The sequence below is a fragment of the Macaca fascicularis genome, chromosome 1 (genome assembly GCF_037993035.2).
Source record: "Macaca fascicularis isolate 582-1 chromosome 1, T2T-MFA8v1.1".
Taxonomy (NCBI): Eukaryota; Metazoa; Chordata; class Mammalia; order Primates; family Cercopithecidae; genus Macaca; species Macaca fascicularis.
This window is the reverse complement of record NC_088375.1, coordinates 167,273,187-167,395,492: the sequence shown is the minus strand read 5'-3', so window position 1 is coordinate 167,395,492 and position 122,306 is coordinate 167,273,187. Positions and strand designations below refer to the sequence as shown.

Sequence of the window (122,306 nt, the reverse complement as noted above, 5' to 3'; positions counted from 1 at the left end):
AGTTGGGGCTTCAGCATATGAACCTGGGGGGATACCATTCAGCTCATAACATCCTTTTTTGTATAAGTGTCTCTTCAAGTATCTTGACCATTTTTCTTTTGAGTTACCTACTGTTAGGAGCTCTTGATATCTCTTTGACTCAAGCCTTTTCTGCAAGCCCTTTGCTGTTGGTTACATGGGTTACAACTATCTCCATCCATTCTTCTAATGATATCTTCTAATAAATTGAAGTCCTTAATTTTAATATAGTTCAATTTGTCAATGTTTCCCTTTACGACTAGTGCTTTTCTTTTTTCTATTTAGAAAATCTTTGCTTCCTCCAAAGTAATGAGACATTCTCTATGTCTCTTCAAAACTTTTGTTTGTTTTACATTTCATATTTAGACATATGGTCCACCTGAAATTTCTTTTTATGTATGGTGTAAGGAAGGGTTCAATATGTGTTTTTCCAAACATATATTTAATTGATCCAGCAACATTGATTGGAAAAAAACGTATTTTCCTCTCTGCTCTGGCATTGGATCTATAAGTTATTCTGCAGAAAAATTGATATTTTAATAACATTAAGTCTTTAAGTCTATGGTTTTATTATCATGAATTCTGCGTAGGACTTCTTGGTATTTATCTTAAATCTGTGGCTTGATAACTTTTGTCATTTTGGAAAACTCTCAGAAATCATCTCTTCAAATATTTCTTCTGCTATATTCTCTCTCTTCTCTCTGTGGAATCCAGTTACATGTATGCTAGACCTTTTTATTCTGCCTCACATGTCTCTTACAGCTTTTTGTCTCTCCCTACTTCAGTCTGCATATTTTGTTCTGACCTGTATTCCAATTTACTTATTTTCCCTTCAGCAGCATCTAATATGCTATTATATCAATCCCTTCAGTTCTTACTTTGCAATTGTATTTTTTTAGTCCTAGAATTTCCATTTGATTAATTTTTACAGTTTTCATTTCTCTGCCAAACTTTCCATTTTGTTATTTAATTTCTTAAACATTAATTTCTTAATATCTTTAGTTTGATGAGAATGAGAATGCTCATTAAAATACACATTTAAAAATTCCAATATTTACATCTCCCATGGCCCTTTCCAGTTTGGGATCAATTATATATTATTTTTGTAGGCCTCATTATTTCTTAACTCACCTCCAAACACTTGTATGTGAAAAATTATAAGAGCAATTTGAGGCTTTGGAAAATGTTCTCTTCCTCCACAGAGGATTAACATTTGCTTCTGGTAGCAAGTTTGGCCAGAGGTAGGTCATCTTAATGCAACCTGGGATTAAAATAATCCAAAGGTAGGCCTCAGTTCTTGTGAAGTCTGTTCTCATTTACATTTATTCCTAAGACAATGCCCTTCAGGATCCCAGCTGAATGCCTGAAGTGTCTACCAGGAAACCTTTTCTAGCTTTGTCTTTTGTTTCTTCCACTTTTTTTTTTTGTCCCTACAGCTCATAGGACACCTCATGGAGCTTCCTCAGCCACCAGCCACTTTGTCGGGTTTCCTCTAAGGGGAAAGAGAGTCCAAATACCAGGCTTACATATCTAGGCTTTCTTTTTCTTCCAAGACTTGGTCCTGCAAATTCTCCGTCTTCCCAGGTCTCTTGTCAGTTAGGTTTGGATAGGAAAATATATAACTAGCATTGGTTTCTTAGAAGCTGAATTTCTGAGATGGTTCCATTGTCAGGTCTGCTGAGTTGTGCTCAGGTGTCTGTCCCTTGGATGCCTCCTGGTACTGCCTCTCGAACAAAGAGCGTCATCACCAATCCTTGTGTGATGATGTCAACTTGATTGGATTGTGGGATACAAAGTATTAATCCTGGGTGTGTCTGTGAGGGTGTTGCCAAAAGATATTAACATTTGAGTCAATGGGTTGGGGAAAGCAGATCCACCCTTAATCTGGTGGGCACAATCTAATCAGCTTCCAGCGAATATAAAGCAAGCAGAAAAATGTGAAAAAGAGACAATGGGCCTAGCCTCCCAGCCTACATCTTTCTCCTCTGCTGGATGCTTCCTGCCCTCAAACGTCAAACTCCAAGTTCTTCAGTTTTGGGACTTGGACTGGCTCTCTTTGCTCCTCAGCTTACAGACAGCCTATTGTGGGATGTTGTGATAGTGTAAGTTAATACTTAATAAACTCATATGTGTGTGTGTGTGTGTGTGTGTGTGTGTATACATATATATCCTATTAGTTCTGTCCCTCTAAGAGAACCCTGACTAATACAGATTTTGGTACCAGGAATGGTTCTAGAGGAACAGAATATTAAGGATGGAGTTCTTTAGTTGGTTTTGGGGTTTCTGGAGTTGGCTGCTTAATATGATTCGACTCCAAAATGCTAGGGACTCTACTTCCAATAGTATAGATAACACTGATGGTTCTTGGCATGAACTGTTTAGAGAGTTATGCAAAATAAATGCATTTGATGCTCCTGATTCACCACTCATGAGAAGCAAGGAGTTTAGTGACTCTATACATAGTACCTTTGACCATATGTGGAGAACCAAGGAACATAATGAAGCAGATTGGCTTCTCCTAAGCTCAGTGGACAAAGTGATGAAAGAAAATGATGAACCCAGGGATCCTATCTCCTGGCTTCAGAAGCAGATACTGAGCCTCAAATCTGCTAAGATTTCCCAGAGTGAGAGTCTTGTCTCCTATAGAGAAAGAGCTGAAATTGTGGAAAAACAGACATGAGCTCTTATTATGTGAGTAGCTGTTCACCTGCAGCGAAAGATGAATGCACAGCCTCGCCAGATGTCTACTGTTAAAGGCGTTGATTGGAAAAGAATGCGACCCTGCAACTTGGAATGGGGACATGTGGGAGGACCCTGATGAAGCTGAGGACACTGAGTTTGTAAACTCTGATGAACCTTTTTTGGCAGAAGGAACAGCTTCCCCACCCCAGTAGTGGCAACATCCCTCCCGGACCCACGCTGCCATCAGCCTTTCCATCTTTGAGAAAATAAACCCTGCATTGCCTGAGGCAACAGTGATGGCCCCCCTGAGGCAGTTGCCAGGCAAGGTAATGTTGATTCTCCTCAGAAGCCACCCTCAACACCTCTGTTTGTTTCTAGACTTATAACTAGATGAAAGTCCCAGTGGGCCCCTAGAGGTGAGGTTGAGAGTGTGACCCATGCGGAGGTGCACTACACTTGAAAAAAACTGTTTGAGTTTTCTAATTAATATAAACAGAAATCTGGAGAACAGGCATGGGAATGGATATTAAGGGTATGAGATAATGGTGGAAGGAACATAGATTAGGATCAGGCTGAATTTATTGATTTGGGCCCACTGAGTACTGACTCCACATTTAATGTTGCAGCTCAAGGAGTTAAAAAAAAGGTTCTAATAGTTTATTTGCTTGGTTAGCTGAAATATGGATTAAAATACGACTCACTGTGAGTGAGCTCGAAAAGGCTGATCTCTCTTGGTTTAATGCAGAGGAAGGGATCCAAAGGCTTAGGGAGATTGGGATGGTGGAGCGGATTAGTCACTTTAGACCTCTCATCCCAGCTGGGATGGTCCAGAAAATATACCCTGGACCAATGCCTTGTGAAATAGATTTGCGAGGGCAGCACCTGCATCTTTGAAGAGCCCTGTAATCGCTCCTCCCGTATGTCAGATCTAATAGTCGGAAGTACAAAATTTAAATACATTGGGAACGATCGGATCAGGGGATGGCAGGGGCCAAGTGGCAGCACTCAACTGTCAAAGGTAAGGTGGGTGTAGCTCCTGTAATGGACAGCAGAGGCAAAGCAGAAACCAGAATATTCTTACTCGTGTAGAACTCTGGCGGTGGCTAATTAATCGCGGTGTTCCTAGAAGTGAAATTGATAGGAAGGCTACTGCATTCCTATTCAAATTATACAAACAGAAAACTTTTAGGTCAAATGGATAAAAGACTAATTTGAATTATAAAAACAGAGAATCACAGCCCCTCAATCAATTTCCAGACTTGAGCCAGTTTACAGACTTAGAACCTTTTGAATGAAGGGGAGGCCACGTCCCCTTGAGGAAGGACCCCATTACATTACTGACAATTTATTTAGTGAATCTTTCTCCCATCCTTCCCCAAGGACACAGCTGGCTTTTTACCCGGGTAACTGTGCACTGGGGAAAGTGAAATGATCAGACATTTCGGGGACTACTGGTCACTGGCTCTGAGCTGATGTTGATTCCAGGGGATCCAAAATGTCACTGTGGTCCTCCAGTTAAAGTAGGGGCTTATGGAAGTCAGGTAATTAATGGGCTTTGGTGGAAACTGAACGTTTGACTATGGGTCATCAGGTCACCATGCGACCTGAACTGCCTATCATGAACTGGGTGTTTTCTGACCCATCTAGCCATAAAGTGGGTCACACACAGCAGCATTCCATCATCAAATGTTAGTGGTATACACATGACTGGACTCAAGCAGTTCCTGAAGGCACAAGTAAGTTACATGAGGAAGTGGCTCGAATGTCCATGGTCTCCATTCCTGCCACCCTGTCTTTTCTCCCCCAGCCTGCACTGATGGCCTCATGGGGAGTTCTCTATGATCAGTTAACAGAGGAAGAGAAGACTAGGGCCTGGTTCACAGATGGTTCTGCACAATATGCAGGCACCACCTGCAAGTGGATCTGCAGTACTATAGCCCCTTTCTAGGACATCCCTGAAGAACAGCGGTAAAGGGAAATCTTCCCAGTGGGCAGAATTTCGAGCAGTGCACCTGCTTGTGCACTTTCACGAGGAAGGAGAAATGACTAGATGTGAAATTATATACTGATTCATGGGCTATAGCCAATGGTTTGGCTGAATGCTCAGGAACTTGAAAGAAGCATGATTGGAAAATTGATGACAAAGAAATTTGGGGAAGAGGTATGTGGATGGACCTCTCTGAGGAGTCAAAAACTCTGAAGATATTTGTATTCTATGTGAGTGCTCACCAACGAGTGACCTCAGTGGAGGAGGAGTTTAATAATCAAGTGGATAGGATGACCCATTCTGTGGACATCACTCAGCCTCTTTCCCCAGTAACCCCTTTCATCGCCCAATGGGCCCATGAACAAAGTGGCCATGGTGGCAGGGATGGAGGCTACACATGGGCTTAGCAACATGGACTTCCACTTACTAAGGCTGACTTGGCCACGGCCACTGCTGAGTGCCCAATTTGTCAGCAGCAGAGACCAACACTGAGCCCTCGGTATGGCACCAACCCTTTGGGTGATCAGCCAGCTACCTGGTAGCAGGTTGATTATATTGGACCTGTTCCATCATGGAAAGGGCAGAGGTTTGTCTGCACTGTAATAGACACTTACTCTGGATATGGGTTTGCCTATCTTGCATGCAATACTTCTGCCAAGACTACCATCCATGGACTCACGGAATGCCTCATCCACCGTCATAGTATTGCGCACAGCATTGCCTCTGACCAAGGAACTCACTTTAGGGGTAAAGAAGTGTGGCAGTGGGTTCATGCTCACGAAATTCACTGGTGTTACCATGTTCCCCATCATCCTGAAGCAGCTGGGTTGATATAACGGTGGAATGGCCTTTTGAAGTCACAATTACAATGCCAACTCGGTGACAACACTTTGCAGGGCTGGGGCAAAGTTCTCCAGAAGGCCGGGTATGCTCTGACTCAGTGTCCAATATATGTTACTGTTTCTCCCAAAGCCAGGATTCACTGGTCCAGGAATCAAGGGATGGAAGTAGAAGTGGCACCACTCACCATCACCCTTGTGAGCCACTAGCAAATTTTTTGCTGCCTGTTCCTGCAACATTATGTTCTTCTGGCCTAGAGGTCTTAGTTCCAGAAGGAGGAACACTGCCACCAGGAGACACAACAATCATTCCATTAAACTGGAAGTTAAGATTGCCACCTGAACACTTTGGGCTCCTCCTACCTTTAAGTCAACAGGCTAAGAAGGGAGTTACAGTGTTGGCTGGGGTGATTGACCTGGACTATCGAGATGAAACCAGTCTATTCCTCCATAACGGAGGTAAGGAAAAGTATTCATGGAATGCAAGAGATTCATTAGGGTATCTCTTGGTATTAGTATGTCCTGTGATTAAGGTCAATGGGAAATTATAACAGCCCAGTCCAGGTAGGACTACAAATGACCCAGACCCTTCAGGGATGAAGGTTGGGTAACTCCACCAGGAGAAAAAAAAAAAAAAAAAAAAATATATATATATATATATATAAATTTTTTTTTTATATATGGAAATATATTTATGTCTCATATGGAAGACGACATCTTCCATATGAGTTTTATTTCCTCTTCTCTGTGACATTTCACAATCTCTTGGTCAAGTCTTACTAAAGTTGTGGAGTGTGCCATCTTACTCTCTTCTGCATCTTTTTTTTTTTTTTTAGATGGAGTATCACTCTGTTGCCCAGGCTGGAGTGCAGTGATGAGATCTCGGCTCACTGCAACCTCCACTTCCCGGGTTCAAGTGATTCTCCTGCCTCAGCCTCCCCAGCAACTGGGATTACAGGCACATACCACCACGCCCAGCTAATTTTTGTATTTTTAGTAGAGACAGGGTTTCACCATGTTGGCCAGGGTGGTCTCGAACTCCTGGCCTCAAGCAATCCACCCACCTTGGCCTCCCAAAGTGTTGGGATTACAGGTATACACCACCACGCCTGGCCCCCTCTGCATCTTTCTGCCTCATCCACAGAGTACCCATTCTCTTATTCATCCAAGTCATTCTCCTTTCTATTTCAAGAGTGACTTAAAAAGAGGATTAGGTCAATGTTTTCAGTCCCTCAGTTCTTTATAGTCCAGGACAAAGAGCAACTATCTTTCCTAGACATAACATGCCTCTCTGACTTTGTCCTCTGCCGGGAAAACACTTCTTGCACCTGCTGGGTTTTTTTTTTTTTTTTTTTCTTCTTAATGATACCTTGAGCTTAAAGTAATATTTATGCCAAAATGGCATATTTTGAGGTGGCCTATTCCACCACCATTCACACCTCATGAATTTTTATGTCTCATAGGAATTATGCCAACCTCCCCAAGCTCAACCTGCACTTTGACTCCTTGCTTCCAACCATACTATTCCATCTCCATAAATGGTCCTTCCACACTCCTTTGTGCCTGCACAGTTCCTATTCATCCTCCTGGACCCACCTCAAGTGTCACATCCAGTGCCACTCTGTTTTTGATTCCCTAAGAATGAGTCAAATCCTGCTCGGATTATTGCCATAGCAGTGTGGACATTTTACAACTTACTCTTGCACATATCATGCTTTTAGAAAAATCTTTATATGTTTTCCTCCCAAAATTGAGAACAGACTGAGGACATTAAATTCTACCCATCTTGATATTCTCAGCAATTAGCACTGCACACTGAATGAATGGTTAAACAAATGTTCAAGTATGAGCTTGAGGGAGATTAAATTGGCAAAAGAGTGACTAGGAGAATAATACAAAGGCAATGAAATCAAATACTAGTGATGACAATAGGAATACATAGAATATCAAGGTGGCAAAGTTAAAAGGATTTAACACCAAGTAAAATTAGGAAGGAGAGAGGAAAAAACAGAACTGACGCCAAGTCAAAATTCTTTAGTTGTACACCGTTTTGAAAATCTAAAGGAAGTTAAAAATATTCATTCCTGGGGGGAAAAAAATGCACATATGCCTTTTTGCATGTTAAATGAGGAGATTCCTTTCTTAAATGTCCCCAACTCAAGTTTACAGACCACTACTTTAAAACCATGAGACTAGATGGTTTGCAAGGTAGTGATACCATTAACTAACCGATGAACATCTTGAAAAACAGCTGGGTTAGAGGAGTAGAGGAAAGTTGGGTTTTGATCATATATTAAGTTGGTACAAAAGTAACTGTAGCTTTTCCATTAAAAGTAATGGAAAAACTGCAATTTCTTTTGCACCAACCTAAGTAGAAGCCCCTATAGTGTTTACGGATTTGACTGCTTTGGAGATACCTGAGGTGCACGATGTATAGAAATTCATAGTGATGCCGAGGCACATTCAAATCCTGAGGCACTTCTATAAAACAGCAACTCACTTAGCCCAGCTGAGAGCCTAGCAAATAAACCTCAACTGATTTATATATTGGTCCTACTAAAGTGAAAAAGATCAGTTTATGAAGTGGGTATATGCAAAGGAAACTCAAAACTCTAAAGGGTAAATTTAAATTATCGACACAAACAAGCATTTTCCATGAGAGAATTTGTAGGGTAAGTTTAAATTATTGACACAAACAAGTATTTCCCATGAGAGAATTTGTAGATATATTAATTCATGTTGACTATCAAGGTTTACTGCGTTTGAGTTTGGAGACAAAGGTGTTCATTAAGTTGAAATAGCACTGGAAAAGAAACTGAAATTAGGATTGTGGTTTGAGAGTCTTTCCTGCTAGGGAGTGCATTTCACAGATCTAAGTGTGAGATTACTAAATGTGATAAGCAGAATTCTAAGATAGCTCATGATTCTCCTTCCCTTGTATTCACACCTGTATGTAATGCCCTCCTCTTGAGTGTGAGTGGAAACTGTGACCCATGTCTAACCAATGGAATGTGGTAGAGATGATAGGGATATCACGCCTGTAATTGTGCTACCTTATATGGCAAAAGTGAAGGTATTTTGCAGCTGTAATTAAGGTCCCTAATCAGTTACCTTTGTGTTAATCAAAAGGGAGCTTATCTAGGATAGACCTCATCTAATCAGATGAGCCCTTTAAAAGAGGGACTGAAGCCCTCCCTGAGTTTAAAGAAATCTTCCTGCTTGCCTTGAAGAAGCAAGCCACCAAGAGTTCATCAGATGCAAGGAAATGAATTCAGCCAACTTCCAATGAACTTGGAAGAGGACAAAAACCTCAGATGCTGTCATAGCCCTGGTCCACACGGTGACTGCAGCCTTGTGAGACTCCAAACAGAGAACCTAGTTAAGTTGTGCCTAGACTCCTGAGCTGCCAAAACCATAAGATGATAATGTATTGCTTCAAGCCCCTATATTTATAGCAATTCATGACATAGCAGTAGAACACTGATTTACCAAAGGAAAGAGAATATGGAGAGAAACAAAGATGGTTAAAAAAAAAAAAAAATCTGACAAACGTACCTGCCTTTGAATGACTGGGGGAAAAAATAAGGACAGTAAGGGGGATTAAAAGGGAGAGTGATCAGGCAGAGAAGTCAGAAAATAATATGGCAGACTAGACTAATACAGGAAGTTCTCTCTAACTCCAAACACATAGAAATCCTATTATTTTTTCTTTTTTTTCCCCAATGATCTAAAAGTATTTTTTAATTGTTTAAAACATATAGCCAAGCAAAAAGCAAGAATGAACAACCCCATGTGCCAGAAATGAAAAGAGGCCCAAAGTAAGGGCATCAAGTGAGAGAGAAAACAGAACAGCTCACGGGAGTAAAAGAAACAATTACAGGCCTTCAGGACTGGAGCTTTAATACTGCTCAGGAGAGTTTAGTGATCAGTCTTGGACCTGTGTTTGATGGAAAGCTTACATAACCCTGGGAACCACACAGGGCTGCCCCGTTAGTGAGAATGGGAAAAAGAAAACTCCACCAAAACAACACAATAAGACAATAAAAAGAAATAAGAAGAATTATAAGTGAAGAGACAAAGGTTTCACTATTTTTAGGTGATATCATCATTTGCATTTAAAAGATACAAGATAAACTAGTATAACCAATAAAATAAACTGTTATAACAGATTGTTATAAAGTTTACCAGAACAAGATCAGTGTATAAAAAGCACTAGTGGGCCAAACGTGGTGGCTCACGCTTATAATCCCAGCACTCTGGGAGGCCGAGGCAGGCGAATTGCTTGAGTCCAGGAATTTAAGACCAGCCTGGGCAACATAGCAAAATCCCGTTTCTACCAAAAATACAAAACAAATTAGCTGGGAGTGGTGTTGCATTCCTATAGTTCCAGCTACTCAGGAGGCTGAGGTGGGAGGATCGCCTGAACCCAGAAGATCAAGGATGCAGTTAGCCGAGATTGTGCCACTGCACTCCAGCCTGGGCAACAAAGCGAGACTCTGTCTCAAAAAAAAAAAGAAATGTCCCTTGGTTCCAGCAACACCCAATTAGAAACAGAAAATGTAACTAAAAGATTTATTTTATCATAACGACAAACAACAAAGTTAGAATTAACGTAATAAGTAATGCCAGAATTTTGTGTGTAAAAATATTTAAGTAAACATTTATAAAATAAGTATAGCATACATATAGCTCAAAATTCAAAGATACAAAAAAATATATATTACTTTAAATTCTCCTCCCATCTTTCCCAGCCACCCAATTTCCTTTTCTGGGGCAGTCACCCTTTGTTTCTTTTGCATTTTTTCTTAGAGATATCCTAGGCATACATAGGTGTTGGGAGCAGGCCCCCCAAAATCTGGCCATAAACTGGCTCCAAAACTGGCCATAAACAAAATCTCTGAAGCACTGTAACATGTCCATAATGGCCCTAATGCCCAAGCTAGAAGGTTGTGGGCTTACCGGAATGAGGGCAAGGAACACCTGGCCCACCCGGGGCAGAAAATCACTTAAAGGCATTCTTAAGCCACAAACAATAGCATGAGCGATCTGTGCCTTAAGGACATGCTCCTGCTGCAGTTAACTAGTCCAACCTATTTCTTTAATTCAGCCCATCCCTTCATTTCCCATAAGAGATACTTTTAGTAAATTGACTATCTATGAAACGATGCTAATGACTTGCTTGCATATTTACCCCATAAATATGTGGGTAGATCTCTGTTCGGGGCTCTCAGCTCTGAAGGCTGTGAGCCCTGATTTCCCACTTCACACCTCTATATTTCTGTGTTTGTGTCTTTAATTCCTCTAGTGCTGCTGGGTTAGGGTCTCCCCAACTGAGCTGGTCTCGGCACATAGGCAAATATTTTTTTCTTATTGTTTTACAAAATGACAGCATAATAGAACATTAATCTGCACTTCACTTTTTTCACATATAAATATATCTTGGGGATAATTTCACATCAGTACAAATAAAGTTGTCTCATTATTTTAAAGTGAAGCATCATATTCCTTGTACATAACCAACACCATATAAATGGAAATTGGTACCAACAATATTATTTCAAAAATCCTTGTACATACATTGTTTTCCACACTTCCATGTGCAAGAATATCTTATGTTCAAATTGCTAGATGAGGAATTGTTAAGTCAAAGGTTATGTGCAGTTAAAATTTTGATAGATAAAACAATAGTCCTCCACAGAGGTTATGCTAATGTACATGGCCACCAGTAATGTAGGTTAATGAACTGTTTTCTCCCAGTTTCCTCTCCATCTCAGTGGGCTTTTTTTCAAATTTTTATCTTTGTCAATATGATATGTAAAAAAATGGTCTCATGCAAACAAAACAGAGAAAGAAATACCGCTTCACATTCACTAGGATGGCTATAATCAGAAAGATGTAACAACAGGTTTTGGTGAGGCTGTGGAAAACTCAGAACCTTCATATACTACCGATAGTAGGAATTTAGAATGATGCAGCCATTTTGGAAAACAGTCTGGCAGTTTCTTGAAAACTTAAACCTACTATTTAACCCAGCAATTTTACTCCTAGGAATATACTCAAGAGAAATGAAAACGTATGTCCATGCAAAAACTTGTATATGAATATTCATAGCAGTATCATTCTACCAAAACAGTAGAATAATCAAAATGTCTATCAACTGATGAATGGATAAACAAAAAGCAGTGTATAAATATAATGGAATGTTCTTAGTCTCTAAAAAGTAATGAAGTACTGATACATGCCACAATATAGATAAACCTTGAAAACATATGCTAAGAAGCCAGTTGCAAAAGACCACATATTACATAATTTCATTTGCATTAACTATCTAGAATAGGCAAATCCATGGATACAGAAAGTAGATTAGTGTTTGGCAAGAATGTGGGGCACAGGGAGAGAGGGGCTGAGGATGGTAACTAAAGGCTACAGTATTTATTTTGGGGGTGATGAAACATTCTAAAATTGATTGTGCTGGGCACAATGGCTCATGTCTGTAATCCCAGAACTTTGGGAGGCCAAGGTGGGTGGATCACCTGAGGTCAGGAGTTCGAGACCAGCCTGACCAACATGGTGAAACCCTGTCTCTACTAAAACTACAAAATTAGCCAGGTGTGGTGATGCATGCCTGTAATACCAGCTACTCAGGAGTCTGAAGCAGGAGAATCATTTGAACTTGGGAGGTGGAGGTTGCAGTGAGCCAAGATAGCGCCATTGCACTCCAGCCTGGGCAACAAGAGTGAATGAAATTCCATCTCAGGGAAAGAAAATTCTTTGTAGTGATGGTTGCACAACTGTGAGACTATTGCAAAAATGGTCTCAGTATAGTTTTAATGTGTATTTCTATTATTAATAGTGAAGTTGAACATCTTTTCATATATTTATTAGCCTTTCAGTTTTCTCCTCCTATGCATTGTCTATTTTTATCAATTACTTATTTTCTATTCATTTTCTTTTCCTTAGTTTACAGGAGTTCTTTGTGCATTTTAGCTTCACTGAGATGCTTTACAGATTGGCAAAGATTAGAAAGTTGATGTGGCAGGCAGAAAAAATAAATGACCTCCCAAAGAGATCTACATCCTAATCCCCAGAGTCTGTGAATATGTTAGGTTATATGACAAAGGAGAATTAAGGCTGCAGATGGGATTAAGGTTGCTAGTGAGTTGACTTTAAGATTGAGAGGTTATTCAGGTAGGTCCAATGTAATTACAAGCATTCTTGTACTGTGGAAGAAAGAGTCAGAAGAGTGATAGGAGGTGAGAAGGATTTGACTGGCCATTGCTGTGTTTGCAGATGGAAGGAAGCCATCATGAGCCAGAGTGCCAGTAGCTCTAGCAGTTAGGAAAGGCAAGAAAAAGAATTATCTCCTAGAGGCACCAGAAGAGAATGCAGCCCTGACAACAAGTTGGTTTTTAGCTCAACCACACCCATTTCAAACTTCAGGCCTTCAGAACTGTAAAAATCTGTATTCTTGTAAGCCAGTAAGTTTGTAGTAATTTTTTGCAAAGCAACAGGAAATAAATAAAGTTGGATAAGACAAAATTCTGGAAAGGATGTGGAGAAACCTATTTTTATGTGGTACTCATATGAGTCCCAACTGGCACAGCCAATTTTGGAGAGCAATGTGGTAGTACTTAGTACAATTGAGTGGGTGCATCTCTTATGACCCAGCACTTCTGTTTCTGGGTACATACCTCATAGAAACACCCAGATATGTACACAAGGGACATACATTAGGATGTTCTTTTATCAAGGTATTATTTGTGGTGGTAAGGAATTGGAGGCAACCTAGAAGCCCATGAATATGAGCATGGCTATGTAAATGTGGATTATGCTGGTGATGAAATGCTGCGCAGCAGACTGAAAGAATGAAGCTACTTGTAGCAACATAGATTGACTATAAAAACATAATGTTGATGGAGAAAAAACTTAAAAGCAGCATTAAATCTATAGCATACTACCATTTATTTAAAATTTTAACGCATATAGCAATGTATTTTATCACAGATTCATATGTATGTAAATAAACACAAGAGATGTGAATTGGAAAAATATTTATAAATAAGAGTGTCTATGGAGTAGAAAGAAGAATAGCATTGAGATGAATGATAAATGAGGGGAAAAGAAAATAAGATAAAATAAAAAATTAAAAGGGGATGTGGACTTAAAAAGACACTTGCATACTGTGAACTCTATATACTGACAATTTCACTCAACACAATTCTGCACATCTAGGGCAGGGCACAGCAACTTTTCTTTAAAGGGCCAGATAGCAAATATCTTAGGCTTTGCAGGTCATGCAACATTCACAATCTCAAGGGTTCAGTAGAAAAAGTCTACTAGATGGGCAAAGAGCACAAATAATAAGACTCATAACTAGGAGAAAAGTCCGCAATAGAAATAGACGCAGAAACAACAGAGATAACAGAAACAGGAGACAAGGATTTTACAACTATTATAAAAATCTCGAGGATTTAAAGGGAAAAACTAATAATAAGAGAAATCGAGGCCGGGCGCGGTGGCTCAAGCCTGTAATCCCAGCACTTTGGGAGGCCAAGACGGGCGGATCACGAGGTCAGGAGATTGAGACCATCCTGGCTAACACGGCGAAACCCCGTCTCTACTAAAAAATACAAAAAACTAGCCGGGCGAGGTGGCGGGCGCCTGTAGTCCCAGCTACTCGGGAGGCTGAGGCAGGAGAATGGTGTAAACCTGGGAGGCGGAGCTTGCAGTGAGCTGAGATCCAGCCAGTGCACTCCAGCCTGGGTGAGAGAGCCAAACTCCGTCTCAAAAAAAAAAAAAAAAGAGAAATCGAAACCATACAAAATAAATGGAATTTCCAGAGCTGAAAAATACTTTAATATCTTATATAAAAAGCTAATTGGATGGATTTCACAAATTTGACATTGCAGAAGAAAAAGCAATGAACTTGGAGATATAGCAATGAAATTTTTCCAAACTGAAGCAGAGAAAAAAAAGACTGAAAAAAAAAATGAATAGAGCCTCAGTGACCTGTAGGACAATGTCAAACACACCAAAATTATGTAATTAGAATCTAGCGATGCAGAAGAAACAGTTGAAGAAATAAATATGAAAAGTTTTCCAAATTTAGCAAAAACTGCAAAACCACAGATCCAAGAAGCTCAATAAATACTAAGCAGAATAAACACAAAGGAAACAACACCAAGGCACATCATAATATAATAGTTGAAAATCCATTATAAGGAGATCTGAAAGCCATTAAGAGAAAAAACAATTACACACAGGAGTGCAAGATTAGACTTAACACTGACTTCTCAACAGAAATGCTGCAAGCCAGAAGACTAGGAAATAATGTATTTAATATGCTGGGAGGAGGAGAAGTAAACCTAGAATTTTACATAGAGTAAAAAAAGTTCTTCAAAAATGAAGGCAAAAAAAAAAAAAAAAAAACAACAAACACAATTTTTAAGAACACAAAAGCTGAGAAAGTTTGTCAAGGGCAGACCTATGCTATAGGAAATATTAAAATAAATTATTTAGGCTGAAGGGAAATGCTACCAGCTGGAAATTTTGATCTACACAAAGGAGTAGATAGCAGTAGCAATTGTAAATATATGAGGAAATATAGAAAATTTTTGTTTTTATATTTTTTAATTTTTTAAAAGATAACTAAGTAAAAATAGTAATAATGTATTGTGGGGCTTAAAACATAAATGAAAGTAAAATGTACAATGAAATCGTGCAAAAGATATAAGGATAGAAGCATACTGTTGTAAAGGTTTTGTATTATACATAAACTGGCATACTATTTGAAGGTAGACTGAGATAAATTAATAATAATACATATTTTTAAACTATCAGACATATGAAAAGATGTTTGCAATCAAAGATACACAGTGTAAGGCAATGAAATATCATTTTTCACATGTTAGATTGATAATTATAGAAGATTTATAGCATTCACTATTAGTGATAATGTGGCATGCTAGTGGAAGTATGAATTACTACAATTTGGATGGTAATGCGGCATAATCCATTAAAGTGAAAAAGCTCATATTCTTTGATTCAACAAGCTACATATGAGATTATGTTACCCACAAATAAAAGCACCATATATTTGTACAAGTATATGTGTAAGAATATTTTTATTTTGGTGAGTATGCTGCATTTTGGGGGAGACAGGGGGGCAGGTGGGAATTAGAAACCTGAAGATCTGTAAATAAGAGAATGGTTGACTAAGTCTTAGCACGTACATGGTATGGAATACTTGTAGCTTTTGAAAAAAATGAGGCCAGGCGCAGTGGCTCATGCCTGTAATCCCAGCACTTTTGAGAGCCCAAGGTGGGTGGATCACTTGAGGTCAGGAGTTTGAGATCAGCCTGGCCAACATGGTGAAACCCCATCTCTACTAAAAATACAAAAGTTAGCAGGGTGTGGTGGCACGTGCCTGTAGTCCCAGCTACTTGGGAGGCTGAGGCAGGAGAATCATTTGAACTCGGGAGACAGAAGCTGCAGTGAGCTGAGATCGTGCCACTGCACTCCAGCCTGGGCAGCAGAACGAAACTCTGTCTAAAAAAGAGAGAGAGAGAGAGGAAAAAAGAAAAAAATGAGAGCTCTACTGTGTTCATTATGGAATGAAGTTTGTGTCATGTGGTAAAAGGAAAACAAAAGATGGATGGATAGATAGGGAAATAGAATAGCTCAATTTGTTTAAACATAGAATATATTTTCTATATGGTTTAAATATAAAAAATATCTAAAATGCTTTTATACATCTATAAAGGCATTGAGAAAAATGTGGAAAGAGTCTCATAAAACTATTATTTGGGAAGGAGAGACTGGAGGGGAAAGGAAATAATATTAAAATTTGATACTAGTCTGCAGTGTTTGATTCGTAGAAAAGGATACTTAATTGAGATTCTTCCTGCCTCAGTTTTAGCAGAGGGTCTACAGGCCAAAATAAAAAACGAATGCATTCCCCACTGAAGACAGTGGTACGTTGGACCAATGACTTCTGGTGTGTCACATGCTTCTCCTTTTCCTAAGCTGAGCATTCATTGTCCCTGTTCCACCATTTTACATCATTGGAGTGGGGCAGGGAAGGGTAGGGGGTGCAGGTAACCTGGGTTTTTTTTTTTTACTTGTTTGTGTATAGCCTGTGGACCCGGAGGAGGCACATCTCACTAGGTAGCCACCAGTGCTCATTTTTCAGAGAGCTTGGCTCTGAGCTGGATGCCGTGACTGGACAGGACTTTGGGTTGTCTCATTTGGGAAATCAGAGTATTTTCTATGTATGAGAAGCATGGAAAATAGGGATATTTGAAGCCAGAAGAATGGAATGTAGAAAAGAATCTTAATGATTATACATCCACATTTCAGAGTACTTTTCATGGGGCTTCTGTTGATGTACTCTACAACAAATCAAAAACAAACAAACAACAACATCAACAAAATGAGGAACATATGTGTGGTTTTATGTTTGTGAGAAATTTGCCTTTTATGCAAATCTCTCTCCTTTTTATAAGAACTTGCCATAGTTTTACACCACCAAAAGTTCTGACTCTGATGATCAGATAACCAGCCATGACATGATGGAATCTGTGAATCCTGTAACATATGTTTAGATTTAGCTGCTAAGAATAGCAGAGCCAGTTTGTGAATAAAATTTATGTTGTGTAGGACCCTGCAGCTATCACAGCTTTAAATTTGCCTCGTCTCTCACTTTACTCTTTAACCTTTATGTTCATTTAACAAGGCTTCCAGCAACCTAAAGGCCTCTTGAAAATGCATTGCTCCTCTCTGAGACATGGCAATTTCCATTTGGTTTGTTTATCTTTTTTTTTTTTTTTTTTTTGACACAGTCTTGCTCTGTTGCCCAGGCTTGAGTGTGGTGGTGCTATCTTGGCTCACTGCAACCTCTGCCTCCTGGGTTCAAGCCATTCTCCTGCCTCAGCCTCCCAAGTAGCTGGGATTACAGGTGCACACCGCCATGCCTGGCTAAGTTTTGTATTTTCAGTAGAGATGGGATTTCTCCACGTTGGCCAGGCTGGTCTTGAACTCTTGCTGCAGGTGATCCACCTGCTTTGGCCTCCCAAAATGCTGAGATTATATGTATGAGCCACTGAGCCTGGCCAGTTTGTTCATCTGCAAACAATGTTTGTGCTTGTTAAATGTCAGTTGTGGAGAATGTATAAGTCTACATCTTAAGAATGATGGAGATTATTCATAATCTGAGAATCTGGTATCATGCTATTTTAATTTTACAGAAACTTTTTCCATACATAACTCTACAAATATATTCAGGAGTTATGTTGGTGTCCTATAAGTTTAATACTTTGGAGAGATGAGTAAAACAAAGTAAAAAGTTTTAGAAATGAAACTTTTACAAAATGAGGCAGTAATGTTGAACAGTTAATCTTAGATTCTGAGTTTCCTCATTATAAGTAAAAGTTTAAAATGATGTTAAAAACCTTCTCACCAAGTTTAATAAGTGCCAGCATTCATTTGATGCCTTAAATCACTATGTTAGCAATCACTTCTTAGTGTTTACCCTGACAAGTGACACTTTAGGAAAAGCACATCTCAGTTATTCATAGAATAGTGTGATTACATATTTTCAGGGTGTTTGGTATCAGCAATGAACCAAGTTAGACATTTAAAGTAATGGAACTATACCAGAAATGGAAACTGAACTAGTATTTCCTAGAAAAGACTTTGTCACTGTCACTGTGGTTATCCACTTAATTGAGCTTTTGATTTGCAAGTACATTCATTTACCTAACAGCTACACAGAAGACCGTATCATACCCATAGACTTAAAAATGATTACCCTAACAATCATAATTGACATTTTGGGTTGTATATTAGACTCCTGCTTCATCAGGCATCCTCTACCATCCAGTGTTAATTCTTTAGAAAGCACAGAAGCAAGTTTTTTTTTTTGTTTTTATTCTTTGTTTTGTTTTGTTTTTTTCTCTAACTAGACAGGCAACCACTGACAAAAGCCATGCCTGTATTAGTGAAACTCCCAGATATCAATAGGAGGAGAAGGCAGAAAAAGGAAGTGGGGACATAGAAAGGCCTCTACAGATGGTGATTTCATCCGGAAAGATTACTGACTTGCTAAGAAAAATTATATTTAATTTTCCAACTAATTTTTAACTGTTGAAAAGTGTGAAGACTGGACAATACCTGTAATCCTGTTGAATTGGCCAAAAGGAATGGGATCTTTCCAGAACAAATCAGTTCAATTCAATAAATACTTATTGACCACCTGCCCTGTGCCACTCAGTGTGCCAGATGCTGAAGATAAGGGATTCTTGAGTGCATAGAGTTTATAATCCAGGGAGCATGCAGGATAAGAGAGCAACTGTTATCAATAGCAATCAGTGCAAGTCTTCACTTGATAATGTAACTCTAAGTTAAACAATATACTGATGGACCTAGAGCATGATAATTTCTCAAATAATATTTATGTAAAAGTGGTCATCTTCTGACTTCTTTTTTCTTGCATCTAGGGAAAAGAAGAGAATAAAGAAGGCTATCACTGTTACCTGCATCTTATTGTATTCTCATAATTTGTTGTGCTTGCTTAACAACCAGACTCAAGTGCTTTCCTCATCTGTTCCCTCAAAGAATATGCCTCAGATGCATTTGGAACACCATTTTGTGTCTGACTGCAGCAATTTTGTGAGATGCTACCATTAGAAGTTAATAGAGCAGTGGTCTTCCAACATTTTATATGGTATGCTCCCTCAGGAAAAAAAAAAAAAAAAGCATTTTTGAGAAACCTTCCCAACATATGTTTGGTTGTTTTTTTATTTCCTTATGAAACATATGTATATGCGTATTTATATGTTTGTGTGTGCGTGTGTGTGTGTATGTGTATATATGTGTGTATATATATGTATATGTATGTGTGTATACATATATATGTGTATATATATGTATACACACATATATACACATACACACACACACATGCACACACAATATATAAATTAAATTTTTAAATGAGATAAAGAATCAAATACATTTTTGAAATTATTGATTTATTAACAAAATTAAAAGCCTTCCTTCTCACTAAAAAGTATTGAAAAATCCATGAATTATGCAAGATTGTTATAACATTTGGCTATAATAATCTTATTTCTCATATCAATCAGTTGTCATTTTAAATTAATGAGAAGCTGCAGCATTTTTATATTTTTTAACAAATGGATTCAAAATCCACTGAACTGTTCAGTTAAAAGATTGAAACAAAATAGCAAATTGTTTCCAAGTTTTTAAAAGCATTTTCTGTAGATGACAATCATATAATCGTTAGTAAGAAAAACACACAATAATGGCAACACTTTGAAATACTTGTTTTCAAATCGTCCCTTCATAACAACATATCACTTGTTGTGAAAATTACCTTGAAGAAACAATAACAAATAAACCTCTGGGGTTTTTTGTTCTTCAAAAAGATCTATTAGATAACATATACTGAGAACCATATATCAATACAAAAAAAATCAGCAAATTTAGGATATTTGTGTGTTTTTTTGTAAAAATAAAGAAAATGACTCACTTTAAGACAACTTTTAAAAACTTTGTTACAAACAATTTTTACAATTATGTATCATCTCATTACAAAGTAATATTAAGATTCTACAATTTAAAAGATTTTAGTAAAATTATTCATGTAGATAAACTACTAAAGCCTGTAAACTACAATATGTCACAATCCCATAAAGACAATCTACTGTACATTGTTGATTCTAAGATGTACATTTTTCATATTTAACATCTCATTTGGGAGCGGTTTTAAGGTAATGCCCAGAAGTGTGGTATGTAGTTGTCCTATTGTGCAAGCTCAGCAAACCTGGATTGGGCTCAGTGGACTAGAAGAAAACTCCAGAGACCACAGCAGGGGGACTTTAAAAAAAAAAAAAAAATCGATAGGTAATATACGTATGTCTAAAATCTAAAGTTTATTTAGAGATATCTAAATAAATAAAATCTCTAAACTAAATAAAATTTTAGTTTAAAAGATTCTAAATGTTGAGAAAGCATTGTCGTTGTTTACCTGGCCGTTCTTTTTATTTCTTACCAGTGCATAAATAATGGTATGTCTTATAATTAAGGAAGTCTTAGATTTAAAGGAATTTTGTTGACGGGCGCTGAGGCTCAGGCCTGTAATCCCCACAATTTGGGGGGAGGCGGGAGGCAATTTGGGGGGCAATTTGGGGTGAGGCGGGAGGATTGCTTGAGGCCAGAAGTTTGAGACTAGCCTGGGCAACAGAGTGAGATTCTGTCTCCATAAATTTAAACAAACGTGTTTGTTTGCTTGTTTGTTTGGTTTTTTTTTAAGTAATATTGTCATAGATAAAGGCACAGCTGCTGACCCCTCTGCACTGTGGGCAGTTTTCCCTCTTCCCTGAGAGCACCGCTTGTAACATGGGACCTATACGGGCGTGGTGACACGCCATCTCTTCGGGTTTAACTTTTTTCTCATTTTTTAGATGGCAAATACAAATGGAAGTTCCAGTATGTTCTGCCCGCACTCCAGTGGGCGGTCTTGTGAGCAGTCCACTTGGGAAGCTTTGGCGCTCAGGTGTGGTAAGAGCTGGGCGGTGCAGAGCACAGAGAAAGGACATCTGCGAGGAAAGTTCCCTGATGACCGTCCACAAAGTGCCACTTCTCTGTGTCTGTGAACGCTGAGAACATGATTTTGTAGCGCCTATCATACAGGTGCATAAACGCACCTCACCTCGGTCAACCTTTGCTCCGTCTTGTGAGACAAGCTTTATTATCCGCATTTTATATGAAGGGAATCTGACCGTGGAGAGAGAATTATCTTGCTCAAGGCGACACAGCAGAGCCCACAGGTGGCAGAATCCCACCCAAGCCCGCTTCGACCCGCGCGGTGGAAACCACAGCGCCCGCCCCACTGCGCGTCCGGCGCCGAACTCGCTCACAGAGAAGCGAGCTCTCTCCGCCCGGCTGCCACCGCCCAGCCCCGGCCCTAGCCCCGGCCCGACCACCACTCGCCGCCAGCTCCCCGCACCTCGGCGCTGCAGCGCCCGCCCCGGAGTCGGTGGCGCGGGGGTGGCGGGCGCGGAGGCTGGAGGGCGGGCGCTGGCACCGGGAACGCCTGAGCACCAGCGGAGAGCGCGACACGTGCGGCCCAGAGCACCGCAGCCACCCGGTCCCCGCCGGCCTGGGACCGCGCCCGCGGGCAGGCGACACGCGGTGAGTGACCAGTGGCTCGGGGTGGGGGACAGAGAGAACCCCAGGATCCCTGACCAGCGGGGTGTCTGCGTTCCCGGGATTCCGTGCCTCGCGTCTTCCCGAGGAGACTTCGGGGACGTCTTCTCTCTTTAAGAAAACGAAAAAATATATATTATTTTTTAAGTCTTCCAATATGATTTCAGATGGCTTCTCTTCAACACAGTCCTAACGCCCTGGGCACAGATGTTCACTTGGAGGTACTGGGTTGTGGTTTGGCTGGATGGAGGGGAGGGAGCGCGCTGACTGAGCCTCCAAGGTACTCTCCGGGCCGGGCACAGAGAGGTGGGCTCACACGGAAGAGAGGGGACGGCGACTGGGAAAGGGCAGAGGGCACCCCTGAGGGTCCAGCCTTGGTTCAGGCCCACAGGCGTGGCTCCCGTTGCTTGAAAATGTATCTAATGTAAGATATTGGGGGGGGCCTTCCATAGTCTCGGATGAGGGTGAACTATCCCTGTCTCAGCAGGCTTTCCTGTGACCTCTGGACTGACCCTGCTGGCCAGTTACTAGCAATGCTCTGGTGCAAGCAAATTGGCCAGCCTCAGTTTTCTCTTCTGTGAAATGCCTCTTCCTTTGTGAACTATGAGGCCCTTCTCACCTCCCTGGGACACACTAAATATCAGTGTCAGCATTGTACGTGATTATGTATCTGTACCGTTAGATTCAGGTCTTACAAATAGTAACCTAAAAGCATACAAATAGATCTTGCTTAAGAACAGGGGCCCGGCAGGGTGGCTCACGCCGTAATCCCAGCTACTTGGGAGGCTGAGGCAGGAGAATTGCTTGAACCCGGCAGGCAGAGGTTACAGTGAACGAAGATGGGACCTCTGCACTCCAGCCTAGGCAACGGAGCAACAGAGCGAGACTCTGTCTTAAAAATACATGCATACATACATATATTAAAAAATATATAAATATATACATATTAAATATATACATATTAAATATATATGCACATATATATAAAGAACAGGGCAAAATTAGTCCTTTTTTCTCCATTTTTAAAACTCTAGATAATTGTTATCATCTACTATGTGTGTGCTCTGTGTAGATGAACATCTTTGTTGAGCACCTACTAGGTATTTGGTTCTTGAATATACATTATCTAATTCCTTAAAAACATAGTGAAACTGTTATTAGTATTCCCATTTTACAGATGTGGAAACTTACATGTTTCACACAGTTAGAGTGACAGGTTTCTGGCTCAAAACTGTGTTCCTTCTGTTTCTACCTCTCTGGCTCAGAACCTTATACCCACCTCCACTTGAGCAAACAAATGTTGGATTCTCATTTTCCATTAATAGGAATGGTCCAGTGCCCTATTTCTCTGTCCAACACTAAAGTCCAACACTAAGGTCCACTAAAAGGACCTTAGTGGCTAAGAGCTAGCACTTTCTTCCCTATTTTAATGTGAAATCCTCAATACATTACACTATCTGTTAGGCACAACAGGCTCCAGAAGTTTGCAATATGCTCTTTTCCATATGTCATGCGTCTTGAATGTCATGATGGTTATATAAGCTGATAAATTCCCAAACTTTGACAAACAGAATTTTTCCTGTGTTAGAATGAGTTTTAGTGTGAAAAAAAATTCTAAAGCACATGTATAATTTTTAAGGTAGAAGAACCCTCCAAGTACAGTAGGTATGGGGCATCATTTCTCAATTGTGGACTTATTTTTGTATTGCTTCACCTGGTTTGCTCTCTACTAAATTATTTGTCATCTTTGTAATTATACTCACAGCACTGCTGTCAACTCCTACATATAAATTTGTGCAGAATGGCCAGACGCGGTGGCTCATGCCTGTAATCCCAGCACTTTGGGAGGCCAAGGTGGGCGGATCACCTGAGGTCAGGAGTTTGAGAGAGCCTGGCCAACACAGTGAAACCCCATCTCTACTGAAAATACAAAAATTAGCAGGGCATCATGGCACATGCCTGTAATCCTAGCTACTCGGGAGGCTGAGGCAGGAGAATCACTTGAACCCAGGAGGCAGAGGTTGCAGTGAGCAGAGATCGCGCCACTGCACTCCAGCCTGGTTGACAAGAATGAAACTTCGTCTCAAAAAAAACAAAGCCAAATCCCAAAAGAAGTCTTATACAATTTCCTTTGCTCTAGAAAGTTTCTAGTGCTCTTCACTAGTGTAACAGTGGTTTGTTTTTGTTTTCCAAATAAGTATTGAACATGTACATTATGGTCAGTGCATTTGCTGGACTTAGACTTAGTGAATATAAAGAAACGTAAGGCCCAGTTCATGACCTATGAAGTCAAAATTGTTTGGGAAAATTTTGAGAATACTTAATATGTCTTAAATGATAGGTGGCATGAAGTTAGGAGTTACTGAATCTAGTTTTAATCAAATCAGTCTTTCAGTGGTAAACCAGATGAGAGGGCAAAGAGAGGAGTCAAAAGCAATGCCATCTAACTTAATTCTCGTAGTGTCACTGAAAAGAAGTTATACTGCCTTTTTTCTTATCATAATAATAATAGCAGGTGACATTGATTGAGCTCTTGCTATATACCAGGCACTCTGCTAACAGCTTGTCATTTAACCCTCACAATAATCCTGTGAGGTAGGTGCTGGTTTTTTGTTTGTTTTTTGTTTTTGAAACGGAGTCTTGTTCTGTCGCCAGGCTGGAGTGCAGTGGCGCGATCTCAGCTCACTGCAACCTCCGCCTCCTGGGTTCAAGTGATTCTCCTGCCTCAGCCTCCCGAGTAGCTGAGATTACAGGTGCACGGCACTACGCCCAGCTAATTTTTGTATATTTAGTAGAGACGGGGTTTCACCGTGTTGGCTAGGATGATCTCAATCTCTTGACCTCGTGATCCGCCCGCCTCAGCCTCCCAAAGTGCTGGGATTACAGGCTTCAGTCACCGTGCCCGTCCGGTAGGTGCTGTTCTTATTCCCTTTTTACAGATGAAGAAACTTAGGCTGAGTGGTCAAGTGAGGTAACATTGATTGAGCTGTATACAGGCCATACAGCTAGAGTTATCCTAGCCTAGACTTCGGTGTCCTGAGCAGATCCACTGCTCATTTCATGACTACTCCACTTGCTCAGGAGGCTCTTCTAGGAGCTTGGACTGAGGTGATGAGAGTAAACATGGTTCAATTCCTCTTGGAGGTAGTAGCTTTGTGGGTTCAACATGGGAGCCCTGAGGCTTGCTGAGAATAAATGAGGGGAGTAAGCCTATTCCTGCAGAATTTAAACCAGTAGAAGAGGGAAAGCAGTTCGACTAACAGAGCATCAAGCTTGGATTTTTATTTCTCAGGTGCTCATGGAGCGAGAAGGGAAACATAAAATGTAACTCGAATCCAATTCTGGATTTATGTGTGGTTTTTCTGGGTTATCTTGGTCAACTTACAGATTTTTCTATCTGTAAAATAGGATACTAATCATTACATTATGTACTTGACCAAATATTAACAACTAAATTATGTGCTTTGCACAGTGATAAACTACTAAGTAAATGTCTACAAAAGATTATTAAAATTAGAATCTTTTACCCTCTATTTTGCAGTTATATGCAGGAAAAGCAACATATTAAGTAAAATATCAGGAGATACTGAGATGGAGCGTTGTTAGTGTAGAGACTTTGACTGAATTCTTCATTTATATGAGAAACCTGGGGAAACACGGTGGGATGCTGATCACTACCCTTAGTTCTTTAATTCCCCTCCCAAGTGTGCCTCCAATTATCTTAATTGTGAAATTCTTAGAAAATTCTCAAAACAATGTAATTGTTTTAATATGTTAATGCCTTATAGTACTTTATGAAAACACTCAGTGGTTGCTTACAAGGTAAAGCAAAACTTGGCCAGGACTTTGCAAGTCCTGGATACCCGAGATCCAAGGATAAATCTCCTGCCATTGTCCATAAACAGAGACTTCCAGATTGAGGATGTCAAAGAAAAAACCTTTCCAATAAACTAAGGAAGAAAAGTTAGTGAAAGAGGTTTAATTTTCTCAATAAAGGTCAATTGCTATTTTTAAAATAAGGAAAAGAAGCTTTGAAGTATGAAGTTAGCTGCCATGGTGACAGAGGCAGAAATGGAGGAAACAGGCGTGGCGCCCGGGGCCTCTTTCCAGCACATCATCCTTCCCAGTAGAAGACAGCTGATTTTATCAACAGGTCTAGCAGGATACAGAGAGTGAATCAGAGAAGGCTGGAGTTTTTGAAGCTTTATTGAACACTTGCCATGAAAGTTTTAGGCTTATGGGAGCTATTCAAAGAAAGAAAAAATGTCATGTAGTTTATTTGAAAGTGTCTTGTTTCTCCAAGACTCCATTCATGTCTTGTTTCTTTCTTTCTTTTTACTGTTATATTGGATAAATGCTTGTTCAATCTATAGGATAAAATAGTTCTCAGTACAGACGATTCAGGGGTTGGGGTGGGATAAATTCATTTCAACTGTGATTTGTTTACACACAACATTTCAGGAGTCTATTATGTCAAATGGGATATATCTAAAATGGAAATAAAGACGAACAGAATTGACAGAAACAACATTCCAGAAAAAATAGAAGAGAGAAAAGCATAAAGGAAGTTTTTAAAAATAAGCTATAAAGAGGGAAAAGAGAAAGCACATTGAATTTGAAAAAAAAAAAAAAAAGGAACAAAAATTCAGAAGTCTCCTCAATTTGAGCAAGAAAAGAAAGTTCCTGTACTTGGGTGAAATTAAAGAGGAACCATAGGACTACAAATGCTTACCAGTGAAATTAGAGAAAATTCCAGGGAGCTTCATCAGCTGCACAAAAAGGAAAGCAGGTGTGTGTGTTAAATTTGGCTCATGTAAACAGTGCTTGGACTATTGAATAGAAAGAAGAAAAAGTAGAGAAGGTTGCGCTTTTTACTTTTCTTCCCCTTCAAGCCATTTAACATGACGTTATGAATGGGGCTGACTTGATGATGGGGCCTGATAGACGGACTTTTGCCCATGTAATGGCTTGTTACATTCTTTCACCAAAGGGTAGACTTAGAATGAAAACCAGTTCATTTTCATGCCCATAACTCAGAAAAAATTAATGAAGAAGAGAAGGTTAGCTAATGGGTAACTTCATTTGATTATCCTTTTCCATCACCATAGTGGAATAGCATTAGACACAGTTACATATTGTATGTGCGCTGAGTTTTGTTGTTTCATCCTCTTTTGAGGGAGGTGGGCATCAGAAGTAATGAGTCAACCTTCTGAAGAGTAAAGCATTAGGCATTATAAATGCTTTACTAGATAGGTATCATAAAGATTGTATGTAAGGTGCCTAGCATCATGCCTGAAACATAGTAAGAGATCAAAAAATTGCAGCATTAGTATTAGTATAGTGTTAAGATTAACATTATTTTTAGTATTATGCTGCTACAGTTGCTATTGATTACAAGCAGTCTCACATCTAGAAGTAATGTTGGATTAGAAATCAGGAGACTGCCCGGGCACGGTGGCTCATGCCTGTAATCCCAGCACTGTGGGAGGCCAAGGCAGGCGGATCACCTGAGGTCAGTTCAACACCAGCCTGACCAACATGGTGAAACCCCATTTCTACTAAAAATACAAAAATTAGCTAGCCATGTGTGGTGGCGCACGCCTGTAGTCCCAGCTGCTCGGGAAGCTGAGGCAAGAGAATCACTTGAACCCAGGAGGTGGAGGTTGCAGTGAGCCAAGATGGTACCATTGCACTCCAGCCTGGGCGACAGAATGGGACTGCATCAGAGAGAAAAAGAGAGAGAGAGAGACAGAGGTTCTGATCTGGATTTTGCTATTAATGTGAACTTGAACAAGTCCCCTCTTTTTTCTAAGCCACGGTGATCCATGTGTAAAGTAGGGAATAAATGACCTCTGAAGTGTTGTCTGTATATTGATCTGCTACCAGTAAAACATATCTCTGTAAGTAGCTTTGCAGGCAGAAGGGAAAAATTTTGTTCTTTGCCTCGTTTAGTCACCTGATCATTAACAACATGCATTTATACGACAACCAGCCTTGAGCCATACTTGGTCATTTGGTTGTCTGTGGTAGCCCAGACTGAAATGTCAGCTGTTGGAGGGGAAGGGAGCAGCAGCACACAGTAGTTACTAGTAACTCGTGTGGCTCCTTCCTCCCCTGACTTTTTAAGTTCTTTGATAGTCTTAGGAATTAAGATTTTTTTTACCTGGCCTAAGAAAACATACAACTCTAGTACACTGAAAATCATATGTGATTTAGCAAAGAAATACAAATGAGGGAATCAGCAGGGGAAATAGGAACCAGTCTCAGTGGGGTTCCTACTTTGTGCTAAGTATTCTCATGAATCCACGACACCATGGACTGTTCACAATAACTTTGCCTTAATCGTCGCTGTAACTTTGTCGAGCTAGGTATTACTATACCTATTGTAAGGGATGAGGAAATGGTGCTCTCACAGTCAATAGCAGACAGCAGAACTGAGATTCATTCACCTTTTTCTTTTCCTTAATACCACTGTTTCCCTTGACCTTAATACGGTGCTACAGAAGAATTTGGAAGTAGAAAGTTTTCCTGCCAGCATGAGATTATCACCTGTGAAAGGAAACTTAAGAGTTTCTTTTTTCCTAGCCTAGCACAATACAATTTTGAAGTAGCTGCATGCTTTGTGCTTCTCTCTAGAGCAATGGGGAAAGAGGCTGGTCAGGGAGTAATTGTCTCTGTCTTCCTGCCGGTTGGTGTATTTCTGGCTTGTTCCCGCCCACCCCACCCCCATTCCTGATCTGAGACGTTGTTTTCACCATCTGGAAACTGTCACAACTTGAGTGATGAGTCAATGACATAGCACACTCTTTGATTTTCTGATTCAAGATAGAGTTGTTGTTTTAATATTTACCCCCTAGGCAGGGTATGTGAAGGATGTTTACAGTTATAGGAGGTTTCATTTTATTGGAAGATACTTCATTTACTTGAAGGTCTTTGGGGATTCTGAACTTCTCATAAATGGAGAAGCTATTTTTACCTGGTAGTCAGAGAAAATCAGCAAGTTTGTGTTTGGATCGATGTACCATTATATAAACTCAAATTTTTCTTCCATTTTACCCATTTCATATACATATATATGTTTATATAATATACACATATATTTTAACCTATTTAATAATCGGACACAATATATAAAAAACATATTTCATATATATCCATTTTTTAAAATCCTTATAATTATCATCTGAGTATTTTACTATTTGGAGAATGTTATAGCTTCATAAATTGTGATCCATGTTGAAAATTTCTACAAAGGGGTGCCATAGATATCTTTTGCAGTTAGGAAGCCGAAACCTTCTTAATCCCTATGTAGCCATTCATTTAGTTATCTTCCAGTTCAATCCATACTTTTATCTACGCCAGAATATTCCAAATTTTAATGCAGCAGCTAGCATAGCTACTATAGGGGTAGAAAAACTCCCCTCCACCCTCCTAGGGTCTTGGTTGAGTCTGAGAATTAAGTTGACATTAGGTTAACAGGAAAAAAAATAATACAAATTTACTCAACAAATATTATGGGACATGGGAGACATGAAGAAACGAAGACCTAAAGGAGTAGTGAGAGTCAGTTACTTAAATACTGGATTGGGCAAAGAATAGTAAACTATAAAAATGTGACTAAATTATGTGGGGATGCTAAGGTTTGTACAGAATTCTCTCGGTCTCAACTTCTCATCCTTGAAGATAAAGATGTTGTTGACTTTCTTTCTAGTACAGGGAATGTCTTTCATATGGGAATTTTACCTTCTTATTTTAAGAAACAGCAGAAAAGTCAAAGTGATCTTCTTGCACCTGCTGTTTTTCAAGTGCCTTTAACTCCAATCGTCAATATGTCAGAAGAGTATATTTTAACACCTTTACTAATACAACAAAAAACTTAATCCAATCCCAATGTAGTAGAATAAGATTTAATGTAAGTAGTTTTAATGTAGTTGCATTAAACTAAACTAGAAGTAAAATAGATGAACACACACACAATTTAAGTTTTATCCAGGACAGCACATGCCTACTATGTGCCACAAATTGTGTTCTCTGCCCCTGAGGAGCTTGCAAGGAAATGGAGGAGATAGACAGGTATCTAAATAAATTAGTTCTCTTTAATTATGGTACGTGCTAAGATAGGAAGATGCCAGGGTGCTCTGAGGATACTGGTAGGAGGGTTCACTCTGACCTGAAGACATAAGTAAGGCTTCCTGAAATCTGACCACTTCTTTCCATTGCCACTACTACAGCTGATGACCACATCATCATCATTTTACCTGTGCCTCTGCAGTCATTTCCCAACTGGTCGCCTGCATCCACCCTAGTCCCCAGAGTAGTGTGTGTGTGTGTGTGTGTGTGTGTGTGTGTGTGTGTGTGTGTGTGTTAATGTCACTTGTATCTTGTTACACCCTCAATTAAAACTCAATTAAATAAGTAAAATTCCTAATTAAACACCAGTGGTTTCCCATATATTTGAGAGTAAAATCTAGGCTCCCTTTTTTGGCAAACAAGTCCATAGTAAATCTGGTTCCTGACATCTTCTCTAATTTCATCGCATACCATTCTCCCTGCAGTCACTTTCTCCAACCACCCTGACCTTATTTCTGTGCCTCTCCCTTGGCAAGCTCGTTCCTCTGCCTCCAGGCTGTGCATTCACCATTCCTCTGTGAGGAAAAGTGTTCCCACATCTTCGGTTGGCCAGCACCAATTTTAGCCCAAGCTTCGCCTCCTACAAATGCCTTTGCTGACAAGTCTCTATCCTCCCCGGGGTCTCTCCTCTTTTATGTCCTTCTTTTATTATTACCGGGTTGTTGCTTATATTTTTGTTTTTTGCCTCTCTACTCCAGGATGTTGTTTCCATGAAAGCTAAAATCCCTTCTGTCTTGTTCTCTACCATATCCCAAGGCCTTGGCACTTAGCAGCTGCTTAATACATATTTATTGAATGAATAACTGAATGAAAGGTGTCTGAACTGAGTTTAGATGGATGAATAAGACTCACCCAGTCTAAAAATAGTGGCAAAGTAAAGAGAATAGCATGAAGAAAAGACACAGAGGCATGAACAGGCATGAGACGGGCAGGGTTATAAGCAGCTCAGTGTCACTAGATGGTAGTGTCAGAAGAGAGCGGTGGTGGATGTGGCTGGTGATAAACACAGAAATTAGCTCACAGAGGCCATTGTATTCCATGACCTTGGACTTTTGGTTTAGAGACGGGGAGACCGGCAGATTTTGGCTTAAATCTGTGCTTCTCAAATGTTTTAACAATGACTCACAAGAAATAGATTTTATGTATCTGTGAACTGAGATCCATCCCCAGCTTTTAGACGCTGTCACATTCGTTGGCTCCTGGCTCCTTCCTCCACTTCAAAGCCAGCAGCAGCAGAGCGAGTCCTTGGTACATCATATCTCTCTGACCCACTCTCCTGCCTTTCTTGTACACTTTTAAGGACTCCTGTGATTATATTGGACTCACTTGGTTAATCCAGAATAATCTTCCCATCTCAAAGTCCTTAACTTTAATCACGTCTCCAAAGTGTCTTTGCCATGTAGGGTAACCTGTTCACAGATTCTGGGAATTAGGGCATGGACATCTTTCGTGGGCCATTTTCCTGCCTACCACAGGGATGTTTATAGGGAGTTTTCTAAAGATCATATTCCTTTCCCTCCTTCGCATCTTTCTTTGAATAGACATTTATTGAGTACTTACTGTTTCCCAGTGTTAAGTGCTGGTATTCAACAGTGAGCAAGGTAGTCAATGTTCCTGCTCATATGGGGCTTATATTCTAGTATAGAAGACAGATGACAAACAGGTAATTAAGTAGAGAAATGAGGTAGTTACAGATTGTGCCATGAAGACAATAATAAGGTGATGAGTAAAAAATCAACTGGGGAAGACCACATTGGTCAGGGAGGGCGTGGGAGGGATAGAGACAGTGGTCAGGGAGGGGCTTTCTGGGGAAGTAACACATAAGCTGAAATCTAAAGGGTGTAAATACGTCAGCCACACGAAGAAGCTAGGGAAGAGGATTCTAGCAGAGGATTTGGAAAACGTGAAGTTCTCTAGGCAGCAAAGGGCATTGTTCAAGGAACAGTCTGAAGGCCAGTGTGAATGGAAAAGAGTGAACCAGGCAAAAATGTAAGTGATGATGGCAAGATGGGAAGAAGTGAGGCCATGCAGTGGCTGAGAGACTGTGTGTGGTGTGGGCTGTGGATATTTTTCTAACAGCAGTAGGGACCTGTTGAAGGGTTTCAAATAGTGGTGGTGTGCAGCGGGTAACATGATCTGATTTATGTTTTTCAAAGGTAGTTGGCTATATGAAATGGCTTAGAAAGGGCAAGGATGGACTGGAAAGACACGTTGAGGGCTAGCATAGACTGGGGAGAGATGACAGTGGTTTGGACTAGGGTGAAGGGACAGTTGGAATGGAGAGAAGTGCATTGATCTGTAAAATATTTTGGAGGTAAAGTTGACAGGACTAGAGATGGTTTAGCTGTAGGAAATGAGAAAAAGATTGGAATCAAAGATAGCTTCTAGGTGTTTTTAGCCACTTAGGGATGAGAATATCATTCACTAAGATAGAAAAGGCTGAAGGAAGAACCAATTTGGAGAAAGGGTGACAAGAATTTAGACTGAACACCTTAATACTGAGAATCTGTTAGACATCTAAGAGGTGATGCAAAGGAGACAGATGGATGAGACTGGAGCTCAGGGGGATGTGTGAGTTGAAGATCTACTCTGAAATCTTTAGCTAGCAGATAACATCTAGAGCCAGGGGACCAGGTGAGATCACCTACAAAGAAAGTAGAAATAGAAAAAAAAAAAATACCTTGAGTGTGCTAAGGTCCTCCAAGAGTTAAAAATCAAGAGGAAAACAAAGGGTAGCCAGCAAAGACTTATGCTAATATGCTAATATTATTTGGAGTTTCCCTGAATGATGACTAGGCTAGAGGTAGAGGAAACAAAGAACCCCATAGGGACAGAAGTGCTGTGTCTCTAGCACTTAGTGTACCTAGCACATGAAAGGCAGCCATCCATATTGAATGAGTAAGTGAAATTTTCTGAAACTCTTCAATATTTTCTGGCATATGTCTAGGTATGGGGTTAAGAGGTAAACTTTTGCTTTGCATTGGCTACTTTTTAGTGGACTGACACCACAGAACTTCCCAGCCTACTTTATGATTTTTTGGCCTATCTTTAATAGAATTTAAAGAATTTGTTACTGACCAGTAGAGCCATTCCTTAGGTTTGAATTTGAAACAGATCAGAATTGCCAGCTTATGTTTTCTGACCTATTCAAGATAAAATCACTCTGTAAATAAGTAATTAAAAAACAAATAAGTAAACGAGCTTCTCTAGAAAACCCAAACAACCCTTGGAATTCCTTTTTTACTGCCAAAGAGATCAATCTTTTACTAAGTTCCAGATGGGTTATGAGCCATTTTTCAATCTACTGATTCCAGAATCACATGACTGGATCAGAAACTCTCATTAGTCAAACTACTCTGTGTGGTTTGATGATGAAGCCTTGTTTAGAAGGAAAAGAAGAATAAAAGTGTTCTGTGGGACTAAGTCTCAGATAGGTTAAGCAACTTGCACATGGTCTCAAGTATTTAAACTCAGTGCTAAAGGACCCCAAAGCCCATTGCTGTGGCCTGAATGTTTATGCCCCCCTCGAATTTATATGTTAAAATCCTAACTGTCAATGTGATGATATTAGGAGGTGGGGTCTTTCGGAGGTGATGGGGTCATGAAGGTAGAATTTTCACAAATGGGACTAGTGACCTTATAAAAGAGATCCCAGAGAGCTCTGTTGTCCCTTCCACCATGTGAGGTCACAGCAAGAAGTCCCCGTCTATGAACCATCTATGAAGTGGGCCCTCACCAGGCGCTGAATCTGCTGACCTCTTGATCTTGAACTTGCCAGCCCCCAGAACTGTGAGAAATAAATTTCTGATGTCTATAATCTACCCAGTTCATGGCATTTTGTTACAGCAGCCCAGATGGACTAAGACATCCAAATTCTTTCTCTAATCCTTTGCTGACCCCAAGAAGTTTCACTGAGATGGGGTTTGGAAGGTGGCTAAGATAATTTGATTTACTGATTTTAAAGGCATATGTCATTTTTTAAAATAACAAAATCTCAATAAGATGGAGAAAAATCAAGTGGCAATTGAAGCTCTTCTGAGCTATTTTGGCTGTGGTATTTTCTGAATGTATTTAACATGAATGAATTTGTCTTCTTTTGCAAGGAAGAATACAAAGTTCTATACCAGAGTCGATTGTTGATGGCACATACTTTTAGACGATGCTCACTGGCACTTATTTTTATAACCATGTGGCTGTTGATTAAAGCAAAAATAGGTAAGATATTTCTGTAAGTCACTCCGTGAAAGAATTTGTGGTTTAAATTCTCAGTTACAGATGAAGTATGTATTTATGGTAAATGTTCTGGTAGTTGGTCTTTTGTAGTCAATCTCTGTCATTTAAGTGGATAAGTCTGGTTCTGTCTATAGTAGTTATTTAATTTAATTTCTACTAATGATTAATATAAGGGTCCAATTATTTTATTTCTTCCTAAGAAAGTGGCTTGGTAACCCAGTTAGGCATCACAAATACATGTTTTACATTTCAGCACATTTTTCTTTTTTTTTTTTTTTGGTTTTCTTCTTTTTATTATACTTGAAGTTCTGGGGTACATGTGCAGAATGTGCAGGTTTGTTACATAGGTATACACGTGCCATGGTGGTTTGCTGCACCCATCAACCCGTCACCTACATTAGGTATTTCTCCTAATGCCATCCCTCCCCCAGCCCCCACCCCCTGACAGGCCCTGGCTTGTGATGCCCACCCCTACCCCCGTGTCCTTGTGTTCTCCTTGTTCAACTCCCACTTAAGAGTGAGAACATGCGGTGTTTGGTTTTCTGTTCTTGTGTTGGTTTGTTTAGTACTTTTTTTTTCCTGCCTCCCACCCTCCACAAGTTTTTTTTTTTTTTTTCTGAGACAGGGTCTGGCTCTGTTGCCCAGGCTGGAGTGCAGTAGCACAATGTTTGCAATGCTTTTTAAATACTCTTTTAAAACTGTCTTTTTTTTCTTGGTACAAGTATTTAAACAAAAATTATAAATCATAAATGGTGATGGAAACAAATGTGTTTTTTTCTGTGAAGGCTTTAGTAGTCTGGTAAATAATTTGCATATGAGAGAGGCTGGTTTTTCCCAAAACTGTGTTCCTCAATGTTCTTCCAATCCTGCTGTCTAACCACTTTCCTGGTTATAGTTCTGATTATAGTATTACTGTTATGAGAAGGATGCATATTTTCATTCAAATACAGTTAGACTTCAATATGTTTACCTTCTGTTCTCATTGTATATCACTATTATAACCAGAGACATGTAGGTTAACTATATTTGCATGATCTGATGGGGTTAATTTTACCCTGTTTTGGGGAATTACATAAACTCTTCATTTTGAAATGGGTTTATTATCACCAGCTAAATATTGCATTTGTATCTTATTGCAGATGAGTGCAAGAGAGGCGATGTGACTGTGAAGCCTTCCCGTGTAATTTTACTTGGATCCACTGTCAATATTTCATGTTCTTTGAAGCCCAGACAAGGCTGCTCACCCTATTCCAGACGTAACAAGTTAATCCTGTACAAGTTTGACAGAAGAATCAATTTTCACCATGGCCACTCCCTCAATGCTCAAGTCACAGGTCTTCCCCTCGGTACAACCTTGTTTGTCTGCAAACTGGCCTGTATCAATAGTGATGAAATTCAAATATGTGGAGCAGAGATCTTAGTTGGTGGTGAGCATTCCATTTTGAATTTTTAAAACTGGTGATCTTTTGGTATTTTTGATCTTTTGGTATTTGATGTTAAGCAGAAACCCAAATACAGGTCAATGTTCTTTCTTTTCCCACCACATTGAAGTATTTTATTTTGATACTGACATGAAAGCTTCAGTGTGAGTTCAGAAATTAGAATCTTATTTGCCAAGTCTCTCTCTCTCTCTCTCTCTCTCTGTCTCTCTCTCTCCATCAGAACCATTTATCTGTTGTCCTTAACTCCAGTGGCAGAAAAAATGGATCTCTGCAGTTGGGTCTTTATGCCTTTTTGACTTACGAGAATATGTTTAAAGCTACAGCCTTCTAAAAAGAAAGAAGAGATGTCTTTTTAAACTTATGCAGCCCAGGATGACCACACAGAGTTGAGCAGCACCTCTTGCCCTACCTAACTTAATGCCTCCCAAAATAGTTCTTCCATCCATGCTCACCTAGACCACTGGTTCTCATACTTAGCAGAATGTAAAATAAAACATTGATCACACTTACTATCTTTTCCTCAGTTCTCTAGAAAACTGACTCCAGCGAAATAAAAAAAAGTAAAGAAAAAACCTGACCTGCTAACAATTCATGAGAAGGGGGTGTGGGGCAGAGGAGTTACACAGCCCCAGGGAGGCAAGAGGGAAGGAGTGAGCCAGGAAAGGGAGAAAGGCAAATACCAGGTAGTAACATTACTGAACCGGCCACAGCTTCAACAGAAAATACAGCTGGTTGTTTATACTCTTTGGAACATTCCCAGAAAGAGCATATAGAAATCTCATGACAAGAGAAAGAAAGAAGAACTTAACTATGTCCCACTGGCCGAAGTCCACCTGACAGGGGATCAGTTTCCCACACTGCTGGCTTGCATTGCTGGTCCCTTCAGGCAGCTGCTGGGGGATTAGAACTAACCTGTCAGAGTTGACACCTGCAGCATGAGCCACAGGGCACAGGATGAACCAGCAGCCAGCAGCACACCTACCTGCAGTTCGCAACCTGTGGGCCCACAGCCTTGCAGGTCCAACCAGGCAAGCCCGTGAGCAAGCATGGGCCCTGAGGGATTCCATGGCACCCTGTGCCTCAGTGGTTCCAAGGAAGCTTTGGGGTGGCAGACAAGAGGCATGAAGAGACTAGGAAGAATTGCTCTAGCAGGCTGGCTGACCAAGTCTCATAGACATGGTCTCTGTCATAAAGGTAGTGATACAGAGCTCAATGAGACTCTGTCCAGGAAAGATGGAAACCTCTTCTCTGTGACCATTAAGGATATATAGATGTACAGTTGGTACCAGGCAGTTTTCCTGGAGGGCCCCCAGAAGCATTGAGCCGAAGACCAAGCAAATGACCAAGCAGATCATTGGTAGGAAGGAGGTATAAACTAGGCCAAATACTCACCTTCCAGCTCAGGGCCTCCTGTTCATACCACTGTGAGTCGTGTTCTCAGCATTGACAGCCTGTGGTACAGTAGAAGTAGCATGGGCTTTGAATCTCAGCTCTGCCAGTAGCAGTGTACTTTACACAACTTAAATTATCTGAGCCTCAGTTTCTCCATCTGTGTTATGAAGATAATAACATCTACCTCATAAAATGGTCATAGTAATTAGAAGACCTCTTATATGCAAAGTGCTTAATCCCATGCAAGGCCCATGGGAGGCATTTAGGTGATGGCTTTAGGCTTCTCAACAGCAACCTGGAATGTGGAAGGCAACAGAGTCCTGACTATAGACTCTTTTCAACTTAGAATTCTATCCTCAAAGTGTCAGTCAAATGTGAGGGTAGAATAAAGACATTTTAAACTATGCTCAAGATATTTCCTCCCATGCACCCTTTCCCAGGGAACTAATGAAGGCTATGCTCCACCAACCCAAGTCATTCGACAAGAAAGAAGAAAACATTAAATCTAAGAAACAAGAGAGCCAAAGGAAAAAAAGAAGGAACTTAGGAGACACTAAGGATGAGCAGTCCCAGAATGACAGCTAGGTACCAGGCATGGAGGCAACCTGTCTTATATTGGAAAATCCACAAGGCTCCAAGAGAGAAGTCCTTAAGCAGATGAAATGGATAGAAGTGCCAATACATTGCAGTATATTGAACAGTGATTGAGATAATTGGCTTGCAAGTTTGAAATTTTATTAACAAGAAAACTAAACAAATGGAAAAACAAGATAATTACTAATTCTAAGATTAAAAGTTATACAGAAAATGAAAAGTTAATATAGTATTCTATATGACTCAGTCATGACTAGTGTGTGTATATGCATAAGTATACACTGTATAAATACATATAAACATATCTAAATGTATATGTGTACATGGGTACATATGTATACAAGGAAGAGATTTTCGTTTTTTTGTTTTTGTTTTTTTTTTTTTTGAGATGGAGTCTCGCGCTCTCGCCCAAGCTGGAGTGCAGTGGCACGATCTCTTCTCACTGCAACCTCTGCCACCTGGGCTCAAGCAATACTTCTGCCTCAGTCTCCCAAGTAGCTGGGATTATAGGCATGCACCACCATGCCCAGCTAATTTTTATATTTTATTAGAGAGGGGGGTTTCACCATGTTGGCCAGACTGGTCTCCAATTCCTAATCTCAGTGATCCTCCCCTCTCAGCCTCCCAAGTTGCTGGGATTATAGACATGCATCACCATGTCTGGCTAATTTTTGTACTTTTAGTAGAGACAGGGTTTCACCATGTTACCCAGGCTCAAACTCCTGGGCTCAAGCTGTCTGCCCACCTCGGCCTCCCAAAGTGCTGGAATTACAGGCATGAGCCACTGTGCCTGGCCCAGGACTCTAACTTTTAAATATGAACTTATAAGTTAAAATGACTCTCAGACCACCTGTGTGGAGTCCCTGAGAAAAAAGTAAACTCTTGTAATAGTCCAGGAAGAAGTGAACAAGTCCTTATGTAGGGCAGTGGCAATGGGAACCAAATATGGGAACAGATAACTCAAAACCTGGTGGAAGTAGGATCCACTGAATTTTATGACTAACTGGATGTAGAAAATGAAGAGGAAATGTTGAGAAAGACTCTGATGTTTCCAGTATGTATGCCTTAGAGGAAGCTGATGCCCCAGGCAGCTTCATAAAATGGAACAAGAATAGATGTTGAATCAGAGAGAACTGGCTCAAACAGCTGTACCAATTACTAGCTATGTGACCTTGAGCATGTTACCTAACGTCTCTGAGCCTCAGCTTCTTCATCCATTCTATGAGGTTAATCTGAATGCATCCCTCTTGAGTCATTTATACAGATTAGATGGCGTCATGCACATAGTGTGCTTAGCACAGAGTGTGGCACCTAGTAAGAGCTCAAAGGTTTGTTGTTGGAATTTATTGGCAACATTCCTTATTCTACTTCCAGCAAGAGCCTCCAGTGTTTTTTGTTTGTTTGTTTGTTTGTTTTCTTTTGAGACGGAGTCTCACTCTGTCACCCAGGCTGGAGTGCAGTGGTGCAATCTCAGCTCTGCGCAACCTCTACCTTTTGAGTTCAAGTGATTCTCATGCCTCAGCCTCCTCAGTAGCTGGAATTACAGCATGTGCCACCATGCCCAGCTAATTTTTGTATTTTAAGTAAAGAAGGGGTTGCACCATGTTGGCCAAGCTGGTCTCAAACTCCTAACCTCAAGTGATCTGTCCACCTCAGCCTCCCAAAGTCTTGGGATTACAGGCATGAGCCACTGCATTCAGTGAGAAGAGACTTTTTTAAAGGAAAAGTTTATTATTCTATTGAAACTATATAAGCTAGATATCATTATACCCATTTCATAGATTCAACTGAAGCTCTAACTTGTCCAAGGTCACACAGTGGGCATTCCTGTGCCTATGTCTGTGGTGGATGCTAAGGACAAAAAAGACATTTATTTAATCAATTACAGATTTTTTTTAGTGTAGACAATAGCTAGGACTTCTGTAGTATGCTCATTTTATCTAACCTAAAGGAAATATGTATCCACGTGTGGGTCTGGGTATTAGGGTAAAATGGGATGCCTGAATATCTAAGTATTTCTCTGACCTCCATTTTGTCCAAGAAATTCCTAGTTTGGGTCCTGTCTTTCACTATAAAATAGCTTTATTTAAAAATACACACCTTACAATAGAAGGGACCATGCTTGCTTTGTACATCTTTGTGTTTCCACAGCTAGCACTGTGCTTGGCTTGTGGGAGGTACTCAATGTCTACATACATAAAAGAATTAATTTATAAATGCCTATAAAGTGCTCCAAGGGACACTGCAGAAATTAGATTTAGATGGTATAGCCCAGGAAGACATGAGTGAGGTGAGTGGGTATACGTTTCTTGACAGCAAATGTCTGGTGAAGAAAGCAAGTAAGTCTCTCATTTTTAAAGGTTTCTAATATTTGAATGGGCATCACTCCAAAGGAAGTTAATTGATTATTACCAGGAGTAATGGAGCTAGCACTGGATGTTCACGTGTCAGGGAAAATGGTAGAATATGGAGAAAAGACTTGGACTTGAGCTACCCACAGCTGAGCTGGAGCCTTGAATCTGTCACTTCATAATTTTATAATCTTGGGTCAGATATTTCACCTCTCTCAAAAATAAAGATAATAATGGTATCTACCTCATGGGGTGCTATGCTGTCTAATTCAGAAAAACTGCACATAGCACTAGACTAGGCATATAGTAAGTATTTGATCCATATTTACTAGTATTATTACTGTTTCTAGGAGAAATTTTTGCCTTATTGGCAAACTGGGACTTGGACGAAATCTGAAAATGGCTTCTAGTTTACCTGGGTTTACGGCATGTGGGGGACATATTGTCATGTTGTTGGCAGATAATAACAATTTGGTTGAAATATCACCTGTGTGATATATAAGGTTTTTGTCTTTTCTTTTTAAAGTTGCTCCAGAACAGCCTCAAAATCTATCCTGCATACAGAAGGGAGAACAAGGGACTGTGGCCTGCACCTGGGAAAGAGGACAAGACACCCACCTATACACTGAGTATACTCTACAGTGAGTGAGAGGCTGTATTCTTGCAGCTGTTTTGTAGATCTTCTCTTAAATGACATTTAGAAATATCTATTATTTATTTATTTATTTAGACGGAGTCTCACTCTGTTGCCAGGCTACAGTGCAGTGGCACAATCTCAGCTCACTGCAACTTCCGTCTCCCAGGTTCAAGTGATTCTCCTGCCTCAGCCTCCTGAGTAGCTGGGATTACGGGAATCCGCCACCACGCCCAGCTAATTTTTGTATTTTTAGCAGAGACGGCGTTTCACCATGTTGGCCAGGATGGTCTTGATTTCTTGACCTCATGATCCGCCCTCCTCGGCCTCCCAAAGTGCTGGGATTACAGGCATGAGCCACGGTGCCTGGCCTGTCTGTTTTATTTTTACCAGAGAGAAGAAGCAATAGATACTTCTAGACAATTAGATACCTTTTTAAAAGTTTCTGTTTATAGTTAAAACTGCTTCATTCATCTACAGTATGAGAGACCTAATATCTTGGGTCTGAGTTCTAACTCAGCGTTCTCTTCAGTGCATCCAAGATCCAAGTTATGGCTGTTCTTTCCTACTCTAGTAGGGTTAAACTGGTTGCATAAGATCGCTTCTCTTTTTTGCAGCTGCAGACTCTTGGGGTCATGATACATAAATAAACTCTTCCTTGTGGTAGTTTTCCATTCGCTTGGAGAAGTTTCTTTTTAAAGCACCATTGGCTGACCTAAGAGTCCATGAGAAGAGAGAGTCTGGGAGATTCTGTTCCTTGGAGTAGATTTCATGATCCCATTAAAGATCCAGCTGATTTGTGCTATTCCTGAGTGAGGAGGAGATGGAGGAAAGGAGGGGGTTCTGTAGTACATTTACTTTTTCTAACCTACAAGAAATATCTTTTGACATGCAGGTCTCAGTATTAGGGTAAAATAGCCCAGGATTCTACTCTGGCCACTGCTGTACTAGGAACTGACAGTTCTGTGCCTCGGATGTCAAAGTGGCCACGGTCCTTAGGATAATGTTTGGAACTGCCCCAGGGAGCCAAGATGACAGCAGGGTTTGGGGAATTACAGCAGTGTAGGTATGGTTACCTATCTATCTACACGAACATGAAAGAACATCTCAGTTTTACTAAAAAAGGGAGTTGGGTGAAGTATAGTCTTATATGACCATATAATACAAATATTCCTGGTGTATATTACCAAGTCATAAGATTGACCTTTAAAAATTGTCTAGAATTCTACATATTTAAACATTTTGTTCTTTTCTACTGTAAGTAGAAAGTAGTACATAAAACATCTTGCTACACGTGGTTGTGTTTTGTTTACAGGTTAAGTGGACCAAAAAATTTAACCTGGCAGAAGCAATGTAAAGATCATTATTGTGACTATTTGGACTTTGGAATCAACCTCACCCCTGAGTCACCTGAATCCAATTTCACAGCCAAGGTTACTGCTGTCAATAGTCTTGGAAGCTCCTCTTCATTTCCATCCACATTCACATTCTTGGACATAGGTACATTTTATTTCACTATTTCACTGGTTCTTTATAATTATTTTTAAAATCATTCAAATTTTTTTTATGGTTGTTTCAAGAAAGACAGAGATTGATGGAAACTGGCCAACAGGCATAGGCAAAAGATAGAAATTACTTTGATGCAAGTCAAAGGGTGCATGATTCTAGAGCTGTATAAAGATGGCTATACAAAGTGGGATGTTCAACATTATTCTCTCTGTTGGAGAAATTAGTCCCTGGATTCAAATCCCATGAAAGAATCAGCTACTAATGATACCACCTCACTGAGGAGAGGGTCCTGTGGGGTCATTCAAGATGCTCAGTGCAAGCCCTTCTTGAAGGAGGTGTACTTTCCCCGCCGTGGCTACTCCCATTGTTGTGAGATAGGCTACATGTGGGCCTGCTAGGTTAGAGCACTGAGGTACAAACTATGAATAAAATTTCTCAAGCCACAGGTGCGTCTTGCTCTGAGAATATTTACCTCCAACCCTGGAGTGAGCCAGTACATTCCTGAGCAAATGTAATTGGTCCAGTTGAATCAGAGGCCAATCTCAGGCATTCCAAGTTCTGACCATCCAGGCAGAATTGGGCTGCCTGAAGTTCCAACCTCACACTATGTGCTTCTCGCCTCTCTTTTCATGGCACTTCTTTGCATACGTACTGCTAACGATGAGTCTGATCATTGGCATTTACTATACACTTTTCCACCACATTTCTTCTCAGGCTTCCTCCCATTTTTTTTTCATACATCATTGATCTCTAGGCTACCTTCTTGCCACCTGTTCTTTTCCTCTGTCCCTTTGCTATGAATGTTCCTACCAACATTTCTTCTCTTCCTGAGGCAATCATCACTAGCCACCTCTGCTTCTCAGTCATTGGAATTCTTGAGTTTGGCACATTGGTTTTTAAAAAACCATTGGATTAAGTGGAGTTGAAACTTATCACTAATGTTGGTAGTAGTTATTTGGTGAAAATGAGATTTGATTAAGGGGGATTATTTTAAAGATTCAGAAGTGAATCCAGCTTTTAAAAAAATTCTTTCTTAAAGCCTGGAACTTTTCCTTTGTATATTTTACCAAATTTGATGGTTGTGCATCTCAGAACTGAGTTTTGTCAAACTCTTTATATCTCATGCCAGTACATAAGACAATTGCTGATCACGGATCCTGAACCACACTTTTTTGTTTGTCCTGGTTACTAGTGAGGCCTCTTCCTCCGTGGGACATTAGAATCAAATTTCAAAAGGCTTCCTCCGTGAGCAGATGCACCCTTTATTGGAGAGATGAGGGACTGGTACTGCTTAATCGACTCAGATATCGGCCCAGTAACAGCAGGCACTGGAATATGGTAATGATCTTTAGAGTGAAGGAAAAAACATTGAAGGGTTCTTAATATTGCTGCACAGACCTCTGTCTTTTCATACAGCAAAATATAGAGTTTAAGAACATTTATCCCAAAGTACACACTTGAGAACTATCAGAAAGTCACGTACGCCTCTGTTGATTAAGAAATATCTTGAATTTTGATCTCTGATTCTGAAATTTTTAAAGCTTTTGTAAACCAATATTAATTTTCTATAGTTTGTTTCTAACAGAGGATTCGTTTCTCTTTATTATTTACCCCCATCCTGTTATTACTTTTTAGCATTTAAAAAAGATATTGAAAAGAGAAATATTAAGAAATGTCCACAGAGATTTATATAGAATTTAATATTCCAAAGAAAAGGTCTACAATTTGATATAATATTAGGCATTACATGTTTTAAAATAAAATGTATGGGATTATGATTCTTTCCAGGATTGTTGTAAAATTCAATGGCTTATAATAACAAAGGATCAGTTCCACAGATAGCTGATATTCAAGAGAGTATAACTAATTAAAGCGTTTTTTTAAAAAAAGCCAGTTCTATGTTTGTGTTAAAACATTCATCACATTCTAATTGTAATCAAATAAAAAATAATCTCTAGTGTAGAAACTTCTCCAAGGTGTTTTGAAACTTCATAGTTTTCAATCTTTACTTGTTTTTCAGCTGGTTTCAGGATCCCCCTCGAGAACCTACATAGATGGGTTCTTAGTCCCGGGAGATTTTATTTTATTTTTAATAAGAAGCTATATTTCAGATTAATATCATATCTATTCGGTAAGACAGTCATTGATATTTCTTCTCATTTAACGGTAGGTCTGAAAAACAAGTATCAAACAAGGATCAAACAGCCTGGGGTTTTTTCTCATTTTGTGTTAAAATTCTTTAAATTAGCAATCTAGTATTAATAGGCACTTTAAAAAAATGTCTGTTTCAAGGTTAATGTTACAGAGGCCAGAGGAAGACATGATTTGCTGGATCTGAAACCATTTACAGAATATGAATTTCAGATTTCCTCTAAGCTACATCTTTATAAGGGAAGTTGGAGTGATTGGAGTGAAACATTGAGAGCACAAACACCAGAAGAAGGTATGTGTCCAAAATATACATACATATCGGGGAGGAATAAAGGGGAGAGAGGGGGAAGATGTAACGATTTCCTTGGAATAGAATCTTTAAAGTACTGGTGCTGAATCAAAAAGTATGACTACATTAGTTAACAACTTAATTTTTATATTAACTTAAGTGCTGAGACTGTTCAAGGAAATATGTTTTTATCGCTAGGACATTTTTAACATTGGGTGAGTTCTACTCCTGTTTGCTATCAGTCATGTTGGTTATAATGCTTGGTTGTAACTCTTATCTCTCTTACTATCTCAGTAACTTATTTCACAGAGCTATAACCAGTAATTAATCTCATTTCTTGTTAAAGCTTCATATATTTTATATTTTTGATTCGATGAAAAGTAATGTGGCTCAATAAACTATATGAAAACTTGAAAGAAAGTAGGCTCTGGAGACACATATTTCAAAATAAAATTTAGCGTCCAGCAATCCTCTCTTTGTCCAAATATTATAATACTGTACTTCAAGCCTTTGGTATTTACTGCACAGATGAGCACCACCTGGCCACCCATAGCTATGAAAAGGATATCAAATGTGTTTTTCAGTCTGATGAATTTTTATTTTTTAGTAATTATTGGGAAGGGAATGTTATTGAAGTATAAGAAAATATTTTATTGAAGCAAAAATGCCTATGTAAACTTTATACCAATATTAAATCTTTGGAGAGACAAGAAATAGCCGTCTGAATATTAGTTTTTTTTTTTTTTTTGAGACGGAGTCTCGCTGTGTCTCCCAGGCTGGAGTGCAGTGGCGTGATCTCGGCTCACTGCAAGCTCCGCCTCCCGGGTTCACGCCATTCTCCCGCCTCAGCCTCCCAAGTAGCTGAGACTACAGGCGCCCGCCACCACGCCCGGCTAGTTTTTTGTATTTTTAGTAGAGACGGGGTTTCACCATATTAGCCAGGATAGTCTCGATCTCCTGACCTCGTGATCCACCCGCCTCGGCCTCCCAAAGTGCTGGGATTACAGGCTTGAGCCACCACGCCCGGCCTGAATATTAGTTTTTAAAAGCACTCATTTATGTTGGGCACCGTGGCTCACGCCTGTAATCCCAGCACTTTGGGAGGCTGAGGCGGGTGGATCATGAGGTCAGGAGTTCGAGACCAGCCTGGCCATCACGGTGAAATCCCATCTGTACTAAAAATACAAAAAATTAGCCCAGCATCGTGGCACATGCCTGTAATCCCACCTACTCAGGAGGCTAAGGCAGGAGAATCACTTAAACCTGGGAGGCAAAGGTTGCAATAAGCCAAGATTGTACCACTGCAATCCAGCCTGGGCAACGGATAAAGACTCCATCTCATAAATAAATAAATAAATAAATGCCCTCATTTAATGATATAGTAGAGAGCCTTTCATAATTTATATAAATATGACTCAGAGGAAAACTTTTTGGCATATAATCCATTGTTCGTTATCTGGAACTTTTGTAACATTAACGTGCAAAATCTAAATTCTTACTTGGGAAATTTATGGATGCATGTAAACTAGCCTCGTAATTAAGTTGCATTTATTTTCTGTGAGCTACTAATGGCTTTTGATAACTGATGATCCTTAGCAATCATACATCAATGACATTCAAGGAACTGAAGGATCTTTAGCAGAATGTAATACCTAATATGTGATTCGTAGAATAATCTTATATCTTCCTTATTTCTTGTATTAATTTCTTTCTTTTTTTTTTTTTTTTTTTTTGAGACGGAGTCTCGCTCTGTCGCCCAGGCTGGAGTGCAGTGGCCGGATCTCAGCTCACTGCAAGCTCCGCCTCCCGGGTTTACGCCATTCTCCTGCCTCAGCCTCCAGAGTAGCTGGGACTACAGGCGCCCGCCACCTCGCCCGGCTAGTTTTTTGTATTTTTTAGTAGAGACGGGGTTTCACCGTGTTAACCAGGATGGTCTCGATCTCCTGACCTCGTGATCCGCCCGTCTTGGCCTCCCAAAGTGCTGGGATTACAGGCTTGAGCCACCACGCCCGGCCTTTTTTTTTTTTTTTTTTTTTTTTTTTTTTTTGAGACAGAGTCTTGCTCTGTCGCCCAGGCTAGAGTGCAGTGGCAAAATCTCGGCTCACCGCAACCTCTGCCTCCTGTGTTCCAGTGATTCTCCTGCCTCAGCCTCCCAAGGAGCTGGGATTACATGTGTGTGCCACCACGCCCGGCTAATTTTTGTTATTTTCAGTAGAGACGGGTTTCACCATGTTGGCCAGGCTGGTCTCTAACTTTTGACCTCAGGTGATCCACCTGCCTCGGTCTCCCAAAGTGGGCTGGGATTACAGAACATATTTTAAAAGTTGTCTAAAAGTGAATTTATCCAACAAATGATAATTTATTAGCACTCATTTTATAATAAAATCTCTTAAATTAATGTTGAAACACTTGCCCTCTGGTTGTCACTTTTATAATCCAGAACTTACTTATAATATCCTTTTATTATACATAGTCAAAATAATTTTTTTAAAGACTATCTCATGAATTAGATTTTGTTTATATATGTGGTAAAGAAAAAATTTTTGAAAATGGGCTATATTTTATGTCCCAGTTCAAGGTAGTAAGTAGTCTGGGAAATATTTAAGTCACATCACATTAAGCTAAACTATAAACTAGGGAAACACTGGGCTTGTGAATTCTTGCCATTCTTATTCACATATGATAATGACCTCGTTAGAGATGTGTGAAAAGGTTTTTCTTTTCTTTTTAAAAAAGTGTTTGTCTTTTGAATTAAAATTCCTTCAAGGCAGCACAGTGGCTCTCATTTCCTATAAAATAAACCACCATCATAACAGTGAGTATAGCAACTCGTTATGGTTATGAACTCATGGATGATTATGAATTGAACCTAGGAAGCTGGCTTATGCAGTCACTGAAGGTATTCATAAGGAGAGAAACCCATACTCTGAGATACACTGCCTTTACCAAGCTCTGTTGGCTTCCTTTCTATCTCTAAATCTCCCTTTTCTATGTTTGATTTTTCTGTGGGTTGTTGTAGGTCTTTTTTCTCTTTCTCTAGGCTGCTTGGTTTTCACCCCTTACCCGCTGTTTCTGTCATCAGTTTCTTTATGAAACACCAACTGATGTAAACCTAAAAGGTGTGAATTTTTTTTAACACGTCTTCCTTTTAACCCTTTCAATGTGTACTCATTTGTAGCTTGACATTTAAAAAAAATTACTAGTAAGCTTTTTTTTTTTTTTTAGGTACTCTCTAAAAGTGTGAATGATTCTGTAACAGAGCTCTTTTTTTTTGCAGCCTTTGCTTCTCAAAATTGAGAGGAATGTAATGTCTGCGGGTGGATTGGGTGCAGTTGTTTATATCATTTGAACAGTGGGTGAGGGCTTCCTTTACTCCATAGGGCCCTTTCCTATGTCATTAAATTCAGATCCTATCACTGAAAAACACTTTTTAAATGACCGCAAAATAAGGGGTAGGAGGAAAGAAACTACTTCGCTGTGTTTAAGAGAATAGGCTTGAAATCAGCATCCATCAAAAGCAAGCCTGATAGTGACACTGGGAAGAAAGTAGCCACATTTTCCTTCTAGTGGGAAAACATTCTTGAATTTGGGCTCAAGGTGCCGAGACATGCCTGAGAATATGCACAGGTATTGAGGTAAGGTGATCTCTCACCACTTAGAACACCCAGGAAGAGATGCCAAAATACTGATGAATCAGCTGTTCCTTAATGCTCTCTTACCGATATGTGTCTCTGTGTGTTCATTCACCATTTAAAAAAGTCTTATTTGCAGTTTGTGATCTTGCTCAACTCCTTACAGCCAACAAAAGAAGCGTTGCATATTTATTCATACTTGGGGCGGGGAGCAGAGTGGTAAAGGAGAAACCTTTCCCCATCATGGTGACAGCAGGGGTGAGGAGTGAAGAATCCCTGAAGGGGGAGAAAATGAAGAGTTACCACCTGCAGCCACCTCTTCCCACATTGAGAAGCCAGGAAATTCATGCACTCATTTGTAATTTTAAAATATTGCCAAGATAAGATAGGTGTGAACAATGAAATACTAGAGGCTATTTTAGATAGCAAACATTTGATAACAGTCAAGCGTGGAGGATTGGCAATTTTCTCTACAGATTCAGACAGTAAATATTTTCAGCTTTGCGGATCATACGATCTGTCACAATTATTAAATGTGCTATTGTCACATGCAAGCAGCCACTGACAATACCTAAACAAACAGGCATGGCTGTGTTCCAAATAAACTTTATTTATGTATGCTGAAATTGGAATTTTGTGTAATCTTCACATGGCACTAAAAAGGATTCTTCTTTTGATATCTTTTCAACCAATATCAAAACCATTTGCTTACAGGATGTATTAAAACAGGCAGAGGGCCAGATTTGGCCCCATGGGCCATAGTTTGCTGATCCCTAAGCTAGCCATACTTGAAAGCATCATATTTGTGTCTTTTTGCCTGACACTTGAGAATGAATGATTATTTTCTCTCTAAAGAGATTTATATCAGACACTTTCACTAACAGGAAAGTGTTATGTTTGAGATTCAGTAACAGTCCCTAAACCCTTCTCTCCTTCACTTGTTCTCCTCTAAGCTCAACACCTATCTTGGTAGGAAGGAATAACAATTCAGAACTCTTTTCAAGAAGTTATATGAAGAAGAGCAGAGATATCAAACAATCCTTTGTTGCTTTTGTTTTTAGGATCTGAGATAATACAGTGTATTTGTAAGGGGATGAAAAGGGTCCCGCAGGGAAGGAGAAATTAATGACACAGGGAAGGTGGGGATGATGGCTGGAGAGATGTCTTTGATAAAGCAAGAGGGAGTGGGGTCCAGAACTCTAGCTAAGGAGTTGGACCGTGATGGAAGTGGGGATGATTCATCCACCAGGACGTCAGTAGCAGCGCTGTGTTAGGGAATTGATTGGGGGAGTTTGAACATTTTCATGGTGCAAAGAGGAGGGAATTTCCATCTGATTTCTTCCTTTTGCTTGGTGAAGTCTGAGGCAAGATAATCTCTTTTTCATATTGGTAGCTTCTTCCACTTTAACCCTACAGTTTTTTCCTTTACAGACAAAGTAGTTTCATCTGACTTCCACTTCTCATATTTGTATGTTTAGTCATTTGTACCCATTTCTTTTGAAATCACTTGAACATATTGGCCTTTGTCTTTTTTTTTTTCTCATGTGCCTGTAATAGTTTTATCTGTATTTCGCTAGATAACATTGAGGTTAGAACTTTCAGTGATTCTGTGACAGTTGAATGTCAAAGATTCTCCTCACTATTAGCCCTTGTGTTGCTTTAAGCAGCATGATTTACACCCGGGTCATGAAATGTTACACTTTGAGACTCATGCAGATTCAACTAATGATTTCTCTTCTATGGAGGTATACACTGCAGGTGGGCAACATTAACGTTTCAGTGTACTTGCAATTTACCTTGTGAAAAGAGTAGAATTCTAGAATTTGATTCTTAGCTCTGTAATAATCTGTTAGGTTGTGGATTTTTAACGAGTCAGTGAGTGTCGCCTTTAGATTTCTTACCAATATGTAATTAACTGAAGACATATACTGCTGTGGTACAAGTCAACTGGCTTTGACACTGAGCACACCCAGGTTTCCAAACCCTGATTCTGCAAATATCCAGATTATCTAGTTTGTGGAGTATTCAGATCTTGGTCAATGTAGTGAACTGTAATGGGAAAAGCAGAGTATTCAGGGAAAGCGAGACCTGGCTTCAGTCCTCAGCTTTGCCATTTACTAGACCCAAGTCTTTTGTAAATCATTTCACTTTTGCCAGCCTCCTTGTCCTCAAGTATAAAGCAGGTGTAATCATATGCACCCTTGCATTGTGTGAGGGTTAAATGAGATGATGTATATAAAGTGTCCAGACACCACCTGACAGTAGGTGGTTAGTGAATGTCACATCCCCTTTCCTTTGTTGCCTGTGCTTTTTTTCTTTTTGCATCTAAGCTAGCAGATAGAAGTCCCAGGTTTGATTCCTGGGCCACTCTTCATATTCCTGGAGAATTAAGAGCATTTTCAAAATGTTTTACACAAGCATTTCTTACCTCTAAGTCCTCACTGCAAAGGTAAATACTACCACTACTGGAAAGGAGAGGAAAGAAAAGAAGTGAATGTTTAGAAAAAGCAAAAAAGAAAGTAGAGCAAGAGAGGCAGGAAAAGGAAGTGACGAAGGAAGAGGATAGAACAAAAAGAAGGCCCACCTGACCGGGGATGGAAGTACCACAGAGAAACCATCAGCTTTCTCAGAGCCAGGCACCTGCACATTGCAGAGCCAAGGCTTTGGGATAAAACAGATTTGTGTTTAAAGCCTGGCATCTCTGATGATTAGTTCTGGGACCTTAAGCAAGTTCCTTAACCTTTCAGCACTTCCATTTTCAAATGCGGGAAACCACAAGAGCTACTCTTGCTGAGCACTCACCACGTGTCAGCACGCTCCACTGAAATTCCCCCTCTGCCCCGTGTGATGTGTGGAATTATCACCCTCATCTGACAGATGAGGGAGCTAGCCGAAGGATGCCGTTAGCATTTGTTCAAAGTCACAGAGCTGGGCTTACCCTGCAGACCTGGCTCTGAAGCTCACGCTGACTACTGCACTGAAGCTGCATCATGGGTTTGAGGAGGACGGGAGATGGAGCTGTGGATGGACCCACACAGCACCTGCCCTCTATGTGCGGGTACTTACGCTGCCTTTCTTTTTTGCTCTTCTCTTATCTCCTGTTATCCAGGTGGTGGGACTTAATTTTCTAGAAATTTCCGTCTAGTTAGATGGAACTTTCTAACCTAGAAAAAACCCCAGTGCAGCCTCCCCTCAAATACACTCTAAGTTTCACTGTTGAGGAAATTAGCTTGGTGCAGCTGAAGCCTGTTTTCAGGAGTTATTGTTTCTATTGGTTCCACTCCTGGCTGTAAATCAAAACAAATCTAAGTGACTTGATGGTAGGGAAAACAAAATGACTTCACACACTCACGTGAGCATGAACTCATGCACACACACACTCACACTCACACATACACACAGGAGTTGATTATTTAGTCTCTTTGCAATATGTTTGGTTGAAATTAAGTTGGGCCATATTTGACCATTGTCTTACAGATTGGTGGTTATTTATTTAATCAGTTCAGCCTGTGTTTTGGCATTAAATAGATAATATCACATGATTTGTTCATTCGTTATTTAACAATTATTAGGAGCCTATTATATTCTAAGTGCTGTGCTGGATATGTGGCATATTAAATGAGATACGACTTCCCTTTAAGTAGATCATTGTCTAATGATCACAAACCAAATAATTATACTATAACGTGATAAGTCTAGGAATGGAGATGAACACAAGGTTTGTCATTTATATTAGTGTATTTTTACAAACCAAAAAGTGTTTTTCTATATGAGTTATATCTTCTCTGTTGAGAATTCTTTCTGCATTCTAGTAAAAAAAAAAAAAAAAAAAAAAAAGAACCACATATACTTTATTTTTATTTTTATTTTTTTGCTCTGTCTTATGTTGCTAAAGTCACATGTACTTTCCTTGGGTTATTTTAATAACACATTTTAAGAGTAAGTTAAGGCCGGGTGCGGTGGCTCCTGCCTATGTAATCCTAGTACTTTGGGAGGCCAAGGTGGGTGGATTGCTTGAGCTCAGGAGTTCGAGACCAGCCTAGGCAAAATGATGAAATCCTGTCTGTACAAAAAATACAGAAATTAGCCAGGCCTGGTGGCGCCATCTGTAATCCCAGCTACACAAGAGGCTGAGGCAGGAAGATTGCTTGAGCCTAGGAGGTGGAGGTTGCAGTGAGCTGAGATCGTGCCACTGCATTCCAGCCTGGGCAACAGAGTGAGATCCTGTCTAAAAAAAAAAAAAAAAGAAAAAGAAAAAAAAAGAGTAAGTTAAGAAACAAATTACTCACCTTTTTTTTTTAAATTTGTTTTTAAGATAACCTTGTTTTTCTAACTTTTTGGCCAAAGATACATATGTTCATTGTTAAACAAGAAAAAAAAAATACTGGAACACACACAAATAATTGCAGTTATCCTCTAATTCTACTCTTCCAGAATCGTTTGCTGAATGACCAGCTAACTTTCAAAGCTTTTCTACTGAGTAAATATATGAAAATACGTCTTTTTTTCTCCTTTGAAACAGAGCCTACTGGGATGTTAGATGTCTGGTACATGAAACGACACATTGACTACAGTAGACAACAGATTTCTCTTTTCTGGAAGGTAAGTTTTAAGCGTCAACTGAAAACTCAAGGGAATAATATTAGTTTCAAGGCAGAAAAAGACCTATTTGCATAGTGGCTTTTATGTGAGGCTTCAATGACTTTGCTAGAGCTCATTTTCCCAGACATATTCATGACACACCACAGTGTCATGTGCCTTTGGTGGATAGGGGTGAGAGCTGAGTTCCTTCTTCCACACAGTCACATCATTTCAATCCCGCTTCCTATGAGATCAAGGTCTCTTTCCATCCCTGGCATTTCCACCCTCTGACCCTAACTGCATCATCTCTTCTGACTGTTGTCCCCTTTCTGCCCACCCCTGTCTCTCCTACATAAATATGTCCAGCAGTGACCATGTCACTTCACTGATTCACTCTTTGGGAAACAAAAGATGAAAAAGCTATGGATGTGGATATTTAATAATGTTTTTTAGGTCATTGAAGAGGGAAAAGGAGGAAAGAAAGCTGTCCTACTTTAGGAATAGTAATAGTGGTAGAAAATAATACAAACAGGCCAGGTGCACTGGCTCACGCCTGTAATCCCAGCACTTTGGGAGGCCAAGGCAGGCAGGTCACTTGAAGTCAGCGGTTAGAGACCAGTCTGGCCAGCATGGCGAAACCGTGTCTCTACTGAAAATACAAAAATTAGCTGGGCATGGTGGCATGCACCTGTAATCCCAGTTACTGGGGAGGCTGAGGCGTAAGAATCCCTTGAACCCGGGAGGCAGGGGTTGCAGTGAGCCAAGATCATGTCACTGCACTCGAGCCTGGGTGACAGAGCAAGACTCCATTTCAAAAAAAAAAAAAAAAAGAAAATCATACAAACAGGAATAGAAAGCAGCCCTTCCTCAGGAATGGTAGTAAAACAGTAGTAAATTAGACAACTTTCCAGAAAACAGTGAAGCCTGACATTATCATAGAATGTGAAAGTTTCACAAAGCACTGAAAGCTGGCATTGCCATTTTATTTAATCCTCACAAAAACCCCCTGAGGTAAGTACTGGTATACCCACTTACCAGTAAATGAGAAAACAAATGAATGAATGAATGAAAAAATGAGTATCAGAGAGAGGAAAGAGAGGAAGTTCTTGCCCAAAGTCACCCAGCTACTAAGCACAGACCCGAGACTGAAACCTTATCCAGAACTGCTGCATCATTACTCATCTTTGTTGAAGGGAAATGCTGTGCGATTCGAATTGAGCTACTGATTGGCATACTCATAAGAGGTTTCCAGGTGAACTACACTCTTTATTCCTCAGAACTCACATCCTCTTCACTACAGCTCTTCCAACTAAGGATAGGAAGTTTTGGAATTATGAATCTGAATGATCACAAAACCAGAAGAGTAAGAAAAACAATTATAAAGTCCTCTGATGGGGCTCACACGATGGGTTTTGATCACTGCACTCTTCTTCGGCTTTAAGAAGTGAGTTATTTCTTCTTCTTTCTCCTCCCGGTCTCTCTCATACATACGTAAAATGTCTGGTATAAGAGGAGACTACTATAAATAGCCTGGTGAATCATGATCAAGCTCTTCACTTTGAAACCAACACTGCAGCTCAAAATTTATTTTGAAATGAATCTACTTTTAATAGCAAGACAATTCTCAAAGCAGGACATTTAGAACAGTCATAATTTGTGAATATTATAGAAGAACCCAGCCTAATTTATTTCCTTTTCATGAGCAAGTGACTGGTTAAAACCAAAATTCCTCCTCTCATGTAAAGGTTTCTCCTCCAAAAATGTCCTCAACAGTGATCTGGAAAGATATGCTACATGTTAATCTATTCCACACCTCTCAACTCAAGGGTTTCTCTCAGTAGAATGAGGGTAATGATACCAGTATATGCAAAGCTGACAAGACCATTGTGGGGATCAGCAAATGAGAGGACACAAATGTAAAAATCATGAGGGCCACCAGTGTAAAATTCAACGGTGCTGCATGATGCTTGTTTATCCTAATGGTGAAAGCTCCATGCCTGCGTGCTTCTCACTGTAACAGAGTTTATAGCGGACATCATCATGGTTCTCTGAAAACAGCACCAGAGTGAAGTCAAAATAAGTATGGGTTGGCCACGAGTGATGCTCAGTAAATGTGAGTATGTGATTTCTTCTCTGCTGCCTTGATTTTATTTCTATCTTCACAAGGTTTAGGTTCTATAATGAGGTCTTAGAATTTGGAGGGACTTCAAAGCTCTTCTAGTTCAGCCTTCCTTTCATTATAAACATGGTTCCTACTCCTGCCAGGACAGGCAGATGTCTCAGTGGGGACATTCTGGGACAGGAAGAATCTCACTTTGTAGTCTGCCCATGCCATGGTTGAACATCTCTTATTGTTTAGAAAATGTTTCCTTTTGTGTAGACAGAACTGTGGGCCCAAGAAGGATGCTTGGGGTTGTAACTGGCTTATAATAAGAAACCAAAAAGGGCCAGGCGCAGTGGCTCACACCCATAATCCCAGCACTTTGGGAGGTCGAGGTGGGCAGATCACTTAAGTCCAGGAGTTTGAGACCATCCTGGCCAACATGGTGAAACTCTGTTTCTACCAAAATACAAAAAAATTAGCTGGGCGTGGTGATGCCCACCTGTAATCTCAGTTACTTGGGAGAATGAAGCAGGAGAATCCCTTGAACCTGAGAGGCAGAGGTTGCAGTGAGCTGAGATCATGCCACAGTACTCCAGCCTGGGTGACAGAGCAAGACAAAAAAGGAAGGAAGGAAGGGAGGGAGGGGAGAAAGAAGAAAGAAAGAAGAAAGAAGGGAAAGAAAGAAAGAAGGAAGGAAGGAAGGAAAGAAGGAAACAAACAAACAAACAAACAAACAAACAAACAAAGAAGGAAAGAAAGAGAAAGGGCAAAAAGGTAAGCACTAGAAGCTTCTATAACTTGATGTCAGATGGTGGTCATCACAAGCCAACCTCAAAACCTTCAGTGACTCTCTATTCTAAGAGGCTCCCCAAGGAAAGTTGGATCCAGTCCTAAATTGTCACAGGATTAAGTCCTTTTCTGTCAAACCTGGGCTTCTTTAATGGCCCCGAACAGGCGACTCAACTAGGGGTGGGAATGGAAACACTGACCAGAGTTACTGAGCAGCCCTGCTTAGGACCACAGAACCACAGAGTTATAGACCTCTAGAGCCAAAGGGATTTATCTGTCATATAGTCTCACCCCACAGTTTAAAACATGGAAACTGAGGTTTCAAGAGGTGATTTCCAGTGAGGGGATTTCAGGTGATTTGAGTTCGCTCTTATCCCAGCCTCTAACAGGGATTCCTCATGCCACTCTCAGGCAGGCTTGGGAATTCAAGGGAATGCCATTGGTACAAGGGACTCATCTAAGTGTCAGGCTGGAAGGAAAACTCTGCAGCCAGATCGCTTTGTGACAGGGCCCAAGTCATACCTCACTGGGGAAAGGGAGCAAGGGCGTGTGTGGTGGTTTTTTTTTTTTTTTTTTTTTTTCCTTTGAGCAACTCTGGGAAACCAAATGCAAGAAACACCCACCACTGCAAAGAAGGAAATTTCATGCATTGGCATCAAAGGAAGCCCCAAGTAAAACCCCATTTGTCTGTGAATAAAGTGAGAGCACATTTCTCTTGCATATGAAGAAATGTGAGACGGCCTTTCACTTTTGTAGGATGTTTACATTAGAGGAGAACAACTCCGTGCTGGTCGGGTGCAGCCCCTGGGGGTTGGGGTGGGAGTATGTGTGTGAGTGTGGGTGTGAATGCATGTGAGTGTAAGGATGTGTGTGAGTGTGTGGAAGGCGTGGGAGTGTGGGCATATGTGAGTAGGGTGTGAATGTGTAGGTATGTATGTGTGTATGAATGGGAGCATGTGTCAGTGTGTGAGGATGCTGGTGAAGGAGACCTTTGCTTTGTTATGGTTTGTCACTTCTTTGCCCATGCCTTAGTTTCTCCCGAAAGTACCATTTCCTCAAAAATATCTTGTGCTACTTTTTAAAATCATATATTTTTTTTTTTTGAGACAGAGTCTCATTCTGTGCCCCAGGCTGAAGTGCGGTGGCACAGTCTCGGCTCACTACAGCCTTCACCTCCTGTGCTCAAGTGATCCTCCCACCTCAGCCTCCCAAGTAGCTGAGACTACAGGCATGCATCACCATGCCCAGCTAATTTTGGTTTGTCACAGAGACAGGGTTTCACCGTGTTGCCCAGGCTGGTCATGAACTCCTGGGTTCAAGTAATCTGCCCACCTCAACCTCCCAAAATGCTGGGACTACAGGCGTGAGCCACCACACCTGGCCCATAGCTATTTTTGAGAGGAAAAATACTTTCAATGTTGAAGCCAAAAAGTAAAGCCTAATCTATGAAATGAAACAAAAACACCTGGGTATTGTTAAAACCATAAATGCAATAAAGGTAAAAAATGTTGCTTGATTACAAACAGCCCCAGGGTTGGATTAGGCCCCTTTACAAAAGGGGGCTTTTAGCAATCCTCTCCCTCAAACTTCCTTTCTCCTCTCCTTCTGTACTGTTTTACATTGTATCCTTTCCTTAATTATCTCAATCCATGATTCCCGTATAATTCTTTTCTAGTTAAAACAGCATGTATATTTTTAGAAGAAAACCACCTTTCATATATATATGAAAAAGATATGAGAACCAGGTAAAGCCACATTAGCCTTTCTAGTTTCCTCTCTTAATTTCTTTAGCGTCCTCTCGTTATCTTGATATCTTGTTTCAAAACAAACTTTTGAAATTCGTTTGAGGCCGTGAGTCTGGAAGAGAAATACTCATGTTAAACTCATTCTTTCGCTCAAAGAAATATATGAAAGCTCCTCTTTAGTATTAGACACTGTACTGCATAGCTGGGATATGAAAGTGAACAAGACAAATCCAGTCCTCATGTCCTGGAGCTCAGAGTCCAGCAAGAGGACAGGAGTAGGAGCAGGATGCTGAGGACACTTGGGTGTTAGGGAGCAGTTCCAGGTTCAGCTGGAGGGATGATGGTTGAGCTCGCCTAGTGGAGACGGGGAGTGGTGAGCAATCAAAGAGGGACGCCTCTATGGATTTGGCATGGAAAGGATTACTTTAGTGAAACACTGTTCCATGGAAATATCAGCGAGCCACAAATGTGAGCCACATGCATGATTTAAAAAATTTTATGTAACCAAAGTTTAAAATGTAAAAAGAAACAGGTGAAATTAATTTTAATATATATATATATATTTTTGAGATAGAGTCTCCCTCTGTTGCTCAGGCTGGAGTGCAGTGGCGTGATCTTGGCTCACTGCAACCTCCACCCCCTAAGTTCAAGTGATTCTCGTGCCTCATCCTCCCAGGTAGCTCGGATTACAGGTGTGTGCCACCACGCCTGGCTAATTTTTATATTTTTAGTAGAGATGAGATTTTGTCATATTGACTAGACTGGTCTCAAACTCCTGGCCTCAAGTGATCCTCCCTCCTCAGCCTCCCCAAGTGCTGGGATTACAGGCATGAGCAACGGCTCTCGGCCTAATAATATATTTTATCTAATCCAGTAGATCCAGAACATTGTCATTTGACCACGTAATCAGTTTTTAAAATTATTTAGATATTTTGTAACCTTTTTATCCTACCAAGTCTTCAAAAACTGGTGTGTCTACTAAGTGCCAGTATGGGCACATTGGTTAAGACTCCACTCTCCAGACAGTAGCACATCTTGGCTCGGACTAGCCATGTTTCAAGGGCTCCATGACTTGCTACAGCTAGGGGCTCCCTCCCATATTCAACAGCACAGCTTCTGTGTTTTGAGAGCAATACAGAGAGAGTTAAGAAAACTCAGGCCAGGCATGGTGTCTCATGCCTGTAATCTCAGCACTTTGGGAGGCCGAGGTGGGAGAATCACCTGAGCTCAGGAGTTTGAGACCAGCCAAACCCTGTCTCTACTAAAAATATAAAAATATTAGCCAGGCATGGTGGCATACAGTTATAATTCCAGTTACTTAAGAGGCTGAGAGGCAGGAGAATCCCTTGAACCCGGGAAGCAGAGTTGCAGTGAGCCGAGATCATGCCACTGCACTCCAGCCTGGACGACAGTGTGAGACTCCATTTCAAAAAAAGAAAAGAAAAGAAAGAAAGAAAACTCTTGGTTCCAAAAGTGGGGAAAATATTCAGTGTTTTTTATTTGTTATACGAGGTAATTCATTTTGACAAACAGCTACCCTCAAACCACAGAATATGGAAAGAAAGCGAAGATAAGCAAGCCCCGTATACCAATTTACGGCACAGCCTTAGAGACACTGTTGTGCAAGGAACAGCTTATTAGTACATTCGCTTTGTCTCTTTCTCCTTGTATTTCTCTCTCATATGCAGAATATTCCAACCTATATCACATTGCACTGAAGTGATGAATTCTTTGGCCTCCTAATATGAAAAAGCCTTGTTAAAAGTGGAAAGTATTATTTGGGACCTGATTTATATTGATGTAGGACAAAGGTCTATTGTAAATCCCTAGTGAGGATTGGCTGCCAGGAGCTTGGGGCATTTAAATAATTATAGGAGCTATCCAATCTCAGAATCAATATTTAAATACAAAAGCAGCAGATGGTACAATTCAGATTGTTTTGTTGCAATATCCAACTCTATCTCCCCCTTCCCAATCCTGGCCCGTCACAGGCAGGCACAGCATTTCCAAAGATATTTTTGGAAAGAAAGGGCTGCTTTTCCTTGCTTACTAGTCAAACATGTTATGCCAGCTGAAAGTGGGGAATTTTGATTGGATAGCAGAATGTGGCCAGTGCAAAAAATAAGAGAGTAGGTAGCCAACAATTAACAGAAGATAGAAAGAAGAGATGGGAAGGGCATTTTAAAGTTTTGCTTTCATGAAAGTTTCTCTTATTTTTCTGTTTTTCTAGCTGCCAAACAAGATAGAAATCATTATGCCAGGATCACCACCAAGAGGTCGGACTCTCAGTTAAGTCAGTTCAGTATAGCAGAACACGGGGGAGTATCTAGGAAGGGCTAGCATGGTCCAGCAGTTAAGAGTTCACCTCTTGGTAGAGCTGTGTCACCTGGGTTTAAGTTCCAGCTTCACTACTTATTGGCTGGGTGTTCTTGGGCAAAGTGCTTAAACTCTCTGTTCCTTATTTTACTCATGAGTAAAGTGCAGATCATGTGAAGTTGTTGTGAAGATTAATGAAATCGTTGTGAAAAGTGTTAAGTTATTGTTATAAGGCAAACATTGTGCATGACATTGAGGGTGTTAGTGGGGAAATAGATCCTTAGATAGACAATTTCAATGGAGTGTTTTTTAAGTGTCCGGGTGAAAGTTGTCTTTTTTTTTTTTCTTTTTTTGAGACAGGTTCTCACTCTGTCACCCAGGTTGGAGTGCAGTGGTGCGATATTAGCTCACTGCAACCTCTGCCTCCTGGGTTCAAGCAATTCTCCCACCTCAGCCTCTCGAGTGACTGTGATTATAGGCATGCACCATTATGCTCAGCTATTTTTTGTATTTTTAGTAGAAACAGGGTTTTACCATGGTGGGTGAGCTAGTCTTGAACTCCTGACTTCAAGTGATTTACCCACCTCGGCCTCCCAAAGTGCTGGGATTACAGGTGTGAGCCACCGCACACGGCCGAGGGTTGTCTTTTGAATCACTTCTTCATTTGGACTGGGGTTGCAGAAGACAGTCATGAGTTTTAAAATCAAGATGCCCACAAAAACTTACAAATTACGTGTATTTTGTAACCAACTGAATGGCATTGGTGAGACTTCCATATAGAACTGAAGAGTAAGCCAAGAGTCAAGATGACCTAGCTCTTCAGAGACTGGTAGAAGAGTCATGTAAGTATGTTAGCAAAAGTGCCAATCATGATATTTTTATGTTACTTTAGAGTAACTGAGAGAAGGGAAGTCGCCAAGAATCTTAACATGTGCCAAGCACTCTTTAAAACAGTTTACCTACCTTAACTCATTGAATGCTCCAATAAGCCTACATTGCACATGACAGTATCCTTATTTTATAAATAAGGGCATTGAGGCTCAAAGAGGGAAAATAATTTGCCCAAGGTCATACAGCTGCTATGTGGTAGAGCAAGAAAGCAAGATCTGCTCTAATAAGAAAAAAATCAAAGTCAGCAGTATTCCAAAGCCAGAATCAAAAGAAAGAAAAGCTGTGATTAATAGTGTTCAGATTCCCCCAGCTTTCTATGGTCTAGACTATAGGCCCTCTTCTTTGATATAGGCTAAGCGCTAACAGATTTTTTTCTTTATTATTTGCATCAGGGGAAGTTCAGAAGTAGAGCATTACTTTATGAGAAGTTCAGTAAGTTTTTTAAATCTTAGGAAGAAATGATTTACCAATTCATGGAGACACCCCTCCTTCAATAGATCTTTAATTAAAATAAAAACAGATGCATTGCATTCTGAAATGTGTCAGATTTTGTCCCGTCATGGATTACAATTACCATGCTTTTAATGCTGAAAGCTTTTTCAGGCAGCAGAACTCTTACAGTAGGTTTACTGAGAGAGCTGTTCACTCTTCAGTTCTCAGACAAAGCCAAGTCAGAAAGGCTTTCCATAATAAATTTAAATCATTTCCCACCGGACAGAGCAGAAAGAAAACTGAAGGAGAGAGGCAATGGGACTGTGGTTCCTTTATAGCATATTCTTACCAATAGGAGAAGGTGACAATGACAGTAGGAACACTAGCCTGAGACCATTCTCAGCGCTGCCAGAGAAGGTACGAGAGGTGGCAGGTCTTGGAGACACTCCCAGGGATGCCAGACACGTTCTGGATACTGCACACCGCTCTCACATCCACCAGAGGGCACTCAAAAATCTCACATTACTTTTCTGTGGGGCTATTTGAAACAGTTCCTTAACTTCCCCAAGCTTCAACATCCTCAGAATCAGAATGGAGAGTTACAAGGACCAAATGGGACATTAGACATAAAGCTCCTGGCTCATGGTATAGCCCAGTGAATGTTGGTCTTTCCTTTATCATTCACCCAAACCAGCAGCACCAGCATACAAATAAGTCGATCTGAGAAGAGTCGGCGGGCTCCTCTAGTCTGCAGTCCTTCTGAGCTCACAGCTTGTCTCCTGTGACTCACAACCTGCTAACTCTGGGAAAAAAGGGATTCTCAGTCTCCACCCTCCCCAAACTGATGAACTCATGCTGCCTGTTCGTGCTGCATGTCAGAATGTATCAAACATCACAATTAGAGAAGTTGCTTTGCAATTTTGGGCTGGAAGGGTAGCTGGGGATTTCAACTATGAAACGCAGCTGCCCACTCCTACCAGTTCATTGTCTCAGGCTTGTCTAAATAGGGAGCAGCACGTCATAACAGAGGGAACACTGGCCTAGACGTCGAGAGCTCTGGATTCTGCACCTACCTTCTTCGTCTGTCCATTGAATGGCCTTAAGCAAGTCACTTCATGTCCCTGGGCCCCTGCTTTCCCACTTATAAAATGAATCCTTGAATTAATTGTTAATCTGTAGATTCACTTCCAGTTTGGTGTTTCCTTGATATTTCCTTCCATCAGGGCAAGGCATAATCCAGGAGTGATGGACTACATACACCATTTGTAAACTTTATGTTGCCCAAACAACAACAACAACAACAACAACAAAACCCTGAACTGATTATACTGTTTTCAGTTGCTTCAGGAGACTAAGTGGCTAAATATCTCCAATTCTTACTGGCTCATTGACGTTTTTTGTTCCATGGACCCTGTTGGACCAGTTAGGCTTGTTTTTCATTTTGATTAAGGAGACCAATTACCTAAGAAAGGATAATCTTTATTCCAAAAATTGAGTTTGACATCTTGTATCAGCCTAACCCATGGGATACCATATTTACTTGTCCAACTACTTCCATCCCACTCCCACCTTTTCGTTGATACTTTCAACTCTAAAATACGGGATGTGAAGGGGAAAATGTAAGAGTCTGGGTCCATGCCCTCTGGAAATCTTCATGATCCGTCAGAGCCACACCCCTATTTACTAGACTGCTGTGATCAGCTAGATTTTCACAGCAGTCACTATGCATAGTCATTGGATCCAAGATAACATTTCACCCCTTCCTTCAGCACTTTACTATTATATTAAATGAGATTTCTGGGATGTCTATGAAGGACAGTGGGAGGGAGATAAGAAGACTGGTTTGCAATGTTAGGATGGGACTGAAGCCTCTTGGGTCCCTGACCAAAAAGAAGAGTTCTGTGAGCTCAGTTAACTCTTGGGAAGTACCTTAGGGTTGGAAAACTTGGGGTGTGAATGGAGGTAACAGTCCTATCTCTGGACTTGCAGAAGAGACAGATAGGGAAGGATGGAGTGAGAGATAGCTGAGGGGATGATCTTCCCTGGCCAGTGTCTGCTTTAATTTATTGTTTTTCTCCTCTGACAAACAGCAAATTTAATAATAATAGTTTAGAACATCCTACTCTAAAAAGCATTTGCTTATTCTAATCCACACAACAGGCCTATTTTGAAATGCTGATTTTAGGGAAAGCAGAATGTCCACACAAAAGGGCCCACAGCAACATGACATCCATCTAGTACACTGACCATGGTTTAAGATTTAGTTTTGGACCTTTTGGATCCAGAAGGGTCACCAGAATGGACCTGCATTAACCAAGCTTCCAGAAATGGAAATATAAAAAGTAGATGCTCATGGACTAATTTCAGCAAGAAATGCAGCTGTGGGGCCAACCAGAAGGCTTGAGTCAGCAGGTTGGAACATTCTCTCCCAGTATGCTAATTGTTTCAGAAGCCAAATTATAATCAGAAGGCCAATTTGTTCACTTAAAGTGAAAAATACAAATTATAAGTGAACCAGATGTTCATGTTAGCCCAGCCTTTCCTGACAGATAAACGACAAAGGAAACCAAATTATTAGAAGAGTGCTTGGTGAGCAGGAACCCAAGCAAGGGGCATTTGCTGACTACAGTGTGTCTTTCAGCAAAGGCAGCCGGAGGCCCCCCACTCATGGAAGGGACAGCCTTGCAAAGAAAACTGTAGCACTTGAATCTGGGGAGCAAGCCTTCCTCTACTTGTATTAGGCATGGATGGGCACCACCAGTGCTAGACTTGACAACTCTCCGTATTCTATGCTTCTGTTTCTCATGGTCCTTGTCAAAACAGGGTTATAATACAAATAATTAGTTATCTGCTTACTTTCTGGGATTGCTCCCAAATTATCTCAATTGGAATTTTTGCAGTTCCAAATGTTGTTAGTCACACGTTTATGAACAGTGTCTTAGTTTCCTAGCACAGATGGCTAATTCAATTCACTAAATGAAGATTTTACTAGTTTAGCTCTTGAAAATCTTCTGTTTGATGTCTTCAGCAGCAGTGCGCTTTCTGTAGAAAAGGTTATATGTGTGTGAGATTTACAGATTTAGAAATGGAGACTCAGGGAGGCTGAGTGCCTTGCCCTTGGGCTGTGTAAACAGTAGAGCTGGAACTCAAATCCAGATCTTCTGAGTTGAGATTCTACACTTGTTCTATTGGATGTGACCAAGTTGTCTGCTATTAGTAAGTTTCATTTTAAAGCAAAAAAGAAAATCAATGTGTTCTTAAGAATTATCCTTTAAAAATGTTAACTGATTTTTTATTTACTAAATGGCAGGGAGGGGAAGGTGGGTGTTGCATGAAAGTGTGTAGCGGGGAACATGAGATGATATGAATAAAAAGGTCCCTCAGCTGTAGCTGCCTGGTACATCTGTACCCATGAGGTCCAGGCACAGAGCCTCAGTGATCTTGTCTGGGAGGAAACAGTGAATAAATGTGTCTTGTTGCAGAATCTGAGTGTCTCAGAGGCAAGAGGAAAAATTCTCCACTATCAGGTGACCTTGCAGGAGCTGACAGGAGGGAAAGTTATGACACAGAACATCACAGGACACACCTCCTGGACCACAGTCATTTCTAGAACCGGAAATTGGGCTGTGGCTGTGTCTGCAGCAAATTCAAAAGGCAATTCTCTGCCCACTCGTATTAACATAATGAACCTGTGTGAGGCAGGTAAGTTCTAATTTTTCTTTAACATTGCCTGTGGAAAACTGTGTCTTACTCATCTCTTATCTCCTGCAGGCCCAACCCAGGGCCTAAAATGAGTAGCCAGGAGTTCAGGCTTTGGAGTCAACAGCTTTCAGAAGCTTTTTTTTTTTTTTTTTCCAGTCAGCCTATGAGTAGCCTCGGACAAGTGAATGAACATCTCTGAGCTTCAATGTCCTCCTCTCTAAAATAGGAATTATATTGCCTGTCTCATAGGTCATTTTGAAACTAAATATTAATACATAGCAGGTATTTAATACGTTGTAGTTAAGGAAATACTAGTTACATTAAATTGAACACCAATATCTAACTAGCTTTTATAGAAGCAGGAGTAATATGTGTTAAGTTTAAGAAAACATTTTACACCTATTTTAAAACCAAAGCTGGGGATGGTGGTGTGTACCTATGGTCCCAGCTACTTAGGAGTATGAAGTGGGAGGATTGCTTAAGCCCAGGAGTTCCACACCAGTCTGAGCCTCACAGTGAGACCCCTTTCATCAAAAACAAATAAATACAACCAATAATATTGAAATTCTGACTCTAATGAAACTATAGTAAAATTTTGTTTTACCATAGCCCTTTATTGCACAAGTTTAGATACATATCCAATTACCTTTATCAGAAAATTCCCAACTAGATGTAGAGTCTCACATTTTATAGTCATATCCTCTGAAAATTAACTTCTCAGGATAAAAGCTCACAATTAGGCAAGGAAATTGATATTAATCCTATTTCTCAAGATCTGTATTATAAAAGAATTCCATGTCAAGTTCATTGGCTTAACTTCAAATAATGCCTAATAGAGTAAAACTCTGTAATTAGATCCTCTCCTAAAATTCAGTTTAATAATTTTATCTACCAGTGGGTTTAGCAATCTTCATTTTGAAAAAGTCTACCAAAATGTTATTATTTAATATACACTGTTAAATCTTGGTTATATATCTTTTCAGTCATATATCTGTACACATAGAAATAAAGTATTAGATACAATACTTAGATGAAAATACAGGTAAGTATTAATGTATATATACATGTAACCAGTATATATATATTATATACCTATAACCTTGGGTTGGTGTATGAGTTAGGAATTTCTCTTGGGATTAGGGTTGTTCTTACCAAAGGCCTGACTGTAGGAACTTATTTATCCTCTCAAAAAAAGAGAAGTCCAAAGGTAGACAGCCTAAGGCTGGTGTGACAGCCTCATGATGCCATCAGGACTGTAGGCTCCTTCTTTTTGTTCCCTCTGCCAAGTTTGGCTTTCATCCTCATGATGGAAATAGTCCAAGATGGCTGCCAAGGCTCTAGCTATTTCCTTCTAGACAGCAGAAAAGGAAAAGAAGGGCTCAGCCCTTACTTTTAAGGAGCTTTACCCCAGGGCTCACAACAACACTTGCATTTATCAGCCCACTGGTCACCTGGTCACACCCAGCTGCAAAGGAGGCTCAAAAATATATTAAGGCAGCAATGTTCCCTTGCTAAAAAGATGAGGAGAAGGTGTTTATAGGCAACTGGTAATCTCTGTCTCATGTGGGGAAGACACCTAAGGCAGGAAGCTAGAAGGAAAAAAAAAAAATATTAACTATAGAAAAAAACACTTCAACTTTATGCATAGTAAAATAGATTTTTTAAGACACCATAAATAAAGTTTTAAAATACAAATAGCAATTTAAGAAAACTGTATGTCACCTTTTTAGCAGAGAGAGGGTTGATTTCTATATATCTATATATTTAAGTGTATATTTATATAACTTTTTCAAGTATAAAACTAGGGGATATGAACAGGCAACTCAAAAAGAAGTATAAAAGGGAGCAACAAAGATATGAAAATATGTTTAGCCTAACTAGCAATCAATGAGATACAAATTTTGAGAAAACCTGAAAAACCAAATCAGACTGAGAAAGAGTAAGTAGAATGAACATATCCATGTTGGTGAGGGTGTGGGGAAGATACTCTTGTACATGCTAGTGAGTGTGTAAATTGGTACAACTTACTGGGGAACAACTTGGCAATACATAACAAACTTTAAATGTAAACTTGTATCTTTTGACCAGGACATTTTAGCCTTAGAAATGTATACTCAGCATTTCATAGGGTAAGTGCTTAAAAATGTAAGCACAAAGATGTTTGCTGAAAAATTGTTCAAAATAGTGAAACACCATAAACAACCTAAATGTATAATAGTAAAGAATGGACTAGTTAAACTCATCATGACCCTCACCTGCCTTAATCCTACACCAACATTAAAGGGATGTTGCAGCTATGTTTTTTATTGACATGGACAGATACACATTAGAAGTGAAAAAGTCAGATTTTAAAAGTGTATATGAGATGATGCCATTTTAAATATATATTCACACCCAGTGCAGTGACTCGCACCTCTAATCCCAGCACTTTGGGAGGGCAAGGTGGGAGGATTGCTTGAGCCCAGAAGTTTGAGACCAGCCTGGCCAACATAAGGAAAAAGATACAAAAAATAAAAAGAAGAGCCAGCTGTGGTGGCTCACGCCAGTGGTTGCACTACTTGGGAGGATGAGGTGGAAGGATCTCTTGAGGCTAGGAGATTCAGATTGCAGTGAACTGTGATCGCGCCACTGCACTCCAGCCTGGGTGACAAAGTGAGACTCTGTCTCAAAAGTAAATAAATAAATAAACATTTACATCAGCATGTACTTTTTGAAGGGTAAAATAAAAAAAAAATGTCTAGTTGAATATAGATGGAAATGTTAACAGAGATCATCTCTACATCTGGAATTACAAGTTATTTTTCTTCCCTTTTGCTTTTTATATTTAAAAATTTGTTCTTCAGTGGCTAAGTACTGCGTATGTAATTTTTAAAGTGAACTCTGTGGTTCTATTCTGCTGTTTTTAAAATGAAATATATCAGAATAACTTACTTCTTCAAACCTCACTGCAGATGGGTCTTGAGGTTTTAAACCTTATGAATTCTGTGGTCCCATCCCAGGTTCCTTAGTTAGATTTGGTGACAACTTCTCAAATGCCACATTCATCATGTTAGAGTTCATTTCCACTTTATTCATTCAACAGTCATTTTTGAGCATACACTATATAAGGCAGTTGGAATCCAGCATAGGTAAAAGATACAGTTGAGGTCCTCAACTTATATTTAGTCAAGGGGGAGGGTCAGACATATAAGCAAGTAAAGTGCAGTACAGTAGAATAAGCATGAGGTTAGAGGTATGCATGGGGGCTCTAGGAACAGAGAATAGCCAAAGCATGAGCTTGTAGAGGAGGCCAGGAGAGCTGGTGACATGCGTACCAAGTATGGAGAGACAAAGTGGTGCTAGTCAGGTGAGGGAGAGCAGGTGTGCAGGCATGAGGGTTTGTTTTAAAGTGAGAGCTGAGCAGGCATAGGACTTGAAAAGAAGAACCAGGGATAAGGAAGAAGTTGAAGACAAAGGAGAGGGGGGGAATAATAAAGTCCCTGGGGAGATGGGAGATGATGAGGAGCCAGTGACCAAAAGAGGAAGAGGAACACTTCATCCTCTGAGAGTGGACAGAGGACCATTGATCACAGAATGATAAGAATGGGGTTGATGCAGAGATCATTTTGGGAGGGAAAGAAGGACATGAGGCAATTCTTGAGAGCCGAGCTATAGTTAAGAGGGTCTTAGAAGTGCTGGAATCTCAAGGGCCTCTTGCCTCTCCTAAGATCACACCCGAGCCATTCATACAAGTAGTTCTGTGTCCCAGAAGGACCTGGAGAACTGCATGGTCCTGTCTTTGAGGACTTTGTCTCACACATACCCTGAATGATCTGTAGAAGTAGAACATGACTCTGTGCCTTCTCCTCTTTCAGTATACATTCATATCATTTACATATGTATCTTTCCTTCAAGAAAAGGATAAAATAATGCCGCAACATTAGTTAGGCTGATTTATGCTGATTTTGAGAGACCAGAGACAAATCTGTTGTAAAAAGCACCTGCCACAGCATTGTATATAAAGAGGCACAAGAGTGATTTTGTTAGCTTATGATAAAAGTTACATGCTAGCCAGGCGTGGTGGCACATGACTGTTTTCTGAGCTACTTGGGAGGCTGAGGCAGGAGAAATGCTTGGGCCCAGGAGTTGGAGGCTGCCATGAGCCATGATTGTGTCACTGTACTTCAGCCTGGGCAACAGAGCAAGACATTATCTGAAAAAAAAAAAAAAAAAAAAGCCAGGGCCAGGCGCAGTGGCTCACACCTGTAATCCCAGGACTTTGGGAGGCCGAGGCAGGTAGATCACTTGAGGCCAGGAGTTCAAAACCAGCCTGACCAATACAGTGAAACCCCGTCTCTACCAAAAAATACAAAACTAGCCAAGTGCGGTAGTATGCGCCTGTAGTCCCAGCTACTTAGGAGACTGAGGCAGGAGAATTGTTTGAATCCGGGAGGCGGAGGTTGCAGTGAGCCAAGATTATGCCACTGTACTCCAGCCTGGGCAATAGAGTGAGAGACCCTGTCTCAAAAAGAAAAAAAAATAAAAGGAATGTGTGCTAAACCTACCAGTCGACGAGTAAAATGTATTAAATATTTCAAAGACCTAGCCCTTCCACTCAAGACCTCTTGAAACTACAGGAAGAGTCAGAAGCCAGTACAGTCATAAACACAGGCTCACAGAGATTGCAGAGACTGGGGCCCTAGGAGGTGAAGTAACAACCAAGATCATACATCTAATAGTGGCAGAGCTACATGGAAAACCAGACCACCCTTGGGTGAGCACTTTTTCCAAATGCCTTCTGAACATTATAACTTCATACAGAAGCTCTCAGTGAAAATGGAGATGGGAAGAACGATTGAGGCTAAAGGAAAGGTGACAGGCAGAAGGTGAGTTGTTAGCAGACTTTTGAAGGAAAGAACATGCCCCAGCACACATCATGAGAGAGGAAATTCTAGGTTGGTTCCTGGCAGGTGTGGTGACTCAGAGACCGAAGAACCCTAGGCAATGCCAAGGTGATTTGTTTAGCTAATTCCAGAGAAAGCAGTGGTTAGAAAGGCTTTTTGGCTTTTTTACCTCAATACTCGGCAAGGGATCTTACAAACCATAGTGTTCAATAAATACTTGCTGAATGAGTAAATTTTATTCTCAAAAAATGAAACAAAACAAAAAGCCCATAGCGTAACCAGGATATCAAATACCAAGGCAAGTGAAGACAAGGAACCATTGCTGGGAATTCCAGTTCCTGACAAGATAGCCAGTACACTGTCTACAGCCTCTACCACTAAACCTGGCCCTGAAGCTGCTGCAGAGAGATAGGATATGGATAGCTGAGTTCCCCCTAGTGGGGAATAGTGATGAAGCAGGGAGGACCAAGGGAGCTTTCTACTTGTTCTCTTGATTTCTTTCCCTTGTTACCCTGTTGTGATCGCTGCCCAGGCATCTCTATGATGGGGTAGGAAATTCTGGAGAGCGTGGCAGAGTCACCGTCAAGGAAGCCCTGGAACTTCACTGGGGAGGAGCTCTGGGAGCAAAGAGTGCCTGTGAGCTGGCTGACCCTTCGGCAATTTTTTTCCTGCCACCCATCCCATAGGCCTGGCAGTTTCAAACAAGAATAATAGCCCAATTCCCTCATGAAAAGCAGTGCCTACCACAGAGGTACTAGTTTGATTCTGGAGGTACATGTATGCTTAAGGGGTGCCTGGGAACAAAGAGCTCAGGTTGTATCACTGCAGGGTCTCTGACCTGGAGCTTTCCAAGCTGAAAAACCTCTCCTCCCTACCCTAAACATACATGGAGGACCATGAGCTACAGCTGTACTTTGACTCCTCTCCCCATAAAAAAAGAAAATCCAAGGTTGTTGACCAATCAAAGAAAATAAAACACGATCCCAAAAGAAAAAATCAAGACAAATGTGAAGACCACAAGCCCTGGGAATGACAGGCAACAAAGCAGTATCATAGGAAACAGAACTAATGCAACAGATAGTAGAAAAGATTAGAATAAATGTGAAAAGCATCCTTAGAAAGATAAGAGAGAATACCAAAACATGGATCAGAAACAGGTAGTTATGAAGAAAACCCAAACAGAGACAGTATGGAATGTTTAGGGTTTTTTAAAGGGATATTAAACAGATTGCTTATTCACTCTTAAATACAGCATGTTTTAGGCCAAGCGTGGTGGCTCATGCCTGTGGCACTTTGGGAGGCCGAAACAGGGAGATCACTTGAAGTCAGGAATTTAAGACCAGCCTGGCCAACATGGCAAAACCCCTGTCTCTACTTAAAAAAAAAAAAAGAAAAAGAAAAAAAAGAAAAATTAGCTGGATGTGATGGCGCACACCTGTAATCCCAGCTGCTCGGGAGGCTGAGGCACAGGAATTGCTTGAAACTGGGAAGTGGAGGTTGCAGTGAGCTGAGACCATGCCACTTCACTCCAGCTTGGGTGACAGAGTGAGATTCCGTCTCAAAAAAAAAAAAAAAAAAAAAGAAAAGAAAAAAATAAAAAGCACGTTTTATTAGAATAACCTCAAAGGGCCATTAAAGAAAATGATTTCAGTATTGTATAGCAACAAATAATAGAATCTAGCAAAAGTGTTTTTTTTTTAAACCTTTGAAGTTTCTAATATACTTTGTCTGTTTAGAAAACAAACACATTTAGTTGTTTCCATCTCTTAAACTTCAGTTGCATTGCATTCTTCAAACATCTTTTTATATTAGGGCTTAATGTGGTTTGAACATTTTGCTAGAATAGTATTCTACTTTTGTCTGAGTGGTCAATTACATCTATCTTTTCCAGCATACAAACTCCAATATATTTAAGAGAATGCAAGAAAAGTTTAGTTATTGAAACAACTAACTCAGCTGATGGGATGAATAACAGAGAGGACTGATCTGAAGATTAAATTAGCGAGATGAAGAGTAGGGGTGAAATTCTTCCAGAAGGTGTAAAAAAATGTGTAACGCAATTGAAAGATTAGAAAAATTAAAACACTGAAAGAGCAGAAATAGATATTATATCAACCATCTAAAAGGAGTCAGAGTAGAGGGAAAAAATAGAGGGGAACAAATATTTAAAGACTAGTGATCAAGAATATTACAGAGTGAAAGAAAGACATAAGATCTCAAGTGGAAAGAACTCAGAGTGCTAAACCCAACATAATTTTTTTTTTCATTTTATCATAAAGTGTGAGGACTTTAAAGCCAAAGAAAAAAGTATAACAATATTTAGGGAGAAAAAGCAAATCACCTAAGGAACAAGAATCAAAAGGACACTAGATATGTCAGTGTCTAAATATAAAATACATATAAAAATACAATAATATAATATCTTCAAATGGAAGAAAGGAAAGAACTTTAAATCCAGAAATGTTTCTCCAGCTAAACTATCATTTAAAAATGAGAGAGAACTGGCTGGGCACAGCGGCTCACACCTGTAATCCCAGCACTTTGGGAGGTCAAGGCGGGTGGATCACCTGAGGTCAGGAGTTCGAGACCAGCTTGGCCAACCTGGTGAAACCCTGTCTCTACTAAAAATACAAAAATTAGCTGGGGATGGTGGTGGGGGCCTGTAATCCCAGCTACTTGGGAGGCTGAGGCAGGAGAATCACTTGAAGCCAGGAGACAGAGGTTGCAGTGAGCCGAGATTGCACCACTGCACTCCAGCCTGGGCAACAAGAGCGAAATTCCATCTCAAAAAAAAAAAAAAATTAATTGAAATTAAAGTTTAAAAAATTAAAAAGAGAGAGAACTTAAGTAATAAATTCAGAGGAACAAGATATAAGGATAAAAGAGAGAGAGAGAAGATGCAAATAAAACACCAAGCAAAACAAGAGGGAAAGAATATTTTCCCCTAGTAAAAGTAAACTTTCAAACCTAGGTAAAATAAACTTATCGTTAAATATTGTAAAAGCTAAAAAATTGGCACAAAAAATTTTTTTAAATTTTAAGTAATAACTATTAAAGAGGTTGAAATAAGAATAAAAAACTTAGCCCAGATGCAGTGGCTCATGCCCATAATCCCAGCACTTTGGGAGGCCAAGGCAGGCAGATCACTTGAAGCCAGGAGTTCCAGACCAGCCTGGCCAACATCGTGAAACCCCGTCTCTACAAAAATACAAAAATTAGCTAGGCATGGTGGTGCACACCTGTAGTTCCAGTTACTTGGGAGGCTGAGGCACGAAAATGGCTTGAGCCCAGGAGGCAGATGTTGCAGTGAGCCGAGATTATGCCACTGAACTCCAGCCTAGGTGACAAAGCAAGACTCTGTCTCAAAAAGAAAAAAAAAAAAAGAATAAAAAACTCATTTACATACAACATGCCCTCCAAAAAAGCCCCAGCCCCAAATTGTTTTACAACTGAATTCTGAATTCAATGTTACTTCAAGTGGCTATGGAAAATATAAAATAAAGAAAGCTGTCTAACCTGTTTCCTAAGACTAATTTAACTTTGGTATTAAAACCAGATAAAGGTAACACAAGGAAAGTTATTGCCTAAATCACTTATGAACATTGACATATAACTTGATGAATGAGAGATGTGGATTCAACACATTTATTAAAAATTAGTGGAGGCCGCACACGCAGTGGCTCACACCTGTAATCCCAGCATTTTGGGAGACTGAGTTGGGTGGATGACTTGCGGTTAGGAGTTCAACACCAGCCTGGCCGACATAGTGAAACCCTGTATCTACTAAAAATAGAAAAATTAGCTGGGCATCATGGCATGTGCCTGTAATCCCAGCTACTCTGGAGGCTGAGACAGGCGAATCACTTGAATCTGGGAGGTGGCAGTTGCAGTGAGCCGAGATCATGTGATTGCACTCCAGCCTGGGCAACAGAACATCTCAAAAAAAAAAACAAAAAACAAAAAAAAAACCTAGTGGTGATACTTTCAGTTTCCAGTCTAGCATCTAAGGCACTTTGGAGGTCATCATTCTGTCATAATAACAAGTAAAAACTCAACAAACTGGAAAATCAATACTTCTTCTTTGACCTATGAGAGAAGCGAGGCTATGTGGCAAGCCACTGCCCTGAAAATTGAAGAGATAGACAGGTAAATACAGAGAATCACAAATTACCATAGCAAAAATCCCCAAGCAGAAAACTTCATGGGAACCAGTGCTGAGGTAGGAAAACCTGAACTGTATGTAACTCACAAATTGCTGGAGGCTCAGAACGGACAAATCTGAGAGTTAAAATCTCCACTGGGGATCAGTCATAGGAGGTCCTCACAGTTTTGTGAGTTTTACCTTAAGGAGCTTGACCAGGGGCTGGGTGCGGTGGCTCACACCCGTAATCCCAACACTTTGGGAGGCTGAGGCAGGCGGATCATTAGAGGTCAGGAGTTCGAAACCAGCCTGGCCAACATGGTGAAACCCCATCTCTACTAAAAATGCAAATTAGCCAGCGTGGTAGTGCATGCCTGTGATCCCAGCTAAGGCTAAGGCAGGATAATCACTTGAACCTGGGAGGCAGAGGTTGCAGTGAGCTGAGATGGTGCCACTGAACTCCAGCCTGGGTGACAGAGCGAGACTGTCTCAGGAGCAAAAATAAATAAATAAATAAATAAATAAATAAATAAATAAATAAATGGAGCTTGACCAGGTTCTCGCAGTGAATATCAGAAAAATCTCCCATGTTTCTCTCAGTGGGAGGGAAAAAGGAACCGTTATAAAATACATCAGAGTTGGCCAGGTGCAGTGGCTCATGCCTTGCAATTCCAGCACTTTGGGAGGCCAAGGCGGGCAGATCACTTGAGGTCAGGGGTTTTGAGACCAGCCTGGCCAACACGACAAAACCCTGTCTCTACTAAAAATAAAATTAGCCAGGCCTGGTGGTGCGTGCCTGTAATCCCAGCTACTTGGAAGGCTAAGGCAGGAGAATCACTTGAATCCAGGAGGCGGAGGTTGCAGTGAACCAAGATCACTCTACTGCACTCCAGCCTGGGTGACAGAGTGAAACTCCACCTCAAAAAAAAAAAAAAAAATACACCAGAGTATTCTGTTCTTAACAAGCCCTGCCCTCCAAGGAAACTGTTTTAACAGGGCTGAACTATTGGAGTTTTATCAGAACCTAACCAACCTGGTGGGAGGAACATATCTAATTCCATCCTAGTCTGGCCTTCTATCTGGAGGGAAAGGAAATACCCAACTCCAATCCCCTCTATTCTTCTAGGTGGGAGAAGGAAAATACCCAACTCCAGCCCACTGTAGCCATCCTATCCCACTTAAGGGGGGAATACTGATAAGCACTGGCAAGTTCCCAGTCCAGAAGCACAGACTCACAAAAAGACAGGGATGTAATCACAGGGTTATAGAATGCTTCCTCTCCCCCGACACCTTTCTACCACATTACTAAAAGCCCATTTACTGCATATTCTTTTACTCAGTAAATCGTATCCACTTTTCAACAAAAAATTATAAGGCATACTAAAAGGCAAAAAACAAACAAACAACAACAAAATAGCAGTTTGTTGAGACACAGCAAGCATCAGAACCATACTTGCATATGGCAGGGATGTTGGAATTATCAGACCAGGAATTTAAAACAACTATGATTAATATGCTAAGGGTTCTAACAGTTAAAGTAGAAAACCTGCAAAAACCGATGGGCAGGGTAATCAGAGAGATTAGAATTCTAAGAAAGAATCAAAAAAGAAATGCTAGAGATCAAAAACAGTGTAACAAATGAAGAATGTCTTTGATGGGTAATTTGTAAAATAGACATATCTGGGAGAGGAGTTTTTGAGCTTCAAGATACGTCAATAGAAACCGCTAAAACTGAAAAGCAAAGAGAACAAAGACTAAAAAAACATAACAGCATATACAAAATCTGTGGAACAACTACAAAAGATGTAACATACACATAATGGAAATACCAGAAGGTAAAAAAAAAAAGAAAAGAATAAAAGAAATACTTGAAACAATAATGAATGACAATTTCTCAAATTAATGTCAGACACCAAACCACAGACCCAGGAACCTTAAAGGACACCAAACAGGGTAAATGGCACCCTCCACCCACAACAAATACTATACCTACATACATCATTCAAACTGCAGAAAATCAAAGATAAAGAAAAAACTCTTGAAAGAAGCCACAGGAAAAAGAAAACTTATGTATGTAAGACCAAAGATAAGAATTACATCTAACTTCTTCAAAGAAAACATGCAGGCCGGGCGTGGTGGCTGACACGTGTAATCCCAGCACTTTAGGAGGCCGAGGTGGGTGGATCACCTGAGGTTAGGAGTTCAAGACCAGCCTGGCCAACATGGTGAAACCCTGTCTCTACTAAAAATACAAAAATCAGCTGGGCATGGTGGCGTGTGCCTGTAATCCCAGCTACTTGGGAGGCTGATGCAAGAGAATCGCTTGAACCTGGGAGGCAGAGGTTGCAGTGAGCCGAAATCACGCCACTGTACTCCCGCCTGGGTAACACTGTACTCCGCCTGGTTAGACTCCATCTCAAAAAAGAAAAGGAAAAAAAAAAAAGAAAGAAAGAAAGAAACCATGCAAGCAAGAAGAGAGTAGAGTAAAATATTTAAAGTATTGAGAGAAAAAAAGCCCACCAACCTAGCAGTCTATACCCTGTGAAATTATCCTTCAAAAGTGAAGGAGAAATAAGGACTTCCCAGATAAAGATTGAATAAATTTGTTGCCAGTAGACCTGCCTAGCAAAAAATGTGAAATGAAGTTTTTCAAAGAGAAGGAAAATGAGATAGGTCAGAAACTTGGAACTATATAGAAAAAGGAAGAACATCAAAGAAGAAATAAGTGAAGGTAAAACACAAACTTTAATTACTCTGTTTTTTTTTTTTTTTTTCTTGTGACAGAGTCTCGCTCTGTCACCATGCTGGAGTGCAATGGCATGATCTTGGCTCACTGCAACTTCCAACTCCCTGGTTCAAGCAATTCTCCTGCCTCAGCCTCCCAAGTAGCTGGGATTACGGGTACGTGCCACCACACCCAGCTAATTTTTGTATCTTTAGTAGAAACGGGGTTTCACTATGTTGGCGAGGATGGTTTCGATCTCCTGACCTCGTGATCTACCCGCCTCGGCCTCCCAAAGTGCTGGGATTACAGGCGTGAGCCACTGCGCCCAGCCGATTATTCTTAATCTTTTTTTTTTTTTTTTTTTTTTTGAGACAGAATTTCCTTCTTGTTGCCCAGGCTGGAGTTCAGTGGTGATCTCGGCTCACCACAACCTCTGCCTTCCAGGTTCAAGTGATTCTCCTGCCTCAGCCTCTCTAGTAGCTGGGATTACAGGCATGTGCCACCACGCCCACCTAATTTTGTATTTTTAGTAGAGACGGGGTTTCTCCATGTTGGTCAGGCTGGTCTCGAACTCCCAACTTCAGGTGATTCACCTGCCTCAGCCTCCCAAAGTGCTGGGATTACATCCATGAGCCACCGTGCTTGGCCAATTATTCTTATTCTTAATCGACTTAACAGCAGTTTATTCAAAACAACAATAGTAACAATGTATTTGATTACATATGTTTGTGTATTATAAATGCTTATGCATGCTTATATATAAGTGAAATGAATGATAGCAATGAATCCCAGCAAGGGATAACAGGGAGGACTTTGGATTATTTTGCTATTTAAGGTATTTCTGCTACTCATGAAGCAGTATATTGTTATTTGAAAGGGGACTTAAATTAGTTGTAAATGTATATTGCAAACAGTAGAGCAAACACTAAAAACCATTTTAAAAGAAATGTAACTGATATGCTAAAAAGGGGCAGAAAATGAAATCATATAAACTGATCAATTAAAACCACAAATGGCAGAAAAAGAATGACAAAACAAGGGATAGATGACAAAGGCAACAAATAGAAAATAGTAACACATGTAGTACATATTACTCCAACTCCATCAAGTTATTTTGAACATCACTGGACTAAAAACAGCAATTACAAAACAGTCAAAGTGGATAAAAAACAAGACTCAACTATAGTTGTCGATAAGAAACCAACTTTAAATATATAGACATATAGACTGGCACAGTAGCTCACGCCTGTAATCCCAGCACTTTGGAAGGCTGAGGCAGGCGGATCACTTGAGGTCAGGAGTTCAAGACCAGCCTGGCCAACATAGTGAAACTCTGTCTCTCCTAAAAATACAAAAATTAGCCGGGCGTGGTGGTGCACGCCTATCATCTCAGTTACTTGGGAGGATGAAGCAGGAGAATCGCTTGAACCCAGGGGGTGGAGGCTGCAGTGAGCTGAGATCACACCACTGCACTCCAGCCTGTGAGACACAAGGAGACTCCGTCTCATAATAAATAAATAAATTTTAAAATAGACACATATAGAGCAAATGTAAACAGATAGAGAAAGATATGCCATGTTAACATTAGCCAAAAAGCTGGAGTAGCTGTATTAATTTCAGACAGAATGGACTTCGAAGCAGAGAAAGTTATCAGTGGCAACTGGGAGCATTACTTAATGATAAAGGAGTCTATTCTCAAAGAAAACATAACAATCTTTAATGTGTATGGACTTAACAACAATCAAAATGCATGAGCCAAAAACTGATAGCACTGCAAGGAGAAATGGATGAATCCACTATCATAGTCAGACTTCAAGACCACTGTGTCAGAAATGGACAGATGCTGCAGACAGGACAAAGACTGCAGACAGAAAATCATTAAAGACATAGTTGAACTCAACAGCATCCTCAATCAACTAAACATAATTGACATCTGTAGCCAAATTCATCTAACAACAGCATAATACACATTCTTCTCATGCTTATATGGAACATTCACCAAGATAGACCATATTCTGGGCCATAAAATACTCTTTAACAAATTAAAAAAAATAGATATCATGCACTGTCTGCTCCCAGACCACAGGGGAAATAAACTAGAAATCGTAACAGAAAGATAGCTGGAAAATCCCAAAATAGAGATTAAACAACAACTTCTAAATAAAACATTGGTCAAAGAATAAGAGATCAATATCTCAAGAGAAATTTTGAAATAGTTTGAACTAATTGAAAATAAAAATAAAACATCAAAATTTATGGAATGCAGCAAAATCAGTGCTTAGAGGAAAATTTATAACATTGAATGAATACATTAGAAAAGAAGAGAGGTCTAAAATCAATAATCGAAGCTTTTGCCTTAGGAAACTAAAAAAATAATGGATCAAATAACCCCAAAGTAAGCAAGTAGTAATAATAATAAAAATCAGAGCAGAAATAAATGAAATTCAAAACTGGAATAAAGAGATAAATTAATGAAACCAAAAGCTGATTCTTTAAAAAGATCAATAAAATTTATAAAATTTCTAGCCAGGTTAACTAAGAAAAAGAGAGAAAGAGGATGAAAATTACCAATATCATAAATAAAAAAGGGCTCTCATCACTGATCCCATGTTATCAAAAGGATAATAATCAAATACTATGAACAACTCTGTGCCCACAAATTTGATAATCTAGATGAAATGGACCAATTCATTGAAAGACACAATCTGCCAAAACTAACACAAGAGGAAATAGACAATTTGAATAGGTCTATACCTATTAATGAAATTGAATCAATAATGAATAACCTTCCAAAGCAGAAGGAACTAGCCTCAGATGAGTTCACTGGTGAATTCTACCATATGTTTAAGGAAAAGAAATCATACTAATTATCTACAATCTCTTCCAGGAGATAAAGCCAGAGAAAACACTTCCAAACTCATTCTATTAGGCCAAATACCAAAACCAAAAATATTACAAGAAAAAAAAAATGGCAGGCCAGTATCTCACATGAACATAGATGCAAAAATCCTCAACAAAATATTAGCAAATCAAATCCAACAATATATGAAAAAAAATTATCCTCCATGACCAGTGTAGTGGGATTTACTCCAGGTATGCAAATCTGGTTCAATATTTAAAAATCAGTTAATGTGACTGAGCATGGTGGCTCATGCCTATAATCCCAGCACCTTAGGGGGCCGAGGTGGGAGGATCGCGTGAGCCCAGGAGTTTGAGACCAGTCTGGGCAACATAGCAAGACCTTGTCACTACTTTTTTTTTTAATTAAAAAAAAAGAAAAAATCAAATAATGCAATTCATTATATAACAGGCTAAAGAAGAAAATCAGATGATCATATCAATAGATGCAGAAAAGGCATTTGACAAAAGCCAACATGCATTCATGATTAAAAACTTTTGGCAAACTAGGAAGAGAAGGGAATTTCATCTACTTGATAAAAAAAAATCTGCAAAAGCCCTACAGTTAATATCATATTTAATGATGAGAAACTGGAAGTTTTTCCACTAAGATAAGGAACAAACCAAGGATATACCCTCTCACCCACTGTATTGGTGAAACAATAGACAAATAAATCAATGATATAGAATAGATAATCAAGAAATAGGCCCACATAATTATATTCAAGTGATCTTTACAAATGAACAATGGTAATACAATGGAGCAAAGACAGTCTTTTCAGCAAATGGTGCTGGAACAACTGGATATATATATGCAAAAATAAGTGAATCATAGACCTTAACTCTTCACAATAAATTAACTCAAAGTGCATCATAGACTTAACTATAAAATGAAAAACTATATAACTTTCAGAAGATAACATAGGAGGAAATGTAGATGACATTGGGTATGGCAATGACTTTTTAGATACAAGACCAAGGACATGATCTATGAAAGAAAGAATTGGTATGCTGAACTTCATTAGAATTAAAAATGTCTGCTCTGTGATAGACACTATCGAGAGAGTGAGAAGACACAGACTACAGAAAATATTTGCAGAAGACATACTTTATAAAGCACTGTTATCCAAAATATACAAAGAACACTTAAAATTTAACAATAAGAAAAGGGACAACCAATCAAAAATGAGCAAAAGATGCAATTGATACCTCGCCAAAGAAGATGGCAAATAAGCATGTAAAATGATGACCAACATCATATGTTATTAGACAATTGCAAATTAAAGCAACAATGAGGTATCACTATACACCTACTAGAATGGCTAAAATCTAAAACACTGAGAACACAAAATGCTGGCAAGGATGTGGAGTAACAAAAACTCTCATTCAATGCTAATGGGCATGCCAATGGAAGAGCCACTTTGGAGAAATTGGCAGTTTCTTACAAAACTGAACATACTCTTACCATATGATCTAGCAATCACACTCTTTGGTACTTACCCAAAAGAGCTCAAAATGTATATCCACACAAAAACCTGCACATGAATGTTTACATGGTTTTGTCTACAATTGCCAAAACTTGGGGGAAAAAAAACCAAGATATTATTCAGTAGGTGAATAGATAAATAAATGGTGGTCCTTGTAGATAATTAAATATTACTTGGTGGTAAAAACAAATGAGTTCTCAAACCACAAAAAGATTTGGAGTACCCCTAAATGCATGTAACAAAGTGAAAGAAGCCAATCTGAAAAGGCTACATACCGGCTGTCCGCGGTGGCTCACGCCTGTAATCCCAGCACTTTGGGAGGCTGAGATGGGCGGATCACGAGGTCAGGAGATCGAGACCATCCTGGCTAACACGGTGAAATCCCATCTCTACAAAAAATTAACTGGGCGTGGTGGTGGGCGCCTGTAGTCCCAGCTACTCGGGAGGCTGAGGCAGGAGAACGGCATGAACCCGGGAGGCGGAGCTTGCAGTGAGCTGAGATCTCGCCACTGCACTCCAGTCTGGGGGACAGAGCGAGACTCCGTCCCCCCGCAAAAAAAAAAAAAAAAAAAAAAAAGAGGCTACATACTGTATGATTCCAGATATATGATGTTGTGGAAAAGGCAGAACTATAGATAAAGGATTTAGTGGTTGCCAAGGGTGAAGGAAGGGAGAGATGAATAAATGAAGCATAGAGGACTTTTAGGGCAGTGAAACCACTCTGTATGATACTGTAATAGTGAATACATGTTATTATACATTTGCCTAAACCCATAGAATGTACAACATCAAGAATAAACCCTAATGTAAATGATGGACTTTGGTGATAATGATGTGTCAATGTAGGTTCATCGATTGTAACAAATGTTCCACTTTGATACAGGATTTTGATATTAGGAGAGGCTGTGCATATGTAGGGACAGAGGTATATGGGATATCTCTATACCTTCTGCTCAATTCTGTTTAGAACCTAAAACTGTTTCTAAAAAATAAAGTCTATTTTTCAAAAGTCTCAGTCAAAAAAGAAAACTACAGAATGATCAAGTAGGGTTGATCCCAAGAATACAAGGATGGGTCAATATCAGAAAAATGTATCCATGTAATTTATCACATTAGAACTGAAAGAGAGAAAAAAAAAGGATATGTTTTTACCAGATGTAAAAAAAAAAAAAAAAAAAAAAGTTAAAAAAACTTTAATAAATAAAAGTATTTCATAAAAATAAAAACTCTGAAAACTATGAATAAAAGAAAACTTTTTAGCATTTTAAAGACTTTCTACCAAAAACATGCAGCATACATGATCTCAAGAAAACGATATAGGCACGTTCTCTTGAAAACTTGCAATAAGATAGGAACCAAAAAAGGAAATAAGGAATTTAATTCAAAGATTGTAAAGAGGATATGTTTTAAGTGTGTTGCTAATAAAATTATTTACATGAAACATTCAGCAAGGGTAGCAGACAAATTATTAGTTTAGTAGGTTTGCCAGAATAACGCACACAGATTAGCAGTAGAAAAAGTAGTGGAAAATAAAATGCCATTTAAAGAGCAAACCAAAAGTATTGGCCAGGTGTGGTGGCTCATACCTGTAATCCCAGCACTTTGGGAGCCAAGGTGGATGGATCACTTGAGGTCGGGAGTTCAAGACCAGCCTGGCCAACATGGTGAAACCCCGTCTCACTGAAAATACAAAACTCAGCCAGGCGTGGTGGTGAATGCCTATAATCCCAGCTACAGGGGAGGCTGAGGCAGGACAATCGCTGGAATCCAGGAGGCAGAGGTTGCAGTGAGCCAAGATCACACCACTGCACTCCAGCCTGGGTGACAGAGTGAGATGGTCTCAAAAAAAAAAAAAAAGGCCAGGCACAGTGGCTCATGGCTGTAATCCTAGCATTTTGGGAGGCCGGGGCAGGTGGATCACCTGAGGTCAGGAGTTCAAGACCAGCTTGGCCAACATGGTGAAACCTCGTCTCTACTAAAATACAAAAATTAGACGGGCATGATGGCAGGTGCCTGTAATCCCAGCTACTCAGGAGGCTGAGGCAGGAGAATCGCTTGAACCCAGGAGACACTAGTTCCAGTAAGCCGAGATCACGCCACTGCACTCCAGCCTGGACAGCTGAGCGAGACTCCGTCTCAAAAAAAAACAAAAAAAAGTATAAAGGGTCTAGGAATTAACCTAACAAAGAACACATAGAAACTTTAAGGTGAAATTTTTAAAACTCCATTAAATGATATAGAAGATGACTCTGACAAACAGATGCTAAAAGCTATACGGAAGTATAAAGTTTCATGAATATCTAAGACCATTTTGAAAAAAAGAAGAGTGCCGGGCATGGTGACTCACACCTGTATTCCCAGCACTTTGAAAGGCTGAGGCAGATGAATCACTTGAGTCAGGAGTTGGAGACCAGCCTGGCCAACATGGTGAAACCCCATCTCTACTAAAAATACAAACAATTAGCCAGGCATGGTGGCACACGCTTATAATCCCAGCTACTTGGGAGGCTGAGGCAGGAGAATCGCTTGAACCCCAGAGGCAGAGGTTGCAGTGAGCCAAGATTGCACCACTGCATGCCAACCTAGGCAACAGAGGGAGACTCTGTCTCAAAATAAATAAATAAACAAAATAAAGAAGAGCAAAAAGGAAAGGACTTCGCTGACTAAATAGTCAGACATTACAAAGCCTGGTAACATGAACACTATTTTCTGGTAAAGTGTCACCCCAGACACAGACCCATGATTATGTGAAACTTGGTATATGACAGGGATGAGATGCCAAATGTGATGACATAGGGAAAAATTGACTCACCAGGTGGAAAAGTAGTAAAATTTATTCTCCCCCATAAAAAAAACCCTTTTGTTGGATTTGAATTTAAAAACCTAAATGTGAAAGGTAAAACAAAACCAATAGGAGAAAATGTAGTTGAGTATCTTCATGACCCTAGAATAGAAGGATTTCATAAATAAGATGTAAAGTACACAAGCCATGGATAAATTTACCAAGATCAAAGTAGCTATATATGTGTCATTAAGTTATCAGAGAGTTGACAGGCTAGGGTAAGATACTGTTGAAAACTGGTAAGTTAAGACTAAAATCTAGAATACAAAAAGCTGTCTACAAATCAGAGAGAATGAAGGAAACCCAATGGAAATGAGTGAAGTATATGAATTGGCAGTTCACAGAAGGAGAAAGTCAAATAACTAGTAATATATGAAAAGAAACTCAGCTTCATAAGAAATCAGAAAAATGGCGGGGTGCGACGGCCCACACCTGTAATCCCAGCACTTTGGGAGCCCGAGGCAGGTGGATCACCTGAGGTCAGGAGTTTGAGACCAGCCTGGCCAATATGGTGAAACCCCATCTCTACTAAAAATACAAAATTAGTCGGGTGTGGTGGCACACGCCTGTAGTCCCAGCTACTCGGGAGGCTGAGACAGGAGAATTGCTTGAACCTGGGAGGCGGAGGCCGCAGTGAGCTGAGATGGTGCCACTGCACTCCAGCCTGGGCAAGATAGAGCAAGACTCCATCTCAAAAAAAAAAAAAAAAATTCAGAAAAATGAAAATAAAACCACAATTAAATACCACATTATATATACCAGATTGATAAAAATTAGAAAATCAGAAAATATTGGTGGAGAAATGAGAGCTTTCATGCTTTTCTTGCTGGAATGTCAACTGGCTATTTTAGAGATAAATCTGGCAGTATTTTGTAAAACAATATGTGAATTTGCTCTATAATCAAGCAATTCTATGCATATATATCCAGAAACACAGAAACATTCTTGCACAGGCACACAAGAGAACATGCAAGAGAATATTCATTGCATCCTTGTTTGTGTTTGCAAACACTCCAAAAGAACTTCCTGCTTGTCACTCAAATATTGGACAAGTAAAGGGTTTAGGTAGCAGTCTGAAAAAATGAGTCGGATTTACATAATAGCAAGCAGGATGTTTATGTCACAGAAACATAATGTTGAGTGAAAAAAAGAAAAAGCATTAGATTTATCTCCCAATACATTTCATGAAAATTCAACACATATGCACAAAATAACACTAAATTTCAAGGATAGGAATTTGTCTAAATAAATATATGAAAGATGGATTAGAAAGATGCCTAATATATTCACAAAGATTAGGCACCTTTGAGGCTATAGAAATAGAAAAAGGAATGGAGCCAGGCATGTTGGCTCATGCCTGTAATCCAAGCACTTTGAGAGGTTGAGGCAGGAGGATCACTTGAGCCCAGGAGTTTGAGATCAGCCTGGGCAATGTAGCAAAACCTTGTCTCTCTCTAACAAAAAAAATAAAAAATTAGCTGTGTGTAGTGACATGCACTTGTGATCCCAGCTACTCAGAAGGCTAAGGTGGGAGGATCACTTGAATCTGGGAAGTCGAGGCTGCAGTGATCTGTGCTTATGCCACTGCACTCCAGCCTGGGTGACAGAGCAAGACCCTGTCTCAAGAAAAAAAAAAAAAGAAGAAAAAGAGAAAGAGAGAGAGAAAAAAAAGAAGGAAGGAAGGAAGGAAGGAAGGAAGGAAGGAAGGAAGGAAGGAAGGAAGGAAGGAAGGAAGGAAGGAAGGGAGGGAGGGAGGGAGGGAGGGAGGCAGGGGAGGAAAGGGAGGAAGGGGAGGAAGGGGAGGAAAAGAAAAAAGAAAAGAGAGAGAAAGGAATGGAAGATGAAGGGGAAAATAATTGTGCACATGACATTTTATATAATGTTTGAACAAGCTGATGTTAGTCCTCCATGAACTGAGAAATGGAATGAACTTAAATCTGTGACTCCAAAGTCTTTAAAAGTAAGTAGATACTCTTCCAAAAACTTCGTTGGGATAAACTGGCTTTTTTTGTTGTTGTTTAAACCTTTATCCCTCCTCTTTTTAAATTTTGTTTCTCCTCTTTCTGCCCGATAAAGGGTTGCTGGCTCCTCACCAGGTCTCTGCAAACTCAGAGAGCATGGACAGCATTCTGGTGACTTGGCAGCCTCCCAGGAAAGATCTCTCTGCTGTTCAGGAGTACGTGGTGGAATGGAGACAGCTCCATCCAGGGGATGACACACAGATCCCTCTAAACTGGCTGCGGAGTCCCCCCTACAATGTGTCTGCTCTGATTTCAGGTACCTAATTGTTCACCTTCCTTCCAGAAGGTTACTAAGTTCACATTTGTTTGGGGAAACTGCAGGGAACAGCCAGAACCTTGCCTTCAATTACAGGTGGCTAGATGATAAGAGAGACCGATGACCTAGAGTCCATCCAGCAGCACTTCAGAATACTCCACTGTAGACATAAATGACCAACTGGTTGACTAAAAACTCTATTATTTATGGAAAATCCATATCCCTAGCACAATGCCGAAGAAGATGAATGAATAATTGAACCAAACAAGTATGGCTGAGAGCTAAGTTAACTGGCCAGTGTAACAGACACCTTTGTTTATCATAGCACACTGCATGATAATACATGATGCCATCCTTAACTGTGTGGGGAATTCATTTATTTGATAATTCTCAAAGCAATCATTTTCAGTAAGAGTCGGTATGGTCCTTGTATAAATGAGGAAACCAGGAAATCCTTCATTCCCAATTTTGCTACTTACTGTGTAGTAATAAATTCAGAATTATCTATATGACAATTGGTATTTCTAATCCTCAGTTTCCTAATCTGTCAGTGGTAGAATCAAGTGAGAGGACGCATTTGAAAATACATTAAAATGATTGGGCAGAACTTAGTTAATGTCATTGTTAAGCATAAATTCAGCACTGAATTGAATCAGTGGTTTAAAGTTCTGGCTCTGCAGCCATACTACCTGGGTTTGAGTCTTGGCTCTGTCTGTGTGATCTAGGGCAAGTTCCTTAACCCCTTTGTGCCTCAGTTTCCTCATCTGAAAAATTAGGATAATAATATTACCTACCTCGTTGGGTTATTGTGAAGACTAGCTGAATTACTTCATGGAAAACGTTTTGAACAGTGCCTAATACATTTTAAGGGCTCAGTAATTTAGCTCTCATCAATATTACTATTATTACATGAGACAGAGCGAATATTTTAAGGTTTTCAAGCTCTAAATCCTATAATGTCTCTATAACAATCATTACACCTGTCTAGGAGGATATACACACCCTGCTTAAGGTGACAAGATTTATACAAATGAAATAAATATCACACTGCATGATTATACATGAGTCCATCCTTAACTGCATACTCTTTAACAGTCTTGCTGCTCAGAGTTCTAGCAGGTTAATTTTTCATCACTACCCTTAAATAGAATGCTGCCTACATAACCCAGTAAGCATCCAAAGGAAGATGACCGAGTTATTAGGAGCTTGGAACTTCTAATCTGGAAACCATTTAGCCTGGAAAAGAGAATTCTAGATGGGCATGGGAATGGGACGGCTTGATGGCTGTTGCTGGTTTTGACTTTACACACACAAGAGTATGTTTTCCTTTGTTGCTCTGGGGAGAAAAACTAAAGTCCTGTGTGGAAATTATAAAAGAAGTAGCTATCAGCTCAATTTTGAAAAAGAAGTTTCCTGCCTTTGATGGTCTCTAATGGGACAATCGATTACCTCTCAAGGTAGTATGTTCCCTGTCCCTAGAGTTGTTGCAGTAGAACCAGTTTTCTTTCAGGGCTGTTATGCCCATCAAATCAGGTGAAAGTGAACAGAAAAAGCATTTACCAAACTTGAAGCTGCTATGAAATTGTAAACATTATTATAAGCTGTATTAGGACTTATCCCTGTGGGATAGTTTGAACTATATGGCAAGAGAGATGTTTTCCATACTTAGTGAAATAAGTGTCTTTATGCACTTTAGAAATAATATTCATTTGAATAAAATCAATATACTAGGCTGGGCACGGTGGCTCACGCTTGTAATCCCAACACTTTGGGAAGCGGAGGTGGGCAGATCCCCTGAGGTCAGGAGTTCGAGACCAGCCTGGCCAACATGGCGAAACCCCATCTCTACTACAAATACAAAAATTAGTTGGGCGTGGTGGTGGGCGCCTGGAATCCCAGCTACTCAGGAGGTTAAGGCAGAATAATTGCTTGAACCCGGGAAATGGAGATTGCAGTGAGCCGAGATTATGCCATTGCACTCCAGCCTGGGTGACAGAGTTAGACTCCATCAAAAAAAAAAATCCATATACTAATGAATAAAATGACTTTATTAAAGTTGTTCTCCTGCTTGGAAACACTTGGTTAGGTATTAATTTGTGTTGATGTTACAGTCTGGAAATAAACACTTAAATATTATTTTAACAATTCATGGTTATTATTAATTCAAAATGGCCCCCCCAGTCAGTAAAATCACTCACTGTTACTGATTTTCACCAGCCTTTTCCCAGCATCTGGCTGGGGCAGATTTGGGCATTTTGGAGTGGGCCAGAATACAGACCAGCTCTTGATTTATAGGTTGGTGGAGGCTAGGCTAGAGACTAGTGCTGTCCTGTCTGGGTGAAAATGCTTCTGACCATATAGAGCCACTCCTTTTACAAATACATAACATCATGGTGTCTAGAAAACCTTCCCTACGCCTAGAGTTGTTGGGGGCCCTCTTCCGCCCTCTTTTGCCTTCTTCCTCGTTACCAGTCATTTAATGTTTGCCTTCTCCCACACTTACGAGGTGAAATTAGCTTTCTGCAGAAAAACCACCGAAGCGATGGTTTATAAACATGGGGGCAGGGACTTTGCTGAAGGGTACTAGGTATGTATGTATGTATGTGAGTGGGGGGAAATGAGTCTGGAAATTGCAGCCAGACTCTAGAAAGGAAATAAAAGTCTTAGGAGTATGGGCTTCATCCACTGAAGGTTTTGAGGTGGGGAGCAGATATTGTTAGGGAGTATTCATACAAGAATCAGCCAGTAAAATAGGAGTTCTTGAGGCCAGAACTGGGGAACAAGCTTGCTACGAGGGCTCTACTCTTGGTGGAAAGGGAAATGTCAGCTGAGTTCCGGAGCCACTGTCTTCTCTCCTCCACTAAAGGTGAGCCATTCACAAAAATAAACTACAGCTTCTAATGCAGCAGTTTTCAAGGCCTCTGTCCTGAATTCACATTTTGGATGGCAAAATACAAGGGAACTGTCTGCCTAATGAGCTTATCTGGAACTCCCATGCCTCCATAAGGCAGTGGTTGGTTGGCCCCTTTCATGACTAGGGGCAGAACAGCTAGGCACTGGGGCCTGAAAGCTACTCACTGGCCCCTCCCACATGAAATATGATTTCATATTCCATGTTGCCCTTTGGGCTTCTTGGTGTCAATCCCACCCATGAGGAGTCTTTGGATTACCATACTAAGCTGACTGTGTCCTTTTCTCCACTTCACTTAGTTCATGAACTCAAATTGGAATTTAACCATGGCATGTGTTCTGATCTTGTCATGGTCTCTTCTGACAGCACTGGTTGTGCAACTGAGTTTTATGTGCTATTTGCTGGAATATTTAATGGGCAATGGATTTTCATATAAAACACACATAATTTAATAAACTATTCTATGATATAAAATTATTCTTCCTGAAAAAAAAAAAGTTAAACCCTAATCAACTGTCAGCGTAGGGGACCCTGGCTACCTATCGGCTGGGCATTAATCAATACTGGAGAGGGTCCTTACTTTGCCTCCCTGATACTATAGTTACCTAGTAGGAGTTATCTCTTTTGCCTTTAAATGTTCATTTGAAATGTAAAAGTATATCAGGAGAGGTATCTATGAAAGGGGCCTTCGTTCACAAGCAGTAGAAATCTGAGATTCATGGAAACAAGGAATTCTGGCGGGGAAGAAAGACTTGCCAATAGGCTTCATGACTGACAGAAAATTGAAAGTGTGGTGGTTTAAAAGCCAGGAAGGAGCATTAACAATTCCCAAGTACCTTTTAAATCTTCCAGGCTGGGAAGCAACTGAAATCTAACTGGAACATAGAGGGAGAGGACATGGGGTAACAAGGGGTTGGATTGCACCCAGAGCACCCTGGTTAGTTATGCCTCAGTGTATCATCTGCCCTGTCAGATCTTGGTAAGCATTACAGAATTAGAAAAGCCATTCAGGTTCTATGCCTGCAAAATTCCAGCCTCACTTTCCTGTAAACTGCAAATGTTTTATTTGTAGAAATCAAAAGGTTTTTTTTTCTTGAAGGTAAGTTGTTTGGTTTCAAAAGCAGTCGGGTGTGTGTGTGTGTGTGTGTGTATGTGTGTGTGGGGGGTTATATTTAAATCTGTGTTGGAACTCAAATAGCTTTTGTCTCCTTCTTAATCATGGTGATATCGTTTGTTTATATGGAAAGAAACTCAGGTTCGTTGGTTGGTTGGTTGATCTCATCCTTTGAAGTTGGGAGCAGTCACTTCCAGAAGCCAATGTCATGGCAAATCAGATGCTGAGAATTTGTCATAGGTCATCAGTCCAGACTGTGCTTGAACCATCTTTAAACTAGGAAAAGGCAAGAAACACCTTGAAAGCATTTGTATCAGATAATAAAAAGGCTGCCTTTAGTGACTCACCAGTAATGGCACGGCTGTTAAGGGAATTCCCTTTTCCTTGCAGAGAACATAAAACCCTACACCTGTTATGAAATCCGTGTGTATGCACTCTCAGAGGATCAAGGAGGATGCAGCTCCATCCTGGGTAACTCTAAGCACAAAGGTGAGTCTTGGAACCTTTTGCCAAATTTTGCTTTAATGATTTGGATTTGGAGGGTGACAGAAGCCTCCTGTGCCCTACTTTACAGCACCACTGAGTGGCCCCCATATTAATGCCATCACAGAGGAAAAGGGGAGCATTTTAATTTCATGGAACAGCATTCCAGTCCAGGAGCAAATGGGCTGCCTCCTCCATTACAGGATATACTGGAAGGAACGGGACTCCAACTCCCAGCCTCAGCTCTGTGGTATGTGTGAGAACCAAATGCAGTGAGTGGGGCCTTCTTGTTTGGATGTCAGGAAAACACAAGGAGGTATGCGTGCATATCTACACACATGTGCTAGCACAATGCCTGGCACATAGTAAGTACTCCATAAATACTTGTAAAGTTAACTGAATGAATAATTAGAAAAGACATCTAAACACACAAACAGAAAGTTATTGAATATGCGTTATGTGCCAAGCAAATTGCTAAGGATACAGAAATGAAGTAAATGGACTATTGACTTACTTGTTTTTTTTTTGAGACAATGCCTCACTCCGTTGCCCAGGCTGAGTGCAGTGGTGCAATCACAGCTCACTGCAGCCTTGACCTCCCTGGGCTCAAGCAATCCTTCTGCCTCAGCCTCCTAAGTAGTGGGAACTACAGGTACATGCCACCATGTCCAGCTAATTTTTAATTTTTTTTTGTAGAGACAGAGCCTCCCTGTGTTGTCCAGGCTGGTCTACCAACTCCTGGGCTCAAGCAATTTGCCTACCTCGGCCTCCCAAAGTGCTGGGATTACAGGCGTGGGCCATAGCGCCCTGCCAATCCTGTATAGGCTTTGAGGTTCACAAGAAATGCATTTGGAGAACTTTTAAATCCCAACATTTGCAATTACTATTATAGCATATTATTTTCTTCTTAAAATGGATAAAATATGATGCAGTTTAAGTAACACTTTATGGCCCAAAATTATTCTATAAGTATAAAGCTAAAGCAATTAAAGTAAACTCTAGCTAGAGTGTTGTCTCAAATGATGTCATGGATCACTCATTCATGTATAGTTCCAAGTCACTTGCCACACTTGATGTTCCAATCTTTGATTTATTTGGAGTTTTTGTTTTTCTTGACTTGACCTTCTCTCTATTTTGTAAGAAGCTAGCTTTCAGGAACATTTATCATAAAGAAGGAACATTTGTATTTCTTTATGAGAGTTAGTAGGTCCAAGAAGAATGCAACAAAGCCACCCTGAGATGCAGCTGCCAGAGAGCTGCCTGCAGGGGTGATTTTCACCTGGGAAGCTTGAGGAGTTGTTCTTCTCTCTTGACTTTAAGAGGTCCACAGTGTGACTTTAAAAGCTGGTTAATTTTTATTATATAAATAATACTAAAACATAAAAATAACTCAGAAAGACATAAAAAGAAAATTCATCTTCCCTTCACACTTAGGCTGTTAACAGTCCCTTGTGTATTCCTCCAGAAAAAAAACAATTGATGCATATACAAGAAAATAGTTGAGATCTTTTTCAGTATTCTGATCTACACCTTGCTTTTACCTCTCAAAAATACATGCTAGAGACCCTTCTACATCTGTCTATGTGAACTTACGTCATTCTTTTTTATCAGCTCTGTAGTGTGCCATCATAAGGGCTTATGGTCATTTGTTGAATGAATTCACCATTGATAAACAGAACATATCACTGATCAGAACTTCTTCCCCCGGACTTGTCCCAGAGTAAGTCCATTCTGAAATGCACCCCAAGAGGTAAGGAATCAATTGATCTCTTCTGGAGGCATCTGGAATTCCTCATGTGAAATTTGCCCCCCAAATAACTTTCCTTTTGGCAGAGTTTAAACTGAGATACCTGTTTGCAACCACAAAGATCAACATGGTCTGTTGATTCTTTTATTATTATTATTATTTATTATTATTATTATTTTTGATACAGAGTCTTGCTCTGTTGCCTAGGCTAGAGTGCAATGGCATGATCTCAGCTCACTGCAACCTCTACCTCCCGGGTTCAAGTGATTCTCCTGCCTCAGCCTCCTGAGTAGCTGGGATTACAGACATGCACCACCATGCCCTGCTAATTTTTGTATTTTTAGTAGAGGAGGGGTTTCACCATGTTGGCCAGGCTGGTCTTGAACGCCTAACCTCTGGTGATCCACCTGCCTTGGCCTCCCACAGTGCTGAGATTACAGGTGTAAGCCACTGAGCCCAACCTCTTTTTTTTTTTTTTTAACAGTAAGCCATCTACTTTAATAGTAAAAGTCTCTTGAGTCCGTTCTTTTTTTTTTTTTTTTTTTTTTTGAGACGGAGTCTCGCTTTGTAGCCCAGGCTGGAGTGCAGTGGCTGGATCTCAGCTCACTGCAAGCTCCGCCTCTTGGGTTCACGCCATTCTCCGGCCTCAGCCTCCCGAGTAGCTGGGACTACAGGCGCTGCCACCTCGCCCGGCTATTTTTTGTATTTCTTAGTAGAAACGGGGTTTCACCGTGTTAGCCAGGATGGTCTCGATCTCCTGACCTCGTGATCCGCCCATCTCGGCCTCCCAAAGAGCTGGGATTACAGGCTTGAGCCACCGCGCCCAGCAGAGTCTGTTAATTCTTAACACTGCTCTTGTGGATGTTGAAGAAAATGCCTTCCTTATTTTGTCATAAATCTGATGACTCTAAAGCCTGCATAAGGGTATTTAAAAATAAGCTAAAAGGGGAGGGAGAGTGCAGATTCACAGTCCTATTTTATACTAGTTTAGGTTAAACTTCCATTTAATTCAGTAAGTATCTGTTGATGGATAAGACCTAGTCCCCATCTTCGACAAGCTCACAGTCTATAAGGGAGATAGAAAAGTACACAGAAGGAGGCTGGGCATGGTGGCTCACGCCTGTAATCACAGCACTTTGGGAGGCCCAGGTGGGCAGATCATTTGAGCCCAATAGGTCAAGACCAGCCTGGGCAACAGGGTGAAACCCTGTCTCTACCAAAATTACAAAAAATTAGCCAGGCATGATGGTGTGCACTTGCAGTCCCAGCTACTCGGGAGGCTGAGGTGTGAGGATCACTGAGTGGCAGAGGTTGCAGTAAGCTGAAATCGCACCACTGCATTCCAGCCTGGGCGACAGAGCTGGACTCTGTCTCAAAGACTGAAAAAAAAAAAAAAAGGAAAAGTACACAAAAGAGATGTAACTGTCATAATCAAGGACTGACAACTACCTATTGCATTTGGCAACCAGAAATCATTGGTGAATTCGCAAGGGCACTTTCTAGAGAGTGGTAGGAGGTAGTAGGTTAAGGAGGAGGGAGAAGGGAGAAAGGCAAAGCAGGAAGGTGTTCTGCTTTGAGGGCCCCATCTTACGGGTGTTTCAGCACCATTGACCAGGCAGCAGTATTAACAGCACATGTGGAGCACAGTAAGGGCAAAAAATGAGGGACCTGCCTTGGCAGAGGAGGTAAGGTGTAGAGCCAGGGAGGCGCCCAGGTATCTGGATTGTAGTGAGTTATATGGGTGGCTCTGTGCACAGCCACTTCTCTGGAAGCTTGTCCATATTGCCATGTGCACCAGTAGAGCCATGGCCAACACATTTTTCTACTAGAGAACACATTATACTTTGCTACTACCTAGTAGTCTTTGCCAACAGTCTCTAAGCATCTTAAGGGAAGAAGCCATGGCAATTTGCTCAGCATTATCTCCTCATGCCTAGAATATAGCCAGACACATGGTAGGTGCTTCATAAAAATAAACAGCTGAATACCACTCTACCCTTTGTTAAATCCAATGTAGATCGTTAGACAAAAACTTGTTTCCAGTAGCAGTGCAGCTGTTTTGTCTAGTACCACTTGACCTTCCTATCTAAAGCCTTTCCAATGACTGGCAACTATCACATCTTCCTACACTGGTGCCTTTATCATTGAACCACCCTGAGTCTAAGTTTTCAGACCACCAAGGATTGAATGGCCTCTTTTATCTCTGCCAGAGATCACAGCCCAGAGGGAGCAGGACCAGTATTTCCTGCTTGACTTCTCAACTTCTTTCTCCTATTATACCACTCAGCCTATTTTGCCAACCAAACTGCTGACACTATCATCCTCCTCACTGCCTCTTCCCATGGAGTTTCTATTTTTGTTCTTCTAATATGTGTGCATATGTGTGTGTGTGTGCGGATAAACTTTATTGGCCCAGCAACCCATACAAATCCCTTCCCTTCTGTTCCAATGTCTCATTTCACTCCCAGAGTTAAGGATGCCCTCACACAGTTGGACAGTTGATTCCCTGACGCTTGCTGATGTTTTGCTACAACAGGAGGAACAGAAGGTCCCTCTAAAATTAATTTTTTAATCCCCTACTTCAGGACTAGAGAAAGGGCTTTTTGAGCTCATTCATATAGCTTAAGTCTATGCAAACAATTTCACCAGGCTAGAGGAGACTTGAGCATTTTCCACAAGGACTTTTCTCAACAGGATGTAAAATATACAAATTCTCTGATAGTCACGGTGAATAAATTATCTGCATGGGCTTCAACCCCTTTGGGTGGAGTAGAGGTAATATTATAGGACTTCATCTTGCTGATTACCCATAGTAAGCAGGGATGGGATAATGGAAGGGGTCTCTTTTCCCCATTAGATAGTGGACTCTTTGAGGCAGATTCTATGCTTTTGTATTGTCAGTGCCTTCTCCAGTGTAGGCACTCATATTTATGACTGTTGAAATAAATCCAGCATGCAAGACACCTCTGACTTGCCCTGGAGTTTGTGAGCCAGTGTATGTTGAGGTTGCAGTGAGCCGAGATTGTGCCATTGCACTCCAGCCTGGGTGACAGAGCGAGACTCTGTCTTAAAAAAGAAAAAAAAAAACTATTAAAATTTGTCTCAGTATTTTTTTTTTTTTTTTTTTTTAGTTGACACAGGCTACTTCTACCAAAGTGCTGGCCTTGACTCTGCCATCCTCCCCAGCTTTTGAAAAGTCACTCCAAAATCCACACCCAACAGGCCACTGGAGAAGATTGTCTGTTTACTAAAGGCTACCCACACTCATGTTTCTTAGATTAAAAAAACAACATCAGTGCTTGTTTACTCAATGTGTTTACTCAAAACACAAAATCTTCCCTACAGAGAAAACTGCAGGGGTGTTGAGAACATCAAGGCACTGGTAATCTAGGTTTACAGTTGCCAAATAAATCTAATCTAAGTATTGTTGCTCTAGTTTTTAACGATTTTATGTCATACTGAAGAAGATCCTCATATTATACCCTATAAGCTCAGGGCCCAGAGCCTACAAATGGAAAAGTGCAAAATCAAAGTTTAAAAGTGTTAAGTGAGGCCAGGTGCTGTGGCTCATGCCTATAATTCAGCACTTTGGGAGGCTGACGTGGGCAGATCACGAGGTCAGGAGTTTGAAACCAGCCTGACCAGCATGGTGAAACCCCATCCCTACTAAAAATACAAAACTTAGCCAGGCATGGTGGCACATGCCTATAATCCCAGTTACTCAGGAGGCTGAGGCTGAAGAATTGCTTGAACCCGGGAGGTGGAGGTTGCAGTGAGCCATGATTGTGTCACTGTACTCTAGCCTGGGTGACAGAGCGAGATTCTGTCTCAAAAAAAAAAAAAAAAAATGTTAAGTGAATGTCTGTTTCATTAATTGTTAAACTTACATAGGCCAGGTGTGTGGGCTCATGCCTGTAATCCCAGCACTTTGGGAGGCTGAGGTGGGCAGATCACTTGAGGCCAGGATTTTAAGATCAGCCTGGCCAACATGGTGAAGCCCCATCTCTACTAAAAATACAAAAATTAGCCAGGCATGGTGGCACACACCTGTAGTCCCAACTACTCGGGAGACTGAGGCAGGAGAATTGCTTGAACCTAGGAGGCAGAGGTTACAGTGAGCCGAGATCATGCCACTGCACTCTAGCCTGGGTGACAGAGCAAGACTCCATCTCAAAAAAATACAAAATACAAAATTTCATAACTGGCCGGACGCAGTGGCTCACACTTGTAATCCAGCATTTTGGGAGACTGAGGCAGGCAGATTACTTGAGGCCAGGAGTTTGAGACCAGCCTGGCCAACATGGTGAAACCCCATCACTACTAAAAATACAAAAATTAGCTGGATATGGTGGCACACACCTGTTGTCCGAGCTACTTGGGGAGCTGAGGCAGGAGAATTGCTTGAACTCAGGAGGCGGAGGTTGCAGTGAGCTGAGATCGTGTCACTGCTCTCCAGCCTGGCAACAGAGAGTGACCCTGTCTCAAAAAAAAAAAAAAAAAAAAGATTCCATAGCCTTGAAAACAATTTGTACATTTAACATTTCACCTCCAGAACTCCCAAATAAGCCTGATAAATACTAGAAATATTATCATCATTGGAAATAAAGGGAGTTAACTACAGCTAAATATTTTCAAAAGCAAAACAACAAAAATTTATTCAAAAGATTTTACCACAAAACACAAAAAAGATAAAAGAAAATCAGAAAAAGAAAGTAAAAATAAAAATTTTACTACAAAAAAACTAATTTGTTTGATATGCTGTGGAGTGAGATATCCATAAATGACAATGTCTAGGGCCTCTTAAGGTATTAAGTACTGAGGAATTTGGACTATTTTAAAATAGCAAAATGCTTTTTCCTTCCAAATTAAATGAAGCAGTAAAGAGTAAAAATGAGTAGAAGCCTACATTAAAAGCCATATCCTTTAATACGTGCCTTTCTTCATCTTTATCTTCCTTTCAGAAATTCCCTACAGAGTCTCCCAAAATTCACATCCAATAAACAGCCTGCAGCCCCGAGTGACATATGTCCTGTGGATGACAGCTTTGACAGCTGCTGGCGAAAGTTCCCAAGGAAATGAGAGGGAATTTTGTCTGCAAGGTGAGAGACAATGTTAAGGATAATGAGTCCACCCTGGATTCTTGCACAGGCATGCACTTCTATTACATTTGGTATAGAGATAACCAGATTTTCTTTAATTCACTAATAACTTTCTTGCTGTCACTTTACACTTGTTGTTTCTCCTAAATAGAATGCTTTACCACTCTACTATTTTCTTGGAGACAGTGTCTACTCATGTTTCAAAATTCATCAGGAATGCTTCCTCCTTCAGGAAGCCTTCCCAAATGCTCCTTACATAATGCACTTACATTTAATTCCTACTCAAAACTCTGAATCCACTAGGCAAGGACTGATATCTGTTTACCTCTGTCTTCAAGGCCTAGCATGGTGCCCAGCACACAGTACTTGCTTACTAAGTATCTGTTCCACAAATGATGAGAATTACATCAACAATAATAATAGCAGCTATTGCATATACAACAGTCATTCTGTTAAGCACTTTGCATACTACATTAATTTGCTAGGGCTGCTGCAACGAATCACCACAAACTGAGTTGCCTAATCAACAAAAATCTATTGTCTCACAGTTTTAGAGTCTAGAAGTCCAAGATCAAGGTGTCAGCAGGGTTGATTCCTTCGGAGGACTATGAGAGAGAATCTATTCCAGGCCTCTCTCCTCTTTTCCAGTAATTTGCAGGCAGTCATTAATATTACTTGGCTTGTAGGTCTCTGCTTTCATCTGGCATTCTCCATGTGTCCAAATTGTCTCCTTCTTATAAGGACACCAGTCATATTGGATTAGGGGCCCACTCTACTCCAGTATGACCTCATCTTAACTAATCATATATGCAATGATCCTAATTTCAAATGAGGTCACATTCTCAGGCTGGGGGTTTAGGACTTCAACATATAAATTTGAGGATCACACAGTTCAACCTATAACACATACTTTTGCTAATATTTCCTTACCAAAATTACATGGTTATACCTACTTCATCCTACCAGACACTCAATATGAAATGAATTTTTAAAACTGAAGGATTATCATGCCTTTTTTTAAGTGAGGGGACTAAGGTACAAAAAGATTACCCAAGGTCACGGAAGTGGTCAGTGGCAGAACTACAAATCAAACTCAGATTTGAGTTGCTTAAATTAAGTTAAATTTGAGTCTGATGAGTAAGTGACCCAGCTAGCATGGGCTTCCCTCCACTAGCTAAGTTACACTGTTCTCTCTAGCAATGCTCATTTGCATCTGCTCTAAGCATCTTGCTTTGTGACATGAAGCATCAAGTTGATCATTCAAGAGACTTTCTTGTTCTATGCCAGGAAACTCTCCACTGGGAAATTGACAAGACTTCTTCTCATATCCTGAGCACTCCCATGAAAGTTAACTTGCAGCCGGGCATGGTGACTCGTGCCTGTAATCCCAGCACTTTGGGAGGCCGAGGCGGGCGGATCACAAGGTCAGGAGATCCAGACCATCCTGGCTAACACAGTGAAACCCCATCTCTACGAAAAAAAATACAAAAAAATTAGCCAGGCGTGGTGGCGGGTGCCTGTAGTCCCAGCTACTTGGGAGGCAGGAGAATGGCGTGAACCCAGGAGGCGGAGCTTGCAGTGAGCTGAGATGGCAGCCACTGCACTCCAGCCTGGGTGACAGAGTGAGACTATGTCTCAAAAAAAAAAAAAAGATCAAAAGAAAGTTAACTTGCTCGATTAATGTAGATTAAGGACTCAGACAAAAATTAGCTGGGAGCGGTGGTGCACTCCTGTAATCCCAGCTACTCGGGAGGCTGAGGCAAGAGAATCGCTTGAACCCAGGAGGCAGAGGTTGCAGGGAGCTGAGATCGCACCACTGCACTCCAGCCTGGGCGACAGAGTGGGACTATGTCTCAAAAAAAAAAAAAAAAGATCAAAAGAAAGTTAACTTGCTCGATTAATGTAGATTAAGGACTCAGACAAAAATTAGCTGGGAGCAGTGGTGCACTCCTGTAATCCCAGCTACTCGGGAGGCTGAGGCAAGAGAATCGCTTGAACCCAGGAGGCAGAGGTTGCAGGGAGCTGAGATCGCACCACTGCACTCCAGTCTGGGTGACAGAGCGAAACTCTGTCTCAAAAATAAAATAAAATAATAAAAAAAAGGACTCAGCATCTTGCTACTGGTTTTACTCCAAACTTGCTCCATCTGCCCAGAAAGGAAAGCAGATGCTGAAGAAATGTGAGATTTGACCAAGTGTCGTGGCTCCCACCTATAATCCTAGCACTTTGGGAGGCCAAGGTGGGAGGATTGATTGAACACAGGAGTTCCACACCAGCCTGGGCAACATAACAAGACCCATCTCAATTAAAAAAGAAAGGAAGGCCAGATCCTCCTGATTGTATGGGGTAGAAAAAAGGTTGCCTCCATTAACTTCCCTATTCAGCCCTGTTGACACTTCTCATGGGCCCTAACAGGTCTCTGGCCTCTAGCTCCTCCTGCTCACTCTCCCTCCCAGCCTGTTTGTCATTCAATCAGAAGAGAAGTCTTTCTGCAAGACTCCAGATGCTGGCGTTACTTCTCTCCTTGTAACTCATCAGTGGTTCCCCAAGGGCCCCTTCCAGCTAGAACTCAGACTCCATACTTGCCAGGTTCACATGGTCCTGTTTACCCATCTAGTTTGATCCTTTGCCACACACTTCAGCATTCATTATGGAGCAAGACCAGACTTCCTGTAGTTGCCTGAAAGCCCTGGCTGTTCCCTCCTTCCATGACTTTGCACAGTTTTTTTTTGTTTGTTTTTGTTTTTTTCTGGTCTGGTCTTCCTTTGTTAGCTTATCCATTTAGCTGACTCCTATGCATCCTCCAACTCTACATTTTTAATTTTTTTTGAGACAGTGTCTCACTCTATTGTCCAGGTTGGAGTATAGTGGCATGATCATAGCTCACTGCAGCCTCGAAATCCTGGGCTCAAGTGACTCTCATGCCTCAGCCTCACAAGTAGTTGAGACTGTGGGCTTCTGCCACCATGCCCAGCTAATCAACTCTAAACTTTTGACATTGTGCCTTTTGCAAAACCTTCCTCTGCTACTTGTGAACCAGTTTTCCATGCTGTTCTCTGCTATACCTCTCTGGACATTGCATACACCCCTGTTTTCATACATATCCCATGTGAATTAGTCCGTTCTCACACTGCTATAAGGACATACCTGAGACTGGATAATTTATAGAGGAAAGAGGTTTAATTTACAGTTCCACAGGGCTGGGGAAGCCTCAGGAAACTTATAATCATGGCAGAAGGGAAAGCAAATATGTCCTTCTTCACAAGGTGCCAGTAGAGAGAAGAATGAGAGCCAAGTAGGGGAAAGCCCCTTAGAAAACTGTCAGATTCTTGTGAGAACTCACTCACTATCACGAGAACAGCATGGAGATAACTGCCCCCATGATTGAATTACCTCCCAGAAAGTCCCTCCCACCACACGTAGGGATCATGGGAACTACAGTTCAAGATAAGATTTGGGTGGGGACACAGCCAAACCATATCATTCCACCCCTGACCCCTCCCAAATCTCATTTCCTCACATTTCAAAACACAATCACGCCTTTCCAACAGTCCCCTGAAGTCTTAGGTCATTCCAGTAATAGTCCAAAAGTCCAAGTCCAAAGTCTCATCTGAGACAAAGCAAGTCTCTTCCACCTATGAGCCTATAAAATCAAAAACAAGCTAGTTACTTCCTAGATATAAAGGGGGTACAGGCATTGGGAAAATACACCCCTTCCAAATGGGAGAAATTGGCCAAAACAAAGGGGCTACAGGGCCCCATGCAAGTCCAAAAGCCAATAGGGCAATCATTAAATCTTAAAGCTCCAAAATGATCTCCTGCCCAGACCCACTTATGACTAGTGTTCCATTATTGGAATGCTAAGCATGTGGGAGTTATTTATATCCTACTGCTCAAGGTCATCACCAAGGTCAGATTTTTCACTCATGCAATAATTCAAAAAATTGCAACTTCAGGCATAATAAATAGGTTAACCCCATGTCTCACATCAGGTTATGCTGATGCAAGAGGTGGGCTCCCACAGCCTTGGGCAGCTCTGCCACTATGGCTTTGCAGAGTACAGCCCCCTTCTGACTGCCTTCATGGCTGGCATTGAGTGTCTGCAGCTTTTCCAGGTGTATGGTGCAAGCTGTCAGTGGATCTACCATTCTAGGGTCTGGAGGACAGTGGCCCTCTTTTCACAGCTCCACTAGGCAGTGCCCAGTGGGGACTCTGTGTAGGGGCTTGCACCCCACATTTCTCTTCCACACTGCTGTAGCAGAGGTTCTCCATAAGGGCTCTGCTCCTGCAGCAAACTTCTGCCTGGGCATCCAGGCACTTCCATACATCCTGTGAATTCTAGGCAAAGTTCTCCAAGCCTGAATTCTTGACCTCTGCGCACCCACAGGCCCAACACCATATGGAAGCTGCCAAGACCTGGGGCTTGCACCCTATGAAGCAACAGCCTGAGCTGTATGTTGGCCCCTTTCAGCCACAGCTGGAGTGGCTGGGATGCAGAGCACCAAGTCCCAAGGCTGCACATAGAAGTGGGGGCCCTGGACCCAGCCCTGAAAACCATTTTTCCCTCCTAGGCCTCCAGGCCTGTGATGGGAGGGGCTGTCATGAAGGTTCCTGACATGCTCGGAAGACATTTTCCCCATTGTCTTGGTAATTAACATTTGGCTCCTCATTACCTATGCAAATTTCTGCTGCCAGCTTGACTTTCTCCTCAGAAAACAGGGTTTTCTTTTCTATTGCATCATCAGGCTGCAAATTTTTCAAACTTTTATGTTCTGCTTCCTCTTGAATGTTTTGCTGCTTAGAAATTTCTTCTGCCAGATATCCTAGATCATCTGTCTCAAGTTCAAAGTTCCAAAGATCTCTGGGGCAGGTACAAAATGCCACCAGTCTGTTTGCATAGCAAGAGTAGCCTTTACTCCAGTTCCCAACAAGTTCTTCATCTCCATCTGAGACCACCTCAGCCTCAATTTCATTGTTCATATCACTACCAGCATTTTGGTCAAAGCCATTCGACAAGTCTCTAGGAAGTTCCAAACTTTCCCACATCTTCCTGTCTTCTGAGCCCTCCAAGTCTCTAGGAAATTCCAAACTTTCCCACATTTTCCTGTCTTCTTTGGAGCCCTCCAAACTGTTCCAACCTCTGCCTTCATTCATTTCCAAAGCTGCTTCCACATCCTCAGGTATCTTTACAGCAGTGCCCCACTCTCTATGGTACCAATTTACTTACTATATTAGTCTGTTCTCATGCTGCTATAAGGACATACCTGAGACTGGGTAATTTATAAAGGAAAGAGGTTTAATTGACTCATAATTCAGCATGACTGGGGAGGCCTCAGGAAACTTACATCATGGTTGAAGGGAAAGCAAACACATCCTTCTTCATAAGCCAGCAGGAGAGAGAAGAATGAGAGCAAAGCAGGGGTAAAGCCCCTTATGAAACCATCAGATTCTTGCAAGAACTCCCTCATAGCATGAGAACAGTAGCATGGGGTAACTGCCCCCATGATTCAATTACCTCCCAGTGGGTCCCTCCCACCACATGTGGGGATGATGGGAATTACAATTCAAGATGAGATTTGGGTGGGCACACAGCCAAACCATATCACCATGGCATCATGGCTTATTGTTTACATGTTCACACATCTGTATCCTATACTATATTCATGACTTCTTTAGACAGCAGAGCCATGTCCTATTTATCTTTGTATCCCAGCACCTAACAGAGCCTGTTACATGGTTACTACTCAGCAAGTGCTGGATGAATTAATGGACAATTCCAGTAAGTAGTAAAATGCCGTAGTTCTTTTCATAGGAAGGAATAGGCACAATTTCAAATATTTCAAAAATTTCACAATCACCCTAGCTAGCTAAAGGCTTATGCCATACTTTGCTAAAATTAATAGCTACTGTTTCTTGAGGACCTTCTATATTCAGACACACTGCCATGTGCTTTAAATATACCATCTCTGATCTTCATGACAACCAGCAAGGTACATGTCACCATTCACATTTTATAGATCAAGAAACTGAAGTCCAGGCCGGGCATGGTGGCTCACGCCTGTAATCCCAGCACTTTGGGAGGCTGAGGTGGGCAGATCATGAGGTCAGGAGTTCAAGACCTGCCTGGCCAATATGGTGAAACCCCGTCTCTACTAAAAATACAAAAATTATCCGGGGGTGGTGGCATGCACCTGTAGTTCCGGCTACTTGGGAAGCTGACACAGGAGAATCACTTGAACCCGGGAGGCAGAGGTTGCAGTGAGCCAATATTGCACCATTGCACTCCAGCCTGGGAGACACAGTGAGACTCCGTCTCAAAAAAAAAAAAAGAAACTGAAGTCCACAGATTACACATCTGCTAGCAGCACAGCCAGGACTAAGACAGGGCTCCCAATTCACAACTGTGCTTTGCATTCCGTGCCTCCTTTCTTTCTGCCCCTGTGAGTGGGAGGAGCCCTGTAGGGCCAGAGCTCCTCTTAGAACCATAGAATTGGTCCCCTTAGGGTCCCATTTCCCACACCGCGTAGACAAAAACGAATTTACCTTGTTCCTGAGCACAGCTGTCCCGGAGCTGTGGGTAAGGCCCAGAGGGCTCATATACCAATCAAGATTTTGAAATGTTCATTGATGATAACTCACTCAGTCACAGGATTTCCTAACTTTTCAGGTAAAGCCAATTGGATGGCGTTTGTGGCACCAAGCATTTGCGTTGCTATCATCATGGTGGGCATTTTCTCAACGCATTACTTCCAGCAAAAGTGAGTTGGTTACACCTACCAATTGGGTAAATGAGGCTTTTAAAAAAATGATAATAGTTGTTGCTGCCATGGGTCAGGGAAATGGACACTCTCACACATTCCTAGTGAGAGACTAAACTTATTTCACCACTTTGGGTGACAGTATGTGTCATATCCTTAAAAATATACCTTTTGATCTAATAATCTCTAACTAGAAATGTATCATATATATATATATATACACTTTATTTTTCAAAAAAAATTTTTTTGAGACAGAGTCACCTAGGCTGAAGTCCTGTGGTGTGATTTTGGCTCACTGCAACCTCCGCCTCCCAGGTTCAAGCAATTGTCCTGCCTCAGCCTCCCGAGTAGCTGGGATTACAGGTGCCCACCACCACACCCAGCTAATTTTTATATTTTTTATTAGAGACAGGGTTTCATCATGTTGGCCAGGCTGTTCCCGAACTCCTGACCTCAAGTGATCTGCCTGCCTCAGCCTCCCAAAGTACTGGGATTACAGGCATGAGCCACTGTGCCAAGCCTATTCTATTATAGATGTCTGCAGATATTTAGTGGAAAATATGTTCACTGAAATAATTTTCAGAAAAGAAAAATATTTGAGATAACCTAAATGCCCAATGATAAGGGATTGGGTAACTAAATCATGATATATCTTGTACTATAACATATTATGTGTCCATGAAAGATGATGTAGAAATAAAATGATATGGCAGGCCGGGCGCAGTGGCTCACGGCTGTAATCCCAACACTTTGGGAGGCCAAGGCGGGCAGATCACAAGGTCAGGAGATCGAGACCATCTTGGCCAACACGGTGAAACCCCGGCTCTACTAAAAATACAAAAATTAGCTGGGTGTGGTGGCACGCGCCTGTAGTCCCAGCTGAGACTTGGGAGGCTAAGGCAGGAGAATCACTTGAACCCAGGAGGCAGAGATCGCAGTGAACCGAGATCGCGCCACTGCACTCCACCCTGGCAACAGAGCAAGACTGTCTCTAAAAAAAAAAAGAAATTAAATGGTATGAACAATATTTACCATGTTCCATTTAAAAGGCAGCCTGCCAAACAATATGTACTTTCATTTCTTAAAAATAGTGCATACACACAGATGCAAATGTAAGATATATCAGTTAGCATTAAATTTGGTTATATATAATATAAAAGTCAAAATAACATGACTGAGGCTGGGTGCAGTGGCTCATGCCTGTAATTTCAGCACTTCAGGAGGCTGAGGCGGTCAGATCACCTCAGGTCAGGAGTTCGAGACCAGTCTGGACAACATGGTGAAACTCTCTCTACTGAAAATAAAAAAAGTAGCCAGGTCTGGTGGTGCACAACTGTAGTCCCTGGTATTCAGGTGGCTGAGGCATGAGAATCGCTTGAACCTGGGAGGCAGAGGTGGTAGTAAGTTAAGATTGTGCCACTGCACTCCAGCCTAAAACAGCAATACCAACCAGAAAAAAAAAAAAAAAAAAAAAAAAAAAAAAAAAACCACCGTGGTCTTTCCTTTGAGGTAGAGCTGCAAGAAAAGAAAACAAAGCTATGGTCCTTTAGCCGAGTGCATTGTCGTCCTAATAAATCTGGGTCCTCTTCTTCAGAAGGAGGGGAAAATGAATATTGGGTGGCAATTACTGTCTGCCTCAAGGATATAAACCATAATATTTTTGTTTTGTTTTGTTTTCAGACGGAGTCTTGCTCTGTCACCCAGGCTGGAGTGCAGTGGCATGATCTTGGCTCACTGCAGCCTCTGCTTCCTGGGTTCAAGATATACTCCTGCCTCAGCCTCCCGAGTAGCTGGGACTACAGGTGCCCACCACCATGCCCAGCTAATTTTTGTAATTTTGGTAGAGACAGGGTTTCGCCATGTTGGCCAGGCTGGTCTCAAACTCCTGAACTCGTGATCCACCCACCTCGGCCTCCCAAAGTGCTGGGATTACAGGTGTGAGCCACTGTGCCCAGCCTAAACCACAATATTAATGGTGTTTATATCTGGGGATAAAATTGTAGGTGACTTTAGTTTTTCTTGTTTAACTATATTTTCTAGAATTTCCTTAGTAAACATGTATTATTTTTCAAAGAAAATATTTTTAATGAGTTGGTTTTTCAATACAAAGTTTTCTTCAAATGCTGTGTAAAGTTAGAGAAAAGGTCAAAATAAAACTAACTCAAAGTCATTTTACCAGCCATTGAACTTGTCTAACAGGCTGTACATTTATTGAAGATCTAATGTGTGATAGATACTTCAAAGCAAAGCTCTCTTTGGGTAGACTTTGAAAAAGTTTAATTCAAAAGGAGTCAACTAGGATCACATGCATCCTCTTCATGGAAATTGTGAAGATCAGTTACAGTGCAGGCTAAACTGCCTTAAAAAAAAAAAAAAAAAAGAGGACCCAAAGTACAGTGGCTTAAATAATACTTTATTTATCTTCCATATAATGGCCCTGAGGTAAGGTATCCAGATTGGTGGGCAGCTGTGCTCCACAGTTATTTGGCGACACAGTTTTCTTCCATCTTTTTCGCATACCATCCCTTGGGCATTGTCCTCATCTGCATGATCTCTATGAGATCACAGACACTTCTGCTCATATTTCTCTGGAGAAAACCTAGTCACATGGCCACATCTCTTACTTCAAAAGGTTAGACAAATTGTAAAGCATACTTTAAAAAAAAAAAATCAAAGCTTATCAAAGCCAAGTCTTTCAAAATGTTTCATACTGTTCATGAACTTAAAAAAAAAAATAAGTCACATACGTTTATAAGAAATTTTTTAGGATTTTTCCTTCTACATCATGAAAGACCTATATTTCCTCTTATTGCCAAATACAACCACTGTTAATAGATATTTCAGATATTTCCCTAAAATACTTTTTTCTTGGCATTTTTAACATGGTTATGTTCAAGCTATTTATACCATTTTTGAATCCTGTCTTTTTTTCAACTGTTCACATAATTAACCTGTCACTACAAACTCTTTGTAAATATTGTAATTAGCTAAATAGTAAGGGTAGGGAACATGTCATCTTCAATGCTCGGCAGGTAGCATTGTGCTGGTCACATATTAGGGGTTCAATGAATATTTGTTGAATGAATGCATAGCTGGATAGTGATAGATTGCTAAATATTAGGTTGATCAAAAGTTCCACGGTTTATTTAGCAAACCCCAAGTGACTGTGTTGTAATTTCACAGAAAACTACTGTAGCCTTGGACGATAAATAAATCATCTTTGTCTTTCAGTGTTTATATTTTATTTGCATACAAAAGCAGCCTTACACTGAAGGTACTGCACTGAGAACCTGTGTTTCCATGCCACTGTGTGCACACCTAAGAAAATGTCACTGTTTTCTTTATCTATAGGTTATCTGTTTTCCTAGCGGCCCTCAGACCTCAGTGGTGTAGCAGAGAAATTCCAGATCCAGCAAATAGCACTTGCACTAAGAAATATCCCACTGCAGAGGTAAGGTATAATTCCTCTGTGGTCAGTCAGTGGGGTTCTAGTGATCACCACATCTAAGTTTTCCATTGTAGTTACGAGGAAGCCTAGGTGCTGAGATCCTATGATTGAGCTTAAGTTATTCATGCTAAGCTACCACTGAGTCATCACTCTCACTTTTCTTCCTGAACTTAAGAGAAATCATGCACAGGAATCTTCTGAAGTTTATGATCATGAGATTAAAACCCCCTAGCTTTTTATTCCTCAGTATGCCTCACATTCCCCTTCTCACCAAACTGCTCTCCTGTTCTCACCTAACTTATTTCAAAAGAAGAAAGCAAGCTTTTTTTGTTTTGTTTTGTTTTTTGGCCATTTGTTGAGTACTAGCCTGAGCATTGAGTCATCCAAAATTCAAGAGAATTGAAGATTTTGATTTTTCCTGTCTAAGCATAGAAAAGATAAATAGAACCCATACTATTTTGGTTTGGGTAAGAAGCCAGTACATCATTCCATTGTGCAAAGAAAAGGTTTTAAAGGAGAGGTTGATCAGCTGACAGATGAGAGAGGGGAGAGTAAAGAGAGTGAAGGGAACTGCTGCAGCCCAGGAAAAGAGGTGAGAAAGCTCACAGTGGGCAAGATGGGCCATCCCTGGTGGAGGGTCTGGAAGTTGAAAGCATCTGAATATGAAGACTACATTTAAGGGGAGAAATAGGAGAGAGAAGTGGCAAGCCAATATTCCTCCCATCGCCTGGGGCTTTGACAGCTCCAGGCTTCCTTTCCAAGACTTTACAACATTTCTCGGGCAAGATGCTTCTCTCCAACTACCAAGTATGTTCTGTCATCCACACCCTTCCTCAGGCCAGAAGCCAGTGGTCCATAGTCCCAGCCTCTGCTCAAAAAAAAAAAAAAAAAAAAAAAAAAAAAAAAAAAAAAAAGAGTGGATCCCAGCCACAGCTTCCTCAGGAATTTAAGTCACTACAGTTTAGTGCCTTTGAAATCAAGCCCGGAGGCCACCCCTGCCTCTGCCACTTACTATGTGTGTGACTCTCGGGCAACTTGCCCAGCTATCTGAGCCCAAGTTTCAGTCTTCATAAAACAATGTCATTCTTACTTACCACCGTGAGGATTAAATAAGATGCCATGTAAAGCACATGGGTCATATAAGACAAAGATCATTCACTTTCTTCCCAAGAAGACCCATAATTTAAGTCTCTTCTGAGGGATTTCATCCCTATTAAGTTACAACAGCAAAAATAGTGACAGTAACAGCAGTTTGTGTGTGTGTATATACATATATACACACACACATATATATATTTTTATATATATATATATATACACAAACTGCTGTTATCACTATTTTAGATATATAATGTACAGGTTATACATTTATATATTTTATATATTCTGTCATATAATAATTATATAATTATATTACACATTATTATAATTTAGATATATTACCTTATATGTACCAGGAACTTTTGAAAACATTTTCATATGTTAACATTTAACCCATAAACATCTTTATGAGGTCATATGATTTTTTTTTTTTTTTGAGACAGAGTCTTGCTCTGTTGCCCAGAGCAACAGAGTGCAGTGGTGCAATCTCGGCTCACTGCAAGCTCCGCCTTCCGGGTTCACGCCATTCTCCTGCCTCAGCTTCCCGAGTAGCTGGGACTACAGGCGCCCGCCACCACGCCTGGCTAAATTTTTTTTTTTGTATTTTTAGTAGAGTTGGGTTTTCACCATGTTAGACAGGATGGTCTCGATCTCCTGACCTCGTGATCCGCCCGCCTCGGCCTCCCAAAGTGCTGGGATTATAGGCGTGAGCCACCATGCCTGGCATGAGGTTGTATGATTATTATCTTCATTTTCCACATGAGGAAACTGAGGCACAGAGGACTAACTTGCCCAATGTTAGTCAGCGAGTAAATGGTGGATCCTGGACTCATATCCAAGTAGGATGTGCTGCTCATCATTGCATTATACATTTTAAAGGATCTTTAAACACGGGATGAGGAGAGTGTTTCTAGCAGTCTACACCTCTGAGCTGAAGAGATTTATTAGAGAAAGTAAGACAGAAGGAAGGTGATAGAAATTGGTATACATATGCCCAAAGTTGTGTAGCATAAGCGCATTCATTGAAGCATTATAAATAGAAGCAAAAACTTGAGCAGAATGTAAAAGTGCACCGGGGACAAATTAAACATTTTGGGTACATCTGTACAATAGGGTATTAGGCAAATACTTAAAAAATGAGATAGATCTATATGTGCCTAAAGATCTCCAAGATACTTAAAAGTAAAAAGAGCAATATTTATCACAATTGTCTAAAGTGGGTTCATTTATATAAAAATGAGGGCGATTTTATATACACTCATACATCTGCAGTATGGGCACAGGATATTTCTGGAAGCCCACTATGATACATATGAAACAGAGAATGGTGGTTGCCTCCAGGGAGAGGGTGGAGAGTATGAGAGCCACTTAATTTTCATTACATAGTCCCTTTGAACTTTTAGATATCTTTTTTTTCTTTTTTGACACAGAGTCTTGCTCTGTTGCCCAAGCTGAAATGCAATGGTATGATCTCGGCTCAGTGCAACCTACGCCTCCCAGGTCCAAGCGATTCTCCTGCCTCAGCCTCCCAAGTAGCTGAGATTACAGGCACCTGCCACCACGCCCAGCCAATTTTTGTATTTTTAGTAGAGATGGGGTTTCACCATGTTGGCCAGGCTGGTCTTGAACTGCTGACCTCAAGTGATCCACCTGCCTCAGTCTCCCAAAGTGTTGGGATTACAGGCATGAGCCACCACACCTGGCCTAGAATGTCTTAAGAACACTATGTGCATATAATTTTTTTGCAAAAATAACCAGTGAATTAGAAAATTTTTTAAATTAAGCAGCTTAAATATGGCCTCCAGGATGAAGGCCTTGAGATGGCCTTAGAACCCCATGTGGCTTGACCCTTGAAGGAGGTGGACTGTTTTTAGAAAGCAAACTGCTCTCTGGGTGCTAGGCAGAGGCAGACAACAGAAACACAATAGTGTGTCCTCCCCTTCTAGCAAATGTGCTTTGAGCTCTCAGGCCTTCCCTCCCCTACTGTTTCTTAAGATATGGCTACAAAACCATGTGCCCTAAAGCTCTGAAGGAAAAGGCCAAATCATAAAGGGGATTGCTGGAGTGTTATCCAACTTGTAAAAGCTTAAAATAGTGTCCATGAGGTTCCTGAACTGATAGTGGTTTAAGAGGCCTGCCCCCGAGGACTTGGCAGCCAGAGGGCCCGCTTTGTAAAAGCCGTGAGAAGCGGCCTCTCAGTGTTGCTGTTGCTCTCCTGACAGCAGAGCAAACACCTCACCTTGTGAAAACGACAAGCCATTTCCACACAGGGTGTACTCTCTCCCACATCTGTGGTAGCAGCACTTTGGCAGCTCAGCTTCCCAGAGCTGCCAGCTGTGTTCCGAGCCAGACCAACATGCCAGGGCCAGTTTGGGTAGTGATCAGAAAAGAGCAGCTTCCCTAAAGTGAAACACACACACACATCCTCTAGCTTGGCAGGGCCCTTTGTGGAAATCTGTTCTGAGACACTGCCATTGTTCACTTTCCTGACACTTGCCATGTCCAAGGCAAGGGAGGGGATGTCAGAAGAAGATCCAGACCAAACCCCTCTTGCACAACTTGTCATTGGACAAATCGGAGAACTGAGGCCCTAGAGAGGCCTCAGTAGACCACTGTAGACTGGTTTTCCCCAGGATATGGTGTCAGAGTTGGGACTAGTCCCCAGGGTGTGCCTTGTCCCACGGCTATTTTTTGTCATCCTACTCCTCCTGTAAGACATGGTCCCTGTGCACACATAACTTACAGACATTTAAAAAAAGTGACAGCACAAAACATCACATGCCAAGAACCTAACGGTGGTTTCTTCATTGAATAGGCATCCAGGGGAAGGAACAGTCACCAGGGGCCTCATGGAAGGAGAAGGCACCAAGCATGGGACAGTGGGAGGCACACACAAGCAGGGTGAAGGCTGGCGGTGGAAGCAAAAGTGTGTGGGGCACTGAGAGAAGGGCGTGATTAGTAAGACTGGGACAGTGGCTGAAAGAGCAGCTTCTGAAGAGAAAGACAGGGAGGTGGAGGAAGGGCAGGAACCAATTGCCAGGCCAATGCTGGAATCTTGACTGTACATGGAAGCCAAGTCAGTAGAGGCTCTGGACCTCTGCTTGGGAAAGATCAGACAACCAGTGTGTAGGATTGTTTCTAGGAGGCAAAGAGACCCCAATTAAAGCCCAGTTTTTAAAAAGTGTTAATAGGAAAGTGCCAAGGACTTGGACTCAGGAATTGGCAGCAAGTTCGGAAAGGAAAGAGATAGGACATTGAAGAGCTGGTCACTGGCAGAATGCTAAGAGAAAATAAGTGAGATAATTAATTAATTTTAAAAAGTATAAGCTAATTTTGTCTGTTACAAACACAATTAGCTAAAGGCAAAAAAAAGATGAAAATTTCTTCTAAAAATGTTACTCCAAAGTTGTCTTTCTTAAAAGCAGATCTGACAAGGAATACTACCTTGCCTGAAACCTTTCAGTAGTTCTCTCAAGGCACAAACACCCTTGTGTCACTTAAAAGGCCCTGTGTGATGTGACCGCCTCCTATTTCTGAAGTCTCGGGTTACCAGTCATAAGAAATAACTAGCAGGTTCCAAAATACACCAGTCCTCCTTGCCAGCACCTCCCTACCTGGAAAATACCACACGTCTCTCAGGACTCAGCTCTTGTGTCCCTTCATCACCTGTTTAGTGTGACCCTAAAGGCTTCATTGCCTCTTCCCCAAGACAGAAGCAGTCTCAGCCTTTCCTTTGCATATCCAGTGACCTCTGTCCTTGAGGAAAAGCAGATAGTACAGCTTGGTTCACATTAGAAATGGGGCTAGGCGTGGTGGCTCATGCCTGTAATCCCAGCACTTTGGGAGGCCGAGGTGGGCAGATCACTTGAGGTCAGGAGTTTGAGACCAGCCTGGCCAACATGGTGAAACCCTGTCTCTACCAAAAATATACAATTAGCCAGGCGTGGTGGCACACACCTATAATCCCAGCCACTCGGGAGGCTGAGGCAAGAGAATTGCTTGAACCTGGGAGGTGGAGGTTACAGGGAGCCAAGATTGGGCCACTGAGCTCGAGCCTGGGTGACAGAAGGAGACTTGGTCTCAAAAAAAAAAAAAAAAAAAAAAAAGAAGACAGAAAGAAAGAGAGAGAGAGAAAGAGAGACAGAGAAAGAAAGAAAAGAAAAGAGAAAAGAGAGAGACAGGTTGAAGGTTGAGCAGGGTAGTGAATCACTCACTGGCTGGGGGTTGAGAGGAGTCTCCGGCTCCTGCCCCTCTGCCTCCCCAACAATGTTAACTATTTCTCTTACCTCGCAAACTCCAGTGCCCACCATGTTGCAGCCGGGGCTGAGGCGACAGTGCAGGTTGTGAGGCCTTTGGGAACCCTGGAGAAATAGGTTGTTAAGGTCGCTTCTACAGCAGTGTGAGCCTCTTCCTCCTCCTTTTGCTCAGGAGAAGACACAGCTGCCCTTGGACAGGCTCCTGATAGACTGGTCCATGCCTGAAGATCCTGAACCCCTGGTCATCAGTGAAGTCCTTCATCAAGTGACCCCAATTGTCAGACGTCCCCACTGCTCCAACTGGCCACAAAGGGGAAAAGGAATCCAAGGTCACCAGGCCTCAGAGAAAGACATGATGCACAGTGCCTCAAGCCCACCACCTCCAAGAGCTCTCCCAGCTGAGAGCAGACAACTGGTGGATCTGTACAAGGTGCTGGAGAGCAGGGGTTCCTACCCAAAGCCAGAAAACCCAGCCAGTCCCTGGACGGTGCTCCCAGCGGGCAACCTTCCCACCCACGATGGCTACTTACCCTCCAACATAGATGACCTCCCCTCACATGAGGTGCCTCTCACTGACTCTCTGGAAGAACTGGAGCCTCAGCACATCTCCCTTTCTGTTTTCCCCTCAAGTTCTCTTCACCCACTCACCTTCTCCTATGGTGATAAGCTGACTCTGGATCAGTTAAAGATGAGGTGTGACTCCCTCATGCTCTGAGTGGTGAGGCTTGGAGCTTTAAAGTCAGTGTGCCCCCAACCAGCACAGCCTGTCCCAATTCCCCCGGCCCCTGCTCCAGCGGCTGTCATCTCTGGGTACCGCCATCAGTCTGGCTGCAGCTAGAGGACAGTCAAGCCAGCTCTGGGGGAGTCTTAGGAACTGGGAGTTGGTCTTCACCCAGATGCCTCATCTTGCCTTTCCCAGGGCCTTAAGATGACATCCTTCACTGTGTGGACCTAGACTCCAATGTGAATTCCTAGTAAATTTCTTGGTATGCTGGCCAGAAAGGGAAATGAGGAGGAGAGTAGAAACCACAGCTCTTAGTAGTGGCATACAGTCTAGAGGACCATTCATGCAATGACTATTTCTAAAGCACCCGCTACACAGCAGGCTGTACACAACAGATCAGTACTGTTCGACAGAACTTCCTGAGATGATGGAAATGTTCTACCTCTGCACTCACTGTTCAATACATTAGACACTAGGCACATTGGCTGTTAATCACTTGGAATGTGTTTAGCCTGACTGAGGAATTAAATTTTGATTGTAAATTTAAATCACCACACATGGCTACTGGCTACTGTATTGGAGAGCACAGCTCTAGATGGCTCCTAGATTATTAAGAGCCTTCAAAACAAATCAACGTAGTTCTACAGATGAAGACATAAAAGACACTGGTAAACACCAATGTAAAAGGGCCCCCAAGGTGATCATGACTGGTCTTATTTGTAGAAGTCTAAGAATGTACCTTTTTCCAGCTGGGTGCGGTGGCTCACGCCTGTAATCCCAGCCGAGGCAGGCGGATCACAAGGTCAGGAGATCAAGACCATCCTGGTTAACATGGTGAAACCCTGTCTCTACTAAAAATACAAAAAAAAAAAAAAAAAAAAAAAAAAAATTAGGGCATGATGGCAGGTACCTGTAGTCCCAGCTACTCAGGAGGCTGAGGCAGGAGAATGGCATGAACCCGGGAGGTGGGGCTTGCAGTGAGTCGAGATCCCGCCACTGCACTCCAGCCTGAGCAACAGAGCAAGACTGTTTTTTTTTTTTTTTTTTTTTTAAAAAAAAAAAAAAAAAAAAAGAATGTGCCTTTTTCCTAGTTTTGCTGGATTATTGTTTTATTTTGGCTTCATCCTCTTCCAGCAAATCAAGGGCATCTGGATAGTGAAGACCTACCGTAAACTCACCATAGTACCATAGTACCTTGGGCAACCCAGCCTCCCCCTCTGAAGGTCGGGTGTCTTGTAAAGGGCTGGTCCAAAGGCTCTCTGACTCCTTGTTTCCTCTTTTTGTTGCAGCAGGCCCTGCCTTTAGGACCAGGGCTGTCTCAGGGTCTAAGACCCCAGACTCCAAGGTTGTCCTCAGAAGTTGTCTGTCCCCTGTTCCCAAAGGCACAGCTTTCAATTCCCGAGAAGATTTTGAGCTGGTCCTCTGCCAGCTCAAGTTCAGCCTGGAAGATAACTCTCTTTTCCACAGCATGGACTTGGAACATGATCCAAGTTTTGCTCTTTAAAACTGTGGCCCCTGGCTTGCCACCCTCCCTGGCCCATTGCTGCCTCTGTCTCTTCACCTTAGGCAGTTTTGCCTAACTAGTGGAGAAAAGTCTCGGTCTAAACTGCTAATAGTGCTCTTCCCTAAAGAACAAGATAAAAGATCCAAAAAACTTTTCCTTAAATTCCTGTCAAGCCTGGGGTCTACCCCCTACCCCTTCCCACATGAACATTGGAACTGAGATGGTTTCTCCATCATCCTCTGGATTTTCATTTAACAAAGTACTTGTTGCAAATGTGTACTTCTTCCCTAATGTGCGGAACTAGAAACTTGTCCATACATACCCCAGTCCTGTAGAAATAACTGTTCTTGGGCTTTAGGTTTTCCAGATTTCCCTCAGAGCTCTAGAAATTGAGTGATGGACAGTTGCTCTGCTTCTTCGGGTTGAAACTCTTGATATGTCCTTGTTTCCTGCAATTCCAAACTTAACACCTATAGTTTTCTCAGCCTTTTTTTGAAAAGTTCCTTCCTTTCTATTTCTATTCCACTCTATTTAGCTATTATTGTGCGGCACCCCCAGTGGTTCCTTTCCTCTCAGCATCACTGTAGCTTGCTGCACCCAGGACATGCCCTTGACTGGCACAAACCGTGACAGATAAGGCCACCTCCTCAGAAGCAGAACAACCTATTATCTTTTGGCAATGGGAGCTAACTTCACTGTTTTCTTACAATACCCGGTTTTTCCTATCTTTGGTTTCTTTTTGATTACCTCTCATCCATCTCAGTCACTCTTCTCCTCCCCTCCCTTGTGTCTACAATACCCCATTTTACCAAGTCTACCATTTAACCTCCCCATCCTTTTCTTTCCCTTAAAGTCTCATATGATACTGCAGTCTTCATTTGTCTTCCCCAAAAAAAAAAAAAATTTTTTTTTAAAGAATCCTTCCTTGACTCTTAAAGACTCCTAGGGATGCTGAGGCCTCCTCAGCATGATTTCCATATACTTACTTTCTCTGTTGGACTACAGACAACTTGAAAGCAGGAACTTTGGCAATGTTTCCCAGCACCAGCATCATGCCTGGTCCATAGTAGCTACCAATAAAAAAGTAAGCATCGTAAACCCAAAAGTATCTGAGAAAGGTCTCAATTAATTTAAAAAGTTTTTGTTTTGCCAAATAACACATGACACAGCCTCAGAAGGTCCGGAGGACATGTGCCCAAAGTGGTTAAGGCACAGCTTGGTTTTACACATTTTAGGGAGACATAAGACATCAATCAACATATGTGAGATGTACATTGGTTGGGTCTGGAAAGGCAGGATAACTCAAAGTGGGGGTTTCCAGGTCATAGGTAAATAAGAGACAAAAGGTTGCATTCTTTTGGGGTTTTGATCAACCTTTTACTAAAAACATAATTTACATGTGAGAAGGAGGTAGCTCAGGTGAACAGAGGGATGACTCTGAGTTCTGTCTATTCTTTGTCCCACGCCTGTGAAGATCAGCTATGGTGAAATTCAACAGAACTGTTTTAGAGTAAAGATCTTGAAGTCCTCGTAGGCAAATTGTGAGGAAAGTATGCAGTTTTTTGGGGGGAGGAGGGGAATAAAATGGGAGGCAGGTTTGCCTGATGCAGTTCCCAGCTTGGCTTTTCCCTTTGGCTTAGACTGATTTTCTTTTCGCAGCAGCATCACCTGCCACTGCTTTGTCTTATTCTTTCTATTCCAGAAGCCAGCTCATCTGTGCCCATTTCCTCCTTATTGGAACAATTGTTTGCATTCATTCATTTTCCTTCCCAAACCCCATTCTCTCCCATTTGTTGACAGCACCACTGTGATGCATGGAGGGGTGTTTCTGGTTTTAAAGACGTATTTGAGCATGTCTTTGGCAGCTCAGTCTGCCAGATACAGTGTCCTCTTTCCATGAATGACAGAGGATGGGTAACTCTGTTCTGCCATTGCCCCAAGTGGTTTTCACAATCTGCCCTTCTCCCCGCTGCCTCCCACCACTAGTAAAAACCCCAAACCAAGTTGCTGGGTTCACCAGGTCTAGGTGATACTCACCAACATACAGCCAGGCTTTCATTCCTCAGGAAAATTGTCAGTAATTTTGTGGTCTTATAATGATATATATTGGTTTCCATCCACGGTTGCTGGCTCATGATGTCAGAGGTGTTTGAACCACAGTGACTCCATCTTGAATAGAGGCTGGGTAAAATAAGGCTGAGACCTACTGGGCTGCATTCCCAGGAGATTAGGCATTCTTAGTCACAGGATGAGATAGGTTGGCATAAGGTAAAGTCACAAAGGCCCTGCTGATAAAAGAGGTTGTGGTAAAGAAGCCAGACAAAACCCACCAAAACCAAGATGGTGACGAAAGTGACCTCTGGTCATCCTCACTGCTCATTATATGCTAATTATAATGCATTAGCATGCTAACAGACGCTCCCTCCACAACAGTTTACAAATGCCATGGCAACATCAGAAAGTTACCCTATAGGTTTTAAAAGGAGGAGAAACTCACAGCTCTGGGAATTGCCCACCCCTTTCCTGGAAAACTCATGAATAATTCACCTCTTGTTTAGCATATAATCAAGAAATAACTCAGGTCATGCATGGTGACTCACGCATTTTGGGAGGCAGAGGTGGGTGGATCACCTGAGGTGTCAGGAGTTCCACATCAGCCTGGCTAACATGGTGAAACCCCATCACTACTAAAAATTCAAAATTAGCCAGGCATAGTGGCATGTGCCTGTAGACACGAGAATCACTTAGAACCGGGAGGCGGAGGTTGCAGTGAGCCGAGATTGCACCATTGCACTCCAGCCTGGTCAACAGAGTGAGACTCTGTTTCAAAACAACAACAAAAACTGTAAGTATACTCAATTGAGCAGCCCATGCCGCTGCTCTATGGAGTAGCCATTCTTTTATTTCTTTACTTTCTTAATAAACTTAACTTTCACTTTACTTTATGGATTCACCTCAAATTCTTTCTTGCTCAAAATCCAAGAATCCCCTCTTGGTGTCTGGATGGGGACTCCTGTCCCATAACAGTAACTCCCATAGCCCTCCTTAGTTTTTTGCTATGTTGGGTGTGTCAGGCCTCAGGGGCTGGCCTCTGACCTTCTCCTACCCTCCTTTCACTCTAACATTCCCCTGCGTTTCCAATTGTGGGTCTTAAGACCCTCCCATGAGACAGTCCTACCCATACTCTGGGAGAAGGAATGCTGATGTCATGAAGCTTCCATAAAAACCCAGGAGGGCCAGGCACGGTTGGCTCACACCTGTAATCCCAGCACTTTGGGAGGCCGAGGTAGGTGGATGACTCCAGGCCAGGAGTTTGAGACCAGCCTGGCTAATATGGCGAAAATCCCATTTCCACTAAAAATACAAAAATTAACCAAGCATGGTGGCACATGCCTATAATCTCGGTTACTTGGAAGGCTGGGGCAAGAGAGTCGCTTGAACTCAGGAGGCAGAGGTTGCAGTGAGCCAAGATCATGCCACTGCACTCCAGCCTGGGCGACAGGGCAAGACTGTCTTAAAAAACAACAACAAAAAGCAAAATCTAAGAGGACTGGATTCAGAGAGAATCCAGATAGCTGAACATGTGGAGATTCCTGAAAGGCGGTGCATGGAAGTTCCATGCCCCTTCCCCCATTCCTTGCACTATGTATCTCTTTATCTGTATCCTTTGGAATAAACCAATAAAGGTTGTTTCCCTGAGTTCTGTGAGCTGCTCCAGTAAATTAAACCCAAAGAGGGGGCTGTGGGAACCTCAACTTGAAGCTGATCGGTCAGAAGTTCCAGGGGCTGGACTTACAACTGGTAGGGATGGAGCAGTCGGGGACTGAGCCTGGAACTTGTGGGATCTGACACTATCTCTGGATTCCCAATACCCAGAATAGTGTTGGCACTGAATTAGAGGACAATAAGATGACGTCCACTGCTTGGTATGTGGGGAAACACCTCCCGACGTCCACTATCTGGTCACAGACGTTGCTTCTGTATTTAGTTGTGGTCTGAGAGTAAAGCCCAGCTAATTTTTGTATTTTTTGTAGAGATACGGTTTCGGAGTGTTGTTCAGGCTGGTCTCAAACTCCTAAACTCAAGTGATTTGCCTGCCTCGGCCTCCTCAAGTCCTGGGATTCCAGGTGTGAGCCACCATGCCTAGCCCTTCAGTTCATTCTTAATGAATTCATGGAAATCGTCACCATCAACTGTGAGATCTTCACCATGAATATCTTTGAAGGACCCCTCTTTCCCTGAAGCCAGAGATTTTATTTTCTGAGTTTCTATCTACCTTATAGGCAAGAGGAAAATTAAACTAGTGTTAGTTTTTTTATCTTCCTTCTTCTCTTCACATTGTCCCAATTTTTCAGCTTCCATTAATAGCCTTTCAGCTTCAGCATGAATTCACCAATCCCCTGAGACCTGTGAAAGCAATGCCAAACTAGACACATTCTATTATAGTCAGCTCCCCGTGTACGATTCTTGGTTTTTCTCCACCAGGTTCTACTCTTTTTAGTCATCTAATGCAGTTGTCACCTGTCCCAATAGCACCACTCAAGCCCTCCAAAGGAGGCATGTTTTCCTCTTCCTAACTTGCAGGACTCATGGAAGTTCACATTATCTACCTTTAGGCTGTTAGGTCAACCCTCATGAGTAAAGCACCTCTCAAGAGATAGGAGTCTTCCTCCCACCCTAGAAAAAGATAAGCAATTCAATCAATCTGCTGGCTGATGGAAACAAATTGGATCATTACATTACAGCCTAATTAGAATGAATTTCCAAAATAGATTAAAATTAAAGTCTTGCAAAACTCTCTTTCTCTCTCGCTCTCTCACACACACACGCAAATACTTGCAACAGGTCAGGCATGGTGGCTCATGACTGTAATCCCAGGACTTTGGGAGGCCGAGATGGGCGGATCACTTGAGATCAGGAGTTCGAGACCAGTCTGGACAACATGGAGAAACCCTGTCTCTACTTAAAAAAATTAGCTGGGCATGGTGGTGAGCGCCTGTAATCCCAGCTACTCAGGAGGCTGAGGCATAAGAATCACTTGAACCTGGGAGGTGGAGGTTGCAGTGAGCCAAGATTGTACCACTGCACTCCATCCTGGGCAATAGAGTAAGACTCTATCTCAAAAAAATTAAATAAAATAAAATAGAAATGAAAATAAAAATAAATAAAAATCAGGAGTGTAAGTTGGCCCCTTTGTGGAGGCCAGATGGGCAATATTCAATAAAATCTGAATAAGCAACTCCACTCCTACACTATAGCGCAAGGAACAGTATAATTATATTAAATTGAATATAGGATCCCTCAACAGCATTTGATTTTATAAAATGGTGAGGGGCAGGAAGTGAGGGGGAAAAGCCTTAAATTCCCTTTGGTAGAGACCTGGTTAAATCATGACATATCTGTACAATGAAACACTGAATTTCAAGGAATCTAACGCTCCACCAGTTTTAAGACATCTCATTAGTTTATGTTCTAAGTAGAAAAAAATGCCAATAAAACTATAATATGCCACTGATATCTATGATGCACAATTTTTTTAACATATTAATATGCCTGAAATTTGGGATGTATCTTAGAATTTATAAAAAGCATTCTGTGCAGTTTTTGTTTTGTTTTTAGTATAAGAAAGACTGGGTGCAGTGGCTCATGCCTATATTCCCAGCTCTTCAGGTGGCCAGGGCCGGAGGATCACTTAAAGCCAGTTCAAGATCAGCCTAGGCAACAACATAGCAAGACCCCATTTTTGTAATTTTTTTTTTTTTTTTTAGCTGGGTATGGTGCCTTATGCCTGTAGTCCCAGCTACCTGGGAGGCAGAGGCAGGAGGATCACTTGGGCAAGAGTGAGACCGTCTTTTTTTTTTTTTGAGACATAACCTTGCTCCGTCGCCCAGGCTAGAGTACAGTGGCATGATCTTGGCTTACTGCAACCTCCACTTCCCGGGTTCAAGCGATTCTCCTGACTCAGCCTCCCGAGTAACTGGGATTACAGGTGCCCGCGACCATGCCCGGCTAATTTTTGTATTTTTAGTAGAGACGGGGTTTCACCATGTTGGCCAGGCTGGCCTCAAACTCCTGACCTCGTGATTCACCCGCCTCGGCCTCTCAAAGTGCTGGGATTAAAGAAGTGAGCCACTATGCCTGGAACACCCTGTCTCTTTAAAAAAAAAAAAAAAAAGGCATATCAATATTTGACATGGAAATGGTGATTTACAAAAGGCTGAATATTTGTAATGACATCTGGAAAAAAATAAAAAGGAAAGAAAGCCTGAATAGAATCATTTCACTTTTGTAAATCAATGCAAAAAGTAGTAAAGACTATACATCAAAATGCTAACCATGGTTATCTCTAGCCATAGTTTAATTCAAGTTTTGCATTCTTTTAATCACACCTATTCACTACTCTTGTAATTGGATACTCAATAAAATATTACCAATTTCTTTTCAAAGACCTGGGACACTGGGTCTAGAAACAGATACTGCTGACTACTTTCTTTGTGGCCCTGGCCCATGTTTCTTTTGCCCTCTGCCTTCTGTGTTTGGCACTCGCATTGACCCTTAGTGCTTCTGTCAGACCAAAAGGCAAAGCACATGATACAATCAAGTGATGTGGGGATGGGAGCGTTAAGGTAGTAGTTAAGGTAATGTCTTTGAAATCCAATTTATGTATAGGCCAGGCGTGGTGGCTCACACCTGTAATCCCACCACTTTGGGAGGCCGAGGCAGGTGGATCACTTGAGGTCAGGAGTTCGAGACTAGCTTGGCCAACACAGTGAAACCCCATCTCTATTACAAATAATAATAATAATAAATTAGCTGCGTGTAGTGGCACATGCCTGTAATCCCAACTACTCAGGAGGCTGAGACAGGAGAATCACTTGAACCCGGGAGGCAGACGTTGCAGTGAGCCACGAACGTGCCACTGCACTCCAGCCTGGATGACAGAATGAGACTCTGTCTCGAAATAAATAAAAATATAATAAGCCAATTTTCGCCAATTCCTATTCTAATAGGAATTGTTAATTATAATCAATAACACTACTTAGTGCACAGAGTTTTTAAGGACTGTAAATCAGTTCTTACCACCTCACAGATGAGGAAACAGATACAAAGGTTAAATAACAATGGAATTCACACAACGAATACCTTACACCAGTCTAGTTTCAAAGCATAACTTTTAAATACTCTCGAATTCCATTCTATGCAAATACTGTACAAGTTTACATCAATTGGGATTC

The 122,306-nt window shown here is 41.0% G+C and overlaps 1 protein-coding gene and 1 long non-coding RNA gene across 6 annotated transcripts; one reads left to right on the top strand and one right to left on the bottom strand.

Moving 5' to 3' along the window:
- Positions 1–21,465: 21,465 nt before the first annotated feature.
- On the top strand, positions 21,466–114,121 carry IL12RB2 (interleukin 12 receptor subunit beta 2). 5 transcript variants are annotated; one of them, XM_005543079.5, is made up of 16 exons: positions 21,466–21,741; positions 33,994–34,101; positions 35,259–35,546; positions 40,425–40,539; positions 41,848–42,032; positions 43,234–43,379; positions 44,334–44,484; positions 52,636–52,715; positions 64,454–64,673; positions 85,726–85,926; positions 90,342–90,440; positions 90,526–90,684; positions 97,143–97,280; positions 103,948–104,038; positions 107,390–107,489; positions 113,016–114,121. In XM_005543079.5, exons 2-16 carry the CDS (start codon positions 34,026–34,028, stop codon positions 113,556–113,558), a joined length of 2,592 nt encoding a protein of 863 aa, XP_005543136.3. In that variant the 5' UTR covers positions 21,466–21,741; positions 33,994–34,025; the 3' UTR covers positions 113,559–114,121. The 5 variants fall into 5 exon arrangements, with proteins under 5 accessions (XP_005543136.3, XP_005543137.3, XP_073860292.1 ...); XM_005543080.5 differs by having other exon boundaries at positions 33,990–34,101; XM_074004191.1 differs by lacking the exon at positions 33,994–34,101.
- On the bottom strand, positions 112,820–117,293 carry LOC141407863 (uncharacterized). Its single transcript, XR_012418945.1, has 5 exons — positions 117,109–117,293; positions 116,058–116,141; positions 115,394–115,520; positions 114,307–114,418; positions 112,820–113,143 (listed from the first exon to the last, which is right to left on the bottom strand). It is a non-coding gene; the product is annotated as an uncharacterized lncRNA (long non-coding RNA).
- Between the last annotated feature and the right edge of the window lie 5,013 nt (positions 117,294–122,306).

Bases quoted from the DNA above. Each gene is read 5' to 3' on its own strand.
- IL12RB2 (XM_005543079.5), top strand. From the start codon at position 34,026: ATGGCACATACTTTTAGACGATGCTCACTGGCACTTATTTTTATAACC. The intron at 52,716-64,453 runs GTAAGTTTTAAG...GTCTTGTTGCAG, and splicing joins AGATTTCTCTTTTCTGGAAG to AATCTGAGTGTCTCAGAGGC. The intron at 64,674-85,725 runs GTAAGTTCTAAT...TGCCCGATAAAG, and splicing joins AATGAACCTGTGTGAGGCAG to GGTTGCTGGCTCCTCACCAG.